Genomic DNA, 117728 nt, shown 5'->3' on the forward strand with positions numbered 1-117728 from the left:
CAGACAGACACACACGTGTCCACAAACATGCACACACACATGCACAATTGAATAAACTAGACTGTTCTCTACTGAAAAACAACATAGACTCCCAGTTGCCAAGAAAATCTGTTTGGCTGCAAGAAAATAATGGGGACTTTATAATTCAAATATTGTTTATCTCAGTATTGACAAATTAAATTAATATTATGTGAACACGATATCTCAAGAAGGCCTTGAGGGGAAATGTTCAGTTAGACTCAAGGAGACTTTGTGCGTCATAGGTCATAGGTCAAAGGTCAAGGTCACTGTGACCTCACAGAACTCGTTGTTTTGCATTGTGTACGTCATATTGCATGAACACCTCCAGAGAATACTTCTAACCTGGACTCACAGAGGAAGAATCTGGTGGTCAAAGGTCAAGGTCAATGTACCCACGGTAATCCCTTGGCAGTTTTAAGCAGCATTTAACAGAATGGAAAAGATCCTCATGCTCACAGGGTCTGGTGAGTCTGGTGAGTCTGGTGGTCCACTCAGAGCATTTCACCCAATTTAAAGCTCTTCTGCTGTGATTAATCCTCAATCTACCAATTCACCTCGTTTGAAAACTGACACCCGAACTCATGCTTCAGATTTCAACTTAAAACAATATAGATTTTCATAGTGTTCTTCTTCTCATATGTAGCGTCGCCCCCCCCAACATCTACGCTTACCCTCACCGTCTAGACACTTATCGACTGGTTCTGCAGCCGCCTGATACGATCAGAGAAGTTAACGCACTGGATAAGTTCACTCCAATACCCTCAGAAATAATAACACACACACCCATAATTGAAAAAACGGCTTGTGGTGCATTTGGAGCACTGAGAAGTGATGTTTTAAATATCGGCCTTCAGTGAGAGGGAGTCAAAGCGATGAGGCTTTTAGCAGGTCAGAGGTGTGTGTGTGTGTGTGTGTGTGTGTGCATGCGCCGGCGTATTAAAGTGTTCACTTAGCTCTTTGTTTTCATCTCAGCACCGACGCTGTACTCTCTCCGTGCTTTTAGCGTTAGTGATCTCCAGAGAGAGAGAGAGAGACACTTTCAAAGAGAGAGATGGAAAACAAGAAAGAAGAGCTTGTACTCTATGTGCCTATAGAAGGAATAAATTACAGGAAGATGCTCTGCAGGTCTTTAACCTGCTTTTCAAAAAGCCAGAAAAATAAGAACGGCTGTAAAAGTATCATAATCATAAAGAGGAAACCAAGACAACTGTGCTGGCAAGAGGAGATATTGAGAGAATGAGATAGGAGGAGATTTGGAGATAGCATGAGAGATATAAAGAGATAAAGAGAGATAGAGAAATAGAAAGAGACAGTCATACAAAAAAAAAAATGGACCTGAACAGCTCCTTATATTAATATTAGTGCAGGGCTCGGGCCCGTAAGTGCTTTTACGTAGCCCTAGTTTTCCTTGATATTAAACAATGCACATGAAACACTGGACATATTGACAACTATTCTTTGGTAACATAGTGCAGAATACAGAAACATGATCCCTCCGATTTAAACAGTGGCTCAGTATAAACATCCCAGCTTGAGTAAGTTAAGATTTTAGGGATCAAGACAAGACATGTGGAGCTTCTTTTATTTTCAATTTTTTTACATGGTACCTATTGTTGGACCAGACTATTGGTTGTGCAACATGCCACTGTCGAAATCCACTAACTCACTCTGATCCCACGTGGAGCCTTCACTGCTGCACGCACAGACTGCCATCATCGTTGGCAAACATCTTGAGCAGCAAGACCCGGCCCCGCCTGCTGCAAAAACAAACACAGCAGTGCTTCACCAAAAAATTGTTTTGTTTTGACAAATACTTGGAAGCATTGTTTCGCACACAGCAGACACCCACACACAATGTCAAAGATGTCTCTGCATCAAGTGTGTGGAAATAATACAAGTGTGCAAATCCTTTAAATATCTCAAACCCAGTCCATCAGCCCTCTCTGTAGATTTCTTTCTTTTGGCTATAATTTGAAATTTCTCAGTCTTTCACACTCTGTTCCAGATTTATTTAATGTGTGTGTGTGTGTGTGTGTGTGTGTGGGCAAGTATATTTCTAGGACTATGAAAATACTATTTTACTATTGTTTTATTGTCTAACCTAAGGATTTTTACATATACTGCCATCTTGTTTATAAATAAATTTACTACAACTGAATGAAAACTGCGATTTGAAGTCAAATAGATTATTTTGATATCTCTATTTTAGAGCTCCAGTCTGTCTAGTAAACATTCAATGTTCCATTTTCCCTGTTAACTTATATGAACAGGATAATTTAGGATGTGTCAGGCTTTGTTTTAGACACCCATCTATTAAAGATGGCCATAAAAGAGGCCTTACACTTAAAAAGTAAAAAAATGGCCAAGAAGAAAAATAAGCCTCTCGTATATAAAGGACTGAAAAATGTAAACCTCACCAGAGCATTGGGATCTTATTGGTCTTATGATAAATGATGTGTCAGATGTGACCTAGATAGTTTCACACACGTCTTTCATTATTGTCTTATACTGAGCAGCAACAGGGCTGTTGCTCCATGCCTGGCGCTGCTCCTGTTAGATACTGTGCATTGCATGTGACATGTCATACCTGTATATCAGTATCCAGTATCCAGAATGAATTGTGCAGTGTTTGTCGTGTGTAGAAAAATTATTATTATGAATTATGTGGGACCTTTTTTTTTCTATAAAAATGATAAATTACTTTTGGAAACACGTGCCGTGGAGAGAGCAAGAGTGAGATACAGTGTCAGTCTGTTTTTTTGTGCTTGCATATGTCATTAAACAGAACCCCAGGGAATGTTATGAGCATCACATCACAACTGACATCAGCCAGAAAAAGACACAAACACACACACACAGGGATGGACTGGGACAAAAATTCAGCCCTGGCATTGTCTGTCCAGACCAGCCCACTACATTATCAGCGGACACCACATAGAAGTCCACAAATCTCGCAGCGTCTTCTCTCATGCATACTACTGTTACCACATAGCTCAAAGATGGCAACAAAAAGGGAGGCCACACACAAACCTCTCAAGCCAAAAGTAAATTTATTTAACTCCAAATCAAGATAGCTCTTACTACATAGTGGGATGTGTAAAATAAGTTACGCGTCAGTGGTGTTAACAGTGTTTGGATGTGTGAAAATAAGGTGTGATGTATGTTGTAAGGTGCAGAAGCAAAGAAAAACAAAGGCTGAGGGCCCCATGCCCCTGGAAGCAGCCTTTAGATCTGCAGCTGAAGCCCAGCCCAAAAGGGCAGGCCCAGGGTGACGCCCCTGTTAGCTCTACCTGTGTCTGGAAAACAACTCCTCAGGCTCTCACATGTCCAGTGGTCAACCTGAGAAGGACATGGATACATTATAATGTCTCTAATCATCACAAATTAAGTATGATTTCATAAAACATAAAAAATGATGAACTCACCAGACTAGAGGAGACTCAACAGACAAACTTTGGTACAGTGAAGGCAGAGAGTGGAGGCAGACAGAGAGCAAGTCCTCGAACATGGACAGAGGGCGAACAACTCCTCAGGCTCTCACATGTCAAGTGGTCAACCGGAGAAGGACATGGATACATTATAATGTCTGAAAAATAAAGAAAACATTTTCCTCTGTCCTGAACCTAGAGTTGAGAACTTTTTGGATGTGTGTTTCTTTTAAAACCTTTTGAAAATTATTATAATTATGAAGTATGAATTTATACATTAAAAAATACATGATAAACTTACCAAATTCTAACAGTGGTCCCAAATGTCCACATATAAAACAGAGGGAGAACGACTCCTCAAATATATCACAACAACCTGTAATGGAGAATAATTGATCATTTAGTGTACATGATCACACCATTAAGGATAAACACATAAGCACAATAAAACTTCTGAAAAGAATTAGCTTGATTCTGCATCTCTATTTACAGCTGAGAAAGTTTACTGTTGCTATGAAAACAGTAAACGACGTTAGCAGCTCTTAGCTAGCTTAGCTAAATCATCTGAACAATAATAACCCATAATATCACAAATCGGCATATTAAAACAAAATCAAAAACGTTTTCTACTTTGTTTTGGACATGTCTCAAAAATGTAGCCTAGCCAGCCCCAGGCCAGCGTTACTTACCACGTCTGCCTCCACTCGCTCATCATTGTCGAGTCCTCCTCGCTCGTCTCCCGGCGCACCTGCTGCTGCTGGGCTGGTAAACCCGGCACCAAACAGGTCCGTCAGTTTGCCACATTTAGCAGCCTCCACCTCCAGAGACTTCAGCTTTTTTTCCCGATGCTTCTCAGCGCCACCCGGGCGTTTTATACTCTTATTATCCATTTTAAGTTTCTGTCTCAGCAGCAGCCCGTCCCGCGACTCCCCCCGCCAATGCCATGAGGTCCCGCCCCACCCTGGTTTGTGTTGTGATTGACAGCACTGTCAGGGCTCTCTGAGCCTGTCATCCCATGATTGATTTACAATGACAAACAATAGACCAATAATATGTGTCGATGCTGGCAACACACTGCTAGCCCTCTGTAGCCAATTGGCCGGCCCAATTGGAGGGAATTTAGAGAGGAAGAAGAGAAAAAAAAACAAACAAAAAAGAAACATAGCGGACCAGACCGGCCCACATTGGGTCAACGGCCCATCGGGACGATGCCCGGTATGCCAGATGGCCAGTCCACCCCTGTATATATATATAAATATATTAATACTAAGACAAGAAGGTGATAAGACAGGAGCCATTATAAAATTAAAGATCAGATGCTGCAAGAATGACGCAATTAAAAATCCACCGAAATGAAACGTCCTGTTTTTATTTATCGAAATAAATGATCGCAAAACTTCATCATCAGTAGGTTGTTTTATCACCATAACAACCAGATGCTAAGATCTGAAATATTATTTTGATTGACAGGGACACTCTCCCAATACCTCCTTTGATGCTTTGATGAACAGCATCAAAGTTGTTATTTGGATTGGAGACCTCTGATTGGCTGTCGATTGCTTTAAATACTGTTCAAGTTTAAGACAGTTGCTGTTGCACTCTGACCTTGACTGAGGTAAGTCATGTCTCACTCTCTCTCTCTGTATTTACCCAGCATGCTAATCAATACAATGCAGGCTCATTATTCAAGTTTGAAATGAAACCACTGTGTAATATGAAGCTGCTGCTGTTACATGTTGATAATGTGCTGTTTGCTGTTGCTTTTATGACAAATGTGAAAATATTGTTGCTGGCTTCTTTTGTGTTTTCTGCTGCTTATATTAATTGGTTATATGTGTTAACGTGATGCTAAGTAGCGTTAGCTCGCCGAGGCCAGGCTGAGCGAGGCATTGTGGACAAAACACCTGTAGCACCAGGACATTTCCACATTTCACATCTTATTCTAGTAAACGATGTGATTGTTGTAACATTGGGAAGATTAACCTTGGTGTTTAACTTTAATATTTAAGATAAAGTAAAAAAAACAACAACTGCCATCACTGCCAATCCAATTCAGATTCAAATCAAAGGGGCTGGGTGCCATGGTGATTGATTTAAAAAAAAACATTTACTGGTTATTTTTTGGTTAATGTGTAGTTTGAATGTGTTGAAGGACAAGTTGACGGGAGCGTAAGTTAATGCTAGGAGCACATGACATGAGGTGTGTAGCTCCTTTAAGGAAAAAAACAATCCCTCTCCATTGGGTTTAATGTTATTTCAGAGAAAACTTTTCTGCATCACCTCGCATAACTTGCTCCCACGGTCCCATTTTTTTACTCTCACAAATTTCAAATATATCGGTGTGTCAGGCAAAGTCTTGGAATTCTCACGATGTCTTTATTTCACCGATAGGACTTATAGTTTTTGAATTATAGTTGTTTGAGTGGTGCACTCAGAGTTTAGATTTCTCTCTTGTCCCAGTGAGGAGAGAACAGGTGCATTCAGTTGAGTTTCCATGGCAACCAGATACACACATAGCAGGAGGGGTCTCTCTCTCTCTCTCTCTCTCTCTCTCTCTCTCTCTCTCTCTCTCTCTCTCTCTCTCTCTACTCTCTCTCTCTCTCTCTCTCTCTCTCTCTCTCTCTCTCTCTCTCTCTCTCTCTCTCTCTCTCTCTCTCTCTCTCTCTCTCTCTCTCTCTCTCTCTCTCTCTCTCTCATTTGTTTTATATTGAATGTTTGATGGATCAAATTCACCCTAAATCTTACACACTATTTCATCCTGTCACCTGCAGACATAAAGCCTTTTGACTTCAAGTTCCAGACAAGAAAGGAAAATAGTGCATCAACTGTTCAAACAGCTTCAAAAGATCTACTCTCTGTGGTGAACCATGCAGAAACCAGACGTTGTGACGGCCCTCAATGCCGAACTCCTCACAGCCTACAGGAGGATTCTGGCTCTTAAGGAGGAGGTGTGGCAGCTGAAAAACCAGCTTCAAGACATTGATGTCATAAAGATGGTTTTGGAGAAGGAGAAGGAGGAGGAGAAGGAGAAGGAGCAGGAGAAAGAGAAGGAGAAGGAGAAGGAGACCCAGGCCTTGAAGGAGAAGGTGGAGCAGCAGGAAAACCAGCTGAAAGAAAAAGATTGTGTCATAAAGAAGGAGGTGAAGAAACGGCGCGCTCGCCTCAGGGCCTACCTTGACTGCCTTGCTGAGCTGACTGTCTCTCAGGCCAAGAATAAGATGATGGAAGCAAGTCTGCTCCAGGAGCCACCCCAGGAGGAGAAGGAGAAGGAGAAGGAGAAAGAGAAAGAGAAGGAGAAGGAGAAGGAGAAGGAGAAAGAGAAGGAGGAGAAGGAGAAGGAGCAGGAGAAAGAGAAAGAGAAGGAGAAGGAGAAGGAGGCCTTGAAGGAGCAGGTTGATCAACTGCACCTTCAGCTGAAAGACAAAGACTGTGTCATAAAGAAGGAGGTGAAGAAACGGCGTGCTCGCCTCAGGGCATATCTTGACTGCCTTGCTGAGCTGACTGTCTGTCAGGCCAAGAATGAGATGATGGAAGCAAGTTGGCACCAGGAGCCTGCGACAACAAGGAGCAGTGAGGTGGAGGTCAAGAAGGAGATGGAGAACGAGAAGGTGCTCGCTTCAAGGCCTAAAGGAGACGAAACTGCAGCAGGAGACAACACCAACTATGAGGAGAGAGAAGAGGTGGAGAAGCCCCCGCCCTCACCCTTTTCCTACTCTTAAAACAAACCCCTCCCCTGTCCCCCTTTCTATATATTTGAAATAATCTAATGATGTGTTGTAAATATGTTGAACTTTTTGAATAAATATGACTAGTACAGTAACATCTGCCTCTGTCTTTCTGAATATAGATACAGGATTCATTGATCAATTAACACAGTGTTGGAGTGAAACAAATCAGTGTGATTCATTTAGTTTGCTACTATTCATACAAACACAACACAGCAACAGAAGACAAACAATGTGTCTTAACTTTATTACATTTGGTCAAATCTATATATTAATTATGACAACAATACAATAATAATACTATCATCTCATCTGAGGGCCCACCCATCACACTGACCACGCCCATCTGACACGCACACACACTCACGCACACACACACATGCACACGCACACACACGCGCACACACACACACACACACGTCATTATCATTTATATATTTAGTGTATATATATACATTTATTTCAATTAATTTATGGTTGAGGTCAATATCAGATCAGAAGACGTGTTCATGGCACTGAAGTCAATGTAAAATGATTTAATTTATATAATCAATTTGTAAATTAATTATGTAAATTATATTACAGTATGGATGTGATAGTCTAACTATAAATACATTTTATTTTCATTAAATCATATATATTTGTTGTAATTAGTGATTTTATTTTCAAATTGTTGATTTAACGATTAAGTCGTTTTCCCAATTGCACCTAAAGACTTTTTAGTTTTTCTGGTCATGATGAACCCGTGTATTGATTTTTGTGAAGATGGGTCAATGTGAACACGTTCCGGGGGTCTCGGGGGGGAACCATTAAGACATTTTGCAACGCCCATTATAAAATCCTCCAGAATTCCTAAATTTACACCACTTTCTAACTTTCTGCAAATTTTGGTAAGAATTTGAGCGTGTTAAAGCCCTCAAAAAGCCAATTCATTTGCCTGAATAATAATAATAATAATAATCCTTACAATTTCAATAGGGTCTCACCTGACCTCTGATCAGTGCTCTGGGCCCTAACTAGAATGGCCACCAGTAGAGTCCATAAACCCAAACCTAACAGTTAAAGAACATGTTTGGTTTTCCAAAAACATTGAAACCACATTTAGATTCTTTAGACTTTTAATTGGATCTGCACCAAATTCTGAAGTGACATGTTTTTACTGGGATGAAATGTAAAATGTGACAAACTATACCAACACTGAGCTGAAAACAACAACAGTTACAAGTACAGTGTTTCTTCTATTCTGATTGAAGATTGAGGATCAACTCTTTACGTGGGGGGTGATTAATACAGTCTGGTGTTTACACGGGCTGACACATTTAATCAGAACAGCAGCTGCATGTCGCCATCAGAAGTGATGAACATGTCATCCACTCGTCTTCTTTAATGGCGATCTCATCTCTCATCTGTATCTCATCCCTTTGTCACGTGTTTGATCAGCTCCCAGAAGACGGATCTATTTTCTGGCGTTACCATCCAGTACTTATTATCCAGTACTCTTCAGTTCCAATGTGTACTAAAAAACAAACTCTCTGCAGAGAAACCAATTCATCTTTAAATAGGAGGAATGTTGATTAATTTGAATATTTATGGATGCACAAACACTAAATGAGACAAAGATGTAGAGTTAAATTTCAATTACAGTTCAGGAAGGAATTTTCATTGGGGGAACAAATGCCCAAATATATTTTTTTTAGAAACAGATGAATATTTAGGTATTTAATCAGAAGAAGGACGTTTCCCTCTGCAGCTAATGGATCTGTTTCAATCTTTTATGGCCTCTTTATTGTAACTGAGGTGTTAAAGCATTTAAAATTGTACTTGCTCTTTTATAATCAGAATATTAGGCTCCATTTAAAGATACCTTACACACACAAATACCGACCACATCACAAGAGCTCTTAAACTACAGAGGAACCTCTAGTGAAGTATTCAGGCCTGGACAGTTTCCTTCTATAGATAAGACAGGGATCTGCCTGCTCTCTCACGTGCACTGTACGTTCAAACATTGTCACTCTCATCAGAAAACAAAGAAGATTCGACCTCAGTTAGAACAGAACAGCTTCAGCTGACAGCCGCAGAGATGGACAACAGACGAGGGTAATGATGCCGGCTCTTTTGTAATCAATATCAGTCTGCTGGGGGCTGAGTCAGTCCATCTGTGTGTGTGTGTGTGTAAGCATAAACACTGACCTTGTCAGGACCAGTAGACCTCATTGGGACCAAAGTCCTAATGAGGTAAAACACAATCAGCTCCCGGTTATGGTAAGTGGTAAGATTTGAGTTGTGGTTAGTGGTAGGTCTGAATCCATCATGGTTAAAGTAAAGGAAAAAAACCTGGATCCAGAGCAAACTTTCATGGGTTCTTCTTGGTTCATATACCACTGCCCCAAAAAATGTAGTAGTTTTTTTGTGTAATCCTGCTCGAAAACAAATAATAAACAAACATACACAGATGTAACCTAAATAAGGGTAGCTGCACAAACCTGTGTGTGTGTGTGTGTGTGTGTGTGTGTGTGTGTGTGTGTGTGTGTGTGTGTGTAGCGTCAGTAGAGAATTCGGGGGGGGGAGTTAGGCATTGATTTGTGTGAGTACAGCCTGCATGTGCATTCAAGAGCAGGAAGTCATTAATTCCAGTGAATTACTGTTACGACAACATCACAGCACAGTGAGCAAAGCCCTTTGGAAAATGCTGAGTATTTAAATAGTGTGTAAGTGTGTAACTGTATAAATAAGTTAAGACTTAAGCATTTCTCTTGGACATGGTGGTGCACAGCATGTCAGTAGAATGCAGATGCAGCCCCACAGGAGCAGGAGCGAGAGCAGGAATAGCAGGAGCAGGAGCAGGAGGAGCAGCAGGAGCAGCAGCAACTTCTGTGTGGCTGTTATGTAAGCGTGTGCTGCTGTGCATACAGTATGTGGTGATTGTACGGGTTGATACTGTAAAGCAGGACCCGCTGTGATGTGTTCATGGTGCAGGAGAGAAAGCACACGAGGGAGAGCCTGTAGGATGACAGGATCCTACAGGCAGGAAGAAACAGATGGAGAGGTGCTGAAGCAGTCATTTACATGCAGATGTTATAGGTTTTCAACAGTGTGCATGTTTAACTATTAATTTGCATTTCAAGGACAGTCACAGACACAGGGTACCTCCTGTCCCTTTTTTCCAGAGGGCTCAAACTGTTGTGTGAAGCTGTGATATTTGTTTTCCTGATATATTAGGATATTTAAGAGCAATAAGTAAGACCCTGGATAAAGGACTGATTACGATGAGTCGGCAGCATGTGATGTCATCTTTGACAGAAACACATTCAACTCTGGACCTGGATCCATTTGGCTCTTAACATGAAAACATTCTTACACTTTGACTCCCCCCAGTGCCCGGCAGAGGTAACACACCAGGCTGAGGACCCACAAGAAGGCAGGCGCTGAAGGTCAGATAACAAGGTGCATTATGGGGATGCACCAGTGCACCATTTTCTGTTCTGATATCAGTTTCGATACAGGGCTCTCCGATGGATGTAGATATAATCACTGTGGGAAGGTAAGGAGTTGCTGTGATACCAAAGTCTGCAGATCCCCATGACTGAATGTGACCAGTGGACTTTATAATATCTGTTAACCATATTACATTAAAATCACGAATCAAAAGGTTATATGTGCAAGATAGAAAGTCTCAGAGCATCAGACTCATTTCAAAGTTAGGTGAAAAGATAAAACTGCTCCTGTAGTAAAAGTTTGTATGTGATGAACTCAAAGACAAAACCAAATCATCTTGATCGCCCCCTGGTGGCTGGCTGCAGTATGGATCACAATCATCCCTCCATGTTTTCAACTGGGACAGGGAGCAAACTAACAACTCAAAGTTCACATCAAATACATTTTCTCAAATATGGCTTCTGAAATTTTAGATTGTTTTATCACACTGAAGATTGTTCATGTGTTTCTTTATCTGGGAAGTTAGGTTTTAATAATTTTTCACAGAGGCCTTCATGTTTTCATTTGTTGGTGTGTTTGTTAGTTAGCAGGAGAACTCTAAGTTTTTAAGAAAAAGCCTGTGTTACATACAGAGTTTACTGAATTTGAAAAAGGTTTCACTAATAGGAAGAAAAGCTTGAAAGAAGAGATGTTTGTTGCATGTTGGGAAATGTAGGCTCCAGCTCTTCTGGAGCTGAGTAGTGTCTGTTTATTTCTAATCTGTAATCTTTGATTCCCTTAACCTACTAGAAGTGTAATAAAAAACAGTGGAGAACACATTTTTACACAGAACAAGACACAGTTTGTCGTAGCAACTGAATTTTTAATATTCGTAAGATATAAAAATCTTCATCTTTATCATACAATAACATCTTACCATCAATTTAGTCAAAGGAGGGAGAGTTTTGCCACCAAACAATAATTATAATAGAACTTTGATCCCTTTTGAGGTAAGACAGCTGGTTCATATGTTAATTCAGCCGCAGCACAGGTCTGCCCTCCCGCACGTGCACGGTATCTTCTGGCTGCATGACACGGGGTTCATGTGTTTTCCCATGTAAGACATTCGGCCTCACCTGTAGGCCTAGGCACCGAGCTGAAAGCAGGACCTACGCCCTGAGGCTACTTACAGTGACACATGCTCTTTAGGATTTCTCAAATTCACTGGAAGGAAAAGTGGGATAATTAACAGTCGGGTGAAGATACTCCACAGCGAGAGGAGGCCCGTGTGTGATTAACAACCAGTGACTTGACAGAGAATTTAAGGGAGGAGAGCGGCTGCGTCCGAGTGCTCGATTCCGTAAAGACCACAGTCCGCTCATCCTCCCTACGTTTTCCAAAACAGAAGAAGAGACCTGTGACGGCTTTGAGTCCACAGACTGTGGTGTGCTCAGCATGTCTTTCACTATTTTAAATCAACACTTTCTTTGGACAAAAAGAAGAAAGAAACGACAACAAAAGCAGCCAACACAGGAAAACAGCATCCAAAACGCATCGTCCGAGAAACGAGATGGAGAAAACGAGAAATGCAAGATAGCAAATATAGAGTTTTAACATGCCACACAGTTCCTTGGGCAAGTTTTCTTTCACAGAAAGCCACCTATTTTACTAGTTTTTGTAGTAATAAAAAATAACAGACATCTCAAAACAGTTGCCAGCGGGAGGACCAAGCGGAGTAAAGGGAGCGGAGAAAACATGAAGCCACACGACGTCATCACATCACATGCACATGACCCTGCAGCATCCCGCAAGACTGTACACACTCATACACACACACACACAGCAAGTCATGCAACTGACACACACAATCGCTCTCTGTAAAACGAAACAAAAGCATTGATTGACATTAACCAAAACATCAGCATTTGACATTACCCAGAATCCCTGCGTTCTGTCTGTACCAAAGCCAAAGAGGCATTTATGGCAGAAATGTTTCATTTTCATATTAATAATGCTCAGTGAAAATAAACATTTAACAGCAGCTGGACAGTACTGTGGTGCGTGTGCCGTCGGCACAGGTTTGATTTGGCAGCACGACCGATAATATAAAGCTCATCAACGTGACGGAACAGAAAGGACAAGAAGACGATCAACGGAACAGGCGTGCAGCAAGCTGAATGACAACCAATCACAGCAACGATGACCAGAGGGAAACTTTCATTGTCGCAATCGAAGAAGTGGCTGCACCACACACACACACACATACACACACACACAGATTCACACACAGCCACTTGTAAGTCTGCCAAAAACCTGCACCCTTTTTTTTGCCCTCATCACCCCCCATCCATCTTTTCTTGTCCAAGGAGACTGACTAGCGGCAGCTGATGAGCCCGAACAAGGAGGATGGTAGCAGGAACGGGACAACTGAGGTCACAAGGATGGAGGGGAGGCGGGGGGGGCAGGGGATCAGGACCACAGTCGGTGTTCCTTGGCTGGTAAGTGACGTGTGGACAGTGAGTCCCCCCCTCCCCCGAGCAAGCTGACTGGGTGGTGCGGTTTTGGGTCAGTCTCCAGTGAGATGACTGGTGGTCGGGAGTCTCTACAGGGAGGTAGAGGGAAGCTTCTTGACGCGCCTCTGAGCCAGGAAGGAGCTCTCGATGGGCTTGAGCTCTGGAGTTGGTTGGGAGCTTTTCAGGGCGGAGTATGTGGCAGCCATGGCTCCCTGTGGATAAAACAAGGTGGTATATAAAACTGTTACTATCCAGAATGTGGGTATGACAAAGGAAGCCATTCGGTAATATAAAAACAACAACTTGTCGGGTTTAGGAGACTGGTACCTATGACTTTTTAAATGTATAACATCATGGACCATTTTAAAAAGTGTTAAATATTTACAATGTTGGCAAAGGAAAATTTGTAACTTTAAGTGCAACATAAATCATGTGGCAGCAATGTAAGCTTATTGAAAAATGTTAGGGGATGGTCACAGTTATTTGTTTCTACATATATATTACAAATAAAACATATTGGCCTATTATCCAAACCACTGTGATTAATTAAGATATTAAAACTGTCAAGCACAATGTAATATTGTATTTTGAAGAACAACAAAATATGTGACTCTGATCAGCCACTTTTCTGTTGAAAGGCTCGGACCCCTCTACATTTTCAGAGAATGCTCTCAGCCGTTACCTTGACCAGTTTGGGGTCCTGGTGTGGGAGCTGGCTGTTGGGTAATTTGTCTCTCTGCACGATCCAGGGGTGCCTGAGGACCTGCTTGGCAGTCAGTCTCTGATGAGGGTCCACATGGAGCATCTTGGACACGAGCTCCTACAGGGAAAAGACACGTCAACTGTGGCACTGACGGGCAGACATGCTCCCGTCTGACTGAGGCACAGAAACAAAAAAAGAGCCAATTCGGAGTCTAACCTTTGCAGCATCAGACACAGTGTCCCAGTTTCCTCCGATCAGGCTGAAGCGGCCGCTGCCTATCCGGCTCAGAATCTCATTGGGGGTGTCCTCAGGTCCGTTGGCAAATGGAGTGAAACTGGAGGAAGATAACGTTAAGACAGATGATAGAATGAGAATGAAGAGCAGTGAGGAACATAAATCAGTTTCATACGAGAGTGGTTTTATTTACCCAGCCAGCATGGTGTAGAGTAAGACTCCCAGACTCCAGATGTCACATCCTTCATCGTAGCCCTGACGCTTCAACACCTGTAACATAGTCAGAGACAGTCACACGTTTCACTTCAGGGTCCAACACAGTTAACAGTTTAAATCCAACAAGTGAGGAGAGATGGTGACCCGCTCACCTCGGGGGCCACGAAGTTAGCGGTGTAGCAGGGCGTCATCAGCAGGCCGTTGTTGGCCCGCAGCTGCTTAGCGAAGCCGAAGTCACAGATCCTGATCGACTCTGGATTCCCCGACTCGTCCACGTAGAGAATGTTACTGGGCTTCAGGTCTCTGTGCACCACCTGGAGGACAAGAGGACACAGGACGGGGGGGGGGGGGGGGGGGGGGATAATCAGGATTGTATTTCTTAAAGAACAAGATTTTATATCCATATTCATCCGAAAAACTTTTATTTCTGAATAGTGACTGCACCTACAAGTGAAAAACAATAAAATTGTGAAAAAAAGGAGAATGGAAAATAATATTTTGCAATTGTTCCTATTGCTTTTGACTTTTGTAATATTTATATTTTTAAATCAGATGATACTCGTTTTCTTAAAACGCAAACCGGCATTGAATCTAGAATCATGGATTCATATTTTGTAAGGATTTCATAAATTATAAAATTATTAAAGAAAGAGTTTGTCAGAAGCAATTACATAAATATTTCACTCAGGATATAAATCACTACTATGTGGTAAATTGACTGTATTTATATAACACTTTTCCAGTCCTAGCCTTTAGGCAAAATTTGGGGTTCAGAATGCAGATTACAAGAGCAGAGAATCGAACCACCGACCTTCTGGTTAATGGACAACCCTCTCTCTCCATTATATCCCCCGAAAAGCCAATTTAAATCATAGTTTTATTCAATTTGATGTGTTGGCCTTGGTATGTTGAGGAATCACAATGTGCCAACTGGATGTGCGGTAAAGAAAGAGTAAAGGGGCACAGGGGTTCAGGGCTGTACTGGTGCTCACCCCCTGTGAGTGCAGGTACTCCGCGGTCTTGGTGATGGTGTGAAGCACAGCGCTGGCCTCTCGCTCCGAGAAGAACTTCTGTTTGAGGATCCGATCGAGCAGCTCGCCACCGCGCATCAGCTCCGTCACCAGGAACACCTGCTTACCGTTATCGTACACCTGGGACGGAAATCAATGAAATCACCAACTGGGACGTTCAGTGCGCTCCAGGGAAATAAGACTGTGACACAAATGCTTCTGTCCTCACATCCTTCAGGGTTATGATGTTGGGGTGTTGTCCATATCGAAGCAGAATCTCAATCTCCTCAGAGGGGTCTGTGCTGGTCTTGTCAATCATCTGTCAATCACGGGGAAAAAAACGCCACATTAAGTCATTATTATCAAGTCATTATAATCCATAATTTGCACATATGTTTAGATTTTTTCCGAAAGAATAACGAAGGTCTAGTATCCTGTACACAACATTTTCATGAAGTGTTACACCCGACATAGAGTTGTGATCGTTCTGTTTGTGTGTTCGTACCTTGACGGCGTATTCTGTGTTGGTGGCTTTGTGAACGCAGCGTTTGCAAACAGAGAAGGAGCCCATGCCGATATCTTCCTTTAGAACGTAGCCGTCGCTGAACAGCAGGTTCTTCCCGTGTAGCTGCTGCAAGAGGAAGAGTCGATAGAAGAGAGGTGGTGAGGGGGGGGAGGCGTGAGCGACTGACAGAGCTGAAAAGGTAGACGGATGTTGATGGGTGTCGGCAAAGGAGCCGGATCTATTTCTGGCAACTCCTCTCTCTCTTTGTAAAAAAAACGGTGTCTGTCAGTCTTACACAGTTAATCAGTGATCCTGTCGGGCGTGAAACCATCAGCTGGAGTCGCTTCACTCCGCCATACCTCCCATCTGCCTCACACGCTCCTCACACATTGCATCTGCCCTTTTCTCCCTCCTCCATCACGCCTTCATTCACAGAAACTGCTATCTGACTTGTTAAACTGTGTCGTTTGTGAAACAGCCGCAGTCTGACCTGGACCACTGGGTGTGGCAGCGGCTGCACTGGTTCCACCAAACCCTCCTCGTCCAACAGGGTCGAGGCGATGAAACTGAAGCCTCTGAAGAGCTGGTGAGCTCCGGCACTTGGGGGCACGCCAGGCGAGTCTGTAACACAGTAACGCAACCAGGTCAAGTGTTAGGTAGACAAGGGGAGTTGTTAATGTTCATAAAGTCCGCTGCAGTGAACCATCCTTATAGCTCATGGATGCTTTACGAGCATCGTAATAATTAAGTATTACTGCGTTGTGATGGCGCTGTAAGTGCAACTGTCTCCTTAAAATGAGGTCTTGTATTGATTTGTGTTTTCAGCTGAGGGGGGGGGAATTGCTGCCGCCCTTGGGGAGGAAATCCTAATAGGAAATAGACACGGATGGGGCTTTGACCTCTGACCTTTAGGGGTGCGGGAGGTGAACTCGGAGTCAAAGTAGAATGTGTCGTCTGGCCGCGCCACCGCCGGCCTGAATGGAGGCTTGGCTTCTCTCATGAAGAGTTTCTGAAAAGAATAAAAGGACCTTTACTCTCACCATACAACTGAGTGGAGAATATCACTGAAAACCCTCCCATTGTAGTCGTTTTCAATGTGCGTATATTCAAATATTCTCACATTCCAGTCTATGGTGGAGTAGAAGCCGTGTCGTTTGATCTCCTCTGCACCGTCAGCACCAGATCCTGGGAAGGAAACATCAACATTTAGCAGCAGGAATCTCAACCGAGGACTATTAACATGTTTCTGAAGAAAGAAAAGTTTTACCCCTTTTCTGAAAAGAAAAAGCATTTATGATACGTTTTTTTCTTTCTTCTGTCAATATTCAAGAGCGTTGAGTTTCCGTTTAATTTCAGGTTCTGTAACGCTCTCACTTGAAACCCTGCGCTCACACTCAGATATACGCTGCTTGTGCTCAGATTTCCTGCTGGACTCCAGCTCTATGGAGGGTATCGTTGTTTATTTACAAGCACACAGATGAGAAGCGTACAGGACTCTCTAAGACATAAAGCCAGCCCACCCACACCAAGGGCAGGACAATTCCCCCTATATATATGAATATATGAGAGCAAGCGCAAGGTTTTGAGCGAGAGCGTTACAAAATCTAAACGTTAAACTCCCCCTTTAACTGAAAGACCAACGCTCTTGAGTAAAGAAAGGAGAAAAGCCTCCTAACATGCTGCCCTCTGCGATAGTCATGTTCCTGATATGAAACTAACCCAGTCTGTTGCAAGGGTTCCTCTTGAACAAAGACCTTAGCAGCGACTGGGCCTCTGAACTCAGGAACTGAGGCATTCCCAGACGCGCCCTGCAGAGAGAGACAGACGACACACAGCTTAGGTTATTACACCTGAAATTGAGCGGAGGCGTTTTTTAAAAAGCTTCTGGCGTCTGTGTGGTGATTCCTCCCTGCAGAGGACGCTCACTTCAGAATGAGGCTCATCGTTTCTTTGCGGTCCTTCCCTTGAAATGGCAGCGCTCCTGTCAACATCTCAAACTGGAGGAGATAATGCACAACACACATTTAGGTTCTAGAGCTCTGACTCGCACAGAAACACAAAAACACTTTACAGATTTTTTTTTTTTTTTTTTACCATCAGTACTCCGTATGACCACCAGTCGGCGCTGTGGGTGTGCCCCTGCCTGTTCACAACCTCTGGTGCCATGTACTCCACGGTGCCACAGAAGGAATACGCTTTCTTCTCATGATCGATGGCTTCTTTACACAATCCAAAATCTGGGGGAAAAATACAAAACACACAGTCAGTCCCCCTCTCCCACTCTCTCTCTTCTTACATCCCCCTTTCAGCCCAGCTCTCCTCTCTCCCCCTGTCTCTCTCCTCTCTCCCCCTATGTATCTCCTCTCTCCCCCGTGTCTCGCTCCTCTCTCCTCCATGACTCTCCTCTCATTCCAACCGGTTGTGGCAGATGTCCGCCCATCATGGGTCTGGTTTTGCTCGTGGATCTCCCCTTGAAAAGTGTTTTTCTCCACAGTCGTGTGTAAACTTGGTTTCTCGATAATATTGTACTGTACAGTCCAGACCTTAATCTATGAAGTGAGATACCTTGAGATAGTGTATGTTGGGATTTAGAGCTAAACAAATTAAGTTTTTGCCATTCTGAATATGCTATAGCTTTCCTTTGTGTCTAATTTAACAGCACTTTCCCCCCCCAACAATATTTTAACTACCAATAAACTGAAAATGTAATCTTCAATGTAAAAGCAGGAGGATCTTTCATCCGACAACACTTTCTACTTTTCCTCTGAACCTTGTGACTTGTTGTATTGCTTCTCTAAAACCGCCCAAGTTCACCTTTGGATCAATGGCGGATAAATAAACGGCTGCGATTATGGTCGACAGTGAGATAACGTGTAATAATTAACTCGGGTATACAGGCCCATGTGCAGGAATCATGAGTCACTGTGATAAAGCTGCCAGCACACTGTGAGTAATGGAGGTCAACGAGTCGGACCAGGGAGAGGGTGTGTGTGTGTGTGTGTGTGTGTGTGTGTGTGTGTGTGTGTGGGAGGAGACTCACCTGTGAGTTTGATATGTCCCTCCTCATCCAGGAGAATACTAGAAGAAAATATTGTTATGTCAGAAAATGAACGTTTCTCTTTTGTTCTGCAGACACTGGTTTCAATTTAGTCTAAATTCATCCAGCCTTGTTTTAATGTAATCATGGACAAAATGTAATAAACACCAACTTAATTTATAGAGCACTTTTCAACATAAAGTACAAAGTTCTGCACAAAAAGAAAAGAAAACAATAAATATAGAAAGATGTAAATAAATAATAATGGTAATAATGATAATAGAGGTAAAGAGAAATAATAACCAAGTAAATGAAGGAATATGGCTTATGAAAAAGAAGACACTGTCTAAGACAGCCTTATTTCCTCAGGCAGTCCATTCCAGAGCCCTGAGGCCCTGATGGCAAGTGCTCGGTCGCCCCTTTAGTTTCAGCCTAGAAACAGAAAATGACAGCAGACGGCCCAGCCCTAGATCGAAAGCTGCGCAGGAGTAAATCAGGAATCTAAAGATCAGAGATCCAGACCATGAAGAGTCAATACAATTACTGTATCAATCCGATAACCGAGGTGTTATGTGATGAGTCTTACTGTAGAGAACTGTTAGATAACTACGTTTTTATCCTGTTCTACTGCAAACATGAGGCTGTGCGTACAGGCTACAAGCTGCAGAGGTTGGGGAGTGAATATCCGCAGCTGGCAGATCTAATGTGCCATAAAGAAAAGCAATTAAAATGTAGAGAAGAAGACAACATGCTGAGGTAAACAACGAAAGGTCCAAATCATTAAAGGGCTTCACAAGGGTGTAATGAGGTAGGTTTGCATTCATAATGCTTGTTAGGGAGGAATGATAATTCCATATGTTCAAAATGCAAATTCCAAAAGCCACTAGGTGGATTTAGAGTAGAATAACAAGAAATATAATTTGAGACAAATTGAAACACTGAATAAAAACCTCATCACGATTTGTCCAGGTTATTGGATTCATTTACTAGATTAATCCAAATAAAAAAGATTTTCCACAAGGATTATATATATATATATAAAAAATTGTATATGACTCTATAAATGTAAAACTTGATGATCGGTGAAGTTTAAACCTGTCTGCACTAATGTGGATATTTAGCACATTTGGCCTCGTCGACGCCCAATTAGCTGTTTAAGTCACTAAAATTTGTATTTTTTACAAGACTTCCAAAGAGCAGATAAGCAAAATCTTCCAGTAACTCCGTGTGCACATGTACAACACAGCATTTGGGAAATGATGGTGTCACAGTTCACTCTGTGCAAGCCCACTGTTGCTTTGTGTAGTGAACATGCATCAGGAACACCGACGATGGCGGCTGTCGGCTGACACAGGTTTCACTACATTTGCTTAGCACTGGTAGGTATTATTACAAGATAGCCGCTTTATTTAGCCCCACTGCACCACATCGACTTTCACAGGCGTACAAGAGACAAGAGAAAAGTTGCATCCGCTTGTGTGTGTGTGTGTGTGTGTGTGTGTGTGTGTGTTTGTTTCTGTGTTTTCAGTTCGTCTACTTTGTTCTTACTTCTCAGGCTTCAGGTCTCTGTAAATGATGCCCAGGCTGTGGAGATGGTCCAGTCCTAAGGCCAGCTCTGCCAGATAAAACTTCACATCCTCCTCTGTGAACATCACCTGGGAGCCGCGCGGGCACGAAACAAGGAAAAAGAATAAAAGCACAAGAGTGAGAGAATGCGGGAATATTTACACGTTTATTATCAAGTGAGTTAAATGCCTGCAGAAAAAAAAAAGAAGCCTGTAAAAACATCACGATCTAAATGTCTCTCACCTCTTTAGAGAGTCTCGTGAAGAGGTCTCCTCCTCTGAGGAAGTCCAGGATCAAGTACAACTTTCCTTCAGTTTGGAATGCTGCAAATATATAAAAGTCTCATTCAGATTTGATTTGACTGTAAATCAGGAAATGTGACAAAACTGAATCAGTAGATCCGTCAAAATGTTTTCGAGGTGTAGGAGGTAAAAATAAATGAATCTTCAGGCCGACTCACCATAATGCAGTTTGACGACAAACGGATGGTTGACGTCTGCCAGAATGTCTCTCTCCATCTTGGTCCTCACTCGGTCTCTCACTGGGGGATAAGAATACTGTTTAGTGTGTGTGTGTGTGGTTTTAGTGAGGGAGAGTTCAAATTTAACACAAACTTTAATATTTCAAAGACGGAGCATAACGATCCTCTGGTCATTGTTGTCATTAGAGCCCAACTGATGTTTTTTAATAAAATACAGTCCGTGTCAAATTTATACTCATGTACATCAATTTTAAGAGAGTTACAAAGTTTATTATAAATGAAAAGAAATCACAAATACAACCAAATATAAGAACTTTAATTAAGCAAATTAAAAGTTTTTATACCAGTAAATAAGTACGGCTCTCGTTGTCATTTTGGAATAAATGGATTTATTAAATTCAAAACAGTTAGTCGAGCATTTTTCAATGAAGTAAAAGTACAAGTGATTCATTTCTGTGTGAGTCATCGTTGCAGTGTCCCAGCAAATGATTGTGTTCATCACACTGTGCTCTAACTAAATGTTGAATAAAGTGGATTCATCACAATAAACTGAATGTTCACATCAACCAAAACTGAGCTTGAGAGACGATGCAAATCAAATGTGTAAATCCGCTCCACTGAAACTAACCACATGCATTTGGTTGAACTACGTGAACAAATCCTCGTGTTTCTCAGGAAGACGACTGAGACCACGCCTCTGTGCAAAGGTGAAACGGTCACAGTGAGCTGCGGTGGTCTACAACATGTGCTGCACGACAAAGAACTGAGTCTTTGAGTTACAGGAAAAGCACACACCCTCCAATGTGAAACTGAGGGTACCGTCTCCTGAAGAAGAAAATCAATGAACGCACCAGCAAAAAGAAAGAGCTTTCTGAGATCGCCCAGGCTCAGAGACGACTGAATGCAGATCGACAGATGAAATAAATACATAGCTCTAACTAATGATTATCTGAACTATGCATTCATCTATTTATGAGATCACGATATCAGAAATTTGTTTTAAATGCGCATCGGAATTTCTTTCAACTGACCCAAATCCCAAAATATTTGAATTGCGAAGATATAAGAATGAGAAATGCAGCAAATTGTGACACTGACAAACCTACAGCCTGTGAATTATTTGGTTCAGAATCCTTTTTTTGACATTCAATTGTCTCGCAACACCAAATAAAGACAAACATGGGGCTTTAATCACAGCAATTATAATGAAATGTTTGTCATTTCATCTGCTCGCCTCTAAACTGAGATGTGTCCCATCAACCTTCTGCACACGATGACGGGTTCAGACTGGTTTACAGGGTCGTGAGCTGAGGTCAGGAAAATCCCCCTTCTGGGAAATGTCGTGACTACTAAGCCAGCATCTCATACTGCCCCCCCCAGCATTGCATACTGCCCCTCGACGATGACACCATTCAGTCGCCTCCCACGCTGCAGTACCTTTGAGTGTGGCCTTCTTCAGGACCTTCATGGCATAGAGCTGGTTGTCATCTGGAGGGGTCACCTTTCGCACCAGGAACACCTGCAGCATGCACCACAAAACAAAACCCCCCCCGGTTATATCAGATTCAGGATTTAGAGCCCGAGAAAAACAAAGGGAGCCGCAGAAAGAGCAGGACAGATTCATTTTTATACACGTATAAACTAAGGAGACGTTACAGTTAATAGTAAATAAATAAGTACAAGAAAATGAAGGCTTGTGTTACCTTGCCAAAAGACCCCTGTCCCAGCACTTTGAGCAGTTCAAACTGAGAGGCGTCGGCCTTCTCCGATCCCTCTTTGACCACATGAGTGATGTTGATCTCCTTGATGTCTCCATCTTCCTGAAGAGTGAAAAACAAGAACAGTCGGAACATAAAACAGTCAGCGACCACAGATCTAATGACTAAGATACTGTGTGTGTTTGTCAGTGTGTGCGGGGGAGCTGTAAATAGCGGTTCATCAAAATAAAACGCGTCAGAAAGAGGAAGCACAGTGATGTGTGGAGTGCACCCCGTGGGTAAAGTGTGACTTTTCTTCTCAAGAGCTTACTGGAACTAAAGATGACTGCACAATAAAATGGAAGTATATAAATGCTGCACTCTATAAAAAGGAGCAATGCAAAAGGCCCACAGTGGTTAATGTTTGCGTTTGCGGACACAGGTCGTTTAGATTCAAGCTCGTGGGAACTTTTCAGGTTCTTCCACTGGGGTGGAGCAGCTGATCTGAGACTCACAAGTCATCAGCCCCACCCAACCGAAACGCAGCAAAACATCAGCAGCCACCCTCATCAACAACAACGTCAACAACAACGTCAACAACAACGTCAACAACAATGTTGAGTCACTTTCTCGACACACATATCTCAGCATTCATAATCCTGGACGACACTGAGGCAAAACATTATTCTTACTCTGTGGACAGCATATTCAATTTTAACAGTGTGGCTAGAGGGGAAACACTTTTGTATTTTCAGCTTCTACCTGTTACTTGCGGGCTTTAACTTGGAAATGTGTGGCTAGAAAGTAGGACATCTTCCCTGCTCTACAGTTTATCCCTTGAGTTTGTCCTTTGCAGACATTCGTGTGTGGTTTTATAATAGCAAGGCCATTGCTCAAGAAAAACATTAATGGCAGCTGAGAAAAGATTAAAGTAGACTTTAAAATGTTATGTTAAAACATTGTTGAATTGAAATGCTGACTTGATGGATAAGGTCAATAGTCACTCACAGCATTTATCAAGGAAAGGCATCGCAAATGTGAAGTTGCAGAACATTTAAAAAAAAAGGGCAGGGCACTAAAACAATATGGACCACATGGTGAGGAGGTATACACATTGTTTGTAGAATTAAGAATAATAAATCATCAGATGAATCGCTATGTAATAAAAAAGATGGAGCCTCGTAATTTGAAAGACAGATTCGCCGATGATGACACGAGAAAAAGTTTTGACAACACACTGTCAGCAACCAACACTACAGACCACTATTTGACAACAGGAAACCAGAGCGGGTTGAGCTCAGAGGCGTTCAGCTGCAGCAGCTTTATTTTTTTTCTTTAACAACCACAAAAAGAACAGTAACAGTTTTTTTCTGCACTTTGCAGCGTTAATAAATCCCACTTCCCGGCCTCTACCTTTACAAATTACCGTTCTTAAAAGGATAATAAACGGCTCTCTGGAGACGACAGCCCGACAGAGGGTCACTTTACCGTCCAGAGGTTCCCCGGTGCAGGTAAAGTGTCGGTGCTGATGCCTGTTGCAGCTGCTGAAGTGGAGTGAGAAGGGCTGCTGGTCAGAGCCTTGTTCCTTTTGGACAGGTAGAGGGTCAGCAGGTTGAACAGGTTGAACTTCCTCTTGTCCTTCTCCATCTCAGGGTTTCCCAGACTGTTTTATCATCCTCACCGTGTCCAAGGCAAACAGCGTCCCTCGCATATAAATCAACTCAAACCTCACCTCATCTCGCCAGGAGCTCACTTTACACTCAGGTAAATATGGAGGAATCCCTCAGGCTGTGACCTTTCTCTACTCTCTCTGCAGGGCCAGGGGCCTCCTGCGATATCACTTTATTAACTCTTCATCTTCACTTTATCTCCCACTATCCCTCCTGTCCTCCGATTGTGTGTCTCTCTCTCTCTGTTGGTCGGATAAGCCTGGTGTGCCCTCTGTGACTGAGTGCATCTGTAGTGAACTGGAACCAAAGCATGCAGGAAGGAAGAGCCTGCGCTTATTCTCACAGTCGCACACCCAACACGGCCCACACACAAACACACATCTGCGGCAGGGGGGGGGAGAGAGAGAGAGAGAGAGAGAGAGAGAGAGAGAGAGAGAGAGAGAGAGAGAGAGAGAGAGAGAGAGAGAAAAAGAGAGAGAGAGGAACTACAACAACAAAACAGAGGACTAGAATGGAACTTTACATCGGCCCAACAGTCCCCTTAAATTCAATCAAGCTGCAAACACTCAGTCTGCTAAATATGCCAGATTATATTCATCAAGATTCATGTATTATTCTCTAAGAAAAATGGTGAAAATGTCCCAAAAACTGCCTTTAACTCACAATATCAAAGAAAGTTATAAATTCAACGGGTTCTCTCTCGGCTCATGTCCCTTAATGACATAGTTTCATGGATATGTCTTTAGGCGTTTTTGCATAACCCTGCTGACAAATAAATAAACCAACAAGAATAGAACTAGGTAGAGCACATACCTCTGCCAAGGTCGGACAGTCCCCTTAAATTCAATCAACTCCCTTTAATATGCCTGATTTTATTTGTCAAGATCCATGAATTATTTATTTTCACACAATTCACAAAAAATAGCCTATTTTGCAAAGTTAAAGAAAGTGACAAAATGTTTTCCTGGATCCCCCCCTTTAGTGTGATCCTCAAAAAAATATAATGGGTTCTTCCCTGACCCATAATGCAACCTTCCAAAATGTTCGTGGAAATCTGTCAAGCAGTTTTTGCATAATCTTGCTTACACACAAACAACCAGAAAGTGGTGAAAACATAAACAAAGGTAAAGATCGGTTGAAATTGATTATGTCATATAATCTATACCAATTATCATACTTATTGTCATCAGTCAACTTTGTTGTTGTTGCTCATTTTTGTATATTTGCATATCGAGGAAGACATAATTTGGTGGTGCTCGCACAATGACAATAAAGTTCTAGAATTTGAAGTTGTCTCTGCTCCCATGAGTGGAGATAAAACATCATCATCACATCATGTGTTTCTGTGTCATCAAGAACTGCCTCGCCTCCAAAACCCAACTCTGTGTCACTGCCCTTTACCCACAATTCATCAGAGTGAGAGGCTGAAAGGAGGAGGAGGCGTGGAAGGCGAGGATGAGGTGTCCCCTCTCTGTGTCAACATGGTTAAAGACGACTCCATCGGCCGGCGGATGATGGAGATTTTCCTGCCTCTGGTCAGGCACATCCCTCTCGATTCCCTCTCAAAACAGTCTATTCTTGTCCATCCTGCCTCTTAAAACACTCCTCATGGGTCCTGAAGAGCCCTCTCACTCTTTTCCTTTCCTCCATCTCTCACTTTATTGCTCTTTACAAATACCGTTTAAAAAAAAGGGAGAATAGGCCATTGCAAAACCAAATAAATACAGAGCACGAGCCCACCTTTCTCCATCGAGCAGTGTCATCTTCAAGCTTCCAGCAGACGTACAGACGTTCAATGCACAGAAAAAGTTGATTGTAACAGTTTTGCGATGGCAGAATTGAATTTCCAAGGGGCGAAAATGAAAAAAGTGCATTAGGCTGAAGTGCATAGAGTGCAGACATTGCTCGTGTAAGCAACAGAAAGCTGGAGTGTGTTTTTCTGGGCAGGGAGGAGCTGCACATTGGCCTGAAATAAAGCAGCTGCGAATGGTTGTGGTTTACCTGGTGTCTAATACTGGCATAATCCTTCTCAATCCAGGTAATACGAGACTCATTCTATAGGATGGGAGCAGGGGTTGTGTTAGAATGGAAACGTTACAGAGAAAACATCAGTTTTTCTCGACACAAATGTACAAGTATCCTTGCAGGTGCACCTCACACACACACACACACACACACACACTCACACACGTACACACACACCCAGGTCGTAAGGGGCAAGATTCACACTAGTATCTAAAAAAACGCCTCTTTCCTCCTACTTCTCACTTCCTCTTTTATCAAGACAATCTCACTTCCTTCCTGCTCGGCGACTCCAATGCGGCGGCAGCGGGGAGCTGAGGTTCCCGGCGTAACTGCTGCTAGAGATTCTGACGACTGATCACACACACAAAAGGAAATATCTAGAATTTAAAGTGTCCAGTTATTCGCTTGTACAGCACATTGCTCTAGACTGTGTCAAACTGAAGGGAGTCACTGCCTTGTTTTCAATGGCCTCAGCATGTTAAGTTGACATGATTGACTATTTGGCGTGACAATAAATGGGCTGAGCACTTGCACCACCATTAGCGACGACTTTAAAATCTGTCGCACTTGTAGATTGAAAGGACAGAAGTTGGAGTTTCAGTGTACCAGCACAACTAAGCACTTATGCGTCGGGGGTGACAGGAGGTGGGAGATATAACACGTTCCTGTCACTTCAAAGCCGAGAAGATGAGAGCTCAGCTTCACGTCCACCCTCGAAGATGAAACCCCCTCCACACACAGACAGACACACACACACCCGCCTGATTCTTTAGGAAAGTCCCCAGGCCCAATCACATCCATCAGTGCACAAAAAAATGTCCACTCGTCACCATTGGTGCGCATGAGAAAGCAGCCACTTGCCTCGTGCGTGCGGGTTTTGGTTCGGAACAAGAGCCTCCACATGTCTGTGTGCGGCTATTTCCATGTCACTGGTGCTGTCACTGTGTCACCGGTGTAACAGACTCTAATCGTCTTACACACGCCTCTTTGTCAGAATTAGCAAACACGTTCTGTACGCAACACGATCTGCAAGCGCACACACACACATGCAGCAAAAATGGGAAGTGAGGTTATAAACTGGCGGTAACCTTGCTGGGGGATGTAGAGCAGAAGGGACAGGAAGCGGCTGCTACAGACGGGAAGTGGTGGACTGAAAGAAGGAAAAGTGAAGTCAAACTAGACACAGATTGACTTTGCATATGTGAGCCCTCTGTGCAATGCAATTTATTTTTATTTTTTGGGAGCGGCAGAAGGTCGCAGTGGAGATTGGAAAATTGGCGTCCTGCTGATGAGCACTTCAGAATCTGAGAGGTTTTGGAGAGAATGATAATCAAGGATGCAATTTCCATTTGGACACACATCGGGCAAAACTCCAACCGAATCTTGAAGTCCTGTACAATAAAACCTTTCATGACAGGGTACTTGCATCCTGTCGCTGTCAAATCAAAGCTAAAACAAACCAAACAAGAGCACAGAGCTCCGCCAAGGCCAAACAAGATGCACTTAGTAAAACACACTCAGATATCAGTTCCCTAAAGGTGCCTGATTGGATCACGATCCATCAGTGAAATTGTCCAAAAAATGTCCTATCGCACAACTTTAATGAAAGAGCAAAACAATTCGTGGTTTCGCACCGATTCAGATCCACATGGAATTTGTATGGATTCTCCCTCTTTATGATGTTCCCTCATGTAGTTTTTGCATAATCGTGCTTACAAGTAGGGCTGCAACTACCTGCTAACTTCATTATCAATTAATCTGTTCATTATCTTTATGATTCATTGATTACTAAATCGGATAAAAAAAAATTATACTTTCCAGCAGTTAATTAGAAAAAGCAACACATGAATTGCAGATGTCTGCAACATAATTACGACTATAGTTGTGAATATTTAGAATTTTAGGTAAGATATCAATCATCATTCTTTTTTGACTCGTCAGAACTCATATTTCAGTCAGACAACTCACATTCGATCATGTAATATATTTATTACAACAGATTTAGTGTTTGATGTCTAGGCTCCAACTTAATCACTCCCCCATATGATTTCCCAGGAATGATGGGAGTGATTACAAATACTTGTAACCCCCCGTTGGAGCCTACAGGTGGATGCTGGGGTGGTGGAGGGGCTGAAGCAACTGGTGGCAATACTGCAGCAGCAGTGCGAGCAAGAGGGGTTGATGGGAAATGTCTCTCTGGTTAAATAGACCACCTGATAAGGTGGGTGTGTATTATGGATGGTTGTGGAGAGTGAGGTATGTCACATGATGTACGTCACATGATGTACGTCACATGATGTATGTAACATGATTGGCGAAGCACAGCCCGAGTTGCCTGCAAGAACTAGCTCGCCGGCGTCGCCACATTTATGACATCTGTATTTACATTTTGAATTGTATGAACTATTATTGCTAATCACATGTGAGTGGGTTTTCATTAAAGATGTCTACGATTCCGTTGAATCATCACTATCTTAAAGTCCAGGTTCAGATATCTACAATTTAATTCTGACTCGTTCAAACTTAGTATAAAGTATTTTGAATTGAGGCCTATTAAAGATATAAAAATAAATCACTTTTGACAACTTTGGTGTACATTTGGAACTTCTGTCTTCCTGAGAGCCAGAGAGCAGATGCACTGCACCTTCTGTCCGACACACACCGTGTAATGCTCTCCGGTAAACACAAGGGGCCAGTGCAAGTCTATACGGCTCAGCTGGTGGTGATGGTGGCGGTGGGGGGAGTGCACCAGAGAAGTTTCTTCTGAGATGGAGCTTTAGCCAAGTAAGGGCATGTTCACATTTTTTAGCCCGTGCCTCCTCCAAATCTCAGTGTTGCTTCTGACATCCATTACACTGGGGGGGGGGCAGAAAGTGGGACAGAGCAGGAACATGTGGGAGATGGCTGAGGCTGAAAAACTGTCCAATCACAGCAGAGAAGTTCCCACAGGTTGAAGCCCTGCAGCAGTCACGCAGCAAAGTGTCTCAAAGCAATTCACCGAAGCTCGAGACAGCTCAATGTGAAAGTGTTAGAAAATAGAGTCTGAAGAAAGGAGAGTGGATGTTGTAAAAGGAGAGAAAACTGAAAATAGAGAGAATTAGCAGACGGGAGTGAGAGGAATGTGAAAACGCACAAGACTAACACAATGTTTGTCTCCGTGTCTCTCACTGAGGCCTCTCCTTTTTTCTGGAAAAAACGGAGGGGTGGGGGGGGAGCAGCACCTGCAGGATTTCAAACACATGACAGCTCAGAATGCTCGACCAGAGAGGAGGAGGAGAGAGAGAGAGTTCAGGGTGAGAGACAAAGTAAATGACTAGTGGACATGGAGAGAGACAGACAGTCTAAACATCCATCCAACAAACCATGGTTCAGTCCCATTACAGGGAAAAACAACTGTCCTACAGTAGGACTTTGTCTGTGTGAGTGAAAACACACATCCGTTTTTACTTCTATCTTCATTGACATAACACATTCCCTAACCGCTAACCCTAACCCCTAACCCCAAGCCCCAACCCTAAACGTAACTATCCGAACTAAATGCCTAACCCTAACCTAGTTATGATCCTCAAACAGCCAATTGAAAAAGTGAGGGCCGGTCAAAATGTCCTCACTCTTTAATGTCTATGCTTAAAATGGTCCTCCCAAAGATATAAGTACAGGAACGCACTCACACACAGGGATTAGGTGCTGCACTCTGAAGTGCTATTATGAGGACTGTGATTATACAATTAGAGTTGAAGAGAAAAATAAACTGATTTGTAAACTTCACATCCATATAGTGAAATGTATGAATAGAGACATGAATAGAGAGAGGGATTTGTAGATAGAGCAACAGATAGATAGAGGGATAGAGAGATTTAAATCACATTGAAAATATGCATCATATTAATAGGTACCACTTTATCACTTTCTTTTTGTGTGTATGATACACTTGTACGTTGTATCCCTCAAGTTCCTCTGAAAGACTACAACGATGGACTCCAGGGGAATGATCCAAACCAAAAGTGCTTTATAAACATTTAGAACGACTTGATGTAAGCACTGGAACTAATTAAAATACCAGTTAAACTCAATTCAGTGACCTCTGTGTATTGGGTGCACCAGTGGCCCACAGATCCCAGAGAAATCCTTCCCTTTTGCCATAAAGAAGACCCTCCATTGTGCTTGTTCACACTGAACCAGTCATGTCGGCATAATGTCGCAACGTGTGATTTTAGATAACATGTCAGCGTTGCAGAATGAGAGGCGTGGCATGTGACACGTCAGCCATAGCAGCTCTTCCTTTACACTGACAGCAACGCGGCTCTGTGACAACAAGAAGCTTTTGACTGCATGTTAACTGATGTAGGATAAAAGTTGTGTGTGTTTTTTTGGTGCGTGAAAGTCCAGACACGGCTGCAGGCAGGCGCCCAAATCTGTCAGGTGAGAGACAATAATAGTCTTCATCAGTCTGAGACTCTGTCCTCTCTCCTCCGTCATAAACGCTGAATACATGAAGTGTGCGCTGCAAGATTTTGGAGGGCAGGCCTGACTCATTCATTCAGATTCTGTCTCATTCATCATCGTTCTCTCCCCTGCAGTGGAACATCATCCTCCTTTCCTTTCACTTTGCCCAACAGCTTCTCCATCTGTCCACGTTCTCTTTCTCCTTTTCCCCCCTGACCCATCCGTTATCTCTCTTTCTCTTTCCTATCTTTCACAACTGCTGTGATAGATTTTGCTAAACTAGTGAGGCGGGAGTTAGAGGAGGCAGAACTGCAGATGGATATTCACCGGGTTCAGACACTATCCACAGACATCCCATCATGGTGCTTTAATGGTAGATAAGCCTGGGGGCAGGCGGAAGAGAGCAGATTTGAAAAAAATATCAAAAGGGCATTTTTCCTTTCCGATATCTGCACTTTGTTTTTAAGTCGATACCAAGTAATCTGATATCAGGGCATTTCGAAAATTTGCAACTTTTATTATATTTCAACAGCTCTATGCTACTATCTCTGTATAAAGTGATAAATTACCATCACTGTTGTGTTGTTGCTGGCCTCACTTAGGCAAAACCCTAAAATACACACAATTACTTCCTTTAAATAGGTCAAAAGTGAAGTGTTGCATACTGTAAATGAAAGCTGCGGGGAAGACATGATTTCCAGAAAAAGAGAACTGCAGTTTTATCTGGGTGAAACGAACATACTTAAAGAAGTGGTACCGGATCTTTACATGGATTTGACATGACATTGCATTTTCAGAAGAATCTGAGGAATTTCTGATGCTGGTATCTGTCTCTCTTAGAAAAAAGAACGAATGGAAAAACACACAAAACGTTTCGGGTTCACGCCGGCAGAACAGAACAAAGAACTAGCAGCAGTGCACATACAGTACTTACAGTCCTAATCCCCCACTACTTAACGCGATTATCTCCGTCTTTGCCAGTGCGGCTGCTGTTATCCACCGAAAGATGGAAGACAAGGGCTTTAAGAGAATAAGTCAAGAAAGAACAAAAAGGAACATTAAGAATGTTTTTGCATCAGGCATCAATTACATCTCAATATTTAGATATAGTGCTCCTTGGTTCATTTCATTTCACCAAAAAGTGTTGATATAAAAAGGTAGATCAACAAAGTAGGTTTCGTGAGCGTCTGTCAAAGGTTGTCTGTCATTGTCGAGAGGCAACACATCTTCTGACTTTTGACCCTCTTGGGTGGAGAGCACTGCTGGGGTTAATACCCTTGAGCGGACTGTGCCATCTGCCCCATCTTGTCATCCAGTTACATCTCTGGTATCCACACTGGAGTAACGCTGGGCCCGCAAGTTTCTGTCTGAACATGCCCGAGCCAGAAGGTTTTGCAGATTACAGGCACGTGCGGTGTAAAGAATGTAGGTGAAGAGCCCAGACAAGGCTAGCAAGGCCGACCGAAACTCAATATTATTTCAAATTTCTGGCTGAATGGGTTGAAGGTTTCTTTACAACCAGACGTGTGATTTAAAAGAAACCCCCCACTGTAGATGTCATAAACAGCAACTGCTACACTGACCCTGCTTCACAATACCCTGCACCAAGAGGCATCAATGAGTGACAACAAAAAAACAACTCGGGAAGTCTCCGTCGGCACAGGTGCTGGTTTTATCAAATGCCGCACAAGGGAAGTGGACACTAGAGGAAATGTAAAAGAGGTAGCACAGGATTAGCAAAGATGCTACAGGAAATCCTGCGCTGGCCTCTGGATTATTAATAGCAGCAACAAGGATATCGGTAAGATGATAGGCAGTTCTGCGCTGGGTCAGTTGACAAGGAGCCGTAATGGCGTTGTGTAATATCTACTGTGTCAGCAATCATCAATAAAAACATTTTTTTTAAAAACAGAGGGACGGAGGCGGCAGGGAGGAGTAAGGAAAGATGGATCAAAAGCGAGGGACAGAGAGATAAGTGGGAGAGATGGATGAGACGGAGGGAGAGGAGAACGAGTGGATGCTCGTAATACACAATGAGGTCATCGGAGTTACAGCTAAGCTGGTGGACTGCAGTGGAAATGTGCAGCACAGTCTATAGCACCATGTATGGAGAGCGGAGCAACACACAGACACACACATAGTACAGCCTATAAACACACAAAGAATAACATCGCCTGATCTTTTCATCTCTGATTTCTATGTCAACACAAAACCACTCTGATGGTTCACTCTTCACACCAGCCACGAGCAGTCAGAAATAGCAGCTTCCTATCTCAGTGAACACTTCCTCCTTCCTCCCGATCGTGGTTCTCTCCAGTCTCCAAAAATATCAACACTCCCACTTGCCAAAAACAACCCCCCCGAAACACACACACGGACATTAATCACAACACTGTTTGTGTATCCTCAACTTTAACACTATGATCTGGTGTGCTGCTCCACAACATGTCGGACTATCTGTCTAGTTCTCATCTTAAATCTTTTCACAGCTACTTAATCACAAGAAAATAAATCAAAACTGGAATGAAAAAGCAGATGATGGTAAGAAAGTAAGGATCAGATTTATTTTTCTTATTTCGAGGCTACAATCCACATTTAACGTCTGAGCAGGAATAGATATGAAATTTTGTTTGCACATTTCCCACTCAAAATGAGACTCCTTCGGTCACTGAAATCACATGGGATTTATTCATTTGTATTTCATTACGCCCACTGAGGAGGTTATGTTTTCACCTCTGTCAGTTTGTCAGCGGAATTACATTTAAAAAGTACTGAACTGAACATAAGTGGAAGGATGAGAACTGGACTACTGTGGAGCAGTTCTGGACAAAGAGGTGGATTTGTTGCTATTTTTCGTTTTTCATCAATTTCCCAGAGAAGAATGAATGGATCTTCATGAAAGTCAGACATATTGAAGAGAGGGGACTCGTGTCTACGATTGTCTGCAATTGTAGTCAGCTTGAATTTAAGGGGACTGTTTACAGAGGGATTGGGGCCTTATGAGTGCCAGAGGTGACGCTGCAGTTGTAAATACAAAGCAACTTTGACATATTTTGATAAGGTGAACATTCACACATCCAGAAAGATGACGATTAATTTGAAATTTATTCGACAATCCAACATTTACAGGAAGCAAACAGTAGGTTGATCCAAGCTTGTTAGCCACAGTGAACCGGAACTATAAAATGTCCGCAAAGCTGAAAGTGCCACTATACATGGTAAATATCATCCTATGTATATCCTACAGCTGATATAAAAATATGGATTTGTATAACTTTAAATTGCAAGAAAAATGGGGCAAAGAGATGGTGGAAAAAAAAGAATTGAATGTTGACAACTTGTCTTTTTGCAAAAAGCAGCAGGATATATGACAGATGGAACAGGCACAGCCAAAAATTGACCAGCATTTGGTTGGAGGCTGGTGGGAATTTGGAGCCCTGCCTCTTGTCTTTGTCAGACTGGCTTCAATCAGGACGAGTGAAATGCATCCTGAAGCCGATTCTTCTATTACAATGCAGTGATGTTCAGTCGAAGTGACTAAGTGCACTGGTACTGACACAAAGAGAGATTTCACTGTTGGAGGTTAAAAAGGAGTCAGTTGAATATGTGGAGTAACTGCTGTGAGGCTGCATCCACTGGCGTTTGAACTCATTTGGGAACAGATGGACGGTGTATTTTTGTTAATGCATGCGTTTTCTGTACAGCATGCTCAATGCTGCTATGGCAACCAAGGTCAAAGGTTACATGAACCCGGGAGCGCAATACATAAAAACTGCTGAGAAAGAGAAACAGATGAGAGAGAGAGAGAGAGAGACGGAAGAACGAAATACCAAAAAGGAACCAAACAACACACATTTAACACATTAACTTGATAAATAATTAAATGGAAATACAAAGAAGGATGCAGCAGAGTTACTTGTATAAATCAAGGGAGAGAAATAAACGGTAGAGCGGAGCGAATAAACATAATCCACATCCATATTAATGAGAACCATAAAGGACGAGGGGAACTGGTCGGAACATTTTCCTTAATCAACCCCGAGAGGGAGACGCGTGAAACTATGGCAACACTTCTTTTTCTCCTCTCTGTCTCCATCTTCAAGCATTCTCTTTGTACAACAAGAGGCGCTACGAGAGGCAAGGCCACACACATACACACACTCACACACACTCAAACGCACACAGAACACTTTTTAGGCGATGCTTCTAGGTAACATTTGCCGGCCTCCATCTCTACAAACAAGAGCGGTTTTGTGCCTTCACACTCCACTTCAATATGCAATTTGATGCCAGAATCCTCCCTTTCATTCCATCCATGCTACATGAGCAGGAGATGTATCCTTATTTATTCTGTAAGTTAATATATTATGATGGCCTTTAAAAAAAGGTTGGCAGTGTCACTTGTGACTCTAATACCAGAGACCTTTCAGAAAACACAGACTTATCTATAGGATAATTCACAGACACACTGGATGAGTAATGGTGCTGAGTCCCTGTCTGAGTAGTCCTGCGTAATCACTGCTGGTATTACTGCATGGGAGTGTATGTGTGTGTGTGTGTGTGAGTGTGAGAGAGTGTGTGTTCTTTTTAATTCAAACATGAATGAATATCCCTGTGAGTAGAGAACAGAGGATTTATGAGAGGTGTGAATTTGTGTGCATCCGCGTTGTTATAAACCTTTTACCTCGTGGTGGCACAAGTCACAATCAGAGCCTACTGACGCCAAGGACACAGTTACCATGACAACTAGGCCCGCAGCAATCATAAATGGATGGAGGAGGAGGGGGGTGCGGTGGGATAATGGATGGATCATGAGTTGCATGCTGTTTAAGTCTAGCTTGGTATTTTTTTGTTTTGATCTGTTCTGGGATGACAGAAGCCACAAATATTTCGACTTGAAAAGCTGCACACACACGTCCCTGCTGCATCAAGCCACAGAGCCAAATAATCGAAGGAGGTCTCCACCTCTAAAACAAAAACACAGCTCAGTGGACACAAACATGTTGGAGGGGCTGTGAGCTGAACTGCCACTAATGTTTACTCAGCTTGTTTCTCGGATAAAACAAAAATCCTTCATTTGGCTAAATTCTAAAGACAAAAAAACCCAGAATGATTAAAAAAGAATATCATGTAAATGTGGCTTAAACTGGATACAAAGGCAATGTAACCCCTTCTAGCAGACTGGTGGCACAGCAGGCACAGAGGGGAAATGATACCAGCAGGAGACCAAATGATACAGACTTGATCTTAATAAAAACAATAGTAGATTATGGTCAAAATTAAAAGTGGGTACACAACTCAACCATTTAAATTCAGACGTAACATCTCCTGAGGATTATTCAGAAAACGGGCACCACTCGCTTTAAATTTGATTCTGGTTTCATACAACCTGGATCTCAGTTTTCATTAGTTGGCCATGTTTTTAAGTAATAATTAATTTAACAGCTACACACTATCTGTCCATGCTGCATCTATTCTCATCACTTCTCAATCATCAGTATGCTGCTTTTTAACTCAAACAGGTCATCAGCACGCAAAGTCATCAGTCTTTCATCCTCTGATTATCTACTCCGTCTGGATTTGCTATTAATGTTTCAACAAGCCGAGTATAACGCGAATAAAAAAAATAATTTAAGAATGTAAGTGAAGGCTTTGGATGTTTGCCAGAGGGGCTATAGAAAATTGTAATCATAGCATCATACAGCCATGCCATGGGAAGAGTGCTGACATGAAGACAGTCTTTGACAGCAAGTTTGAAGACTCACGGTTCAGATAATTAAAATCCATATATTGTAAAAAAAATTTACTGCCGTTCATGACCTTGTCTGATTTAATGCTGATGTTTTAGCAATGGCACCATAATATATATCAAAATCATGATAGTGAACGCTTTCTTAACCGATTGAAATTACAAAAGCAGTAAAAAATAAGACCTTGATGAACTTCAATAAACTGGACTCTTCCTTAAATAATCCCCTGTAGCAAAAACAGATAAAAAAAAACTGTTGATGGAGAGATAAAGATTGGTTTAACAGTGTCGCTGGAAAACAGAGCAGCGAGAGCAACGATACGGCCGAGAGGCAAGAACAGAGACAGAGAGCAGGAGCAACAGAGGTTATATTGAGTACAACAGAATCCAGAGATTTAGAGCTCCCATCTAGCGCAGCAGCAGGCTGGGTAATTGGACTGTAAACCATCTGTGTGTAAGTGAGTGTATGTGTGTTTTGGAGAGTGAGTGTGGGTGTGGGTCTGTGTGTCTGTGTGCCCACCAGCCATCCGGGTGACCTAAACTGCTGCTGCCATTAACAACGTTCCTGCTGATGATAAACTCAGATAAGTGGACGCTCACTTGACAGACACCACAATCGATGCCACCAGCCCCTGTCACACTCACTCACAACCCTCCCCCCCCTCCCCCCCACACACACACATTTGAACTTCTATTTTAGTGAAGACACTTATTTCCATAATACATTCACTAGCCCCTTAATCATCCCATCGAAATGCCTAACCCTTACCTAACCCTAACCCCAAGTCTTTATCCTTAAACAGCCCACTCAAAAAGTGAGGACCGGTCAAGTGTCCTCACTCTAGGGTGAATGCTTAAAATGTACCTCACAAAGAGATAAGTATGGGAACACACAAACACAATTTGGAGTGTATGAACTGCACAGCAACTTCACTAACAATCACTGATTTACTGCCTTGAAGCAATTGCTCATACACACACATTCAAATGCGCACACACACAAACCATGGGCCTGCAAAGGGAATCGTAACAAGGTCTGTCAGCTACAGTCAACAAATAAGGACCATTTTTAATTTGTGGTAAACCCATCTGCAGAGGCTCAACTACCTCGCTGCATAAACACAACACTGCGACTTGCATCGGACGATCTTATATTGTACTCTGGAGTAGCGTGATTGTGCGATTGTGTCGGAGCAAAGTCCGTCCGGCTTGCGTAATGAAGCCGATTTTCCATTCCTCACTCTTGTTCACTGACTAGCTCGCAGTGTAGCAACACAGAGTTGTTCATACATAACAGATGGAATAAACACAGCCTGCGACTATTCACAGACAGCTATTGATTTGCTAAGTGCCTTTCAATCAGAAAGCACAATGTCAAACATCCTTTTTTGAAAGACTTGGTACGACCTTGCTGAAAAGTCGGCATTCAGCACTCGATGAAACCTCACAGAGAGGAAAAGAAGAAGTTCGGCCGAGAAACTTTTTTAGTGGAAATAAAAGCAAGCTAAATAAACGGAGCGGGATAATCGAGGACGCCTGCTTAACTAATCGTCAAAAAGCCAGGCTTTATCTGAATTAGAAGACCTAGTGATGAATTGGGCTTTAAAGAGGAGCGCTGAGGAGTAGTGGTGGAAGTTAAGAGGGGTGATGAAGAGAAGGAGGCTGTATTGGAATGCTCGGAAGGAGAATGATGAGGGGCAGTGAGAGTATATAGGAGGGCATCTTCAAGCCTCACCGCTTTTTCTCATTTAGGAGGTCTACGAGTGTGTGTGTGTGTTGTCCAGTACGCACGTTGTGGGGACCTAGAACTGTCTAATCAGTCACATTATGGGGACTTGTCGTACTTATGGGGACACAAAGCAAGTCCCTGTGATGTAAATCATTACATTGAAAGGGGAAGACATGTATTCATTTCACGATACCTTTAGATGAGGGTAAGGGGTCAGGGTTTATCCAGTCCAGATTTTGTATTGACGTCCGTCCTGAGGGGTCTAATCACACGTATAAATGTGTGAGTGTGTGTGTGTGTGAGTGTGTGTGCCTCTCCATGTGCGTATGGGTTTGCGTCATCAGGGTTCCCTCCCTGCCGTCATCTGAACTGCTGCAGGAACACTGCGGGCCACTCCGCTCGCTACCTTGACACAGTCAAGAACCCGCTTCCGCTCGCTGTTATCGCAGAGATTTCAATCGTCTGATCAGACAAGAATTAAAAAGAAGCACCTGGCAGGTCTGGCTGCTCCTAGTCAGCCTTTTCACGTAATAATCAAATGAGTCACACCTTGCTGCCTTTGAAACTGACTCATTCAATCCTATCGCCATGTGTGATGTGAGGAGACGGAGAGGCTGAGGGAGAGAAAGTTACACCAGAGCAGATTGAGAGTACGGGAAAGAAAAGAGACATGGCGGACACATTCAGGTCAAGTTTCGATGCCCCACGACGGTAGCCTCGAAATGTCACGTCTTCATGATCAGATCTGTAATATGACAATAGGAAATGACAAGGGCTACCAGTGGCTGATGCATTACTCATCAGCCCTGGCACTTAACATCTAGCATCCTAGTCCCAAAATTTGAGTTGCAAAGCTTTGAGCTTAATTTCCAGAATGTTGCTTACTTGTCCAGTGTAGACTTTTGCAGAGGGTTTGATGACAACACATCAAAAAGAAAACCACAAACATTTTCCTCACAACCTCTCGTCATAGGAGACAATGATGGAGTGACTACTAGCGCTCATGATAACTGATGATGTGCATATCATTAACTTTTCAACAGTTTATTCCCACCTCTCTCAAGCTGAAAGTGAAACACAAGTGTGATTATGAATCCCGTCGCTCTCACACATATTTTCCTTCGTGACAGTGGCTACATCAGTAAGTGAATAAAAATGAAAAAGATGGTACACAATCCATAATATTCACTTACTGTCAGAGCCTGAATATATCATCACTTAGTTTAAAAACTTAGTTTAAATACTGATGTTTGTCAGAACTTTTATACGACAATTTTGGGGAGGGGTGGGGGGTAACCTAAATGTTCCATCACTGCTCACTTGAATTTGGCCACTAATTTTAGACCAAAATATCAATGTTATATTCACAGCTCTAGAGTCTCTGAAGCGGTGTCAGCAGGTTGGTGATAAATGCAGCCATTTGACAATGGCTGCATCCACATATCTGGCTTCCTTGAATAGACACAACAGCACCGTGAATAAATTGTCAATTTATTCAAGTGAAAGCAGAGAGGAATAGATGAGGATTTAGCAACAAGAAGATAAGCTGAAAGAGCAGGTACAGCAGAGTGTGATTAGTACACACACACGCCAATATACAGAGAAACTAGGCAACTGTATTACTACCGTTTAGACAAAGACATGGGATCAGGTCCAAACAAAGCATGTTTAAACCAAGGACAAATAAAGTACTTACAACCCTTAAACTAGATTTAAAGCTTTGCCCCCTGGTGGAAGTATCAAAACCACTGTGGATTTCATTCTACAGACAAAAGCTGTAATCATTACCTGTAAAGGCTCATTTATGCTGAAGTATAAAACGAATGGTGGTTTCTCTTTGTACTTTGCGTTAACTTCATCCGTATTCGTGCACATCTTCTGAAACCGGAACTTTGCGAGTTAGTGACATAGGAGTTATATGATGTTATGTCACCATTTACAACATGGCTGCGGCTGTTTCCTCTTTCTTATGATATACATTATCTAAACCTCCTTCACTGTCGCCAAATTTGTCAGAAACTCTCGACTCTGCGCCGCCCTCTAGTGCATTAATTGCTCAACAACCATGCCAAAGTTAAAGAGCAGTGACAGATACATTGTTTGAAACTAATGAATCTCTTTCCGTAGTCAAAGGCAGCATTAGTGAGTCTTGACTGGTAAATATCTACAGAATAAAAAGCAATAACATGTGTATTTCCTCCTAGATGAACAATCCTCTCTATGCCAGCTGGCCTGAGAGAGTGATAAAGTAAATTGAATGGGGTATTGGGTAATTTTCCCTACTGTGCTGTATGGAAGAGCAGGCTTGGTCTCCACACGCAGACGGTACAAAAACAACAGCTGCAACCTGCCATTAGGCTTTTTAGAAGAACAAGGATCTAGTTTCTGATTTTGCAAAGTGGCTGGACCACTGCATGTTTGAAAAGACGGAGGAACACGGCTGGTTTTCAGAGAGCTACTGATGACTGAAGGAATCCCTCGGCACGGATGATAGACATGTGGCGGAGGGATGAAAAATACACTTCTGTGAGTTCCTTCTTCTCCAACCATCCCGATGATGTTCTCTCTTTTGAACTCCTACTTCTTTAATCCAACCTTACTCGACCCCAGCACTCCTGTGGCTTTGAGTGTCATTAGAGTCGATCAGCCGGCAATCTTTCCAGCAGCTGTTGTGACAACAAAAAGGCGACTTCTCAGGCTCTGGGAAATGACTAACATAAGTGGTTTTCAGTCATGACCTGCGGCTAAAATCGGCTACGGAGTTTACACAGATTTGGCCTTTCACACATGCACAACACAGCGGGAGGTTCTCTGCACAGACGCGTCACAACAATAACAAATCCTCCGCATTACTCAGGCAAGAGGTGGAGCAACCGGGTGCAGCAGACGGAGACAGGAAGTGACGTATTCACTACGCTGCGGGGATGATGAGATTTTCTTGGACAACACACAGACCGCGACGTCAGCTCTTATCACCACAAAGTCTCTTGACATTTTCGTCTGTGTCCTCTACGTGTGTGTTGCCGCTTTTTCACCGGGATTTTTTTTTTTTTTTTAAATCTTTCGCATCTGTCGAGCATTGCATCATCAACCCTAACTCGCTAGGGGCTAATACAGCGGGGGATCCCCTGCTGTGTCCACAACATATCGACTTCTCCTGGGTTTCTAAGGACATTATACTAAGAGGCCAGCTGGATCTTGATACGAGACCCTTTAATGTCCAAAACTAATTTTAAGGAAGCACAATTCTCTTAATTTGAATATATTATTTTGATTATGAAAATGACTGACAACACCATGAAGGATTTGTACAACTGAAAGTATAACTGACAGATTTCGTTCCAGACACAAAGAGAAAATCAATATTTATGAAAAAAAAAAAGAACCCTGCTCTTCAGTCCGATGTTGTTCTGCTACCTGATCGGGTCCTGGCATTCTGCCCATTGGGAGTATCTATAATGACTATAATAACTAGCAGCTAATCACACACCCAGGAGCTGAAAGGAGGTGCTGAGGTATGAAGGCTAGAAATTTACGTTGCCAAGAAATATCGAGGAGGCAGAAAAAGCATGGGGTAAGAGAGGAACTGCAAAGAGCAACAAGCTCCGTCAGCTCATCTGAACATAATCCTGCTGAAGAGTCATTTCAGGGCCTTGTTAAGTGTGTGAGTCATGTACGACAGGGACGATATTAGCTACACTACAACGCATCCAAGAGCGGGAAAAGATGAGTAGACAGAAACAAATAGAATCAAATATTCTAGCTTCAGATGCAGACACAGCAAACTGTCTATGGCTGTGCTATATCTGGACCCAGCACATGTATATGTTTGTGTGTGTGTGCCTCCAAGTTGTCTTGTCACAAAGTGGCATCCAAGACAATACATACTCCTGAATTATATAATAATGACAGAGCTGTCAGCTGAACAATGCTATAAAGGCACACACCCTGCTCCCTGTTCTTACTGGTTGTCATGGTAAGTGTGTTTACGCATGTGTTTTGTCCCGGAGCCAAATATGCGACGGGTGCAGCCAATGTCACAGTGCTGTCGTCAGCAATCATCCATATCGAAAAGTAAAAGCTTACATTCGTTTCTTTCCTTCCTGGTTCCTTTTTTTTTTTTAGGTGGGAAATGTTTGTGTGTGCACAAAATACACACTTGACTTAGTGCACGTCCCCACCTGAAAGTTTGGACCAAGGTCCAAACCAATGTTTGCGTCTTTGTTCCATAGTTCCCAGTTGATCTGGTTAGTTTTGGTTTCACGTTGACATTTAGTGAGCGCGCCACAGACCGGTTGGTTTATTGAATTGTATCCGGGAAGCGTTTCACATTTGATGAGTGTGTTATCAATACGCCTGGCATTAGTCTTTCCCGTTGAATGGAGACAAGGAATTAACCAATTGATCAATCGTTCATTAATCCACTGTAATATCATTATGGTATTACTACCAGCTTGCATGCATCCAAATGAAAGTCCTCATTATTCATATATTATATCACCAGACCTAAAATTAATTAGACAGCTATATGTTAGGGTTTATTTGCAACAGGAGGGAAAAACTGGTTTATATACGTGCTTTTCTTTACAAGTTCAACTGAGTTCAGGACTGAAAACTTCCCAGGGGCACCCAGAGACAAATGGACTCTGCCACAGACAGACACACGGACAAAAAACACCAATAACATGTTGCACTGACTAGACAATAATTCACTGAGTGCATATTGGTCTACATCCTGAGGCCCAACGTGAAATAATCAGTCACAGACAGCTCCATTCACTTCACCCTCTAACCCCAATGCCATGTTAATAACCACTCCCTCTAACCCTGCACTGGAATGTGAAGTGTTTCGCTCTGCGGAGCTCCAAGGCGTGTCCAAACCTTGTTAAAACAGGCCTCTGCTCAGTGGGGATCACAGCCAAGCAGATATGCATTATGCATTACTCCTCTGGCAAGATCTCACCCTCTTTTGCAAGATGATCAGGTTTTTTTCCGCAAAAAAACTATCACCAGTTTTGGTGATACTGTTCAGATCACGAAACACAAAAAGACAAGAGGATTAAGCTGAAAGTAAAGTCCAACAGCTGTCCTCTGTCTATACAGTCATGTTTAATTGTGTTTATTTTTAACCTTTATTAAGCTCAGGAAGTCACACTGAGCATAGATTTCCCTAACCCGCAATATCCTGTTGCACAATCATCGGGATACACAAATCGAATCCAGTGTGCTGGCACTTTACTGGTTTGCACATTCATTTTAAAAGGGTTTGAGCAAGGAGAATGCAAAAACGACATATATTGTAATTCATATATTTAGTAAACGGATTCAGTATCACAGGTTCGGGGATATGATCTTCGTTGTATTTGCAAATAATTCTTGGCCTCCGTTGGAGCTTGGCAGACAGGAGCAGCAGATGGTTGAGGGATAGTACCACATTCACATGGTGTCAGGTTATTTATTAAACACAAGGAAAGTGATGTACGAGTTCCATGCAGCAATTTCCAGTTCACTGGTACTCCACAAAAACACTACGGTTTGCTGCAAGACAACAGCAGTACTTCATCCTGATGGGAACATGAGCTTCAGCAGGCGCTCGGGGGCAAATATCACACACCACTGCTGCACAATCTCCCCCATGCACAAACCCAGTTTCTTCACATAAATCCCAACATTAGTCAGCAAAACCCAAAGGAAAGAAAAGAAGTGGAGCAGTTTACAGAACGTTTTGCATCAAGAGGTAAAATGCAAACAGCCCATGCTGGGGATGTGAGCCAAGAGAAAAGAAGACTGAAGCAGTAGGAAGAGAGAAATTAGAGGAAGACGAGTGGTGATAAACTTTAATAATTACTTAACAACACTAAAGATGCTAAAGCTACATCCATAATAGAATTCTAGGGCCATATCTGAAATCATCTTCATCCACAGTAACACCTGAAAACCCATATCACATGATCATGAAAGTGTAAACAGGAAGCAGTTTGTCAGCTTTGCAGTTGGCTGCCTTTTGCCGAAGGAAGTTGAGTCATGATAAGAACCAATCAGGAAGCAAATGCAGGTGATCGTTTCCAAAGGTCTTCATTTCGGCCCGACCTCACTACATTGCACCGTTTTGGGGAGCCACCGTCACTTTGACCTTTGACCACTCAAATCAGTTAATCCGTGGGTCTAAGTAAATATTTGTGAACGTTTTAAAGGATTCTCTTGAGGCGATAATGAGGCTCCACCATAAAACCTAACCTTAACCCTGAGGTATCATGTTCACAACAACATGATGTCACTATAACCTTGACCTTTGATCACCAAAATCAAACCAGTTCATCCATCAGTCAGAGTGAACCTTTGTACCAATTTGAAGATATTCCGTCAAGGTGTTCTTGAGATATCTTGTTCACAAAAGTGGGACAGATGGAGGGATGACCAGAAAACACAATGCATCCGGCCACTAGCTGTTGCAGGGAGACATACTAACGCCAGGAGTGTTTCTAAACTTCTGTTTTAAGCACTACAAACTCTAGAGTAGAATGGATGCTAGGTGTAAATTTAGCAACAGATATGCGTTTTATAACTACAAATTTGTAGTGTGGATGTATCCTAAGGAGAGTGTTCCCCTTAAAAGACAGGCATGTAAGGGAATGAGAAGTAAGTCAGCCCCCACATGAGAGGACGTCCCTTAGAGACACAGTCAGTCATTCTGGGAAATCTGACCATGAGTTCTCTTGCTGATCAGATGACATAACCCACATTACCCTTTCATATTTCCCAGCAAATATGAATCTACAGCCAGAGGTGCACCGCAAAGCTTTGTCATATTGTTGTAAAAAGAAAAAGACAAATGATGGCTTTGTTTCTCTAATCTCTTCTCTTCTCTTTTTGTCTCCATCTTCCACAACAATATCCTACTGTCTTAATAAGTGTCACTTAGCAACCACAAATATATTCATGAAGAGGCGGGATTATGCATTCTGTTCACTCTCCATGAATCCAACAATAATGCCCAAATGCCATGATAAATGCTTATCAGTGACACGCAGGGTGAATTCCTCACCAGCCTGAGTGTCATCTCCAAGTTCATCTTAGAATAGGTCAGTTAATCCCATGAGCCACAATGAAAAGCAAGAGCTGGATGCACGGCAGCTCACTGCAGGGAACAGATTGTGCACAAGAGCCTTCTGTGTGCAATCTTAACTCCATCCCGGATTTAAGATTACATAGTTGATTCTGCAGGAATCGGAGAGGGCAGCTTTTTGTGTGCAATATGTATTTGTGTGTTTAACAGTGTCAGTGTGTAGGGGGAGGGAGGCGCCACATAAATCAAGTGTGAGGTCAGGTTTGCGGAAGAAAGAGAGGGCAGTTGCCATGCCTACAACATGCATGTGCAGACAGCGAGGCTATACAGAAACACACACACGCCACGAGGCTACGCAGCCTTGACTTTCCCCATTTCCTGACTCGCCAGCCCCGCAGCCATCTACGGTAGCCCAGGGGTCGAAAAGCTCATCATGCAATCCCTACCGAAACACACACAGACACACACACACTCTCTCTCCACTTGTAAATATTTAATCAGTCCTGGAAACACTCAACACCACGGCTGCCCTGAGCCCCACTTCTGATTAATGCACACATGAACAGCAAGGCGACGACGACCTGCTTGTGCAGTTAGCGTTAAGAGGATAAAGACGGACCAGTCAGAGGGACGTCAGATCGGTCCACAGGGAGACGTATGAGTGTGTGTTTGTTTGATTCATAAAAATCCTTCCTCATAGAGTCACAGCATGACAAGTCATTCTGCCACTTCCTTGGCTTCCTGCTTCCCGAGTCTCTCTTCAATCACAAGGCTCCAAACACTATAACTGCGTCTGTGTGCATGACTTGAAGGGAGAACAATGCCGGGGCGGCCGACTGTTTTCTCTCCACTCATCTCCCTGTACTCCAGTCTTCCTCTGTCATTTGCTCCACCCTCCTTTCCCCGCTCCGCTCCTGCTTTTCGACAGTTCCTCCGCTCCCCTGTTCGCTCCGCTGTGCCCTCTCGTCACTCGGGCAGTGAAGCACAAATACCACTCGCTCAGCACATCGCCATAGTAAAAAGCCATTATCTACATTAGAGGGACGACAAAAAAAAATGTCACCCCCACCGATGGAAAAGGCATTAGCTCCTTCTTCTTGCTGCCCTCATGCTTGGTATGTGGGAGTTAATATACTGGAATGGGAATCACACACACACACACACACACAGTCGTGCCTCCAGGAGTTCAGAAGACAGTGGTTTCTACTTGCCTAACTTAAACCCTAACCCCCCCAACGTATGCCAAACTTTCACCTTAACAAAATAAAATTTAAACATTATGCATACATTATAGGGATTTGCAATATCTCCCCCTTCGAAGACAAGAACCCAATTTGTTACTGCAGAGTCCCCACAACACAAGTAATAACTTGACCTTACACACAACCGAGAAGCAAAACTGCATGCTATGCATATCATTGACCACATTCTGTGCGTTTCACAACATGAGTTTGTGAATGTTGCATATAAACTGAGTTTTACCGACAAACCAGCATCTACGTTTTTCAGTTTGTGCAGGAGAGATGAGAATATCCAAAGAAACTCTTTAAGCCATTACATATCTTCCATTTATATGCACAGTTTGATCCAAACAGTCAGATTTGGGTTACAGAATTACATAGTGGTGAAAATACCCATTAAAGTTTCATGGAGTCCAAGGGGACCTCTCTGAATTATTTGTTTTGTCCAACTTCAAACTTTGAAAATTTTTTGCTTGATATAGTCTTTTTAAAAGGCATATTCTGGGACTGGTCCTCAGTTGTTGCTCCAAACTCTGGTGGTGGATAACATCAATAAGACAATTTCATTATTATCTCATCACAAACAAAGAATCATTCACACTAACGTTTATAATCACAATTGTCATCATTGCCAATTAATCTCCTTTCAATCAACTAATACTTTAAGTATGACATCTCTGTGAAGGTGAGATGTGAATTGAAATCAATCAGCAGCAACTAGATCATACAAAATTCTTAGGAGAAGTCCAAACCTGTCTGGCACCTCCATACCTGAGGCTGTCGTTTCCATTGTTTCAGCTTTTTGCACACATCATCCTCAGAGGGAGCGCCAAGGGCAAAGCCAATGATATGATTTGCTGCTAGAAATAGGCCAATTCTCACACTTAGAACATTGTGAGCCTGGTCCTGTGGCAGGGAGGAAATAGTTGAGTGGTATAATTGTTTTGTGACGAGAAGGATCAGTTGAGTGTCCTCTCAGGTGACAGTGAGATCCCGTCAATACAGCTCAACGGACGCCATTTATTGGAACCTTCTTTAAAAGGGCATAGAGTAAAATAAACAAACCTTTGGAGAAATATCAAACAGAAATGGTGAATGGCTGACTTCCAATTGATAGTTTGACTCAGGCTATATTAACTAGAAGAGGTTCTCTTAAGCCTCTTCTAGGTTTAAGAGAACCTAGATTAAAAGGTTTTTAGAAGCAATTTACCAACCCTACATTTAATTGACAGAAATAATTCAACAATCATTATGCTGATCAATCAATAGATTAAGTCATTTATCAAGCAAAATATGTTGGTCGCAGTGTCTCAAACGTGATTTTCTCCAAGCGTTGGACCGACAGCCGACATCTAACGCAATGTCTGATGGAAATCACTGTGTTGAGCCCTGCATTGTCCGCTGGGAACAATGGGACTAAATAATTAATTGATATTTGTAAAGAAAAACTGACTGATCTATGATTAGTTGCAGCGCTCGTGAGCACAGTAAAACTTGATTTATACCTCACTTCATTATATTTTTATGTATCCCCCTTATTCTTGTACAGAGGAGAAAAAAGGCTTTAAAAACCATAAAACCGGGTGTGAAGTGCAACCTGCCAGAGAGCCTCACCTGCTGCCGTCACCTTTACAACCAGGTTAATGGCTCAGAAAAAGCCTGGGACGGACAAAGGCCACAGAAGCAGCACCACAGGTCGAGTGATACGCTGTGGTGGTTTTATTAACTTTTACACCATATGAGGAGTCGGGGAGAGAAATGTCAGGAAACAGTAGACGGCTCATTAGTTTTCTGCAGGGACAGAGGACTGACTTAACCTTAGCCACCCCTCAGACACACACACGCACATTATTACTCAACCATTATAAAACCTTTTTCAGGTTAACATTCACATCAGCCATCCCCTTTGCCTTGGTCTCAGTTGTTACCTTTGTCCCCTCCCCCTCACTCACCTCTCATTCCTCCCATTAGGTCTGCTGGAGCCAGGTAACTCCCATGGCATGAGGAGATAACAGCAGCCATTATCAGATTCCCAGCATTCAAACGGCCGCTCGGCATCGATCATTGCTCTGCCTGCATGGTGCCAGAAGGGTCTGGGGACAAAGTCTACCCACACATGCTCCAACAACCCAGATCTCATGGTGAGATTTATATAGTTTAAGAGGAAAGAGGCAGAGTTATTCTCACCATATACAAGTCAAAATCTATCATGATAATATCCTTCAGTCGTCTTATTCTTAGGGTTCGTTATTATCTCGTGCCATCTTATCTCTTTTGAGAAACACGAACCACCTCTCCTGTAGACTCCCAGACACAGACTCCATTTGAAGGACATCCTGTTTAACTAGATTACACAAATGATCAGATTACAGAAATACTCTACAATCAATTAGCACAATATGCAATGTACGTAATCACAGTGCTGCCCAGGCCTGAGCAGTAATTAAATATTATCGACTTTCAGCAGAGTCCAGTGGTGGTGATATGATTAGTGTAGAAGCGATCCAACGGCGCCGATACTGACCCTTTACGTGGATCCGGTATCTGCCTTGATGCAACGATCCAGTTTACGAAAGGTGGGTAGCTTAGTTTATAGCACCTCAACAATTTCAGACAAAAATGGCAAAATCGGCTGCCTGTAAATTAGGGGGAAAACTGAGTAATGCAAGTCAATTTTAAAGGCTCATTTATGCTAAATGTTAGCTTTACAAAAACGGACGGAGCCTTTTGTTTGTACTAGGCATTGATTTGCACTTCTTCTGAAAGCTTACGGATACGGACAACAAACAAAACGGAGCAGTGCCATAGGAAATCACGGGGGGGCAGAGTGGGCAACAGTTTTTATTAAACTATTGCCTCTTTCTTAAAAAGTGCTTCATCACAACGTCACCATTATTGTTGTTGTCAGACACTGTCCGCTCGGTGCTGCCCTCTAGTGGATGTATTATTTAGCACGTACCTTTTTTTTGTACAAAATTGCAACATAAATTAGCCTTTACTCCGTATGTAATCACTTTCTGGTTCTGATTACTTTATATAGTCTATAATGTGTGCATCAATAATGCAGAGTATGCCCATTCATATTATAGTAATGGCTTGAGCCATTCTGTCAATTATCCTATTATTATTCAAATCAATTAAAAGGCTTGGGTCTTTTTTGCTTGCCTTCAAACACTAATGGCCGGCGTGGCCCTTGTGTGCTCAGTGCTTTGACTGAAACCCGGCGCTCTCCCTCAGTCACTGCACATTGTTCTGAATTGAAAGGAAAGGATACATGCTCTTCAGAGCCTCTCCCCCTTGAGAGTGAGAACAGAAAAAAAGAAAAAGAACGAGAGGCCAAGCGAGAAGGAACATTTCCTTGTCCTCTGCTCCATGGCTGGAGAGTAACAGTCTACAGGAGGAAACAGGATCCCGTTTCAGGGCTGGACAATGAAGCATAGAGGCCGGGAGCCAGGAAAAGGGCTGACTCAATGATTCTCAGGGAGTGCGTGTTTCTGTGTGCGTTTGTCTCCGCACGAGACATCATGCAGCATGTGTAACACCACAGCCTTTTAATATTGACCCAGACACATCACCGTACGCGGCAGCTCGGACTGCTGCTGGAGCTGCCTCACCAGACAGTATTCAACATATTATACTGCAGCCAACTAATGTCCTCTGAGGGCTGTCAATGCAACTGCTGGATGAACAAATCAATGCACAGTCACACATTTGCAAGCACGGACAAAAGAGAGCACGGCGGCTTCCTTGTCCTCTGCTTGCAAAGATGGCAATGGCTTAAAGTGAAAATTGCACAATTTGTCTTTCAATAGAATTCCACATAAGAGCTTTTTCCGAGTCCTGTCTCTGATTCATCCGACGTTGAGCCACATGGCCGAGTGAATCTGATTGAGGAGCATGTGTGTGCAATGGTTTGTGTGTGTGTGTATATGCTTTTGCATTTTGTGAGTCTAAGTTCCAGAGAAGCTGCGACGTACCTTGACAGCAGGTGTGACTCCGTCATCAGTTGTGCTCTGCCCATTCTGTCAAGAAAGCACATGTGAGAACCAGTCAGAGAGGGTAACAGTACATGTATCGCATGTGTCTGTGAGTGTGTGTGTGTGAAGGAGGAAAACACATAATGAGAGATGCAAGGGAACATTTTCAAGACTGCGTGGGTTGCAGCAGTCCATTGTATCCAGCACTTTGCTCCCCTACTGGCAAACCTAATAATCTGAGGCTGCCACACAAATGCACATCCTTCATTCCCCCCCTGTAGGTAAGTAGTGTTGAAAAGGCTAATCATTGTTATTTGTAAAACAATGACTGGCCACGGGCGATTCAGAAAATCAACATGCTATTCTTACGACGTCCAGAAGTGAAGTGGGTGGATAACTTCGAACATTCACTCGGTTAGATTATAGGTTTCCACGTGCTTCTATTGCACAGACAGATGGAGAACAAGGAGAGTGATTAATAGAAGAATGAGGTGATTTTGTGATTATTTAATGTGAAGGGGTCGTAATGATGTCAAGACAGATTAGAGTCACCTCTTATCCCAGATGTTCGGTCTACAGAGGGCAGACACTGGGACACAAATACATCAGTAACAGTTTCACATTTAGAGTCTCACACACACACATGAATCGACAAGCATTTCAGTTTAGTTTATTATTTTGCAAATCATTCTCCACTAAAAAATTTGGCATCGTCACATTTTTTTTAACCTTGATGTTTGACCTCCTGAATGTGCAGAGTTTGATATAAAAAGGCTGTTTTCAAATCTATCGGCTAAAGTTTCTCCGTGCTCATCCGAACTTTGGCTAACAAGTAAAAGATTAAGTTTCTGATATAACATCTAGTCTGCACGACAACAACAAGCTTATTTCAAGGAGACATTCTCAGAGACTTGACTTTTCAGTGATGTAGGAGACATCATGAGTCCAGCAGGTAAAATAGTATTTACAGATTAATCGATTCAGGACTATTTTTTAAATGAGGGATAGAGTAGATGTAATTATTTGAGTTGTATTGAAAATCTATTAAAATGTTGATAGGTCTTAAATAGGTTGATGGGGTATATTTAAATTGGCAAATCTGTATAAAACCAGTTTCTGTATGTAATCAATGAGGCCACTTTCATGGGGCTTGTGGTAATTTCCACAACATGGGGCAACTGGTGGTCATCACTTTTTTCCATCACATAAACTGAACCATTAAGAACATTTGAGGGTTGAGTGTGAAATTAAGTCCTTGATGATAACTGACCCCTTAAACTGATCACAAAAACACTCCTGGGCTCAGAGTCAAAGCCTTCTGGATAAATGTGAGAACCCCCTTTTAAACAATTTCCCCCCTTTTTCCACTTCTTTGTTTGTCTTTCCCTCACAGAAGGGAGACCCTGAGCTTGTCAACTTCCTTCATGTCCTCTTCCTCCTTCCTCTTCATTTGCAGACTACACAAAACAAGGCAGGCGGGCAACACAATGACAAGCATCGGCCTTAACAATCAAACACTAAACCTGAAGGGTTCAGGGCGTAGCGAGGCCCTCCAGGGTGCAGGGGCAGTGGCATCTGTTTTGATTTGATGGGATATTGTACTGACCAGAAAAAAGGATCCGACCATAAAGAAAGCAGAGCGTGGATATAATTTACTGCCACTGAAATACCCCACTGCATCTCACGATTGGATTTATTTGGCAACTGGATGCATTTCCTTATATTTTACTTTCACTAATCATCAGCTATTATTTGGCTGGGTGCTACAACCCTGCAATCTTATACAGTCTGTGCCGGAAATAGTAAAACACAAAGTAAAACCTAGCATCTCCACAACACATGGACCAACACTCTACCAATCTACAGAATATATATAGTTTAAAGAACATATAACAAATGTATTTGAACGTTTCTTGCTCCCTAAAATCGGTAAGGGCCCGAAAAATTCAGTATTGCTTTTCGGCACCAAAGGGTGATTTCAAGAGAGTTGAACTTGGACAAAGTGTGCCCGTCATAAAAGCTGCCAGGGGCCTAACGTGAGGTGGAATGGGAGACGTGGAAGCAATTAAGCAACCGAGTGCAGTTTAAAGTCAGGCTCAGGCCGATGTATTTTAGGAGAGGGTATTTAAAGAAAACCAAGAGGAAGTATACGTGGCTAAAACAAACTCTGCGGAGGAATCTCGATTTGCTTGTTTACTTCACTTTCGCTCCTTTCATTTATCTTCCCTCGGTGAGGTGTATGTGTTGGGGTTTGTTTAAGCCAGTGTGGTGATGACCAGCAACGGGAATTCTAAGTGATTGAGTGCAAATGCCGGAGTTTGTGCGTGTGTGTGGTCACACATGCCTTCCCTTCTTTGCTGCTCAACACATTTCAGGCTCATTAGCGCTGCATGGCTGATCCAAGTGGCCCATTTAATAGTGCTTTCCCTCCCCTGCACTTCCTCAATGAAAGCACAGGCATGCATGTACACACACACGCACACATAAATAAACTCAAAGTCAGATACATGAATACAATGAACAAACGTGACAACCCAAGCATAGCGAGGAGGCAGGGGTGAGGGAGCAGACGAATTCCTACCGTGATCAATCTTGAAGATGTCGACAATCTAGTTTTTTTGCATGGACGATGACATTCTACGACATTTACAATCAGTCTATTGTAACAACATGGATCTACGCTACGTCAACCTGCCAACGTAATAACCGTCCACCCGATGGCTGGGCTGATTTGCCAGTATACACCATGTCTCTATCTAAACCTGCGGTCAGACACGCACTGGACTCCAGATATTCGCCTGAAATTAACAACAATTATTACGTTTCTCCTGTCGGCAGAACACAGCAGGATATTGTCCCGAACACTTTTTGAAGGAACAGGACAAATCTGTTCAACCGCCTTCAAAAGGAAGCATCTGAAGGAACAAGTCAAATGTCAGGACGACCTCACTCATCTGTAACTCACACAGTCCTGAAGCTAAACGATGGAAAGGGGAGATTTTAGCGGTGAACACTTTACGTGTCTACGAAGCCGTTGGTTTTGAGTCTGGATATTCTCGACAAGTTGTGAGGAAATAATTTAGACTTTGAACCGTCACTGAGTTTTAAAAAACAGATCACGATATGATATTCTGGGAAGGGCAATCACCCGCAGGGGGAAGTAGTTGTGTAAACATGTAGAACAAGCGATTAATGATCCACACAACTTCACAAGAGGTAATAAAACTGGCCATAAGCAATCAGGAGAACTTTTTATTTCTCACAGGACTCCTGTATGCTCCTGTATAACATCACAAAGTAAACACTCTCAGGGCGCTGGTGCTCGGAGCATTTAGATAAATCTGTGTGATTAGAACAACGCTGCCCGGTAACTAGACAACAGGCAAACACATTAACCATTCTGTGTTGTCGTCTGTAATTTCGACCTGACTAAACTTGTTGTAATCTAACCTGCCACTGAGTATTGACAACAGGTCACATTACTAATGTACCCTCTTGGTAAAGGCCTGAAATGGAAGCCGCTACCGTCAAGTCAAGTCTGCGATAAAAGGTTTATCTCTGACGTCCGCAGCCATAAAAGTGAAATGAAATTAGGTTTTTCAGACATTAAATCTGCACAACTCCCCACAGGCTGCACTGTGGATGGACACATTAAAGTCAGTTTCACAGGAAGACACACTTTTAACTCTTCAAGTCCAAAGGAATGAGAACGCACTTTCTCTTGGCACCTTTCGACTGAAGGGTTTTGTTATCACATGCCCACCCAGCCCTGCTACACACACTGTTCCACAGGTCACACCCAGATAAACCAAGCCTACGTGCATACACACTTACATAAGTACTTGAGTGCACACCGCTGACCACACCTGGCTGACAAACATGGCACTCATTCTTCTCATTAACTCCACTTTCTCCTCGTCTATACGTCAGATTACGTAATGGAGAAAAAGACTCCACCCTGTAGACAAGTCCATATGTCTGTCTGCCTCAGGCCCTCAGCTCAGACAGTCTGTGCTCTGTATATTCAGGCTTGTGCTGTCCTGTTATGTAAATACATACAGTACACTTTTGCTTTTTACTTTGCCCTTTTTTTCTGAATTATAAAAGGAGTGTATATAAAGTACTTTAAATGAAATGCATAGCATGGAACAATCGATGGATCCAGACCAGCATTTAAATCCAGACTGGGTGCCACATTTTAACATTAAACATCACCCCCCCTCATCATCAACATCGTCTTAGAGAAACTAGAAGAGGGAAAATAATCAGCAAACTACCTAAGAAACACTTCAGTGCTTTTCCGACTGATTGTAACTTGATTACACAACAAAAAGTGACAAATTCATCCTTTAATTCAATGCCTAATATTTTGCATGCGTCTGCGTATCAATTGCAATGATGTTTCATAATTTCTCAATGACCTGATTGATTCAATGAAATGGGCCAAAGTAACAGAGTTGCACTTGAGTTTGGCAGAGGGAGGGATTCTTTTTAAATAGTCCCACTTGGCAGCTCTGCAGTGGGACTCTGATCCGTGAATACTAGCAGAGGCATGATTCAGATGTTTCACAGCAGCGGCCGATGCAGGTGGTGCAGTGACTCAACAGAGCCTTTATCAGAAATGACTCGTTCGGGATTAGTTAATTCACAATAGAAGTGGTTCAGTGACGAATAAATAATTAAATAAATGTGTTTGATTCACATTTATTTCTTGCTTTTTTTGCTTAAAGCTCAATAAGACACTCGCATTATGAATGATGGCGACACAGTATTTCATCAACCAGTGCTTCAGAGCACATCTCCCTGCGGCTACATCCACAACAGTATCTTTTGGGTTTAAAAAAAAAAAAAATCGACCTACATCCAGATGAGCATTTTAGCTAGGCATCAGAAGCAACCTCTGTCCATACCGACACACCGGAAAACACGTTTCACTTGACATACTTCCATTCACGTACATACACGTGATGTGCGTGAATGGAAGTACGTTGTCTATTTGCATGTGGGTGCTTAGTTCCAAACTAACACAACGGGGAAAACGGAATGATGAAAGGCAAGAGCAGAGACAACGATGTGGGGCAAAAGTTACGCAAAGCCCAAATACTAGCATGGCACTAAAGCTTGTAAACAGCTATGGGTGTCCAAAGGATGAAACTGTGATCATTATCATTTTGTGACGGCTGCACCAAGCGTCGGGCAAGCATTAATGACAATTAGCGTCACTAGTAGAAGTCGTGACTGATAAGGAACCAATCAGGGTTGAATGCGTTATTGTTACCAAACGTCTCAGTTTCTGCCCTCCGTACAACAATTTTAACGTAAAACGGGTCCAACTGCGTTTTTTTTAAAGTTCCTAGTTTTAGGGTTTTGAAAACTCCTGGGTAGTGTGGACGCAGACGTTGTTTTGAAACGAAACCATAACAGTTTGGATGTAGCCGGCGCCGCGTGTTTTTACCTCATGTAGATCAGGAGGTTATTTTTTTAGGATACAAGCTAATTTTCCACCTCGAACCACAATGTTCCAAATCGGCCCAAAAAGCTCGTCTCTCGTTCTGTCCCCATCTGTTAATGTGACTGGTTACACTCGCGTTGCTGTGGCCTCCGCTTTGATCCCTCCCACCATGTTCCCTGGCATGGCCTCCAGACTCACTCACTCTCTGTGCGCGATCAATCGGAGCCCCGTGCCGACTCCCGCACGCTGCCATCGGGAAGCAAAGTGTGCAGCTGGCTGGTAGGTTGGTGACAGGGATAAATGGCTCTGATCCCACTCTGACTGGCAGTGACTGGTGCGAGCAAAATTAATTACAGACTCTAGATGACACGGGCGGATACTGAGATGTGAAGAGAATATAAGGAATTTCTCCTTCTGATGTATAGGCTGATATTTACACACACATGACCTGTATACGAGAATCTCACAAATTGATCAGAGAGTTGTGAGCGTCGCACAAGCAAAGGCAGGGTATTTTTACCGTAGTAAACTTAGCACTATTCGCGGCAAACCATCTGCTCGGCTGCGATACGCTCCTCGGCCAACGCAACGCGCTGCAGGATACTGTAAATACTGGAGACTCCTGAATAAATTATGCCAAGATGACGCCATTTCAAAATTACCGAAAGTGATTCTTAATGCATACTGCAATGCATAATGCATAGGTGCATACGTTTCGTCGTGCACCGATACTGATATTTCTCCTTCTCTAAAATGGATCACAACAGCTTTCTCTCCCTCAGGCACTAACTTCTAGCAATATGAGCACTTAATCAGCACTTGCCTGATTAAGATTAAGATTAATATAAATTGTATTTGTCCCAAACACATGCACAGACATGCAAAGGCACACTCATGCAATGGAAGGGAATTTTAACCTCTGCTTTTAACCCATCTGGTGCAGGACACACAGAGCAATGCCATGTACGGCGCACAGGGAGCAGATGGTGGGGGAGTAAGGTGCCTTGCTCAGGGGCACTAGACAGGGTAGGGAGAATCCTCTTGGATTTTTGGACAGATCAATCCAGGTTCGTCTTTTTGTTGTTTCTCTGTGGAGTCGAACCAGAGACGAACCAGAGACCTTTTCTGCCCATAGTCCAAGTTTCTGCCACTAGTCCACCGCCTCTCAATGATTATATTATGATTACAATGATTAATTATTATATACCAACCCACTGTCCATCCCTTTACTGGCTATACTAGCCGCATGCACAGACTTTACCACTACATATTCTTATATATATATTTTTTCTGTTGTTTCTATATATATATATTTTATTGTACTATCCACTCCAGCAGCACAAGAACACTTTCCTACTGGACACTGACACAATCACATCATTGCATTCCTGTATCTGTGAATATGTTCTCTGTATGTGATTTATGTACGCATGTCAGTGATGTGTTTAAGTGTATAAACTACTGGATGATCTAAATTTCCCACAGGATTAATAAAGTATCCATCTATCAATCTATGAGTCAAGACGCCTCAACTTCAGTATTTCGTCAATTACGGCGTCAAGTTTTATGAGCGAACTCTGCTGCTGAAAACAACAACAAACATTTTTCACTCACATCTTTTGCAAATCATTTCCTCAGCACCGCTTGCTTATTAGGGCGACATTTATTAAATATCCACTACCAGTTAATCAGGGGCGCGAGAAATGAGCCTCATTCATTATGTCGCTCATCTCTGGTGGAGCGATCTGAACGCACCTTGTAATTATGTGCACAGAACGATCCATCAGACAGGGAAATGCACGCGTATAGAGAAATCAAATAATCAGCAGATTTCTTCAAAATAGCGAATCTTTAGATCAAGACTGACTGACAACAGAGAGTGATATTTTCAAACCAGTGCAGCCAGTTCCACGAGTTGCCTCTTCGCAACCTATTTCTGCACATAAGAGCCGTAGTGTGATTGAGGCATACAGTATTCACTAAGCAACCAGTCTGTTCAAGAGCCAATTCATGAATAATTATGCTGCATCAGAATAATAGGGTCTGAGCCCTATTAGCGCAGCTATTCTCTATCGCTCCTCCTACATTCCATGTGCTCACAACAGAAAATATTCCATATTTTTTAGAATCCATGCTAAACAAAGACGTCCTCCCGACCTTCAGCAACCGAGGTGTTCAATTAAAAACTCTGCAGCACAAACAGAATATCACAAGTGCAGGTGTCAGCATGTTTGAACTGCAAACCATCTCCAAGAATGAGAAAAGATGAAAAACAAATCACTCCACTGAAACCGACTGATGATTAAACATTGTTGAATTTTAAATGCACTGCTCTGACAGCTTATCCTGTTGTCTGATCTTTTAATGATCGCCATCCCGGCCCCTAGTTCCTGATTCCTTCATGCATGAGACAATGGAATCTCAATTGGGTGATATGGACAAAAACTTGTCAGATCGTTTGATGTCACAATGTGTCACATTCTTATGTCTTGAAAGTTTAAACACTGATATTGGCTCCAGAGTGAAGGTTGTGGCTTTAAACTCTTCTTAAACAAACTTTTATCCGATTGTTTTTTGCTATTGCTCATGTTGCTTTTATCTGTGCGTAGTAACCAAACGTCAAGGTGCATTACCGCCATCTACTGTGTTGGTGCACCGTTCATGGAACAAGTTGCTGCCTCGTGTTTTTCCTTTTCTTTTGCCATTACTTTGAAATGATGCTGTATTATCTTATCTACAGTCTGTGTCCTGATGTTCTGTATTCTTGTTTATATCTGTCCTCTTTGTAACGGCTGTTTTGAAAGGTGCTGGGTAATTAAAGTTATTATTCACAAAGCAAATGACCATGAGAACGACTTCCTCACTGTGCTTGCGCAATGCATAAGCAATATGTGGATCTATATTGAACTTTTGTTGTAATTCTATTGCTGAAATACCAGACATACTGGTAACAACTCTGCAGGTGTTAGCTGTTACAGACTGGGATCATGAGCCTGTGCGTGTCCTTCAGATCTGCTGGTCTTTGTGTTTGGGAGCTTTGGAAATGGAGCTGCTGGTGACTTCCAGTGAAAGAGGGTTAATTGGAACCATTTGAAACCTAATGGTGAATCATTTCTCTGTCAAACAGCTTGTAACAGTCCAGCGTCTCAACAAACTTGAAGATGCAAGCAACAAACTTATACAGCTAGGGACACCACTCCAGAGTTGGCAGCCAAATTTCATTTTACTTATAAATAAGCTTTATGTCCACTGGAAAATGGACAGTCCATTTGGCACATTTTGAGAGAGACTGATAAAGGGGAGACTTTAATTTAAACACAGGAGATACATTACCAGCTATAAAGGAAGTTGACCTACTCCAAAATTCTAAAGTAGCCATTTAAGCTCTTTAAGGAAGTGGGGACTCAAGACTTTCGATGTTGGGGAAGGTATTTAGTTTATTTCCCACTGAACTTAAAAAGGCAAGTTGCAAAAAAATTAAAAAAAGAATCTGCTCGTGCACAAACAAACGTGGACACATGTCATTGCTCATTACCTCCGTCTCCAGCTGCACCAGCTCCATGGTGGGCCATGGCTCTGCGATCTGTGCAAGAGGCATTCTCGCAGGACTCTCACTTCCAACCCCCTTTTCAGCGGCTCAAATCTGGCTCCTCTCTCCCGCGGATTCCTCCTCCTGTCAGGTGCAGATCCCCGGGCAGCTCCTCACTCGGGTCCCAAAGTCCAGGGGTGGGGAGCAGGTTTCTCGGCACTTTGCTCAGACGAAGATGACGCGCGCTCAGCGGAGAGCTTTACAAACAATTGTAATCCCTGTGATTTGACTCCAGCGTCGCTCGGCCACTTGTGTGTGCGTGTGTGTGTGTGTGCGTGTTTATCGATGTGTGTGCGTTTGTTTGTATGTGTGTGAGTGTGTGTGTGTGTGTTTGTAGAGTGATAATCCAGATGCAAACCCCACAAACACTGACACAGCCTCTGGTCCTCCCAGGTATACGCGCGGTGGCTACTCACGATTTGAGGAGACGGGAGCGCGGTGCCACACTGTGTCGGTGCAGGCGCCTCCACCGGGGCAGTGCAGGACTCTAATGCCGCCTAAAGGAATTAACCACAGTCCGTGTTTGTCTTTGCAGTCGACGCCGTGTTAGATCTCTCTCCCGGGAGGGGGGGGGGGGAGACTCGACTGTGCCCGCCTGCTCCCTCGGTGTGCGATGCGCGCTGAGACCCCAGTGTGGCTCCGTAGTACGCGCAGCCTCCAACTCGGGCTGTTATTGGCAGACTCCTGCAGGGTCTCATCCGGCCCCTTTTCTCTCTCTCTCTCTCTCTCTCTCTGTCTCTCTCTCTCTCTCTATCTCTGCTGGTTCCGCCCAGGTCCGATCGCGCCATCCTCTGGCGGAGAGACGAACTGCAAATACGTAATGCCTGGCTGAAGCCCCCCCCTGCTATTGAATGAAGAGCCTCTGCATGCTCCCCCCCCCCGAGTGCGCACGGTGCAGCAAGTGCACCAGAGGAACGTTTGAGTTTTTTGGTGTCTTTTCTTTGTCCCATGAGGAATAAATTGTGTTCTTATACATGAATAAATAAAAAGGAAATAAGTCATATTGATATATTTTAATTGTATTTCTATACCTTGTATATGTATTGGCATTGGTAGGTAAAATGTAAAAACCTCTCTTCTTTCTTTCTGTCTTTCTTTCTTTAGAGGCCATGAGGGGGCCATAATTTACACAGAGGGGAAAGTTATACGTCCATCATCCATGCACAGTTCCTGATTCAGTAAGGTGCACGTTTAAGTCATTCCTTGTTTTCTGTGAGCTCTATGGCTTTGAGCAAAGCCACATGGACCTGGACGGCAGCTCAATAGACCAAGAAGGCGGACAACACCGGAGTCTTCGTAGAAAGGCAGGTCAAGTTTTCATCGGCGAAGAGCCACAGCTTTTTTAGATCCTCTTTCAAAAGGAGAAGAGCCAAGAACAAGCGAGAGGCTTTGGGCACTTGCGACTTGTATACAGCTCCTGTGTTCGAGGAAGGTGAAATATGGGATTGCATTATATCTCAGAGTTATCCCAAAAGTTGAAGCAGCTGGATAATGCAAATAGTCTCTTCAGGTCTGCAGTGGCACTGGTTCTTCACGAAAATAGACTCTTTACCTTGAGATCCACTTCACCGCGTCCTCTCTAGGCCCAACACAACAAGCACTGTTGCACACAAAGGTTACATAACAGATTACACAATAATTTTAGAAAACAGAATAGCACACACTAAAATACACCAGACTTTGTTTCGTGACCGGAGCTGTTTGATTTCGGTGCGGACATTGCACCGAGGCTGCAGCAGCCTTTCCATTGACAACTGCTGTGGTCTTTGTAATCTCCAGCGACATTAAACACCCCCTCCACCCTCATCACCCCCCGCTTCATTCACTGCCAAGTGGATTTTTGCTCTTGGCCAGCCTTGGTTACTATTGGCAACTGGAGAGCATCAAACCTGCAGCGCTGTAGGATCTGGATCAGATAAAAAAATAAAATAATTGAATTCAAATTAGGATGAAGGAGTCATGGCATTTCCTGGACACTCAAATTTAAGTGGAATGGCAGATGGAGCTCATGATTTGGTGCTTGTCTTTCAAAGGATGTGTCGTCTAAATGCAAAATGCTGCCACTTGCTGCCACACTGGTAAAGCTTGTTTATCATATACCAGCCTACCAATGCAAACGGAGCTCTGCTGTGGGTTTAACTCCAAGATATAATCTGCAGAGGGAAACACCTCCTGTCTTGTGTAATTGCTTATCGTGTTCTTGACACATCTGTGGTTATTGGACTTTGTATCCAAGCGGTTACTATGCAACACGTAGTCCGTGCACTACGGGAACTGTCATTCATTCACATATGGATGGTTTACTACAATTATCTTCCTGCAGAGCACATGTCTGTATTTCCCTGCATGCAGCCCGATGCATGATTCATAATTGTTGATTTCATGCTACATGTGCACGACGCACTTCCACACAAATCAGAAGAAGAAAGTCCAAGTGAGGGGAAAAACACCCTCTTCCCTTCATACCACCCAATACTGACAGGGGGGGTCAGAATCTAAAGAATGTCCCACCTAGGGGAAGGTCATGCATCACATTCACCCTGTGGTTATAATATTCAAAGTCACCAGCGTCCCAAAGCTCACATCAAACCATCGATCTGTCTCCTTGATGGATAAGCAGCTGCTGAAGGGGAAACTCATAATGATTTAGACTGGTGTTTGTTATTTAGTGAAGCAATGACCCCCCCCCCTCCTCCTCCTCTCCTCTCCTCTGCCCTCCTCTCCCCTCCCTTCCTCTCCCGTCCTCTCCCCTCCCCTCCTCTCCTCTCCTCTCCTCTCCTCTCCTCTCCTCTCCCCTCCCCTCCTCTCCCCTCCTCTCCTCTCCTCTCCAAGGATGCCAGCAGATTGATGCCGGACATTTTCCTTCGCCGCTAACGGCTCCTCCTGGGCGATATGATGAACAACCGACTTTAAGTTTGATCCTGGGGTAAAAGTCAAAGAGTCTTATAAAAAAACGATTTATATGGATGAATTAGAAAAGATGATCCGACGGGATAAAAAGTCCTGTCAAGAGGCCTGGAAATCAAAATCAATACAATCATAAGAATGAAACATACTCTGGTAAAAATGGAGGTACGGTGATACCGGTCGACGTTCTCTGTACAGTACATTGCTATTCTGGCTGCAGGGATTCTCCTCTTCTAGTCATGGCGCTCCAGTGACAACACGGATGACAGAGATTACTCAGAGGTGTCTCCCGTCCATGGACTCCAGGAAAACCCACCCCCACCTTGGACTGGAAGTAAAGCATCATGGGAAATATGACTCATGCACCCTGACTTGTTAGCGTACTGATGCTGAAATTAATCTGTTTGTTGTGGAGCTGTCAGACAGATACTTTGACTGAGCCGCGACAAATGAGACTGAAGCAGGTTGGGTCCCTAGACGACAGACTGCAAATGAGACAAACGGATGCCAAAGATTACGCCGCTGTTTGACCTCATTTTGAGTTGGAGCTGAAACCACGGAGCTGAACGAATAAATAACATAATCTAGTTCCATCCTCTGTAACAGCACACAGCAGGAAAGAGTGCGGTCAAAATTCAAATTCATACACATTGCAATGGTGAGATTGCAGCTAGTAAAACAGCAAATCAAAATTCATCTGTTCATTTATTAAGCTTCGTGTTTTCAGGTCGTCCGTTGCTGCCTCCATATACGTACCATTTTGTAAACAAGATAAGCAACCTCACAAACTGTTTCTTAACCTTGTGAACGTAATATCTCAGGAACATCTTTAGGGAACCTTTTTGACTTTGGTAAAAAAAAATTTAGGTGGTCGAATGTCAAAGGTCAATGTCATTTTACTTGTGAATGTGATATATCAAGATCACCCGGAGGGAATTTCATTACATCTGCCACAAACATTCCCTTGGACTAATGGTTGAGGAATTTGGAGGTCAAAGATCAACATCATAAAACACACGTTTCCTTACTAATGCCTCAAGGGAATCCTTTCAAATTTGGTACGAATGTTAAATTAGATTCACAGAATAACTGATTCTATTTGAATGGTCAAAGGTCGAGGTCATGCTGGCCTCACAGGACATGGTTTTTGCCTTTTAAACGTGATATCTCAACTCCGCCTTTAGGGAATTTCTTCAAATTTTGACTAGTTGTCATTAAGACACAAAGATGAACTGATTCGATTTTAGTGGTCAGAGGTCAAAGGTCATGGTGACCTCATATGAGTAAAAAAATATAAATAAAGCCTGAAACTGCACTGGTTGGTGGAAGGATACAACGGCAGTAATTCTGTTTTTCCATTATTTTCCTCATGTGAATTGAGTGTTGTTAAGGGTATTACTTTTATTTCTGTCCTTAATTTTTTCTCCACTATTTGCTTTTATATTTCAAATGTGATATAAATTAGAAATAGTACAATTTCCTTACTTAACGCATTTACAAAGCTAGGTGAATTTAAATTCTTGATGCACACTATTGGGCCTCTGAAGGACACATAATAAGATAATGGAGAAAAGTGGAAGAAATACTTTGTTTCTGTGTGTTGGAATAACCTTTCACATTGCAAGAAAAAGTTAAAAATACAAATGTTTATTATTATTATTTTTCTGCTTCACTGCATTCTCCAATAACTACCCACCATTGTCAGGATGAGTACCTGAAACGCACCAAAGCAGATTTAAAACAGTTTTAATCTGACCTGGGCAGAACAGTTTCATTTTATCTGTCAAACTAAATGTTTAGTTAATCCAAGGGATTACTTTGTTGATGCATGACAGGCACTAGTAAGTGACTCCACTTGAAAACAAATAGGGCCTCAAAGCACAGATAAATCCAGGATATAAATGCCAATGGAAATGCTATTCTCTCTAACAGTATGAGCTTTATACAGTCAATTTCACATCAGTCTGTTTTATTTGAGTTCTATATCTAATAGTTTGAGTGGGTCAGGTTTCAGCAAGAGCACTTTCAGACCTGTCATAGTAACTCTTCCATAGCTGAGCTGAACAAGCGCATGTCTGCAGTGCACAGATCAAGCCGTCCGTGGAGCTCCAGCACAGAACAAATTAATTAGCTGCTCGATCGCGGAGCACGGCTAATTATCCAGCCTCAGCGGACCGACCGTTTCAGGGGGGAAGATGATATCATAATGATTCCAAAACGCACTCAGGGTCCGCAGCTTGCCGAGATGAAGAACAAACTGTGTTATTGTATTTCAAACATCAGTAGCATTATCATTTGTCACCGAAATGGCTGACGAGACCTTGTGGCTGCAGAGGTTATTATCGATCTATGAGAGACAGAAGAGAGTGAGGAGGTAGAGAAAGAGAGACAGGAGATGTTCCAATACTGTGACCAACATCAAAAGGGCATCAGCGAAAACGCAAGTGAATGTACAGATCCGATACCATGTCCTTAAGGTATAATAAGTGTCACCCAGATGAAACTCCAACTTCTTCACTAGTGTAAATACAGAGCATGACAGTGTCAGTGTAAAGCGACAATAGCGTAGTGTTCGCCAGAGCTTGCTCAAATATCAGCAAGTTGGCAATATTTCACGCTGGAAAGTCCTCACTAGTTTGTTTATCATATTCAGGTTCCATGGGTGGCACTTAACACAAACCGTATTTTATTTGCATAGCCCATATTGCAAATCACAGTTTGCCTGAGGGCTAAACAATCTGCAACATCCTCTGTTCTTAGCCCTCGATAAGGGGCAGGAAAAAGAACAACAAACAGATAGTGTGGTAATCTGGGAACAAAACCCGGAACCTCAGGGATCATAAAAAAGGGATTTTATCTGAATAAACTGGGGCTGCACTTTAACAGCTGTTTAAAGGAAGTAATTTTTGTGTCTTTTTTTTTTATTGATTTATTGATTTGTTTTGTATATCAGCTTTCAAACTAATAAAAGAAGTTGCATGACATTCATTCTCTGCGTCTATTTGTTTTTTAAAGGGTTTAACCTGAGCCAGGCCATACAACAATACAACAGTGATAATAATCATCACTTCCATACAGGGTTAGTAGGCCACAGTATATTATATTGTTGTTGTGTTTTTTAATGCGCTGGTATTGGGTCGTTAGTTGGCATCGGGGCTGGAAATCTAACATCGGAACATCTCTAGTTTGTTTTTAAATGCAGTATCGTTCTTCTTTATCACAGCAACCGCTCCTAATGCAAACCTGCATCTGCGTACTCCATAAACCTGACTGTAGTGCTAGCACCAGCAGCGTGTTGTGGCTTGAACCTGTGTCTCTGGTATTTGGGTTGGGCGAAGAGTCAGGCCGAGCACGCGGTCGTTAGAGAAAAACCACCACTGAGATCAGGCTCAGCACAGACGAGCTGTAGCAGCACATCATCATGGAAATAGATCGAGACGGTGCGAAGTACTGGATCGCTGCAAGTCAATAAGTGTGTCCGGAATCAGACGGGTGCTTTTCTCGGCTTCCTCTCACAGTTTCAGCAGAAAACGTTTGGACCGAGCAGAAAATCAATGGCGATTTCATCAGGGTTCACTATCACTGAAACTCCTCTCTGCTCAACCCCAGCCTGGAGGCTCACAGTAGTGTTTATAAACTGCAGGTTTTTGACTTTGAAACACAAATATTTCACGCAGACCTCCTCATTTCAAATAAACTGAAGAGATTTTTTTATGTGCTGCGACAGGTTTTCTCTAAAACATTTCAAGATATTGGCATGAAGCACATCCACCACACACACGGGGACACTGTGCCATTTCGCCTGCTGACATACAAATACGACTTTTCCCTCCCCAGTCTCCTTCTCTGGGTTGAAAGAGAATAACAGCAGGGGGTGCCAGATGAGGGCAGTTCTTTTTATGGCCAAGGCTCTTTCATCGGGCGTTGACCTTTGCCTCTGGAGAGGGGGGGGGGGGGGCTTTCAACATCAGATTTGCAGTGAACTGTATAATATGAGGCACGAACAACGATTGCCAAGTGAAGCAGAGACTCCACAGTTCATTCACAAAGTTCGCACATCTCAATAATCATAAGCGTGGACGGAGTAACAGAGGGATCAGCTGCACACATGAATTCAAAAGGGTTGTTATGACTCATTGTCTCCTCTCAGAACTTTTATTAGAACATAACAGGAACCTTTGAACCCAGAAGCCGCTTATCGCTCAGCTTCTCTCTTATGATTTAAAGTGCAAATGGAAAATAAATAACAATGAATTATACAGAAATAATATCTCCAGCTTTTAATTCCTCCATAGGACCACATACATCACCATCAATATCAAGAAATATGTAATATTAATACCTTAATGGTATCCCTGTGTTTCCTCTTAATACTCTGTGTAGATATGGATACATAATTTATAAGTAAATTCCTCTAGTAGCTTGCAATGGACATAACTATTGATAATTCTGTGTTGTCATTCTATAAAAAATATTGAGCTTGAGTAAAATATGGCTAATAAAGGTTTAAGGCAATGTTTCCTTACACCGGCGCCCACATTTAAAAGCAGGTCAAGGGATAAAAGAGCAAAACAAGTCCTGGGAGATCAGCTGATAACCAGTGGACTTGGAAAAGAGGATTAGATGTGCTGGTCAGTGCAGGGAGAGCAAGTTATTTTTCCTTTAGGTCTTGTGACAATCCATCAGCTGCAAAGATGAATCAGCAAAATAAAGAGTATTTCGAAGTATGTGGATGATCATTATGTTTCAATAAAAAGAGCAGAGCATTTATTATATCATTTATTTATATATATAAATAGTAGTACAGTTGAAATGCAACCTCGCTGCTCAAGAATAAAAGCAGGATTACAGCAGGAGCTTTAACATAGGTTATGCACAGTACAGTGCATTGAACCCTGCAGGTGTCCATATAATATGACAATAATATTATATTATATATATATTATTACACATATATTCTGCATGCAGAAAGGAAAAGCATGGAATCAAACCGCTGACCTTCTGGTTAGTGGATTACCTGCTCTATACCTCCTGTGCCACAGCTGGCCATAATGATAATAACAATAATAACAATCATGACAATAACAACAACATCAATAATAATAATAATGATAATAATAATAATAATAATAATAACAGTAATAATAATATCTCCAGCCCACCCTCAAAGGATGAGTGGCATAGACTATGGATGGAGGGTTCAATATTGATAAGACAAACAACAATAAAAACAATGGTATCTTCATCAACTTCAGCAGCAGCACTACCGCCTCAAAAACAATAATCATAATAATAATAATAATAAATACAAATCATTATTGCACTGTTATAAACAATGTAATAAACTTCGTCCCCTCGCTAATGTTGCTCGTGATTGGAGGCTCCATTAAAACTCTGGGGGAAGTTGAGAACATGTTGAAGCTGCTTCTCTTCCTGCAGGTGAGCAGGGGGGTGTGTGTGTGGGGGGGAGGGGTCTTGATAGGTTATTTCATTGGCTGACAGCAGCAGCAGCAGCAGCGGTGGAGGTGGTGGTGGTTGTGGTGAAGGTTGGGGGGGGGGGGGGGGACTCTTACCTGTACCTGGGCGGAATAGGAGGAGGAGGAGGTGGAGGAAGAGGAGTGCCCGCAGACGCTGCTTTCGTCGTCGTCGCCGTCCGTCTCCAGCCCGGGATCCGGTTTTCCTCCTTGCTGCAGCCCGGAGAGGTAGAAGTCCGCCAGCAGGGCCGGGAGCTGGACCAGCGACTGCAGCAGGACTCCGAGCATGGAGCCGATCACGTCCTGGAGCGAGGAGAGAGTCAGCGAGTGGCTGCAAGGTGAACGACCATGTCTCAGTCCTTACCCGCTTACCTCCGTGTGTGTGTGTGTGTGTGTGTGTGTGTGTGTGTGTTGGGCTGTCACGCCTTGATCTCCTCTCAGGTACTTACTTTGGTCAGGTCAGAAATAGAAGCGTCTCCGCAAATCCTCCTGGAAGTGAGAGGTGGAGGTGGAATGAGGAAGTGGCCCGGAGCCGGAGCCACAGCACCTCGGATCACTGTCAACAACTGAGCGGTCACAAACTTTACATGTCCGCTCGTGTGTTGTACGGGGTTCAGTCACTGGCCTGGTGGATTCAGGTCTTATTTATCATGTACGTCATTTACAGAGAGTTGTAAAGTTCATGGGAAAACACTCTCACATTCTGCTTCACTGTGAAACACAGAGTATCTGTCCACAGAACATGTGACCTCATGCTACTGGTGCTCTACTTTAATACAACTTTATATATTTGAACTTAATCTGATTATTTCTGTGTTCTTTTTCATGTCAGCTTCCCTCTATTGATTATATGTGCAACACGTGTATTCAAAACCAACTGTAAAGTTTCTTCACAGATTAAGATTTCACATCAAAAACATTGGACCAGTGTAAAGGATCGGTGTGTGTTATGACTTATTGCACTATGTGGAATATCATTTCATAACAGACGATAGTCAAATTACCACTAACATTATAATGAATAGATAATAATGATTTAATTACATGTTTACAGTATATAAAACTGATTGGGATAATTTTATATCGACTAGGCTACTTTTATTTTTGTATTTTTCTGATAGAATTCTAAAAGGCACGGTGTCTATTACACAACAGAAAATATTTGTTGTGTAGAAATGCAATTTTCATTGTATTATGCAATACGTTTATTCAATTAAAACCATATAAGATTATAAAGGGATTATTTTACAATAAATGGGCTGCTTTTATTTTGATACACTACTTTACTTTGTAGTGTAGTAAATACTTCTACGACTTCTAGTTTTTTTTATGTAAAAACCGTTCTAAGTCAATGTATTAAGCTTTTTTGTAAAGTCGTTATACTTACTAGGTCATAACTTCAAAATACTTGATTCTGAAAACCAGCAGCCTGATGGATCTTGTGCGTCTGGTAGTCCACGCTCACTCTGCAAGTCTCTACCTGTTACATGTGTTATGTGTTTTTCTGGCTGTGTGTGTGTGTGTGTGTGTGAGGAGGTTAATACTTGTTCCCTACATGTGGTTAAAGGTCTGGATGCACCCCTGCATCAGTACCCGGTCTCGGAGTGGCACCTGTCAGGTCTGGATCTGCTCCAGTTGACTTCTCAGGAACTGGAAAAGTTGGGCGTCCGCAAGATCGGACACCAGGAGCTCATACTGGAGGCCGTGGAGAAGCTCTGCTCTCTGGTGAGCGAGGATGCTGAATCATGTGTGTGTGTGTGTGTGCGATACAAGCAGTGCTTTGGGTGTGTGAGGCTGCTTTTGTGGTGTGTGTTGTGGAGGTAAATGTGCAAGTAGAGCTGTGTTGTCTCGTGTTGTTGTGGTATCTCTGAAACCAGAGAGAAGGGAAGTGATTTTCCCACCACTGCTTTAGATGCTCTTGGACAAAACCAGTCCTGTCACACAGCAGCGGCTCTTCTTTCTAATTGCCCCACTTCTCCCTCTAGTTTATAATAAAAATCCCCCCTTGACAAGCACATATCATCGTAAACTTTGTTTTTCTAGCCGACTTCAAACTCCAAAGCAGATTTTGAATAACAAAGCTTCCACTTAATACTTTATATGCAAATTGCTTCGACATTTTGCAGTCAACTAAAGAAAACGTCCCGTTCTCTGTCGCCTAATTCATTTCCCTCCCTGTCCGGCTTCTAGAAGGAGTTTCAGGACACTTAAATAGCCGTGTTTGTGTGTGTGTGTGTTTCACTGGAAGGACTAATTGAGCCGGACAGCACCAGGCGAGGCTCCAGCTCCGGTGACGTAACCACAGCAGACTAAAGCTTAGGCTGCTTAAACTGCCTGTTGTCGAATTATTGAAATAACTGTAACACACTTTGAAATAATCATTGACAGCGTTAAATGTTCAACCCAGCGTCTGGTTGAGTGTGTAATACGTTTGTGGAAAAAGGTTTTCATGCAGTTAAAGCTTAACAAAAGTACACTTGTGCAATATTGTTTAAGGACAAAATAACAGAACCCATACACACCTCTGTGTGCGTGTGTGTGTGTGTCTGCTTCTCTTCCTCCCCCCCCTCGTTCTCGGAGCTGCATGAAGTACTAACACTGTGCTCATTCATAAAAAGCAGCCGTCAGACACTCACATGAAACAGCACAAACACACTCAAGTGCACGGTTACATAATTAACAACCGCAGCGTTTGAAAGACCATGAAAAATTCATGGCCACTTGTTGACGGGGGATTGTTCCGGCGGGTCGACGTGTGACATCAGAGCCCGACCGGTCCGAACCACTCGACCAGCGGTGAGGGGGTCACCACAACAACAACCTGCTCCTCCTCCAGTGGCCGTCACGTCCTCACATCACATGTGTGGCCAGAAAACTGTGATAACACACACACAGGAAATACACACGTTTAAAGTCCTTCAAAGTATTTCTGTTTCATTCAATCCCTTGCTACAGTTTGATTTGTTACCAGCAAGTATCAAGTTTGTGATGCTCTTTATTTATGTAGCACTGTGGGATTTATGGAAATGGATGAGTTGTGTTAGGACTCAGGGACAGCGTCTTCGTGGGCTGAGTAAAAAACAGGAAGAAATGGTCGACAGAGGACTGATGTCACCTAGCCACAGATCTGCAATCAAACACAACAAGAAAGTTTTAGTCCACTGTTTGTTCAGTTGAGTTGAGGCCTGATACTTTACATTAAAAAGTGTAAGCATCACACTTTTTCACATCACAATAAATTAACAAATCCTGGGAAAGTTTGGCCCCTAGAGAGATCCAGCTGTTGGAGCCACGTTGCTCTGTTATTTAAAGAAGCAGCCCCTGAATTGGTCTTCCCTCATTGATATAAATGGAAAAGTCAGAATATTACAACCTGAAAAAGATGATGGCATGATAGACTGTATCATGATGTATATATATCAGGATATAAATTACATCTATTGTGATGGATGACTACATTTCCCACAATAAGAGTCTAATAACAATGCATCTTAAAGGACTAGGCCTCTGCCTCCTGCGAAGTGAGGGACAGAAAGTCGGGTGGAAAAGAGATTGAGGGTATTTCCGGAAGAGAACTTCTCCTCTAACCAGTGGCATGTGTGTGTTCGCTGGTGTGCGCCCACTCTCCAGACGTACGGCATAGGTGGAGAGAACCTGCGAGGTCTCACGGAGAAGCTGCGCGCCGTCGCCCACACCCTCCAGATGGGCATCCAGAGCCGCTGGCGCCGCAACAGCTACGATGGACGGAGCGCCACCAAGCTGTCGGCCGGGGTTCTGCAGGTTGTTGTGGAGCTCATCACCTCCGCCAAAGGACTCTTCTTTCTGCTCAACAGGTTGGTGAAGTGGGGGGGGTTATCTAACCGTTACATGCACGGCACTCGAAATCCACTTTGACCCCGCAGCTATTTTGGACTCAGAAATGTTCTCTGCTGTGGTTTGTGTTGCTGTGGGTTTTAGGTAAAAAAAAGGATATTTACAGGTGAATTCTTTACTGTAAATAGGAATGTTGTGGTGTACGCACTGACTCATTGTTTACATGTTGTCCCCTGTAGCTAAAACCTGCCTTACACAATTCCATTCTGTTTGTCGTCCTTTGTTTTCTTGTGAGTCTCCCATATCCCTTGTTCGTCTTTTTTCCGTTTAAATTGCCTTTGTGTGTAATTAAATCCTCCAGACTAAATTGAAACGTAATCCTCCGTCTTTCCAGGTATCAGTTTATACAGCTAAGTGGAACCACCTCCACCAAGAACATATTCAGCTACTGCAGGGAGCTCGGAGAAATCGTCCACAAGGTCGGTCCCTTTACAGCTTTGACAGCAAATACTTAAGTGTTTTTGTCCGATCTGTGAGAGCGAGCGATGAAATACTCGCTCCCTGTGGCGAGGGGCAAATTGCAAGGTGGCTTCATGTGAGAGGTCAACTGCGGCGAACTTTGACCTGCGATTTTCACTTCACATTCACGTATGTGTGACCTTAAGCAGTTAAGCACCTATACAGCTCCTCTGTGCTTGTCTATAGGGCTGATAAGGCCAAACATTATATCAAGATAATCGATTTTGATTGAAATGTCACATTGTTTTTCTTCCTGAGTGACGGCGGGGGTTTAAACTCGACTTTATATGCAAAATATGACACTGAGATCATTTATGTGTTATAGATCCTCGCTGTGCTTTCCCAAGGCATTAGGAATATATTCATATATATTGGACTTCTGTTATATTGCTATTGATCTATTGCAATAATTATTGAAATGGTTTGTTTGCCCTGCCCTGTGTCTGTCCAGCTGATTTTTTTTTTTTTATCAGATGGAAGAACTGAATGCAAACTGAATTCCTGTGTGAAACTTTAGTACATTTTACTACACACGTGTTCACGTTTATCTGAAGAGGAACCAGACACGATTAAACCATCGTTCTGGTGTTATTGTCGTGCACACTAAATTTCCAAAGAGGAACTACAACCTCTGATTTCTTTTTAAGTCAAACCCCCTTGCTCTAAAATGCAGCAAGAAAAAACAGAAGCACAAACTCGCTCCCTGTTCTTCAGTTCAGCTTGAGCAACGCATTCTTTATCTTTACATTCCTGGCATATTTCAAGGCGGCTGCAGGTCGAAGATGCTTACGTCTGCAGGTCTGCCAGAGATGGGAGAGCTGGGATTTTGTTTTGGGGTTTCCACTTTGTGATACGAGGGAAGTGTGAATGAAAAGGAGGAGGAGGGAATATTCATAACTCGGTGTTTGTAAAGTGGGGTAGAAAGTTTTCTCGGGCAGCACAACAGACAGGCCTGGATCTGTTGTAGTGCCTAAGGGAAGGAGGAAGGGAGTGAGAGAGGGGAGGGAGAGAGGGGAGGTGGAGAGACAGAAGGAGGAGGAGGCTGAGAGAGGGATTGCACCGCCAATGTTAAATTACTTTTGACTCCTGGGGGAGTGTGCTTTATCCAACGCTCAGCAGAGAGCAACAGGCGGAGAGAGAGAGAGAGAGAGAGAGAGAGAGAGAGAGAGAGAGAGAGAGAGAGAGAGAGAGAGAGAGAGAGAGAGAGAGAGAGAGAGAGAGAGAGAGAGGCCGTCAGCTCTGGAACAACGGCATAGTGACATTACAGAGGAAGAGGATGACAGGAGCGAAGACGACCAAACAGAGATAGAGCTGCAGAGATAGGGTTTAATTAGACAGAGGCAGTAGTAGGTGGGGATCAAGGAGTTTATTTACAACACTACTACAGTCAGCTGTGGACGCCTGCCCAGCACGACAGGTACAGTTTCCTCCTCTTTGATTGGATCATTCTCCCACAACCTGAAGGTGTGGGAGAAGGACGCTCGTCTGTTTAAATTAGCTAAAACCAGCACTTTAAATTTTTTCGACTTGTGTACTTACATTATCCAAAATGTTTTCCGACAATGCTCAAGCCCTGAGGAAATCTCCACTTTTATTCCGGGTAACAAGTATTTAACTTGCATTATATCTACCTGACATGTGGTTTTGTTCAATGTCTGATATAACTTCCGCTGTATGACAGTTAGCAGTTTTTTCCTTCCATTGTTTGTATTGGTTGTAATGGAGCGAGATAATTCATTGCACTTTGCTCCATAATGGGAAGAACATGATTTGCACCCCAGGTGGATTTTCACGATACATAATGCATGTTTAAGTGTGTTTCCTGTTTTTTATTCAAATTTGAAAACAAATAATTCAGTTTTTTTTTGTTTTTTTTAATATTTTCTTTATAATGGTGTTCAATACCCTTCAGACCTCAGTTGAGAGATACTGCACATCTGAGAATAGAATAGTCGGAACCAGATTTTTCAGTTTCACAACACTATTCACCGGAGCTGCAACAAGCCTCCGGGACTTTCGTGTCTGTCTCGGTGTTTAATAACAGTCCCACTATTCTCATGGCCTTCAGGAAGGAAACAAGGATTTCAGAGGAAGATTTAGCCGGTTGACTCTAATGAGATGTTCTTTGGCTTTCGGAGGTGAATCAGATTTGGGCCCGTGAGGCTTTTGTTTTCAATCATTGAGTGTGAAGTGAGTGGTGTGTAAGTTAAAACCTTCACAGCTTTGTTTGTTTTGGCCCTCTCAGAGGTTGATCATCGTCTGGCTATTGTTTGCTCAATTCCTGTTTTTGAACTTGTGAGAGTGACTGTCAAGAACTAAGGAGTTTTATACTGGGAGCGTTTTGTCCACTGAGTTCAGGGGTCATGTAAATTCATTGTTGACCTGCTCACCTGCTGAAGTGACAACAAGCGACTCATTTTTCTGGTGGACTTCCCCTGTTCTCAAACTTCACCCATTGAATGTGTTCAAGTTTCGAATCACCATTGTGACAAATTCCATTCACTAAATCACTGGTAATGGATATAAGGTGTGCAACCAGGTTACCTGCTTGTGTTTGCTGGTGGTTTCTACCCACTACTGAACGTATTTCCATTACACTTGGAGGATGAATGAGTTCTGGGCCAGGAACCCATTACATTCTGTTACGGCTCCGGATCAGGGGACAGATCCAGGATTAACTAGATATGGCGTTTTTTGAACGCTTTCACCGATTCCCCCCGAAATAATTCATGTACCTGGATGAAAAAAAAATCTAGCTCATTTAGGGAACTGACATCTATGAGTGCGTGCAATTTGCAGTGGCTTGATTAGATTTAAGGGAACTGTTGAGCCTCGGCGGAGGAATGTGCTAGACTCTACAGAGGCATGCGTTTAAGTTAGTAATTAAAAAGCCTTGGCAGATGAGCTGAAAGGTCAGACAGGAGCAGGTGTTTTTGAAGAGACGAGAGAAAATGAAAAATCCTCAGACGTCATCTATCCAACCGTCATCATAGTAGATCAAGATACATTTATTTGTCCCAAACACATGCACAGACATACTCATGCAGGTAGGGAAATTTAATCTCTGCTTTTAACCTATCTGGTGCAGGACACACAGAGCAGTGAGCAGCCATGTACGGCACACGGGGAGCAGATGTTGGGGGAGTAAGGTGCCTTGCTCAGGGGCAATAGACAGGGTAGGGAGAATCCTCTTGGATTTTTGGACAGATCAATCCAGGTTCGTCTTTTTGTTGTTTCTCCGTGGAGTCGAACCAGAGACGAACCAGAAACCTTTTCTGCCCATTGTCCAAGTTTCTGCCACTAGTCCACCGCCTCTCCCTCTCTAGTATTCTCAACCTGCGGACGAATACTTTGTTTCACACACACTTCCATCTGGGTCACATTACATAAGCTTACATGTACCATACCATATCAATGACATCATCGGCATCGCAGCAAAGAAAAGCATTCGCACAGAATTACACACTCGCGTCATCAAGGCTAGTTTAAGTGAGCTCCCGGGTGTTTGAGGCCTGTGTCCCCCCCCCCCCCCCCCCCGTGACATGTGGCGGGCCGTCAGGAGGACCACGACCTCATCATGACGTTTTTTTTTGGCATTCTCAAAATTCACACCACATCCTTCACGTCAAAAGAAATAAGTCTCTTATTTCCAGTTAGGCTGTGTGTGTGTGTGTGTGTGTGTGTGTGTGTGTGTTTGTGTGTGTGTTTCTTCCCGCACCCTGGGGGCAACCAAGGTCAGCAGTCAGCTGGTGTTGTTGGGATCCCACACTGTGGTTGTCAGGTCTTCACAGTAGCACACGTTTAGTCGTCTTTGAACCCACCGAGCAGGGAGCAAAGTTCCGGAGAGAGAGAGACAGAGGGAAGGAGAGAAGTGTGATTGAACTGTGAACTTGGATCAGAGAGCCAAATGAATTTGCAAAGCATTCTGTGAAGGTATGTCATATTCATCGTAGATCTACAATAAAAGAAAACAGATAAAATATAACTTTTCTGTTGCAAAATATAACTTGCTTTCGACGCATGAATCTCCGGGTGACAATATAACCGAGAGCTGTTAATGTTTAACCTTCATCTTTGAGGACAACATGCTTCAGAGACACGTCTGTGACTGCTTCTTTTCATTCGGTGGCATTTGGGCCAGTTAGGTTTTTCCTTAACACTGAAGATATTATAATGGCCAACAACATGTGACAACCACCCAATCAACACGTCCGCTGAATTTGAGCTGCTATCAGATGACCTATTAAAAGTGCAAGACGGAGAAAATCATAAGACGCTTAAACACAGACTCTGTTAAAACAGGAAAAAGAAAAAGGGCTTAGAGGCGTCAAAACATGTGAGTGGTTTGAGGGGAATGATTTTTATTATGTGTGGGGCTGTAAAATGAAAAAAAGAGAGAGAGCACGAGAGAAATATGAGGCTGAAGAAAGACAACATGGCAGGAGATGGAGGAGGAGAAAATAAGAGTCTGATTTGGGCTGAAAGATGAGAAGCAGGTGTTAAAGAGATCTTACATGTCATGGTCCCAGTTTGTCTGCCAGTCTTTTTATAGCAAGTCTGTGACCTGGTGGAAAATCATGTACTGGTCAAGTCCAAGTATATGAACAAGCTGGGAAGACAGAACCCGACTATAAGGCTTTGATATGGAAGGCTTTGATATTGTGTATCGTGAAGAATGAGCTGCACAGAAGAAAAAGAAAAGAACTGGCTCTTTGTGCCTATAATCAGTGAACATGCATGCACAGTCATGTGTGTTGTTGTATCTTTCACTGTTAGTTTCAGCCTTTGTGTGTGTGTGCATGTGTGCGTCCATGCATTGCCACGTGCATTCTTGCGTCTCCTTTCTTTTGCAGGGAGCTACACCCACATAATAAGTTGCCTTTTGTCTCCTAGACGACTATGGAGGGAGCAGCTCTCAGGCACAAAGCGCCGCTGTTAAGTTAGATCACCGCCTGATCAAGCCACACAGCGTGCTTCACAACAACACAACATACACAACACAACACAACACAAGACCTTTCTTTAAATCAAAGATGCATGTTTCTTTGCAGTGCAGCCGAATGCAATGAAATGAATGTGTTTCTTCTCGGCTACACTGGAGGTCCCTGATGTGATTTGCATTAAATCATTTCTATGAAGGTGACTCGAGTCTTACCGCGGCTCTAACACAGAGTCAACAGTGTGATCGCGGCTTTAACCTGCAAACCACTGTAGTTGCACAATGAATAAAAGGTCGATCAGAGGTGATGTCTTCTTTTAATCACAATGAGTTTATTATTTTCAATTATTAGTGGCAGAGCTGCAGTTTGTCCTCACGCTTCCGCCCTGATATCTGATCCTCGGCCTGTTGCTCTGGTTTAGTGGAGGGAGAACTGAGAATCTCTACAGAATCCACGCTGATAGATGCAAGAGTTCCTCATAAGGGAAAACCTGAGGGGGTTTCCTCTGGAAGCAGAAGCAGTTGTTTTCCAGTGAACTATTTGAATTAATATCTTATGAGAGAAAAATGAATAGAACAGGGTATGCAAGTGGAGTGGGGACACACTGGAGGCTGTAAGGAGCTAAGCATGTCTCCTTATGTCTCCTTCCCTCTTGTCTCCTCTTCCCCTCTCCTCCTCACATGCCTCTGCGTCAGCAATGAGACACCATGACCTCTGCAAATGCATCATATGCTGTGGGCAGATACCTTGTAATTGTACGATATATGTTCAAACTGACATGTGGCGTCTTTTTTGTTAAAAGGATTTTATAATAGATGTGTGTTTAGCATTTGTTAGATAACCCGATCCCATGTGCATACATTAGTGTGTGTGAGCGTACAGAGACACAAGGTCGTCCCCACTGTTGAAGCCGTGAGAAGAGTCGACTCCTGTTTTCCCACCAAGCCCCCCCCCCCCCCTCATCAGTTTCAGTGCAGAAGTGTACCTGTCGCCCACTTTACCCACATGAAGGTGTCATTTCCTTTTCTGGCAGAGCTAGAGGAGAAGTGCAGTACAGGTTGTGGAGTTGTGCGGATGCTTCCTGTGACAGCGTTGTATGTCCAAGAAGCTACGTGCAAAATGCTGGAAAGAAATAAGTGTTAAGAGATGCAGAAGGCAGAAGTGATAGAAGATGGTGGGAGGTGGCAACAGGTTTAAATGTCAGCCTTTATTAGACGAACTGCCATTTAGAACGTGGATTTGGACAAGTCCTACGATTTTCATTAACTCTTGTTTCAGGATTTACCCACCACTGTCTCTGGTATTGGCTTAACAGAGGTTAAAATAACATTTATATTCTTATCTCAGTTGGATCGGGTTTATTATGTGAGTCAGTTGGCTGCTTGTTCCAGCCCTTTGCTTCAGACATGAAACTTTGACCTTTTCCACAGACATTCGTGGTCCTCATAGGATAGACCCCACTGATTTTTATTACATTTATACATTCGGTGACATTTACATGTACCCGAGTATTAGGTTAGCTGATGATTGTGGTGCAGCCGTCCATGTCCCTGGCAGGAAATGTAAGAACTTGGGTTGACATTGTCCAGTACTTCGGTTAAAACATCTGCAAAACTAAACTCAAACTCAGCCGCCCACCAGCGTATCAATCAGACTAGCTAACTTAGCATTACTTTAAATTTGCAGCCATCAGGTGCGCTAATAATAACTTCTCTTATCAAATTACACATAACTAGAAATTATATGTTTTTCATTAGACAGCAAACAAACACAGTAAGATAAACAGCAATATACTTTGTTGCTCCGGTGGGTATGGAGATAACGTGTTAATACAGAACTTTTTTTCTGCAGTACCTCCGGACAAACACCGCGGGACAATCTAGCAACACTTACAAAAACAAACACCGGTTGACGTGAGCAGCAGCAGCAGCAGCAGGAGTCATGGCAGAAACCTCTCGTAGTCGTCCCCCTCCCTCTGGCCTCATGTCACAGCCTTTAATTAGCCCAGAAATCCAACCGAGCTCACTGTTGATCCCCTGTTACATTTCACAGGGATTAGTTTCCCCTTGCGCTCCTCTCTGCAGCTCACACATCATCAGGGCAGTACGAGTTAGCTTATAGGCAAGTGATGTGAATATTACGTCCGATCAAAAAATCATTCTATTCTAAATCTTCTTCCACATCCCTCCAGCCCAGACGCCTCGTGTGGGAGTATTATCAACACACCTCTCCTCCCAGAAACCAGAGATTTTCTCTTTAGTTCCACCGTGCAAGTGTGACACTGACTTCTTACATGTCGGTCTTTGTGGTAGCTGCACACATGCACATATACTGTACATTGTGTGTGTGGGTGTGTGCGTGTGCATGCTGGTGGGGATTAGTGTGAGTCCCTGGATTAGTTGGACTTTGCTCATCGTTGGATGTGTCGTTCCTCTGCTGCGCTGCTAAGATCTTAGAATATTTGTAATGTTGTATGTATTTTATTCTTTTCTACACTTCTACACTTCTTTTATGACGCCTTTTAAATACCAATAGAGGCACTGGAAATGTGCCGTCTCTTGCCTGACACCAGCTCTCAGTTCCGGACTCACGCTGGGAAGAGGAAATAGGGCAGAGATTTGAGCCAGTTTGTCCTAATTCCACAAATCAATATCAGCGTTATTTACCGTAGGCTGCTTGTGTCGTGTTGGTGTTCTGCTCTGTGACACTCATGTGGTGTCACTCATCCAACAGGATTCCACCGTCTATGACAAGGAGAAGGACATCATCTCTGTAGTAAGTGTGATATTTATTTCTGTAGTTTCAAAATGTCCTTTTAATGTAGATGTAGAGAATGTAGAATAAATGTTTTTTGTGTTTCCATCACCAGTGCCGTCAGTTAGTGGAGGTGTGCGATGAGATCCTGAACTCCAGCGCCGAGACGCTTCTCACCCACACTACTCAGCTGGAGAGCGTCGACCTAGTGCCTGTGTCACCGGGTGATCAGCTGGTAAAACACGCTCTCCTGACATTTGGCTTTAAATGCACACAGATGTGTATTCTTTATAAATCCTAAAACTTTTTATGTACTGTACATGATGTTTTATTTTATACAGTCACTGTAATTCAAGCGTGTAAATCAAACTTTCTGAATTATATATCAGAGGCTCTTATTCAATTAACTATAAATGATAAGCATAAGAGTTGATTAATCCATTGATCAGAGAAGTAAATAGCTGGCAACTTTTTTGATCGTCAAATTATTATTTGTTTATTTTAAGTCTCTGTTTTCTGGACTGTCCTTTTTACAAAATCAGCAACACCTAAGACTTTATATCGGTTTGTCACATCTGTGCAGCATCTTTCCATCTCATTATTATTATCATCATTTCAAAAATGACTTACCCAGTGAACAGTGAACTCATTTTCTCCGTGTCTCCTTTTCTCTCGCTCTCTCTGTCACTTTCAGTATTCATTTTCCGCCTTCATCACTGCCTGGACGCTTTCATCACCGTTCGCTTCCACTCATCACTTCTCTCATCTGACTCAAGGTTCTCGCTGAACCCGTTTCTTTTCTTTTTGCTCTCACGTCTAGTGGTTGATAGACAACTCTTATTTCCCCGCTGGCTCTTCTTTTCCCTTAAGTACTTCTCCTTCAGCTGGTGCATTGTGTACTATCAGAACCTATCTTCTGTGCCTCTGCATCACATAGTGTTTTTGTTGTTTTTACAATGTCTGAAGAACCTTTTCGTTCAATGCATTTGTCTTGTTTCCTTCCTGTTTGAGTTCTCAGCTCATAGGAGAAAGAAACATCTCTACTTTATGAGTCCCATTCCCATTTTGAGCAACCTTCCAAATATCCATCAGTGTTTTATCTTGACAGAAAACCTGCATGTTTGTAGTCGCACTTCATCACCTCTGATGACGTAGACAGTAAAGAAGAGACGGGTTTAGCTTTTTGTTTCAGTGTCTCCATAATTCTTTTACATCCATTTTTTTTACATTGATCATCCTGAATTGACAACAGAGGAATTGATTGGACCACATCACCGATAATGAGGTCTGTCCTCCAAAAGTGGGAGTTAGCGGAACTAAAGACAGAAAGGGAAACGAGAGGCAGGAAGAATAATAATTGCACAAACACTAAATGTACAGAACATCACGTTCAAATCATAAATTGAACTGAACAAGCTAGTGTTTCTTCTTTTCTAACCCTATACTTGAAATTGAAATGTATACAAAAGAGGATGCAGAATACTTGTTGAGCTTAGTGAATGTGTGAAACGTTTCACAGAAATATCTGATTATAGGACTAAGAAAAAAGTTACAAACTTAGCTTCTGTCCTTGTAAATGCCTTAGTTTAAGCACATGAAGTGTATTATTACATTATGTAGTTGTGCAGTTCTCTCTGGGAATTGTGGTTCCCAAATCCTTAATACATTCTCATTAATAATCTGTTCATACACCAGTCATATGGCTTATATCTGATGACAGCAACGTTATAGTTACATTCATTCCAAGCCATTTAGTAAATGTATGAACACGACCTATAAATGCTAACGTGGGCTAACGTAACGTGTTACCATTGCCATTACATCGACCCTTGTAAGAAACTGTAGTTTAAATTTAGATTAAAAATGATATATTCTATGTTGTATTCTATGTGAGAATTTAGTCTCTGTTCTTTTAAATTGAAGGTTTGAATCTGCTCATGTATCTGTTGTCATGTGAAACGTATTGATCGTTTGGTCAGGCCTGATCGGGGTTGTGATTAGTTGGCTCACCCCACCCCCACGATGACTCAGAATAATCAATCAGAGCAGCATGATGGGTAATTACAGCGTGAACCATCAATGCATCTGGAGACAGACATCGACATTTCCACAGACAGAGCAGTGTACACGGTGATGAATCCCTTTGACTCAGTGAAGCAGTTTCTTGCTTTGTGCAGATGAATCAGCCCGAAGTGTCAATAACATCAAAACATGCTTTCTCTTTCTCTCAGGGGATTGAGATAACGTCCACCGGCTCCAGTAACCACTACGTGACCGGCACTGCTGTTGAGGTAAGACCCTCTCCTTGGTTTTTCCTTTCTTTCACCATTGGGCTCACAGACAACACAGAGTTAAACATCACTGACCACTCAGGGCTCTTAACCAACCCTCTGAGGAGCAGCGTGACTTAAACCCCCGCACCTCTTCAGCTGCAGAACAAACCCACCACTACAGTTTGTCTCCTCAGAAGAGGCTACAGCGGGTTACGGTGTTTCAGTTCTGTCTGATGTGTCAGAGAGAAGCAGATAACAGGTTTTATCTCTGTGGGTCAGGTGCGGCTCCAATTTCTGCAGGATATCACACTTCAACACTTGTTTGCGCACACTGCACTTATCTGGCCTCGGTCTCTCTGGTAATGTTTGCAGGTTTGCAAAGCGAAAATAAATGTTTAATGATAAGTTTTCCCTTTTCTCCGATTTTTTAAAGAACACGTGAACTCTCTTTTATCGTTTTTGGCAACAGTATTTCATTCGGTGGTTGTTTCTGAGTAGCAGTGTACAATGCTTTCTTTCTTTAATGAATTCTGCCCTGCACAGTTTCACTTGATCATTAAAGTATGAGCTCTGTACCAGGAAGAAATCCCATTGAAAGTACTTTTGTGTGACACGTTATTTTTAGCTGTTGGCTTAGCTCCATTTATTTTTACTGCCTTAAAATTAAGACCAATCAGTGCCATTGTGCTGCAAATACTTAGTATTTATAAACATCTACTAAGGACTTCTTGTTCCAAATGCTGCAGATAGCATGTGAACAATCAGTGCATGACACATCATGGCTAAATATTTGTATATGTGCATTAGTTGCATTGTCATCTTGGATTATTATATTTACAGAGAGACATAGAGGAATCTACAAAGGAATTATGACTTTACAAGTGGTGAATTACTTTCCCAGAAATGCATAAAGGCTTTTCTGGGGGAAATCAAAACCTTCATCCAGAAGTAGCACAGATGCACGACCTTCTGAGAGACATCTCTGAGATCAGGGGGCTTGTAAAATAAACTCGCGAGTTGTGGGAGGACGGATGAGTTATTTATCAGATAAAATAAGGAGGGCTTGTTACTTGGAGATGTTGTTTTTCCATGATGTCAGCATTAAAGCACCCTGGACTCTCCTGCTACTGCAGTTGCATCATCACAGTCGACTCCTGAAAGTGGACGTGACCATGAACACACACACACACACACCCACTATATGAATGTGGGCATGTTTACACTGCTTCACAATGATCATCTGATATGATTAAAAACACTTAATTCAACTATATGGGTAAAAGAACCTCATTTGAGTGTGTATCTTTTCTTATGTGTGTTGTGTCTTTCTCCTCGTGCAGCCTTTGAATGATGATGTGTACGTGAGGATCCTGGCTGGTGATGAGGTGATTCAAGTCAACAACCAGATAGTGGTGAGTCATACAGCGGTGAAGGAAGTACCCAAGCATTTCAAGTAAAAGTGCCACATTAACATTTCCACTTGAGTAAAAGTACAGGCTTTTAAATACACTTTAAAAACGTAAGAGTACTTGCAGTATGTAGCCTATTACCTAATGCAAAAGGACCAAGTCTCTGTAGTGTTTCTTCACCAGCAGTAGAAAGTATAGATATTTACTTGAATATGATGTGAAGTAAAATACATTCTTTAGTAAAAAGTCTAATCTACTTTACTACTGGAAGTACAGATACATAAAAAATGTACTCAAGTAAATTAAGGAAGTACCACCCACCACTACAGGCCTGTCTGTATGTTGCACCTTATATTTTAGCTTTGCAAAGTAAAACGTATTTCTGTCCTTTCCGAGTCTGTACCCTTCACACTGGAATATTCACCTGTGTGTCTCCGTGTCAGGTGGGCTGGAGCAGGGCGAACCTCGTGAAGAAGCTGCAGGAGAATCCCAGGGGAGTGACCCTGGTCCTGAAGAAGATCCCCGGCTCATTGCGACGCAAAGACCAGGTCCCACAAGTCACCGTCACACAGGTCAGGGATCTCTCAAAGCCTCAACTCCACTCACCTCAGATCTCAAGTGAGCATATAGCGTCAGCTCAGGAAGGTCACAAAGTCCAGCTCAGCCACAATCCGGTTCGCCTTCACCGCCATCCTAACCCCGGACAGAGCAGTGGAGAAGAACCATGCATATCCCCGCTGTGTACCAGTATACAGTATAACTCAAGATGGGGCCACACAGAGGCTGGAACAGCTTCAGGAGTGGAGGTGTGGAGCCTGTGGGCTGTTAAACCCAAACTGGAAACTTCCCAATCATCTGTGGAGCCATTACACACCAGAAGAAACCCCAGGCCAAGCGTTTTTATTCGTGCACACAATTTTTACCATCTATCACTCAGTTTATGATAACTACATCCGGGGGGGGGGGGGGGCGGGCGAAGCATCAAATCGTCCTTCAGAAGCTGGATCGTTGCAGAGCTTATGTCGAGGGAACCTGAACCTTCCATTTCCGTTTCACATCACTGGGGATCCGTTTCCATCAACACTCGCCGTCGTCGCTATGCAGACTGTTGTTTGTCTGCAGACCGTGCACTGAATTGCACACTGCGTCTGCACACACGCACACACAGACACACACACACTGAGCATTTCACACCCCCTTGTGACCAATACCATGTAAATCTCAGATGTAGCTGGTGGCGGAGGGTGTGAGAGATGTGAATCAGCTGTGTGTCTTTCTTCCTTACTGCCCTCACAAGATACCCTGTGTGTGTGTGTGTGTGTGTGTGCGTGTGTGTGTGTGTGTGTGTATGTGTGTGTGTGTTGTTGACTCACATCCTGAGCCCTTGAGTGCGCGGATGGAGACCTGGGGAGAAGGCACCATTACGTTCCACATGACACCCGCCTCCCTAACCCTCCATTAACTCACGAGGACACACACATACACACAGAGTTTGAGTTTGCAAACTAACGTACCAGGTTCTCTGTTGACTTCTTCTCAGAAAGAGGAAGAGGAGGAAGACGAGAGGTCAGGGGAGGACGAGGAAGGGGAGGAGGTGAATCCAAGGCACTCCATATTTGAGAGGGTCGCAGCCTCTGTCAGGTCCCTGTCTTTTAGGTGAGAGCTAAAATTTCTCTAATAAGCAGCTTGTAAGTGTGCGGGCAATGGTGGATTTCTATAACAATATTTCCTCTATAGCAAGAGATTACAGTATCGTATTATAGAATTATTTACAGCGATTAAAGATGAATAAGAACGATACATTTTCCAATACTTAATGAAGAAACCCTGAGTTTGTCATCACAAATATGTTCTGTATTGACGATGAAAATTAACCTTTTAAAATTTCACAAAGAGAAACTGTCAAAAGATGATTTATGATCCGCAGCAGCACCCAACTTTTCCTTGTACCAAATCTATTAAGAAGCATGATCACCTGTCTGTTTGCAGACTGAGCAGCTTAGACATAAGTGAAGTTCAATAATTTACCAAAGATTGCCTCGATAAACCTGAACCTCCCACGAACCCTTTTGACCCAGTTAATCCACCAGGAACCGGTAGGTTTGCAATGAGGTCATGACGCGAATGCCATAAATGCCGCTCTCCACACCCAACACCCACGTCTGACTGGAAATGAGACAAAAGGAAGAGACGGGGAGAAAGGTGGATAGATGAGGGGGGGTTGTGGGAGAGATGGAAGAAAAGTTTAAACACTTGGTGGTGGAGAGACGGTGAGAGCTGATGGAGAGCAGGCGTGCAAATGGAGGGAGTGGGCGGGGACGGTGCATTAAGGTTGTAAATAATCCTGATGCACTTCAGCTCGAGTGGAAGAAAGACTGCTGGGTACATGGAGTCATGTACCCAGCAGGTACATGACTCCGATTATCGAATGATAATCCAGGTTGTTATTGCTGTTTACATCACTGTTGAACTGTCGACCTCATGTTCCACTTCACTCATGGTCCCTTTGCTGTCCGTCACAGGAAGGCCATTCAAGGGCCGGAGGTGCAGCAGCCGCCTATGGGACAGGAGGAATCAGAGTTGTCGTTTGATAAAGAGGTGGAAGGGAGTGTGACACTCACTTCCAGTCAGAGGGGGCTGTCACCGCTGTCGGCCTCAGGTAAGACATGTACGACAGAGGAAACCCAGGCTTTTTAGGAGAGGGTTTTCTGTCCTCAAAAGACCTCAGGATGTTTTAAAGAGTAAATCAAAATGTAGCCGATCTATTAGAAAAATGCTATAATAAGAAACTGTCCCCCTCAAGTTTTCAGACATGAACTTTGGAAAGTTTAGCTCGAACTTGGCCTTTTCACACATACAGCAGGAGGTTGTGCGGGTCAGGCGAGGGGGCAGAAGCTGGGTGGAGCAAGCAGGAGGCAGGACGTGACGTATAGATTCTGCTGTTTTCATTTACAGCACATAAACACAAGCGTTGGTTCTCATCACCAAAAGCTCTTGAATCTCTTCGTCTTTCCACGTCGTCATCTTTGCAGACGTCTTTGTTGATTCTCAGATTTTTGCTTTCATCCAGTTTGGCATCTGCAACTTGTTCAAAACGTCTTAAAAACGTTTTAGCAGGAGACTGGCAGGAAAAGCAGACACAGCGTGGATTGAAGAAGAGTGTTTGACATTGACTGATTCAGCTGACAAATTCAGTCCTGAATACTCATGTGTTATAATGTTTCAACCCATGTTTTCTTAGGGGACTTTGAGGGTCTGGGCAGTTCACGGCTCTCACCAAGACTCAGAAGAGACCAGTCCCGGTCGCCGTCGCCCAGAAGTCCTTCGCCCCTGCAGCTCGGGTCGTTCAGAAATTCTTCGCCTAACTTAGCCAATCAGGACACAGCGAGCATCACTTCCTGTCCTGAGATGGTGGGCCGCACGGTGAGAGGAAAACCAAGATATTTTTAGCTTTCAACAACCACATCAGACAATGGAGTTTGTATTAAACTTCATTTGAGACACTGATTGAACTCTGATTCTCTTTTCAGGGGAGTAAAGAGAGCAAGAAGAGCTCGACAAAAGGTACAGTGATTTCTTTTTTTATTAAACATAAAACATTAAGCCAAAATTCCGGTTAGAGTCTAGAACAACTCGAAACAAAGAGGAGAACAAACTGAGATGAACTTCAGAGCCCAAATAAGGAAAAATACAACTTTAGGATAAACAGATCCGTCTGCATGACCTCAGTATTTTACTATTATGTGCCAACAAATAAAATGAATTTACTATTCATTTAATGATGTGCTCATCAATGCATACAGATCCAGGTCCATTATATGCTACACTAACACCAATGCTAAGGCAATGCATTTGTGTACTTTTTTATAGTTGAAAAGTGGAAAAGAGGAAAAATACAATCATGCAGGCAGACCATAGACTGTGTAAACAGATGAAGAATGCGTCTCCACTTGCACCCACTATCCAGAAATGAAGCCAAAATATCCAGGAAATGAGCACCGCCATCTTACACATTTGGAGCCGGACTCTTTCATATTAACCCAGATTTTATAGCATCAAATAAGTGGAAAAATAAGCGTGAAAAACATGAAAGAAACCAACTATCGAAAAAAAATATTTGTGCAAAGTTCAGGTAGTAAAACAAAGGTATTTTATCAGACAAAGGGTCTTACAGAAAACAAGGTTCCCTGAACTAGGATAGAGGAGAGAAAATGAAACTGAAAAGACATCGTAAACACCAGGAACAAGATGACACTGGAAACGTGATGACGAGTGAAAGACGAACAGACACAAGGGATGATTGAACACAGGTGAAACACGTGAGGAACAAGTACAGACAATCACAGGGGCGTGGAACAAAGATAGGAAGTTAAGTAACCGACCGACAAGGAGCATCATTTCAAAATAAAACAGGAAGTGGCGAACTCGGAGGGGTGAAAAATCAAAAGAAAATAAAGCTCGAGCAAGTCATTCAAAATTCTATAAAATAAATTCCAGACAAATCCGGAAAATTAGCATTTTGAAAGAAACAGATTAATCTAATAAAACCAACAACCTACCTTGTTACACCCCCCACTCAGGGACAGCCATCATCATTGTGTGTCATTTCAGGAATGACGACGGCGCTCAGTCGGCGCCGCGTGTCCTGCCGCGAGCTGGACCGACCCGACTGCGACGGCTGGCTGTGGAAGAAGAGGAAGGAGAGCAGCGTCTTCCTCGCCCACAAGTGGCATCGCTTCTGGTTCGTCCTCACAGGGCCTACGCTCTACTGGTACACCAGTCAACAGGTGGGCGTCTGGAAGTGAAATAAACCGAATGAGGTGGTGGCCTTGAAACCCACATTGAAGTGTTTTAATATGTTCCTCGAAGCATTTGGCTTATTTCATTTGGAGTTGAGTGGTGTTAAAGGTTGAGAATTAATTCATTATACGCTTATCAATTCCAAAGACACAGGGTTTTGAGGATTAGTTTCTGAAATAATATTTTCTATTACACGGAGAATTAGAGCCTTGTTGAAGGGGACAAAAAGTGGGACTTTCGATAATTATGTTCGGAGAATGAAGTCAGAATATTAAGAGAATAAAGTTATTATTGAGTATAAGGTTGTATATGAGATTAAAAGTTATAATATTATGATAGTAACGGAAAAAAATTAATTCAGGAGATGAGCAGCAAGGAGAAGGCCTCCTGATTTCTCATTTGATTGCAGGCAGGAGGTATATTTTTGGACGGCCCTCTTCTAAAAGGACATGCATCCTGAAATTGTGACTCATAATATCACAACTTTTTTCTCTAAATCTCTATTTGTGATACTCAAATGTACAAATGCAATGTAAACTAAATATTTGTTACCTGTGTTTTTCTAAATCCACAGGATGAGAAGGCAGAGGGCATGGTCAATATCTCCAGCTACAACATAGAGAGCGCCGGAGAGCACAAGAGAAAATAGTAAGGATGAGCACAGTGAATATGAACATGCTTTTTAATATTTGATCAAGGAATATCCAGGGTTTTGTTGTTCATAGATTTGATGAAAAGATACGGTGCTGAAAGGAGAAACAGGAAACCTTATTGCCCCTTGTGAACATTGGAAGATCATTTTTGTTCATTAAAAAACTAAACAGTTGTTTAGCAAAGTGAATCTTGTGTATCTTTGTTGAACCCCTCTGCTTCTGTGTTTGTGTGTCTACATGTGCATGTTTTGTGTGTTGTGTTAATTCCCCTGCTCTGCCTCCACCAGCGTGTTCAAAGTGTGCCACCCGAGGTTTCACAACTTCTTCTTCGCTGCCGACAACGTCAGCGACATGAGCAAGTGAGTTCAGCCTTTGTCTTCCTCTCTTTTTTCTTCTTCTCTCTCTCTGTTTCCAGGCTCAGTGGTAATTCAAGTTTTACCCAAAACAAATTAAATGCATCTTAAGCAAATAGTCGGTAGAAAAATGCCTCTGCACAACACTGAGGCTCTGGATTGTGTTGTTGTCCGGCTGCACCAGTTCCAAAAACATGTAGTGGTGAGTTAGTTTTACACAGTGAAGATGTTACAGTAAATTACTCTCTAACAGATGTAGGACTGCACTGCCCCCTGGAGGTGACTTTTCAGAACTCCCTGTTTGTGCTGTTTTCAAATCACTTCTGTTGAAACTTAAATATTTATTGGAAAGATTTGAATCATGAGATGTTTGTTGACTTTATTTTCCAGGTGGATCAACTGTCTGATTACATCCAAACAGATTCACAAGAAGCTCAGCAAAGGCCCTGATAGTGAAGAGGGTAGGTTGACGTTTTCCCTTAACTTTCACTTTTTTCACTTAAAAAACAATATTGTAGTCCTGTTAGAAGTTTTACTGCTTGAAAGAGTCAAGCAGTAAACACAGGATGAAGTATAATGACTGGTTTTGATCCTTGGACAGAATGTTACAGTGAGACTGAATCAGAGAGCGAGACATCTCCTTCACCCCGCAGAAGAAACAAGGTCAGTTTAACACACACACATACACACACACACACACACACACACACACACACTCCATTCAGTGTCTCATTCACGTCCTGATGAGTTTCGCTCTGTGCCTCAGAAGGTGCAGTCCAACACTCTGCCTCGCCCCAAGGGGAAGACGACCAAGCTGCCATTAGCAAGTTCCACAACAGGGGGCAGCAAAGGAGCAGGTTGGTACTTTGTGGCCACTCTCCTGCTTTATCATCTTTGCCTCCAATGAGTGATTTCTTTAATCTGTGAAGACTGAGTCCTGCTGATGGATGTTTTAATCATTTCATTTTCGACGTGTTGTTTTCCTAACTCTACCCCCGCGGATATTCTCTCCAATCAGCCGTCCGCAAATAGATGGTTCATAACAGCTCCGTGCGTGTGATGTGTTCAGCCAAATCCAACTGCCCCCTTGTTCCCTATCTAATTCCCACTGTTTTTTTTTTCCTGTCACTTTGGTGTCTCGCTCGCCTGGGTCTCCGTCCTCGTGAGAAGGCGTCCCAGAGGATGAGATGGGCAAGATGATAAACAACATAAAGGAGGGAGGAGTTTCTCTGATTGGCCACGAGCAGCCGCTAACGCACGACCACTTCAGGAAGTCGTTCATTCGACGCAACAAGAACCCCGTCATTAATGAGAAGGCTCACACGCTGCGGGCCCTGCAGAGCACTCTGAAGGTGAGGGAGAGAGTCGATCGGCACATGGTTCGGGCGAACAATGAACTTACAGAGGACAACTGTTGTTGTGACATCGAACATGGCACACCGGGGGGGGGGGGGGGGGGGGGGGGACACAGAAAGGCAAAGTCCTCTACTGACAACGGGGGTCAGGTTTACCCTCATTTAAAAAAACGTTTATCTAGTTTTAATCTAGTATTTCAATCATTTTATAATTAATAATAATTATTATTAATACAAGAGATAAACATGTAGATATAGAAGTTGTAGAAGAAGATGTAGCGTGTTTGAAATTTGAATTGAGGAAATAAGAATTATACAAGGTTATTGTTCTCAATCATTGAAAATCAGTCTAACAATTCATGTTTGAGTGCGTGCGTGTTCTCCTGATGCTCCTGTTTGCTCTGCAGGCCAAAGAGGCGGAGCTGCAGCAGATCAACAAGGTCCTGGAGGACTCCGGCCTCACGGCCTCAAAGTACCGTCAGTGGAAGCATCAAAACGAAGCAATAGTCCAAGAAATCGAGAAACTGACCACGCTGGGGTCGTCCAAAAGTGGGGTCGACGCGGGGGGGCAGCACGTGCCCGCCGAGGAGGTTGCCTTGGATACCGTTGCCATGGAAACGGCCGCCACGGAAATGCCCTCCGTAGAGACGGTCGACACGGAGACGGTCGACACGGAGACGGTCGACGCGGAGACGAAGAGCGCGTACAGACTGAGCCTGAGTGAAGGAGAGCAGCTGGTGGACGCAGAGGCGTCTGACGTCCTCCTGGAGATCCCACCGGACTCTCCCAGCACGGACACCAGTTCAGTGTTAGAACTCTCCCTGGGGTCGCTGCAGGATTCCATTAACCAGCAGCTGACCGAGTTGATGGACAGCGGAGAGGCCGCAGAGAACTATTTCTACATTTAAGCGCGAGCTGCCGCAAATCACGCCGCTGCAGAGTTGCTCTATTTAAAGAAAATCAAGCTGCTCTGTCGTGCAACAGGGCGAGAGGTGGACCCCACCGTGTGTCTGCTGACCTTCACCTGAAATGATTTGTTCAATCTGCCACGAAATCAAGTTTATCAGTGAGATGCATCAGTGCACGCTTCTTATAAGAAACTAATTTAACTTTGTACTTGCTCAAAACCAATATGACGAGTTTACAGCAGAGAGATGGACAATATTTGCCAAGTGATGTTCTGAGTTCAGTATATTGTTCATCATTGTTCTTATGATAAAAACAATCTCAAGTAGAACTTTTCTTAGAATTCAATGATAGTTTGTAAAATAAATCATGCCTCTTTGTACCAATGTGACATGTAAATACACTTTTACTATTGATGCTGTATGTATTTGTTTATTACCTTAATAAAGGTGTAGATCTGAAATATTTTGCAGAGAAAAAATAACTTCAGAAACACATTTGCTGTCCTTGTTGTGCGTCTGCCTTGTGTGTACGTGTGTATGTATGAACCATAAAGCAGAGCTGTGTGAGTGTGTTACTCGTTTCCTGAGTCTGCCATGAATGTGGCAAGTCTCCTCAAGGTCATGTGACCCCCGCTCCTCATCACTGTAACCTTCATCAGTTCTTAGCAAATTATATTTTTTACTGTGTCTGTATGTATATCAACAGATAAATGTCATGTGTATATGTTCATATCCTCTGTGCATGAATTTCAGCCAATCAAGACATTTCTTCCGATGCTCTGTGCATGATCTTTCTCTGTAGGTGTTAAAGGTCGTGTCTCTGAATAAATGTGTAAGTCGTTCCATTATAGACCACAACTGTAAACCCATCTCCAGGGTGAATATATCATATTTAAATTAAATTCATTTATAGATATAATAATTTCATAGACTGCCAGCCTGTCCAGGGTGCGTCGGTCAATCAATGAGACTTCTGTACAGCAGTTTTCTTTTTGCTTTACAGAATAAAAACAATAACAACTATTCCCCTCCACCCATCCACACAGAATCAGTCAATTTCAAGGTATTGAGGGGAACTCTGATGGCCCTCTAAAAAAAGGTTATTCTAAAAGATATGAGGAAAAGATCAAATTACATAAAACCAGAGATAGAAGAAAAGGTGTTAAACTAAAAACAATTCCAATAAAGTAAACAAGTAAGTAAATAATTACGTAAGAAAACAGTTTGAATAGAATAAAATGCTGTATCTGCAAAAAAGTCTAAGATTTATCGATGAATTAAATAAATTTAGATGCTTTAGATACAAAGTCAGTTTGAGTGACTGAATTTTCCAAGCTAAGTTTATTTCAGTGCAAAATTCGACTTGAGCTCACTGAGCTCACATTAATGAACAGTTTAAAGAATGAAACTGTTCATTAATTCTGTCTTCAGGTCGTCATCCGTTCACATCATGTAACTCAGAGATCTTTCAGCAGTGGCCTTGTCTGCTGCGTTGTTCTCTTTGCCTCTCAGCTTTGTGTGGACACAATGAATGAGAGTGTAACAGCCTCAGCCTCATTATGTGTAAGTGAAGCACAGAGGGACACATAGAGAGCTGGTATGGTTTGTAATCCACACATGCACAAGCGGGAGAACACATTCATGATGTATAGGATGAATTGTAATTATATGTGTGTTAACATACTCAGTCGTTATTAATGTATTTTTGTAGATACAGAGATGCTATTTTTCTATATTCGTAAAACAAAAATTGTTGAACCAACCCGAAAAGTTTTTTCAACTGCTAACAAACAAATGAACTAAGTTTGTTCACGTTATATTTACACAATTGATAACTTTAAAGGGAAATGAAAAAACTTAATTCATGTGTAACCAATTGAAGTAAACATACTTATAGTGTATCTTGAATCAGATAGATAGATAGATAGATAGATAGATAGATAGATAGATAGATAGATAGATAGATAGATAGATAGATAGATAGATAGGCAGGCAGGAAAGCAGGCAGGCAGGCAGGCAGGCAGGCAGACAGATAGACAGATAGACAGATAGACAGATAGATAGATAGATAGATAGATAGATAGATAACAGTAGGCAGTACATTGTTGACATTTTTTATTCATTGCAGATTGAACCATCGAGTAAGAACACACTATAACAAGTAAACATCGACAACAAATAATCTACAAAGAACAAACAAGACCCTGTCGTCCACTTCAAATCCTTTTCTCTCACAGTTAGAAACGTCACATGAGATCGATGAAGAATCCTCAGTGAAGGTATCACACGAAGATTCATCCAGATGGACGACAAACAAATTAGCATCTAACAGTTTTCATTTTCATGGATTACAGTGACTTAATCAGAAAACATCAAAAAGCAGATTCCACCTGATTTTAGCACAAATTTCCATTTACTAAGTAGCTTAAAAGGAAAAATTACACATGAAATGTAGTTTTATTATGCCACATGTGTCTAATGAAATGTGAAAATAGCTCTTCCATCCAGCTCTATTTGAATTTCCTCATGCCCCGTGTCGGATCATGTTTCTCTCCAACAGTACAAAGGCCTGGCTACAGCGTGGAAGGCAGCACAGAGATGTCACTCACGTTTCACTACATGTCGCAGTTAAAGGCAGCAGGAAGTTGAGCACACAATGTTCTAAATGAATCAGTAACGATCCTCATGATTCATCCCTCTGGAATTTTCACCCACAAATTAAAGTCTCTGCCCACGTCGAGAGGTAAAGTACATCAATCAAGTCCCTGCCTGGCGTAAAGAGTCCAGCGATCAGGAAGTGATAATAATTCTGTGGTTCACAGTTTATTTGTCTCATTTCCTGAAGTGGTAGATGAAACTGGCTGAGGAAGTGACTTTAAGAAGTGGCCACACGTCCAAATATGTGCATGGTTAAGTCTGGAACTCTTAATAGGTGACTTCATAAACATCTGTCTCTCCCTTGTCGGTGATGTCTGGAAATGAGCGGCACGCGGGGCACACGGGCACCTCCGGGCAAGACGGGCAGGTCGGACATCTTGGTTTCTTGAAGCCGAACAGCAGAGCGCTGCCCCCCAGCACCTGCAGACACGACCCCAGCCACCCAAAGTAGAGCGAGCCGGCTGGACGCAGGATGAGGAGGGGCGACCGGTGGTGATTGAGCCCCGGGCCCGGCGCCGTCAGCCCCAGCTTCCCGAGGTTGTGTGTGTACACCCCGAGGGCGGTGAGGCTCAGCAGGCCGGCCATCCCCACCAGGAGCCCACCTGTGGCTGCGATGCCCCTCAGAGGCAGATCTGTCCAGCAGCGGACCCCGATGCAGGCCAGGACAATACCAGTGCCGCACAGGAACAAGGAGGTCAGGATCAGACCTTGGGCCAGGCGAACCCGGGGGTCCCTCTGGTACGCACCCGCCACAGGCCAGCACTGCTTCAGCTCAGAGTGCTCCACCTGCAGGCAGCTCTCCCACAGGCCGTCAGAACGCATCAGGAGCAGAAACTCCACCGGCTTGACCCCAGTCCCTTGACCTTTGACGCCAGGTCGAAGAAAGGACCCCGGTCCCGTCATTCCGAGACGCGCTTGTCCCTCTCTCCACTGGGGGGTGATGGCAGCGGTGAAGACAAGAACAAGTCCCAGAGGGGAGAACACGATCCCCATCACCATTGAGGCAGGAGTGTGCATCCTGAACGGAACAGCCCTGATTCCTTTTATTGATTTATTGATTTCAGGTTATAACTCGAGTTTTCTGGAAAAACAAAACAATACCTGTTTTCAAAGTGTTTCCCAGTGTGAGTATTTTCCAAAAAGAGACCAGTGTGGTTGCTCCTCCTGCAGACGGGGACGCTGCTCATTATTATCACATGTCAGTGTCATGAGAGCCGTCACACCTGAGTGGATTTATTCATTTTAATCAGCTCAGAGGAAGAGGCTCCAATCTCTTGTTTTCTTTCTCACATCGATGAGAGGTCCAGTCGGGGTTCCTCAAAAATCACCGCCTGCCAGACACTGATGATGTCACTGTGTCTGCAAGGAAACAGAAAACTTGGCTTCAGATATATTCTGCAAACATGCAAACATCAGGTATTCGCAAAAGCACAAAACGTAAAAACACAAAGATGAGAATAATCAAAGTCCCACCGCATGATGAAGCATAATGAAGTTCATCCATTACCTCCTCCTTGAATCTCTCCTGCCTTCCCACTGTCGACTCCTCGGTCTGACTGAGTGGAAGAGGGAGGCTCAGACATGGGAGGAGGTGTGTGTGTGTCCGGCTGAATAGATGGAGTGAGAGGAAGACAGAGACATGAGACCTGAGAGGAATCAGAGATGTGTGAAACCCAGCAGCCGGAGACGGAGGTCTGACTCCACCGCTCCGGAGCTGGACAGGATCAGCTCGATGCCTGTCTCTGTTGCTAGGATACGACAACCTGGGCAGTCTCCGCATGACAGGGTGTGTGAGTGTGTGTGTGTGTGTGTGTGTGTGTGTGTGTGTGGCTCTATTTAGCCCAAGACCTAGTTATACTCTTCTCTATGCAAAAGCGAGCAGCCTTGTGTACACAGACGGTCGCCTAATGATGTGTGTGCCGCTTTCTCTTCACTCAGAGCCTGACGGGCGATGGCCACATTTGACCTTGGGGGAGTTCAGCGGTTTAGAAACTATGTCGGTTAAGGGTTAGGGAGGGATGGAGGATGAGGACAAGACACTTAGAGACGTCTCTGAGGGTCTCGGGCAGACACAAACACAAGCTGCCGGAGGCTATGAGATATAATAGAAATTCAGAACTGCTGAGCTGTAATGTCTGGAATGTTGTAAACCACACCAATCATATTAGTATTCATTCATTTGTGGCAAACAGCCGCATCAGAAGATAGATACACTTTCGATACGTTCAGGATAATAACTAATCTGGCAGGAATATTTTGTAGGAGTGTTTTAACTCCAGACGACTTGAATAGTCTCTGCCTGTTGCTGCAGGGGAAGCTGCGCTGTGAGATTCACAATCCAACATAAACCGTCGGAGAAGACGAGTCCAACTCATGAGTTTCATATTTTGATATTTCATGCGATCAATGGTGTGAAATCCCTTCTGAAAACGTCCCTTGAGGGTTGATGACATTCAGACTGACGAGAGCTGAGTCACTTGAAATTTAAACAACAATCAATCGTTTGAAAAATTAATGAAATTTTGTTCTAGATATCTATCGGATTGTGATATTTATAATCCATAATATATCGGAAATGCATGTCTGGATTTTGAAGGAATGGAAAATAGAGAAGTGGATTTTGATCAACACATACCTGTGCTCATGTGTCTAACAAAAATCTAATTTCCACTTTGGAGTTTCCTGCTTTGCAACTGAAATGTTTTACTGATGGGAAGGAGAGAATCTGAGCCCTGATCCAACTGGGAGGACTTCAACCAGCTCCCCCATGGTTCAAGGTGTGCTGTGCACAGGTGTCACTTGTTACTCAGCTTCATTCCTTGCCCGTTCCATCTCCTCTAGACCAATATCAAACGCCGCACCTGCCAAGTTCAAAGCCACCGCAGTGATTTATGTAAATTGATCACCATCACGAGATGCCTGATTTTTGGTCGATGCAGAAATGGAGAATGAGTGGAGGCGTGGGAGCATCTGCAGAGGCTGGACACAGAAGAGGATGTTAATGCTCTCATCACTTTCTCTCACATTTTCAGGGACCGCAAACACACACACACACACACACACACACACACATGCAGACACAGCCCATGAAGTCACTTACCATTCAGGAGGGGTTGTGTGTATCTCGCTGCAGATCTGCGGTCTGCCTCTCTGCTTCTTTCTGTTGAATGTTTAACATTTTTCTCTCTCTCTCTCTCTCTCTCTCTCTCTCTGGCAGCAGATGGTGCAACTACGTCTTCATCATTCCCGCTCCCTCTCTCCCTCCTCATCTCTGGTGTTGCTTCAGCAGTCTCCCCACCTCTCTCTGTCGTCTCATTTTCCTCCGTCTTGATGTCTCTGTTTGCGTCTCTCTGCCTCTTTCCCTTTTTTCCCTGCTGCCTTCCCGGTCTGTCTGCCTCTCTGTCTGACTGTGTGTGTGTGTCTTTGTATGTGTGTGTGTGTGAAGGGTGTCTGTGTTATATCTAGGACAGAGTGCCTTGCTGCTTTTCTGTCAGCGTCACCGATTACGGGAAAGCAATAAGCCTCTCGATCGATTGCCAACACCTTCAACATGTGTGCTGCCCGATTTCGAATGAGCTGCTAAAAACACCAAAACACCATTCTGTAGCCCCCCCCCCCCCCCCCCCCCCGGCACCCCCCTCACCGTCTCACCTAAACACACACTAACCCACGAATACAAACTGGAACTAGCATTCAGTTTTAGATTTTTGTTTGGATCTGCAGAGTCGTAAATATCAGGCCACTAAAAATGCCTTTTTTTACCCAGAATAAAATGAATGAATTATTCACGGGGGGAAGTTGGAGAAAGCTTGCAATGAAGACAGATATCTGACCCCTGATCAGGATCCCCACCAAAATATCCTCCCAGACAGAATATGGATCTGGGTGCCACTTCAGGCCATGATGCAGCACTTCTGGTCTGTTTGTGGCCCGAAACAAAATGGACGTGAGCTGAAAACAACCCACTTGAAAAGCAAATTTGGCCGAAACATCCCCACAACAAACCTCTTTGTGGCAAACATGCGGTGCCCTGGACAAGGTGTCACCTGGATGTTAACCTCAAGTGGGTAAATGTGGTAAATAATGAATATGGCCCAAATAGCAACAACAAACAAATTAGCGATAACAAATCCAGATCACCTTGGACACCTGGAACAAACAAAGCAACAACCAAACAGACATCTGTACACACACTCGCACACATGCACACACTCACACTCACACACATGCACACACACACACACACACACACACACACACACACATGCAGGAAGCGTCTCGCATTATTGTTTGTTCTCCTGGCAGGAGCCGTTTCCCTCTGATCTCTCCACGTGTGTAATAGCTCCACAGAGGCCAAAGAAGCTCCGATGCATTTTCTTTATTTTCTTATAAAAACAGGGCAAGATTTGACAAACACAACCAGAATTGCCCTTTGGATAAAAATGAAATATTACAGGGATAAATGTTCGCTTTGAAATGATGCGTAACATACAAGGAAAAAAAATAAATCCTACTACTCTTTAAACACACACACATGCTTAAACACACGCATTCTATGAAAGTCCTCTGGCAGGCCCGTGGAGGGGGGGGGGGGGGGTTGAAGTGTTTCTAGGAAGAATCAGTGGTTACACCATACGGTCAGGAAATGCCCACATGCAGCTCCGGGCGCAAGCGGTGGCCGACACTAACTCTCTCGTGTTTGTTTTTTACGGATAGAAATGTGTGACATTCTGAATGTGAGCCGGCGTCGGGATGTTGTAGTCATGAAACTAACAGGAACCTACAGGGGGATACTTTTGGCAGTGAAAAAAACCTTGTGAGCAGGATGTGGGTGAGAAAACGCACCGATGGCTCTTTGCGGGAGAAATGACGAGTACACTGAAAGCAGCAAGGATAGCAACCTCTGAAAAACGCTGAAAACATGCCGTGCACATATCATGCACAGGGCTCCGTGAAAAAACTTGAAATACATAGCAGTTTGTGGAAAAAAAATGGATTTCAACAGGCACGTGGCTATAGTTCATAAAAACACTGTCATATTACAATCTATTTACACTATATATGTACAAGGCTGGTCATTATAAATGCTCTTACGTTATAATATTAAATTTGAATAATAAAAAAAAAACAGAAATGGGGCGAGTGGTATTTACAGAGTCGAGAAACGGTTTGACATTTTCATGAGGAATCAGAAAAAAACTGGCGACGGCTCCTCGATCCAGTTCATGCACTGGTTTTTTCGCCAGCTTCCATAGTCTCTGGTTGGGCAGTGCTTCGAGAGGTGGCAGCTGGGATTTCTTTCTTTTTCTTTTTTTCCTTCATCCCTCAATCGAGCCGATCAGCCGACGCGTTCTCATACTTCGACGAGGGTGACCTGGAACTGACCGGACACCACCTCCGACATCTCGATGAGGAAGGCCGACTGGTTGGTGTAGTGTTCGATGATGTTGTCGTCCATGTTGACGTAAATCCTGAGGGAAAGAACCAAAATAAATAAATCAGTGGGGGCACAGAAAGTGGGACAAAACTAGAACATGCAAATTCTATAACAGTTTGTTCTGTGCTTTCCAATCGCGTGAGACCAAAGCCCTGTGTGTGTCCCCGGTGTGACTTAAGCATTTGCTTTACTGGAAGCCTCTCAGGTGAACAACATGGTGACAGCATATCTCCTGCATCAGGAGGAGCAGTAAAAACATGTCACCCTCCTCCTCCCCCTCCTAACCTGTATGTCTTTAAGGCTTTAATGTCTGAACTCACTTGGTGCATTCTGCCTGCAGGGATGGGGCTGATTAAAGGCAAGAAAAGAGAGGAGGGAGGGAACTGCAGCGGAGAATGCAGCCCGACCTGTTGGCTTGGCTGCTCCCGATGCAGCGATAGCTGCGGGCAAGCGACAGAAAAAATCCCCCAGAGGTGTTGCAGCCTCCTGTCTCTCACCTGAACACAGGGCCCTCAGATTCCCACTGTTGCTTCAGAGGCTAGTGGCTCATACTATGACCATTTGACTGAAAGAGGTCAGATGTGGTGTCTACTTTTTTTAACAAGGATATAAGGAAATTCAGATTTCTAGGCGTCCACACGTCTAACATCTCTAACGTCGTTTCAGACAACGAAATGACAAATTTCTAGTTTTAAAACGGAGCACCCAATCCAGAGAACTCATCGACCTCTGTCAGTAGTGAGCTGATATCAATGTGTCGTCTCACGGCTTCAGAGGACGGCTGCCAGAAAGCTTTAATTAAGCCACGTATCTCTTTCAACAAGGACCTTTCTGCTAGTTCCAATGAAGTGAGCTCACAGAGTCGCAAATCAGAAACAACAATTGCCCGTGACTCATCCACAGGATTTCTTTTATTTTTTTTGGAGGAGCTGCAATTAACAAATTCCATCGGGCCCGGCCAAGTACCCAACCTACCGAGCCGGTCTGTCAACCTGTCGCTTCCTCAGAGCGTGGAAAACATCACCTGAGTTTTTTTTACGCTTGTCGCCCGTGGTGAACACACGGTGTTAATCCAGCTTGCGTGTGTGGAGTCAGCTGAGCTTTAGATGTATAAAAGTAAAAAACACAAAACTAAGACACTCACCCTCTCTTGCATTTTTTGTAGATTTTGCCAATGGTGTCTTTTTGCACGCCGTACTTTTCTGAGATCTGAGGGAGGAGAGGAAACACGAGAGGACGTGTTAGCACGACAGATCCCACAGACACAAAGATGATGTGCTCTTACACATACTGTGAAAAGATTATGAAAAGAAATGACATCATAATAAATAGATAAATAAATAAAAATAAATAATTGTAGAAATTAAAAGTAATTAATTAATTAATGTAGAAATACAGAAAGCCAATTCCTCACAAAGTGTATTTATTTTGTAACTTATTTATGCACTTAGTTTTTTACTTCAGCATATATTATTTATTTGTGTTGTCCTTCATACAGATACAGATCATAGAGATCAGGAATATGTCTCAGGATGGATTTAAAGTAATATTATAGAAGAATTCAAATTGATCGAGGTAAACAGAATCATGAGACCAATTCCTACTCACAGCTTCTTGTAGGCCCGACACTGTGGGCGAGCTGAGCATGAGGGCGTCAAACACCTCCTCCTCTCCTGCCCTCACGTACAACAGAACTAATGGGAAGAGAGAACACAGGAGAAAAACCATTTAGATGACGATGCTCATTAAAGAGGATTATTCTCCTCATCAGTCTGTGGGAGTTCTCCACGCACCTCTCTGAGGGTCCTCTTTGCGGGCCTGCTTGCTGGGTGGAGAGCTGCTCTGCTCTCTGTCGGGGTACAGCCTCTTCATAGAATTCCTGGCAAAAAAAACAACAACACAGACACGTTAACACAAAAAAGACAACTTGGCATCTTCTTAAAAAATGTATCATCACAGAGCAGTGATGGTGTTTCCTATCCATGCTTACCTATCACTCTCGTCCATGGGAACGGCCTGGAAGGAGACAGACAGAAATCTGATTAGACTTTTAAACTCCACAGAGTGATTCTCAGCATTATCTGAGCAAAACGCCTTCAAATGAAGGAATGTTATCACTGCTGAAAGACGGAGTTTCCCATAACCACGGAGAGAGGCACTGATGGAGAGATCCAACGCTTTATCACAGCAGCCAATCAAAGACAGCCAGTACGGACTGCTGGGCCCTTGTGTAATAAAGTCCTTTATTTTTTTTTTAGCGTGTTCTTCATTCTTTTATTTGTTCTTGTAATGTCTCTTTACACACACACACACACACACACACACACACACACACACCCCTCTACACTCCACACTGTGGGAAACCTGGCCTGTCTGAACACTCCCCTCGCTGTTTTTGCAAGAGTGTGTGTGACTGAAAGAAAGTGAGGATATGAGGGTGGTGCAGACTGAATGTCAGGTGTGTGTGTGCTGCTGTTGCTGCTGCACCAGGTGTGCATGTGTGTGTCTGTGTGTGTGTGTGTGTCTCGTGTGAACCCCTATAGCTTAGTCTCAGTGTCAGTAGCTGTAGCAGCTTGTACCGGTGCCTGGTTTCGACTCCAATTAGCTCATCCAGACTCATGTCGGTGCTTCGCCTCACTTTCACTGACACCGTCCCCTCCACCCCCCCTTTTCCCAACCCACTACATACTTTCCCACAGTTTTTTCCCAACTCTCGCTCTCTCGTGCCTGTCCCACTGCCTGCAGGGATTAAGAGGCAGGAGGGGGGCGTTGGCTCAGGAGAGGACAGGAGGGGAGAGGAGAGGAGAGGAGAGGAGAGGAGGGGAGAGGAGAGGAGGGGAGAGGAGAGGAGAGGAGGGGAGAGGAGAGGAGAGGAAGGGCCTTACCATGCGCTGTAAACTGGAGAGGTGTGCTTCTGGGATGAAGAGAACCGGCTGGGTGACGTGGTCGTCCAGTGTCCGGAAGAAGGTGCACTCACTGCCCATGGAGCTGCTCACTTGAGATTTGCCTGGAAACGAAGCAGGGACATTTACAATATTAGAAACCCTCTCTTTAACTGTTTGATTGTTTTTTTTAATGAGGAGCTGGCTATTTCCAACACTCACCGTTGGCGGCTCCTCTCCTCTTGCTCCTCTTCCTATCCTCGTCGCGCATCTTCCTCTCTGCACCCTGAGGAACACCACACACACACATTCACTTGATTACATGAATGACTTTAACCTCAGAGGATGCAGGATTTGATTGTTTGTCAAGATGTGACACAAACAAAAAGGTGAAGTGCACGCCGGGGGTCTGTACCTTATCACAGAAGATCTTGACCTGGCAGGCGGCCCTGTGCAGGAGCTGGTTGGTTCCCGAGCTGAAGTCGTAGGTGTCGATCTGCAGGTTCAGGGGGAGGCCCTTCACTCCCTTCTGAGAGGAGAAGTCCGTGCTCAGGGAGTTGATGCCGATGAAGACCTGGACGAGCAGAAGGAAAGAGGACGTTTGGTATTTGAGACGAGACATCTTTTGTTGACGCCGGTCTCAATGGAGACATAATGACAGGTGCTGGAGACGAGTGCCAATGAAAACAGGGGAATGCGCCGGTGACATTTACAACGTGATGACATGTTTTTGGAGCCAACTTTCACAGAGTCCCAGCCTCTTCTTAAAACTATTAAACCTCTCAATCCTCTTTTCTTCTTCTCTTTCTTCTCTATTTTCTCCGCACAGATCTCTTCCTGCATCCAGCAGGTTTGGCGGCCCCACCCCAGCGCCTTTGGGCCGCGGAGGAACTTGCATTAAGCCCGTCGCGGCCCTCGCCACCGGTGGTGAAAGGGGCCTTGTTGACAAACGCATATCTGGGATTCCTCCTCAGCCGCTCCTTCTCTCCTCCTCCTACTCCTCCTCCCTATTCTACCTTTCCTCTCCTTTCCCTCCCCTCTCTTCAGAGAACTCAGCTGTCACACACTTGTTAGAGAGCGAGGCGTGTTTACCTTGGCTTCCTCACTGGGGTTCCACACGAAGGAGAGCGCGTTGAAAGCCACCTCCTCTATGTTGCTGATGCCGCTGAACACTTCTTTGTAGTCTGCTGTAAAAAGAAAAGAACGATTTGAATCTCCTGTGCTGCATGTGATTCTCAGATGTGTAATCAGATAGGACGGAGTGGCTAATTTAGATCACAGAAGACGAAGGAGACTTTATTGATGTACAGGTGTAGCACAGGTGTCATGTGTGGGGGTTTTCTTGTGAGTGGAACATACCAATGTCAATGACCCTCTGCTTGACGGTGGGTTGCCGGGCGTGCCAGTGGTTCCAGAAGCGGAGCTGCATCTCTGGGCTCTTGTCGTTCTCAAACACAGCCATCACGACCGTCTGCAAAGGGAAAAGGTGACAGAAAAGCAGAGAATTAGGGCACACGGGTCGAGAAGTGACTCACTTCCACCTGCCGGCATCTCCAAGACAAGCCACCGTGTTTCATTCATCACTCCAAATCCCTCTTTTCTCCTCACATTGTCCTCGGCTGTTTGCAGTGTGCTGGTGTGTGCTTGTGTGTTTTCTTATCCTCTGATTCACTCGACAAAGAAAGCGGTTGTCGCCTGTGTTTTTCAACCACACCACACCTCACCCCAACCCCCCCCCCCCCCCCCCGCCCCCCCTTCCTCGTCCACTCCTCCGTGAGCTGGGCCGAACTTGGCTGCACGCGGGCTTCGTTACACCACCGCACAAATAAATTATATAGGGCAGGACACTGTAATTTTGAAAGGTGCCAGCCCAGTGTCCTGGGGTGTCAGCTGGGGATTAGTCACAGAGGAGCTGGCTGCCAGGGAGGGACAGGTATATAAGAAGGTTTGGCTCTGTGGCATGCAAAGAATTTATGTATTCATGAGCCTGTGGAAAAGAGCCTGAAGGAAATACTCACCTTATTATTTTTTTTACGTGACATACATGCAGGAAAAAGAAAACAATTATTTGAGAACTAAAAACGGTCCGTGCCTGCGGTCGATGTGTCACCATGACTCACCTTGACTTTGGTGGATGTGAGGCAAGCACTGCCGTCCACTCCCTGCAGGGTGATGGGGTAGAACTGTCCCTTGTTCAGGTAGACCATGGGCAACTCGTTGGATTTGTAACCAGAAGCCGAGGGAGCTCCCAGGGAGAACTGGAACCCGCTCCTGAATCTCTCCGGCGCAGGGGAGCCGGTGTAGGAGCCGGAGTAGACGGGGCTGGAGGTGTCCTCGGGGAAGGGCTCGCTGTAGGGAAGAGCCTGGATGACCACGCAAGGATATGCATTAGTAAAGGAAAAAAACATGGGAGAGGACAGAAGTCTGCAAACGTTCTGATTATGACGCGGTGCTCACCTCGCTGCTGTGGTCGGGGAAGGCCCCGGACTCGGGCCACTTCTGCAGCAGGGAGTCGAAGATGATGTTGAGCTCCTGTTTGTCGTAGGTGTCGGACACCACGCTGGTCAAAGTGGTGTAGGTGTCCGAGGTGGTGGGCACGGAGACGGGCAGGGAGGCGTGGTGCTTGGATCCCAGACTTTCCTGAGGGTGGCTGTTCTCAGACAGGAGCTTCATGACGTTGGCGGACACGTCCAGCGAGACGAGCTCATTGGCGTTTGCCGGGGACCTGGTGGGGTGAGGAGGGAGGAGGAAGAGGAAGAGGAAGAGGAAGCAGGGAGGGAAAAAAATAAGGTTGATTAATTACAACAGTGAAAACGAAAAATGTTTAGGTCAGCATGACTCAGTAAAACTCCACCCACACATCAACATGTCAGAAACACGAACAGTCTTAAAGCGAGTGAAAGACAGAAGCCTGCAGGTTGGCCTGTGCAAACGTCTGGGAAAGCACTTCAGCTCTGAGCACACACCGCTACTGTGAGGTGCGCTCACAGAAAGACCAGGCTTTTGAGGCTGGGTGGGAACTATTTGTCTCTTAATCCATCTTTTTCTCTCTTTTCCCCTCCGTGTTTGAGTTTCTCTGTTTGAGGGGACAACACTGCGCCCCCGGCAGTGGCCATTTCTCACCCACCAAGAAGGAAGAATAAGGAGGAGGAGGTGGAGAAGTAATGGGGAGGGTGGAAAACAACTGCCTGTCCGCCTGGTTGTGAAACTCTCCGAGCAAGACGGAGATAATGAGAGAGAGGATGGATGGATGGAAGCACTGAAGAGGGAGACCATAATCCTCCTGCTGTGTTTGACTTGAGGATTACCCAATCACCTGATGATGACCTCCTAAAGCCCTGCCTTTCTCTTACTGGGCTATTGACACTCATCCACATGTTTAATTTAGTGGGGATGAGACATAAAGACTTAAAAGATAAACTTGTAACTTCTGGATCTTCATTTTTTATTTTGTAATATATATACATTTTGATGATTTAGTAGTGAATAACTTTTATACGCTCTTACCTCTCGATCATTTTGTGGATGTTATTGCCGCGGGTGCCGGCGACAATCTTCTGATCTTTCTGGCTCTGCACAAATATAAAATAAGTGATCAGATTAAAATTAAAAAATGCGTCTTCTCCATATGAAAAATATCATTGACTTTAGTTTCACTGGTTCTGCATTCTCTACCTTGCACTGCTCGTACAGCATGGTTAAGGCTGCCAGGTCGTCCCCAGGGTGGAGTCTGGGTTTGGAGTGGTTCTGCTCGAGGGTGTCCGGGTAGGACCAGGAGTCCATGTTGCAGTTTGTGTATTGGTTGTAGTTGAAGTTCTCGCTCTGAAAAACTAGTCCCAGAGTCCTACGCGGAAGGAGAGAAAGACACAACAAAGACAAATTGAATGACAGGTTCAAAACTGTAAATCATCCAGAGGTGCAAAAGGCAGAGAAATGCATTTGAGTGTTTTTTTATTGATGCTTCTTTGACACACTGCGAAGGCAAAAAGACAGAGAACACGCCTGAGATCAGCTGCAGCAGCCGAGCCTCGGAGCACTGTACATACTTGCCCCAGAGCGTGAAGGGTTTCGATTGCAAAACCACAAAGCTGAGTAACATCCCTCAGGAGCAGTGGTGTCAAAAAAAAATGGTTTTTAAAACGTCAAGGGCCACCCACCCACACACACACAAAAACACACACACACACACAGACACACACACACACATGAAGGCGCTTTGTGGTTTCTCGTGTTGTGAAAGGAAAACAAGCCACATTCATGTATGTATTGTATAATCTCTCCTATTTGCATGGATCTCCCGAAGAGGTGACGAGATTCCCTTACAAAGTAAATAAAAACCCTGCGACTGCCACTGATGAGGCCGGTTTTAAGTGTCACATGAAGATAAAAAAAAAAAAACGGGATCCTGAGGATTGGATTTGTTTGGAGAGTCTCCAGATTGCAAATATCCCGTCGGCTGGAATAAGCCCCCCTCCTCCGATGAGTTTGTCTGAAGTGGGTAATGAACAAATGAGCAAGTTTGTCCTGGATCAACAGTTGGTTAGACGTGCCGACAGGGGGGGGGGGGGGGGGGGAAGAGCACAGGTGTTCAAAAGCAAAGTTTGAAGAGAAATCGGACGGTTCCTCGGAGGGATTAGGGACGAGGAATGGGACACATGTGCAACACTAAAGTGGAAATAATGTATTTGAGGGTTTAGTGGATATTTGGTCTGTTTCAGAACCCATACACCTGCTCTAAGATGCACCTGTCTCTCCCGCTCTATCTCCCAGTAGCCTCGGAAAAAAAAATACCTGCATGCAGCACAACTCCCATTAGACGCTGTCCGTTTCCCACCAGTACAAGTGCAGATTTTTTTAATGCAGACACAGGGTTGGGGGGTGGGGGGGGCTTGTGTCTAAGGTTTCGACCATTATGTAACTCAATGCATCACACGCTGCCGTAGCCCTCCGACACCTCGAGAGGAGATTCTTATTTCCCTCGGTCTCCTTTTGTGCTCCGTGGCCCCCAGGTGAGGGACAACAGAAACCGAAACAGACCTGCTGCAAGTGGTGTGTGTAGTGGGCCTATAGTGTGCGTGTTAATAATATACATATCAATTTTCCCCCTGGAAAGCATCCCCTTTAAAACATTTTCACATGGGGGTCTCATTGCAACACACAAGGGGAAGGAGGAGGTTTCTGTCCCTGGAGTCAAACATGGAATATTTTTCCCGTGTTACAACAAGTCTGGACCAAAATGGTTCACCTCCGCCGAGGAAGAGTACATTGTTAAAAGGAAGACAATCTCAATAAAGCACTTTTTGGGGGGGGGGGGGGGGGTCCAAAAGCAGAAGAAAAGTTAATCCCAGAACTTACTCAGTCTCTTTGGTCATGTCTTCAGTCCAAGTCAGCCGGAATAGATCCCTTTAGTTTCAGCTCCTCACTGTTTCTCTCTCTGTCTGTCTGTGGCGGTGAGTCTGTCAGTCTGGCAGAGAGGGTGCTGACACACAGATGAGTCAAAGTGTTGTGATTCCCTTCTGAGCTGGGGCCTGGATTTATTTCATGCCTGCACAGTTTCCCTCTCTCCTCTGATTGGCCGAGGGGCTGGGGGAAACAGGTGCCTGATAGGACAGGTGTAGGATCTTTAACACTTTCCAGGCTGGAGAGAAACTGGCTTACATGTGTATATGAGTGTGTGCAGCGGAGAGAGAGAGAGAGAGAACGAGGGAGAGAGCACTTTGCAAGACAATCCAAGGCCGAGTGTTGTGAATCTCATTAATGCGCCGGATGAGACGAGTGAGATTGGGGATCCAGGAGGTGTGAAAAGGTTTGGTAATGAGACTGAGAACGGCAGGAGAGGCCTGGAACTCAGCTTTAACATGTTAATAGATTTCCAGTATCATTTTTCAATGCCCCCTTTATTTCCATGTCATACACAGGTTTTGGTCTCTTTATTTCCTGAGGATCATTGATGCAAACATGGAAGATTTACTGTTGTGGGGAAAACTACTGAGGAGAGGTGGGCTGAAGGGAAGCTGATTTAGAAGAATCAAGGTTTTAAAGCCAAATTAAGATTGAAAAGGTGTTCAAAGCTTACAATGCTTTTCCTCTTTAGTCGTTACACATTACACACAAATATATACTTATAGTATAATAATATAGTGACGAGTCGTCCTGTTAGAGGTTTTTATAACCACATATATACACTATATTATAAAAAATATTCATCTACTGGCATGTGGAATAAGTTGCAATCTGACACCGACCTACTTAATATAAACTGAAAAACTTAAATTGCAAATTTAAGTTAAATATAACTTGCTTCCACATTGATTTGAAAAAACTTAATTAATTTGTGTGTTACAAATTAAAGTAGTTTTTTAAGTCTGTAATCTATTTTATTTTGTTGTTGTACACTTTCACTTATACATTTCCACATACAAATAAAAATACACAGGTTTTGGTCTTCTTATTTTCCAGGGATCAAGGATGAAAATACAAAGGATTAACTGCTGCCGCTTTTTTAAGGCCAAAGTAAAGCGGAGAAGTTACTTTTAAGATTAGTTAAGATTTAAAACTCAAGTCAAATTTTAATTGAGTTGAAAAATATGTAACATGTCATATGCAAATACAAGTATTTTAGTAGAAGCACTGATTGTGCAGATCAGTATTCTTAACAGGTTTTATAAATATATATACAGTATATACATAGTATAAGCCTATTATTACAGTTGTATAATTGTTATTGATGCACTGACATGTAGAGAATGCAGACATTTTATGCTGCAACTGGAGCTACTTAATCTATTGAAAAAAGAAAATAGTTTTTTTACCAAGGTAAACAGAACTACTTCAATAGGTAACACACATTAATTAAGTTTGATAAAATCAAAGTTTGCAAAGTTTTGTAAACAAATTTTCTTTATTGGTGAAAGGTAATATTACTTGACCACTGTAAATGTCAACTTTATATACTTATACAATTGAGTTAAAAAATGAGTGGAGTCAAAATTAAAACGATACATTTACTTAAGGGCAGCTGTTAATGCACCTACTGACTTTCTATTGATGCACCACTAATGTTGAAGTATGAGCAAATAAACTATGAACTATTTAACACCCTCTGCCTAGTATTTGAAATACCTGTTCTGACCCACATGTACTACAGGAAATAAGAAAGAAACGTTTGTCTCTGCATGATCAGGTGAGATTTGATGCAGGTGACTGCACACAGATCCTACAACTTTGACTGCAGCCTTTGTTGATTCTCGACTGCGAGGTGAAACGTTCACCTTCACAAAGACTAAGCAGCAAAACACACACTTCCACAGAAAAGAAGCCCAAACTCCCGGCATCTGTACCAGGAATCCCCGAGCAGTGAGTGAGCCCTGTACGCTCTTCATGTCAGTCAAGGATATTATCTTCCACCCACACACTGTTTAAAGTACACACACACACACACACACACACACACACACACACACACACACAGAAAGGTGCGTGTGTAATTATAAGTAGCTGTTCATGTGTTCATTTGTGTGTGTGCAGCAGACACCTGAGGGAATATGGCATGGTAACACACAAGGGTGCATGTGGTGCATCCTGCCCTCACACACACACACATACATGCAAACACACACACACACACGTAGACACCGAGCCCTGAGGGAGAATTGGCACTGACCCAAAAGAGAAAGAGAAATAAAGAAACCTTTCTGTGCCCGACACACCTTCATCACTCCACCGTGCTCGGCCTTAAAAGTGCAATTAAAGTTAATTCGAGTAATTCAAGCTAATGCTGGGTTCTTTATTTCAGAGTTCTCCAAATGCAAGTCACCGAGATCTATTTGTTTCTGTGCACCATCGCCTGCAGTCTGTACATGAATGTTTTAAGAGATGTCTCATTAAGACATAAAGTGTATAAAGTGTATAAGGAGGGTGAAGAAGTGGAAGGAGCGCGGCCGTAAGGTGGAAGAGAGTCGTTTCCACAAAGTGACGAGCTTCCCTGTCGCTTGTCACCAGCTCGTTGGGGGTGTGAACGGCTTCTTTCGTCTTTGGTTTCCTTCCCTCTCACCCACCAGTCTTTTTGTTATATGTTCTGTATCTGTCCCTCATTGACGCTGTGAGATCAACACGTCAAACTGTGAATCTCTTTTATCCTCCCTGTATCACTGTCACCTTCTCTTTCTGCAGCTTAGCCTTCTGCAGGAATCCTGTAAGGTCCAGATGCACACAGCTAAACACATTCACCCCAGTTTGATGTCTCTGCCACAAGGAGCAACTGAATGCTTAACTGTTAATAAGTAAATTAATGATTTATAATAGTCATATTAATGTTGTGTGTATATATATATATACATAACAAATACAAAGTAATTCATGAATGGTACAGTTTTTGATCTAGTTGGGATTTGACAAATTTGAAATACCCATTTAAAATAAATACAAATTTTAATTTCTTATTGTGGTACCAATCACATATGAGAGTTGTTTCTGCTATCTATATATACAAGGAGTTAAGTATTTTCTAGTTTCATATAGAAAAATGCTTTTGCCAGGAAACAGTGTCAGACGAAGAGAGACATTTTTTTATTCAACATATACAGAGTTTTAAATAATAAACATTTTCTAATAAAGAAGTTTAGAGTAATACATAGTTGATTTAATTTTATTATCAGGGTCAATTTTTCTCCATATTACTTCTGGTAACATGAAGGCTGCTTTCAGACATGCACTGAAGTCTGGACCTTTTCTTGGAAGTTTCTGGAGGAGCTCTTTGTGAGATTGCATATCACTTATTTGTTGTTTTAGAATTTTGCTGACTGTATTCATTTGAATCTTTGCACATGTATATGTGTATTTACGTGTATTTGCAACATGGTCAGTTACACGATGTAGTATCATGATGTTTGATGTATAAATGGGATTTGTACATGTTTATATGGGTATTTTTATGGCTGCAGCATGGGTTAAGAGCCTAAAATACATTTTCCACTTTGCGGGACAACAATCAGATATTGATTCAAATGACCAAGTCAGTCACTCAAGACATTTTCCTGCCAGCTCTCTTTTAAACTATCCGGAAAATGTTCGAGCGAGCTCACATGAGAATAAAAAACGAACATTTCTGGAAAATTTGCAGCGAGCGAGTGGGTACGTTGATGACAAACATCTCATGATAAAAAATAAAAAAGGTTATAAACAGGTTATAAAGAAGACGCAAACCAACATGTCAATCTGGAAATACACTGATATTCCAGAGGTTTTAGCGATGAGGGCTGACCTCAGTGTAGATGTGCTGTAAACAAAAACATGTGATTTCCACAGCAGAGTTTACACGTCACTTCCTGCTTCCTGCACGTGCTGCTCAGCCGCCGGACTTCACCAGACATTTTCCTGTTGTTGTGAAAGCGTCTCACCAATCTCCTGTTGCGTTACTAAAGGCGGTGACTCCAAAGTTTATAGGCCACAAAGAAGAATTTTAGATTTTATAACTGTTCTCAGATATGTAACATTAAACCTGCAGGATTATAAGAAAGATGAGATGCCGAATCAACAAGGGAAGTCACATTTCCGATCGACCACCTTTAGGAAAGAAAAACCTTGTGTCTTCAACTGACAAGCTAAGATGGATGAACGTCACGTGATGTCCGAGCGACTGCCTTTCATGCCTTGAAACTCACACATGGAGAAACCGAGATCCAAGCGTGATGGTGCTTCTTGGTCTGTTTGTGTGACTGTTTTTGTGTGTGTCCGTGTGTGTGTGCCTGCACCCATGCATGGGAGCATACAAACAGACGTCAGTGCCGGCTCCACGCACCAGTGCCACTGAGAGGCAGATCTCTCACCACGTCTCTCCTCCCACTTCTGTATCTCTCTTTCTCCTTTTTTTTCCCTGTCTCCCACTCACTCTTCCTTTCCCCTTTGGGCTCCCGGTCCCTCCTTTCCCCCCTCGCGACTGTTTGACCAGTGAATCTCAACCCGCTCCAGCCCGAGAACCATTTCAACACGGGACCCAAAAAAATGTGAGGATCATGCAAAGTCGAAGAAACTCAGGAGGCAATTCTTTTGTCCTGCGAACGATCCTTCTCATCAGCTCACACTCACAATACATATCTCACCATCTCTTTCTCTTTTCTATATCTTTCCATCTGCTCTACTACCTGGTTTGTCATGGAGGAATGTGTGCTGAGGGTTGACAGAGATATAAGGAGCCCGGGGCGTGTTGCTCTGCTGCTCACACCGGGAAACCAGTGCACCTGTTACCGTAAAGCTCCCGACATGTTTACTGCAGCTTCCCCTTTTGCGCTAAACGCCACCTTGTCTTCAGGACATTGACTTTTTTTTTTTTTTCAACCCTTTGTAGAGAACAGCCAACACATGTACGTAGAGTTTGACAAAATAAAATATGACATGGTTTAAACTTTAATATCTTATGGTCTGGTTTGTTCAAAGTCCATCAAAGCAACTGGTTTCCGTCTCTGTCTAAATTGTGTGTCTTTCAAACTCTTTCTGTTGTTTGTTTCACTATCTCATCCTGATCTTATCACTACATGCTGCTTTCAGGCTCACAGGACAGTGACACGTCTGTGCTGCATGTAGAACGCTCGGCATCAGGGCCGGTCTTCGGGATCAGCTTTGCTGCCCAGGTATGTGAACACATACAAGGAGTCTGACATTGCTCTCAGTGTACTTACATACAGCTAAGGATGAGGGCGACAAAACATATACTTACAAAATATTTCAACTATAGTGGTGGATGCTCCAGACTAGAGAAACACAAATGACCACGACCATAAAAGTGTAGAAATAATGACACTGGTATGAAGACCAATGCTTATAACGGGACTCCTACTTCAAATCTAGTATCCTCTACTTTCTTAATAGTAATAAAATATTGAAATGTAATCTGAGATGTGTTGTAGCTCATTTGGCTCGTTGGCTTGTTGTACTTGCACTACTTCCAGTAAGGGCAAGTACCACGAGAGAGACTGACAGACTTTTATTGTGAAATTACTTCATGCAGATACATGATTGCAGATGACAAGGCCCAGTGTTCATGCAGTTAGGTCATATAGCATTTAACCTATGGTTGCCTGTGATTCTTTTGAGTCCACTGCTGAATCTACCTAGGTGTGTGTGTGTGTGGGTGTGTGTGTGTGTGTGTGTGTGTTTGTTTGTATTCGCTGACCTTGGCCAGGCGCTCTGACCTCCTCAGACCTGTGATACTGAGGTGAATGGGGAGACCCCTGTTTCAGCAGAGCGCTGCTGTCCCTTTGTTTGGTCTGGATGAGAGAGGCACCAAGAGTCTGGAGGGACTCTCTGACCCCACCACCTCCACCACCTCCACCACCACCACCACCACCATTTCATCAGCCCCTCTCCTTTCTACTATTCCACCCATTAGCCAGCAGCAGCCACTCCCAGAAACTCCACACTGCCCCGAGTGAGGGATCAGGACTGGGGTGGGGGGGAGGACGGTCTGGGTGGGGGTTGATGGCTGACGAGGTGTCAGCATGAAATATAGGGGAGGGAATTCAAACGTGGAGCTGACAGGAGGGCGCTCCGCAGCCACTGCAGAGTTTCAGCACTCTACCATTTGCATATGAAGCTACTGGAGGTTGTAGGACGCTCCAGCCCTGAGGCAGGGGGTAAATGCAGAGGAGAATACAGCGGCTGCATTGCTCAATAAGACGGTATTTCTCTTTGAGCCCTGCTCCAGGGTAACTGCAGCGCTGCCAGACGATTTTAAAGGCAACAACATGAGAAGCATACTTTCCTGCAATTCCATGAAAGTAGTTCAGCGCGTGGTTGAGCTTGTCAGGTCATTTTTTCTTCATCTGAGAAGCAATTACTTGAATACAAGACAGTGCATACAGGCAGTGGTTTTTGTTTGGAGGGATAGAATTAAAAAGTCCTCTGAATCACAAGAAGCATTCATTTCAACAGCCGAAAACCAAAATGTACGCAGCCTGAGATCAAATGGAAATTACATGTGTTAGCATCCTACAAATTGGCTGAGGTTCTCATATCACACATTTTCAAATACATTGTCAGTTGCACATATGATACAGAAAAGTAGTTGCATGCGTTTAGTTTAGCATGTTAGATAGATAGATGTACTTTATTGATCCTAAACTGGCTAATTCATGTGTTGGAGCACCAGGATTTCAGGCACATAACACACATAACAAAATATAAAAAAAAAGCAATATACTCAACTAAAACTATACAAAATGGACGGAATATATAAATAATAGAATCCATCATGATGAGTATTTGTAGAGTGAGATACCGTATGTCATTTGCTTCCAATTGACAATCCAGATATGAATACAAGCACAATCTGTGATTCTTTCATTTTTAAGGAATCACATTTTTATTACCTAAACCAAAATGTACAGGAATAATAATAATGTCTATATTCATCCAGCACATCTCAAAACAAAGTTACAAAGCACATACAAAATATCACAAAAACAAATCATAAAAGAATAAAAGAATGTAAACACTAAATGTGTTACCGAAATTTAAACATGACGATCTTCAGCCACCGGCCAATAAACAGAACAAAGAAGAAGAGGGTTACTAGGGGATAAAAGATGCCAGACCGATAAGTGCTTTGTTAAAAATAACTTTAAAATTGTTTCTATAATGTATTGGAAACCAGTACGGAGCCTAAAACCAATCAAACAATAACCACATCCTCTAAGCTTCTCACATCGCACATTCGCAAATGAATTGTCAGTTTGCGTAACTTTTTATGAAAAGAAGATACTTTCTAAGACACTGTTTCTTTAATAAAAAAAAAGAAGATGCTTGAACTTTTGATTTTCTGCCTGAAATACGTTTCAACAAAAGAAAAAGGTAAAGGAATCTGCATTGAAATAAAGTTCACAAAAATAATGTCTCTTCATGTGAGAACTCAATGTACTTTCATTAACTTTATATCACGTCTGCATCAATTCACAATATCCTTCCACAGCACTGTACATTGTTGTTCCTACATGAGAAGCACCTCTAGCCCGCTCCAAGCATTCTCACATCGACCGTTTGTTTAAGAGAGTGGAAGCTCTGCTGGTATTTGTAGTCTGTGTTGTGTTGTTTACACTCATTCCTCTTTTCTGTATGAACACAACAGACGGAGACGGTAAGATAACAAAAGCTGTGGAGCGGCAGGTCGCACACGTACTCACGTATACATGCACAATTAATCACACAGGCAGACTTCCCCTTTCTCCAAGAACACACACACACACACACATGCACAAAACAGACACGCACACAAACCTCCGTGGTAGATACAGACATGTGATAATCTCGTCTGTCCCACAAGCCACATATCAGCATAATCTCCTCTCCGATGAACAGACAAATTAATGAAGTGATGCAACGCAGAGAAATAAAAATCTACCCAGAAACAGGTATGTCAACATCTGAAGAAACACAACCGTGGTTAGATTTTTCATTTAGAAGCTCAGACTGGCACCGGCTGATATCGGGAAACGGATAATAGCTGGAAATATTAGAGCTGTGTGAGTTTATTTACAGATTTCATGACGACTGCAGCAGGTTGACTTGAGATGTAACTCACACCGAGACTGTCAAGTGTAACACAAACTAACACAAACACACAGAAACACACACATGCACTCACTGTACACAGTCCGTGTTGGTTCACATGATCAAGATGGAAAAGTGAAACTAAATGCATATGATAGAGAAGTTAGACTGTCACACATCCACCTACACACACACTCTCTCACTCAATATCTCACACACACACACACACGCACGAGCACACGCACACACACGGTTAATTTATGGTGTCTAGGCCACAGATGCTGGTCCCACCCAAACAGAGAGCCAGCACTTGGGCTCATCTCCATATCAGGTTTCATTCTGGACCCTCAGGCTTCACCGTTCACACTCGCCTCTGCAGCCGCTCATAAATACTTTGAAATGTGCATAACTGATGCTTGCAAGTGAAATCCTTCACAAATAGTTGAAGCTGTCAGTTAGCTGGTTAGCATAGCGCTGGATATGGGAAAACAACTAGTTTTGGCTACGAGCACAGTGATTTCTCACTAAGAGGATTTGACAACCAGCTCATATCAACCAGCAGAGAGGTTACACAAATGTTTAGCTGATTCCAGACCCTATTTTAGGCTACAACCAGTTGTCACATCATCACTTACACATTGATGGATTATCCACCTCAACCGCGTGTCACCTTTCTACATGTTGATTTATTAGTTGTAAAGCAAGGACTGAAAAACACTGGAAAATGGCCTCAAAATGCAGCCGCAAGTCTGGAGGGTTGTTCTTTTATAATTTATGCTTTTTCCCCCAGATTTGAAAGTTCAATGAGAATTGAATCATAATTTCCATGATCCTGTACATGTGAAAATAACATCAACTGAAATAAAATACATGACTATTATAACTAAATAATACATAAAGACAACAGAAATTGGCCTGCAAGTATCGAGCCAAATCTTTCGAGTACTAGTTTTCATTCCAAGTAGCAAGTGAGCTACAATCCCTTGTTTGTATTACTCTCTTTCATCTAAGTTTAGGTAAACAATATATTTTTCTATGTATTTCAGAATCTGTCAATGCCTCAATATGACAAAAAGGCAGAGGGACGCATAGTATATATATATTTAACTTGGAGATTGGATATTTGTAGGGTTAGGGTTAGGGATAGTGAGGCTGAGCGTGTCCAGTAAAATCTGTTGAGTATATTGAATTGCATAAACCTAAAGTGTATCCCAGTGCAAAAAGCAGCACACCTCACATCATTGAGCAGAGTGAGCTTCTGCATGTGAGCTCACCGCGTCCCCATCTCCTCGGGCACTCGACGCCCTGGAGAGAAAGCCGAGGCTGATATTTTGGTTAAAATGTCCTGAAGGCTGTAACAGTACACGCAGGCCGTGTGGGTTCACAGCCGATACAGAGCAGCTCATGTTCTCCACCAGGAGATGGGATATTGTCGGCTGGCGTTGTAACAATCCGCTCTTTATCTTTAATAGAAATCTTTAACACTGGGGCAATTATGAGGCAAAATGTGGTTTAGCGATTGCATCAGTCAAACGTGGATACATGATAATTATG

At 43.2% G+C, this 117728-nt stretch overlaps 4 protein-coding genes across 9 annotated transcripts; 1 reads left to right on the top strand and 3 right to left on the bottom strand.

The window, feature by feature from the left end:
* Positions 1–11453: 11453 nt before the first annotated feature.
* On the bottom strand, positions 11454–60057 carry rps6ka1 (ribosomal protein S6 kinase a, polypeptide 1). 5 transcript variants are annotated; one of them, XM_053433821.1, is made up of 23 exons: positions 59444–60057; positions 50457–50501; positions 26225–26278; positions 22560–22676; positions 22294–22375; positions 20836–20916; positions 20619–20698; positions 20358–20464; positions 18813–18850; positions 17867–18009; positions 17699–17769; positions 17492–17580; positions 16893–16957; positions 16679–16781; positions 16263–16393; positions 15773–15898; positions 15497–15586; positions 15250–15408; positions 14410–14571; positions 14235–14311; positions 14024–14141; positions 13787–13924; positions 11454–13316 (listed from the first exon to the last, which is right to left on the bottom strand). In XM_053433821.1, exons 1-23 carry the CDS (start codon positions 59504–59506, stop codon positions 13194–13196), a joined length of 2262 nt encoding a protein of 753 aa, XP_053289796.1. In that variant the 5' UTR covers positions 59507–60057; the 3' UTR covers positions 11454–13193. The 5 variants fall into 5 exon arrangements, with proteins under 5 accessions (XP_053289796.1, XP_053289798.1, XP_053289799.1 ...); XM_053433823.1 differs by lacking the exon at positions 26225–26278 and having other exon boundaries at positions 59444–60056; XM_053433824.1 differs by lacking the exons at positions 50457–50501; positions 59444–60057 and adding an exon at positions 27110–27319.
* Positions 60058–68000: 7943 nt separating this feature from the next.
* cnksr1 (connector enhancer of kinase suppressor of Ras 1) lies at positions 68001–92116 on the top strand. Its single transcript, XM_053433826.1, has 21 exons — positions 68001–68216; positions 69446–69603; positions 71509–71711; positions 72086–72170; positions 79884–79925; positions 80020–80139; positions 82136–82195; positions 83518–83589; positions 84030–84158; positions 85127–85242; positions 86109–86245; positions 86828–87009; positions 87117–87150; positions 88198–88373; positions 88961–89034; positions 89327–89398; positions 89783–89853; positions 89994–90055; positions 90159–90249; positions 90563–90744; positions 91155–92116. Exons 1-21 carry the CDS (start codon positions 68165–68167, stop codon positions 91653–91655), a joined length of 2619 nt encoding a protein of 872 aa, XP_053289801.1. The 5' UTR covers positions 68001–68164; the 3' UTR covers positions 91656–92116.
* Positions 92117–93765: 1649 nt separating this feature from the next.
* cldn23l (claudin 23-like) lies at positions 93766–97696 on the bottom strand. 2 transcript variants are annotated; one of them, XM_053435006.1, is made up of 2 exons: positions 97414–97696; positions 93766–95672 (listed from the first exon to the last, which is right to left on the bottom strand). In XM_053435006.1, the coding sequence occupies exon 2, from the start codon at positions 95328–95330 to the stop codon at positions 94581–94583; it is 750 nt and encodes a 249-aa protein (XP_053290981.1). In that variant the 5' UTR covers positions 95331–95672; positions 97414–97696; the 3' UTR covers positions 93766–94580. The 2 variants fall into 2 exon arrangements, with proteins under 2 accessions (XP_053290981.1, XP_053290982.1); XM_053435007.1 differs by lacking the exon at positions 97414–97696 and adding an exon at positions 95821–95918.
* A 980-nt stretch (positions 97697–98676) lies between these two features.
* grhl3 (grainyhead-like transcription factor 3) lies at positions 98677–108161 on the bottom strand. Its single transcript, XM_053435380.1, has 15 exons — positions 107988–108161; positions 106308–106476; positions 106140–106204; positions 105090–105357; positions 104753–104995; positions 103992–104103; positions 103725–103819; positions 103048–103206; positions 102855–102918; positions 102636–102757; positions 101741–101766; positions 101544–101629; positions 101359–101444; positions 100895–100959; positions 98677–99784 (listed from the first exon to the last, which is right to left on the bottom strand). Exons 1-15 carry the CDS (start codon positions 108002–108004, stop codon positions 99667–99669), a joined length of 1695 nt encoding a protein of 564 aa, XP_053291355.1. The 5' UTR covers positions 108005–108161; the 3' UTR covers positions 98677–99666.
* Between the last annotated feature and the right edge of the window lie 9567 nt (positions 108162–117728).

Source organism: Pleuronectes platessa, chromosome 11 (assembly GCF_947347685.1).
Source record: "Pleuronectes platessa chromosome 11, fPlePla1.1, whole genome shotgun sequence".
Classification (NCBI taxonomy): domain Eukaryota; kingdom Metazoa; phylum Chordata; class Actinopteri; order Pleuronectiformes; family Pleuronectidae; genus Pleuronectes; species Pleuronectes platessa.

Bases quoted from the DNA above. Each gene is read 5' to 3' on its own strand.
- rps6ka1 (XM_053433821.1), bottom strand. From the start codon at position 59,506: ATGCCTCTTGCACAGATCGCAGAGCCATGGCCCACCATGGAGCTGGTG. The intron at 20,465-20,618 runs GTGAGAGACATT...CGCGGCTCCCAG, and splicing joins TCACGAGACTCTCTAAAGAG to GTGATGTTCACAGAGGAGGA. The intron at 16,394-16,678 runs GTCAGAGGTCAA...ACTGTGTTACAG, and splicing joins CACCTCCCGCACCCCTAAAG to ACTCGCCTGGCGTGCCCCCA.
- cnksr1 (XM_053433826.1), top strand. From the start codon at position 68,165: ATGGAGCCGATCACGTCCTGGAGCGAGGAGAGAGTCAGCGAGTGGCTG. The intron at 79,926-80,019 runs GTAAGTGTGATA...TTCCATCACCAG, and splicing joins AGAAGGACATCATCTCTGTA to TGCCGTCAGTTAGTGGAGGT. The intron at 90,250-90,562 runs GTTGGTACTTTG...CCTCGTGAGAAG, and splicing joins AGGGGGCAGCAAAGGAGCAG to GCGTCCCAGAGGATGAGATG.
- cldn23l (XM_053435006.1), bottom strand. From the start codon at position 95,330: ATGCACACTCCTGCCTCAATGGTGATGGGGATCGTGTTCTCCCCTCTG.
- grhl3 (XM_053435380.1), bottom strand. The intron at 104,104-104,752 runs GTGAGTCATGGT...TTCCCTTTGCAG, and splicing joins TCACATCCACCAAAGTCAAG to ACGGTCGTGATGGCTGTGTT. The intron at 101,630-101,740 runs GTAAGCATGGAT...TTTTTTTGCCAG, and splicing joins CCCATGGACGAGAGTGATAG to GAATTCTATGAAGAGGCTGT.